General features: G+C 36.0%; 3 protein-coding genes and 3 long non-coding RNA genes across 6 annotated transcripts; 5 read left to right on the plus strand and 1 right to left on the minus strand.

The window, feature by feature from the left end:
- Positions 1–36,873: 36,873 nt before the first annotated feature.
- On the minus strand, positions 36,874–45,604 carry LOC123657760 (heterogeneous nuclear ribonucleoprotein F-like). Its single transcript, XM_045593271.1, has 8 exons — positions 45,307–45,604; positions 44,981–45,109; positions 43,918–44,082; positions 43,521–43,659; positions 41,527–41,696; positions 40,631–40,719; positions 39,566–39,673; positions 36,874–38,917 (listed from the first exon to the last, which is right to left on the minus strand). Exons 1-8 carry the CDS (start codon positions 45,422–45,424, stop codon positions 38,810–38,812), a joined length of 1,026 nt encoding a protein of 341 aa, XP_045449227.1. The 5' UTR covers positions 45,425–45,604; the 3' UTR covers positions 36,874–38,809.
- A 489-nt stretch (positions 45,605–46,093) lies between these two features.
- LOC123657952 (peptidyl-prolyl cis-trans isomerase-like) lies at positions 46,094–51,741 on the plus strand. Its single transcript, XM_045593432.1, has 7 exons — positions 46,094–46,456; positions 46,931–47,036; positions 48,174–48,261; positions 48,939–48,968; positions 50,014–50,153; positions 50,977–51,076; positions 51,711–51,741. The coding sequence occupies exons 1-7, from the start codon at positions 46,262–46,264 to the stop codon at positions 51,739–51,741; spliced, it is 690 nt and encodes a 229-aa protein (XP_045449388.1). The 5' UTR covers positions 46,094–46,261.
- Positions 48,530–48,937, plus strand: LOC123657881. The gene is made up of 2 exons (XR_006743793.1): positions 48,530–48,624; positions 48,662–48,937. It is a non-coding gene; the product is annotated as an uncharacterized LOC123657881 (long non-coding RNA).
- Positions 51,742–51,846: 105 nt separating the features above from the next.
- LOC123657954 (peptidyl-prolyl cis-trans isomerase G-like) lies at positions 51,847–78,923 on the plus strand. The gene is made up of 14 exons (XM_045593433.1): positions 51,847–52,008; positions 53,498–53,570; positions 58,226–58,327; positions 62,409–62,472; positions 67,546–67,617; positions 67,939–68,004; positions 69,024–69,108; positions 70,839–71,063; positions 71,706–72,098; positions 73,088–73,154; positions 76,701–76,776; positions 77,786–77,788; positions 77,927–78,005; positions 78,785–78,923. Exons 1-14 carry the CDS (start codon positions 51,893–51,895, stop codon positions 78,843–78,845), a joined length of 1,482 nt encoding a protein of 493 aa, XP_045449389.1. The 5' UTR covers positions 51,847–51,892; the 3' UTR covers positions 78,846–78,923.
- LOC123657882 lies at positions 69,044–70,230 on the plus strand. Its single transcript, XR_006743794.1, has 2 exons — positions 69,044–69,108; positions 69,913–70,230. It is a non-coding gene; the product is annotated as an uncharacterized LOC123657882 (long non-coding RNA).
- A 334-nt stretch (positions 78,924–79,257) lies between the features above and the next one.
- LOC123657539 lies at positions 79,258–101,532 on the plus strand. The gene is made up of 3 exons (XR_006743719.1): positions 79,258–80,533; positions 91,318–91,319; positions 101,519–101,532. It is a non-coding gene; the product is annotated as an uncharacterized LOC123657539 (long non-coding RNA).
- The last annotated feature ends 42,647 nt before the right edge of the window (positions 101,533–144,179 follow it).

A 144,179-nucleotide genomic window follows, 5' to 3' on the forward strand; every position in this document is an offset into this window, starting at 1 on the left:
AGAAAGTTTAGCGCGCTGGCAACCCTCCGAGCGGAGTGCAGGGGGGGCACTGGCGCCACCGGCGGCGTCAGGTGTGTGCGCGAGTGTGCGTGCGGCGCCACCGACACACGCTACACCGGCGCGTCGACCTCGCACTTTAGTGCATAGCACGACAAGTCTCTGAGAGACAAAACCTGTATTGAAAATACAAATGTGAAGTGAAAATATCTTACAATAAGTATATGGAAATTACAGTTCTGGTTTAAGTTTAAGGCTGTAATTATAAATAAGTATTTATTTTTTATATAGATGAGCATGATGAGTTGTGACCGTAACCTGCAACATCTGAAGTACCCCTACCCTCAATACGAGCTCTGACCATTCTACTCAGCACAGGAATACTACACTACTCGGTAGCAGTATTCTTTGGCTGTGATCTTCTGTAAGATTGAGGTACCTCAGTCGATCTGCTTCAAAGAGCAAGATGTCTCCTGCTTCTTGACCCACATGAAGTACACGCACATTTTTTTTTCAAAGATTTTGTTACCTCATCATAACTTTTTATGATATATTTTTTGATTCGAAAGTGAGTTTTTGTTATGTGATCCCCCATTTAAATACGAACGTGATTACATGTTTTTAATAATGCGTGTGATTTCTTATTTAATTATTTATCGATATAAATTGATCAGTTTATTATTCGTTTGCGAGCGAACACAATAATCGTATTATCGTAGCGGTAGTTCTGCAAAAGATTTAGTCTTCGTACGTTGGACACGGACAGGGAATGCGCGGCGAGTGGCGACATGCATCCAGCTAATAAATAACACCGCTAGATAACGCCCGCTGAATCTCTCGCATCTCTTACCGAGCCGCGGTGTTGCCACCGTGCACTGAGTATTCCCTGGCTATTAAATTATTAATTGTTTCCGATTTTTGTCATATTCCAAGTTTAAATTGTTTTTTTTTTTACTGATAACTTGATATCTTCGTATGAGTCGTATGAATGTATATTATTCTCGTGAAATAACATCTATGAAATAATCAAAAAACGTTTATTGTATAGATTAAATTATTTTGACATTCGTAAACGAAAAATATTTACAGTTAGCAATCGAACTCGTTACCCTATGGAAAAAAATCACGTAAAACATGAACAAATGCAAATCAAATTCTCATATAGGGTTATGAGGGTCTATGAGATCTGATAGATTCTTATAACTCGGTTGCGGTGGCGGTTACGGGTTCGATCCCCGCACATGACAAACAATTGTATTCGCCATACAGGTGTTTACCGTGGTCTGGGTGTTTGTGCAGTCCTTGTGGGTGTCCCCACCGTGCCTCGGAGAGCACGTTAAGCCGTCGGTCCCGGTTGTTATCATGTACACCTAATAGCGATCGTTACTCATAGTAGGGAATATATCCGCCAACCCGCATTGGAGCAGCGTGGTGGATTAAGCTCTGATCCTTCTCCTACATGAGGAAAGAGGCCTATGCCCAGTAGTGGGATATTACAGGCTGGAGCGAAGCGTATGATAATTTGATCTGTATTTGTCCATGTTTTATGACATTTTTTTCCATAGGATACGTCCGTGAAATAAAACTATTCAAGAACTGTACTTTCTTGTTCTATTTTATAGTATCTACACATGGTATTTGATTAGAGGCGAAAGTCTAAATACTAAAAGGTTTTTGAGCCTAAAGTTACACGGAACCAAAATTTTTTAACATATTTTATACCATTTTTAAAAGAAAAAATGGAAATGTCTTGATGTGCATGACATAATATCTTAAAAAGGTTGAAATATGAAATCAATATTATTTTTCCACATGAAGGTATCTGATAACTAAGTATTGTTTCTAAGGACTTGTTTTACCAGTTATGGATAACACTATTTGACGGATGACGATATCCAACAGATAAAAGTTTTTGATATATTATTCTTTTTCACCATCGAATTCCATTGTATTTATGAAATATTTTATTTGCAAAAATTAATCTAAAAACTTATTAATGGAGGAAAAAGAGGTCTTAATGGCCTATTGTACCTCCTCCTGTTAAAGTCTAACCGTAACTTATTTGCAGGATAAAATTAATCTACAACTGGTGAAACAGGCCCTTAGAATTATAAATTTCGATTATAATTTGAATGATTCAATTGAACTAATTAAATACTCCTTTGGAGGAACTCCTTTGGAGTTAAAAGAATTTCAGACAAACGGTAACTTATTCGTCAGACACTTTTTTGGAACGAAGTTCCTTATGGGGCCTTGCGAAGAGGTAGTCGGCAAAAAACGTCCATAACGTTAAAAAAATATGTAAGATTTTTATGTTTAGTCTATGTATGTATAATACAGTGTCTAATGTATAGTCTACGTGATGACTGTTATTATTATTTCAGTTTGCTATTATTATATCATTCGATAATAAGATAAAGTTGTTAAGATAGTTTTATAAAGTAGTTTTTATGATTTTTATTGATAAAAATAAATCATAGTAAAAAAATGTATACCCGAATAATTATTTTTTTTATCCCTCGAATAGAACTTGAAATTAATATTTTATAAAAAGGAACTTCGTTCCCATCTGGTGTTCCTCGACATCACTCGGTTTTTTACTTTTTTCAAATTTTATATTAGAATTCGCGAGGTCAAATGGTTTTCAGATATCATATTTCATTTGCAGGAATCAAAAATCTTCAATTTATGTCAAACTGGGAGTTTTAGTGTAACTGGTCCTTTTCTAACAACGTTTTATTATTTTGAAAAACGAAATGGAATCTTTCGTAGGAATAAGGTAAAAAAAATCTTCCATGGGGAAGGAGGGAGTAAAATTACCACAATCATCTTACGTAATTAATCTCTTTTAAGTAATCATGAGTGAGGCCGTTTGGCATGCAAACTTATTTATTAAATTTCTTTAAATTTACTAACCTACAACGTTTTAAAATTATAGGCATCGATTTAAAAGTTTAATTATTCTCGCTTTGTAAATGTCTTTTAAACTATTTGTATGTAATAAATAAATCTATGCTAATATTATAAAGCTGAAGAGTTTGTTTGTTCGTTTGAACGCGCTAATCTCAGGAACTACTGATCCAATTTGAAAAATTTTTTTCAGTGCTAGATAGCTCATTTATCTATATACCATCACGCTAAGACTAATAGGAGCGGAGCATTAATGAAGAATATTTCAAAACCGAGTATTTATTCCTTTTGAAAGCTTCCGCTGCGTTCGCTCCGTAAACAGTTTAGGTGAGGGTTAAAGTTAGCGTTAGCCCAAAGAAACTATTCAACGCGGACGAATGCGCGGGCAGAAGCTAGTGTTAAATATGTAGGTATTTGATTATTTCAAGCATCTTTACTTCTTCTTTTAAATTCTAGCTTCCTCTAAGCATCATTAATATTCTCTAAAACCTAATGCCAACAGCAACTAATAATTAGCTCGAGTAAGTTCAGCGACTCATTCCTAGATGGCGCTGTTAAGTAATTAAAATTTTTTAATTATTAAACCAAGAAAATTGAAACAAATGAAAAGCTTTATTGAAATTATAAAATGTTAGAACTAGTCTAATTTTACAGGGAAGATTTTATGACATTATTTTGTAAGTTTTAAATACAATTCAAAAAGAAAAAATACGTAGTGTATTATTATTACATTATTATTTTATTAGTATTTGTTTAATCTATACCAATTTTGTATCTAATTTAATGTTTTCCTAAAAACTTAATAATTTTTATTAAATATTTTTTAACATAATAACAAATAAACTGAAATGAAATTAATGTCTTAACATTAACATCTAAAGATATTTTTTTTTTGTTATTAACAGCGAATTGCCGTTTAAAATTTTAAATTAAAGCAAGATGTTGAAATATTAAAGTAATATCCAAAAAAAAAGATGAAAATCAATGCACAATAAAGAAAAATAATATACATACCTAAATGCAGTTCTATGGTTGTCTCTAAATGCAAGTTTTAAACAGTTTCTTCTCCATAATATTTATGGTTTTTATAAATCCAACAAAATAAAGAAAATAATTTAAAGCCACATAGAAAAAATAAATAAAACAAAAATATACAATGAAATAATTTATTACAAAAAAAAACAATAAAAAATAATAATATAAAATCAAAGGCATACATAAAGCTAATAATTAAATTACAGATATTTATTTTTTTATGTAAAAAAAAACAAAACTAATCATATCAATAGACTCATACCCGTATCACCTAAAGCCATCCCGTGAAAGTTTTAATAGTGCATCACAATAAATCCACAGTTCACAGAATGTTTGTAAATTAATACTACATGAGTTATTGTTAATCGTAATGTTCACATCGCATCCAACATGACCACGCGTTGACCGACGGCGCGGCGGTTAGAGAATGGCGCGAATTCGCCCGTGCAGTCCTATATATGCGCGCGCCCGCGGGTTTGTGAATGAAGCTTGATTTCAGTCTGAATTACGCTTTATCTGTGGCGTAGCGTAAGGCAGCGACTCTTTGCGATCATTTTCCCTATAAATTCCGCTTTCAGATTTGTTTTCGTTAACCGTTAATTGTAGTATACTACATTTTTAAAACCTTGTTAGAAAATAGGACGTAAGTCTAATATAAGAAAGTTTTTTATTTTTTATTATAAAAATCTTGTTGGGTGCTAACATCTTAAAACAAAACATTAGAACTTTGTATCAATTCAAGTCTATATTCCGATAAACTTGAATCATGGAAAGCGAAGTAATTTCTCAGTATAAAATTTCTGATAAACAAATGACTACTGTGTTAAGATTTTTTTCCTTGTTATTCACGTCGAAATATAAAGTTTCACAATGTATTCACAATGACAATCGGTTCACAAACAAATTAGCGTCTCTATTATAACTATGATTGACACTAATATGGGACTTAAGATTTAATATTCCCTAATAAATATTGATGACTGAATGAAACACGATATCGAATTTATTATGACTAATGAATTAAAAATAAAATTTATTTATATATTTATTCTTAATTTTTACGATCGCGAGTAACGTCATTGAAAAGCATTAATGGAATTTAATCGTGTTTTTTTTATTAGTCTGTGGAACTAGTTAAAATTAATTACCTATAAAAACTTTATTCTTTAAAATCTTCCACAAGGACTGAAGAGTTGATTTCGTTTTATAAAATATTTACTTTATTAATATTATTTATTTTGATAGGAGTTTATTATCAAAATAAAAAATCGCCTTGAATTTCTGGTACAAAAAAAACTTAATATATAAAATTATTGTTAATCTTGAGTTATTTTTCAACATTATTTCTCAAAATATATTTTTATTTATTTAAATTCATTAACAAAATCATCTCTCATTATCTGTTACTGAACAAATGGCCGCAATGTGTTAGAGACAACCAAGCGACTTGGTTGGTCGTCTTCTAATTTATTTAAAACCAACATTAAACTATTTAAAACAATGGAACCCTGTTATTGTCTAGTCAAACTAAAGCAAATTTATCTCTTGATTAGAATCGTAAGTAGAGTAAGTAGTTTTCAACTCTTTTATAACTCGAAAGACGCAAAGTATAAAATAAATATATAAGAAGTCGGTTAAAAGTAATAGTTATGAGTTTGATAATTAAAATTATCATAACGTAATAGTTCAATACTAATTGTCTATACAGCGTGTTTCGAAACATGAGTCTCTTCCGTTTAGGGCATCACAGCTCATTACTAATTAAACTTAGTCGATATTTTTGGAAAAAAAATTTATTGTGAAGGCATAGATAGGTAAAGGTGATTGATATATATAAGCAACAACTGCTAAAAAAGTTTTTTTATTTATTTTTTATTTTTTGAACTAACGTAGTTTGAGTTTCGAGTCAATTAATTATTAAATTAGTCAATTAAGTCAATTATTTATATAATTATGTCGATTTTTAAAAAAATGGCTGAAATTGATCGGAATTCGAGCCGCTTCAGCGATATTAAAATTATTTAATAATAAATTAATGGTGCGTGTTATGAAAAAAGGAATTACTGTATAAAAACACTTGATTCTAAGTTTTTCGAGTGTAAGATGAGCCTTAATTAGTGACTATACTCGTAATATTGAAATGGGTAAGGTAATTTCTTCCGTATGACCTACAGCGGAACTTTGTAAGTAAACACAAACGGCCGTTTTCAATTATCTATCTATTTATAGTTTTGCTTACTAGAATATTGAAACTGACCGTCAGTAAATAATATTTAATATATAATATTTAATATATAATAAATTCAATGCGTATATAAAATAGAACGTATGAATGAAGCGCTTAGCGAGGTTCACATAGTTTTTATATTTTATGGTTAAGTTATCCACGTGAGAATATCTTAAAATATCAAAATAAAATCTAAAAACAATAATTTTAATGAGTATATTAAAATGACGTTTTTCTTTTGAAAACGTTTAAAAAAAGACAGCCAAATCATCCTGCGTTACAGCAATCTTCTGTAAGGATCTTTAACAAAAACTATGAAATGAAAAAAAAGGTACACATCGTGTATTTAAAACTTTATTTAGTAAAAACTAAAATATTCTACGATTATTAATTCGATTCATTACATAAATTACATACTTTTCTGAGCAACATCGAACGCAACAGCGAACGAAAGCTCGTGCGAGCCTCGAACCACGTTGATGTCTATTCATAGCAACTGACTCTGTGTTGGAAGTCACATTCTCACCGTGATTCATATTAAACACTAATAATGACGATGATTATTAAAACATGCTGTAATATTCATATAACGTAAATATTTTTCTTTAATTTATTACTATTAATAAATAATTACGTATCTTTAACATTCACACACGCGTCTGATCCTAAGGTAAGCAACTTAATCCATGTTTTATGTTACAGCCGACTACCGATATATTTTTTAAATTTAGATACAAATAATATACATAATACATCCTGACTTGGGACGGAAATTAAAACTGAAATTCCCGCAGCAGAAAGCAGGATCACTGCAAACTGCGCAAACTCGCTTGTGAACTCTTTTATTATCTTTCACATATTGTTTGTAATTATAGACCAATGAGCAGGTACGTATAGATAACTAGCTTCTGCCCGCGATCTCGTCTGCGTGGAATTCTAATTCTAATTCTAACACTGAAAGAATTTTTCAAATCGGACCAGTAGTTTCTGAGATTAGCGCCTTCAAGCAAACAAACAAACTCTTCAGCTTTATTATATTAGTATAAATAAAGATCGCCGCATCATATAACAGAATAAAGGAATGAAATATTTTTTCTGTTAAATTCTGTGTCCTAAAACAACCTTGCTAGCAGACATATTTTGCAAAAACTAAGAGGTATTGCAAAATACGCCTGTAAAAAGGTTTCTTATAAAAATAGTAAGAGAGGTAAAGCTTATTAGCAAGGATATGAAATAATTTTCTTCAGTCGGTGAATCCAGCGCGGGTACCTGGTCGGACTGGCAGGCGGTGGCCGGGCGCCGCGGCGCCGTGCCGCCGTGTCGCCGGCCGCCGCGCCGAGGCGTCCGGTCGCCTCCAGATAACTACTGAATTTTCACTTTGACACAACTACATCGTGTGCTATGATATATTCACATTAGCAGAGTAAATAATATCCATGAGGTCATGACAAAACGTAACTCATCAATTAAAGAAATATTTTAAGATTTTTTTTTTTGTGAATGATACAACTTACTTTAAAAATATATTTAAAAACAATAATCTAAAATATATTTAATTATATAAGTGTAATATTCCAAACCATCATTCCACACCCGTATAAGTCAAGCAGCTACACTTCAACGGCAGTGTAAAATTTTAGCCTTTGTCGAATTCGAAAATAAAAAGTACCCAATTTTCAATTTTTAACCGACTGCACAAAAAGGAAGAGGTTCTTAATTCGACAGTATTGTTTATGTATGTTACCATAGAACTTTTGACTGGCACCGCTTTGAAAGATTGTGGTTGTCATGTAGTACTATTAAAATTCAATTAAATTATTACAATTACTTTTTGAATTATTGCTAATAATTCGTATTTTACTTGACTACTTTTTCGTTACCCTACGTTGTATTACTGGTCGATGTAATTGGAGTCGATTTTTTTCTTTTGTGAGGGAGCAAAACACAATTATTTAGTATGAACTTATTTCTTTTAAACAAATTTAGTAGTTTTGACGTGTCGTGATGTGTGAACTCTGCAAATGTCCAACCGAGGAGAGTCAAATCACGTCTACGACATCATCGGTGACGAATCTTGGATCTATGCCTACAATCCTGACTCCAAACAAAATCTACAATCTGGGTCTTTCAAGACGAACCAAAGCCGACTAAAGTTGTTCGTTCTCGAAGCACTTCAAAGAAGATGGTGGCAACGTTCGTTGGAAAAAACAGCCATGTTGCGACTATTGCACTTGAAGATCGTAGAACGGTTAACGCAGAGTGGTATACCACAGTTTGTTTACCACAAGTCATCGCCGAACTTCGAAAATCTAACTCAAAGTGACGCATCATCCTGCACTACGACAACGCAAGCTCACACAGCGCTCGTCAAACGATTGAGTATTTGAAGCAGGAAAAAGTAGAAATTCTTGACCATCCTCATCACAGCCCTGACCTAAGTCCTATAGATTTCTTTACATTTCCTAAAATTAAGAAAAGTCGTCGTGGTCAAAGGTTCCAGTCCGGTGAAAAAGCAGTCGCCGCTTTCAAGTCAGCCATTTTGAACACCCCTACTTTAGAGTGAAATAAATGTTATAATAACTGGTTTGAGCGAATGGAAAAGTGTATTAAGCTACGTGGTGATGGATAACTAATTTGAAAAACAATAATAAGTACTATAAGGTTCTAGTTGTGTTTTTTTCTTCAAACGACAAAACTTAAAAGGCATGCCTCGTAAATGTATGTCTCAATGAATGATTAGCAGAAAAATGAGTATAGTCAGATGAGGGTTACAAATTACTTTAACTCGTTCAAACGACATGAAATAATGGGTGTACGATGAAGCATCATTTGTAGCGAATTAGTTTATGAATGTAAAGAGAATGTAGGAATGAATGGACGAACAAATATACATTATTTTAAATTATAGTAACGATAAACAAAATTAACGGAATGGACACTAGAGGTAGCGTGTAATTCAAATAATGTTGAAATGTAATCAATAAACTAAATACCAATTTTACATTTCTAAGTCCAGACAAAATAAAGTACTTACTACGTACATTGTAATCCCACTTCAGTCCATCTGAGGAGGAGGTTTCCTAAAACCGTTTTTAGCCAATATCTCGCAACTCACACACTGATAATACTTACTAGAGGTGTCATGAGCATTCCACATAGCTAGCAGTTTTCTAAATTTCGTGTGATTAGTAAGTGAATGAGTGGGTGATCTTTCGACAGCGGATGGAACCATGGCCCACGGCTAGTACAGAATAAAATGAATTGCTTATTTATTGAAAATAAACGATATTATTCAAATGAACCTGATTGATGCGCGCGGCCGCGTTCATCGTTCACAGATCTATCGACAGGTGATAGATCACGCAGCCTCCGATCTCGCCGATCTCGCTGAATTATTCATTTCACTCTCATACTCCGCTTCTTGATAAAACGTTTACGTCCCGCTTTGTTTCAATTAGAGCCTGATATATTTATTTATTTATCTGTATTTTGCATCATTAAGATAAAATAATAGTTGGGTTGGTGCGTTGTAAAACGATGCACGTATGTAACTATTAAAAAGTTATTCCTGATTGTGCAGGATTGTGACATAATTTAACTGTTACGATTTCCGTTCTTGAGACAAATTTGGGAGTTCATTAAAGAAATTGGTGGGTAGTTTTGCGTGTGCGCCTCGTCTGTCATGCAAATCTGTGGGTTAGAATAGGTACTTTTAAACAGCAGAAGTCCATAGGCACTGTCCAGTCTTAATGTCCTAGCCGGTGTCATTAGAAGAGAAACAATCTGCCACCCTGCACTCAGCTAATCTCTCGACCAGAAATACAAAACTGGAGCATGCAGAAATGCTAAGAACACGTTCAGTTTGGTGTCTAATCGTAAGGTTATGAATAGATAATGCATAGGAATGACAAACAAAATAGTATCACAACCAAACAACAGTTTCCATTATTATCTACAATAGAATATATTACAAAGTTAAGAAAAGATGCTTTATATTAACAATTCCATGTCAAATAACAATAACTACACATATACATTTAACTGAGGTAGGGCACAGCAGGAATTTCCTGCTCAAAATATGGAGCAGCCCGACTGGGGTAGTACCTCGACCTTACAGAAGATCACAGCTAAATAATATTTGCTTTCAAGCAATGTTGTGTGGTGAGTGTTTCCTGGTGAATTATGTTCCTGTTGGTGAGTAAGGTGACCAGAGCTCCTGGGGGGATTGGGGATTGGGTCGGCAACGCTCTTGCGATGCTTCTGGTGTTGCAGGTGTCTATAAGCTGCAGTAATCGCTGACCATCAGGTGAGCCGTACGCTTGTTTGCCGACCTAGTGACATAACAAAAAAAAAACATAATAATACCGTAGTGCATACTGAATATTTTTTCTAAAACTTCTAGTGTCACCTGATATATATTTAGACTCGATCACTGGAGTAAACAAAAACAGTAATTTCAAGGGTTAACTGATGATAGCTAGGCTTCTTAATAATAGGCTATGGAACAGAAAAAGAAGAAGAAATTATTACCATTGCGGTCTTTTTGAGGATTAGTTTTTTTCAACTACAAAAGGAAAAGCTGCCTGACAAAGTACCTGACTAAAGATAACTAAAAAACTCTCACGCACCTATAAGAAGTACAAAAGCGATTTATATTTTTTTATTGTTTACTAAGCAAACGTAGGAACTTAATTTTTTTTTTTTATATTTGAGGGTGAAGCTGAGTGTTTAGTAACTTCCTGTATATTATTTTAAAATTAAAATAAACACATAATTATTTTGCTCTCGTGCCATAAACAGTCATTTTAAAAACCTGACAATCTCCGCCGTTGACGTTTCAAGTAGGCGCAACTTTTGTCCGAGTTTCTTGAACTCAAAAATTATTCATTTTTTTTTAAAACCCTAATGTTTTTAAATATTCAACTTTTTTTATGAATTAAGATGAACTGTTGCTTACAAAAGAATTTTAGCAAAACATACTTTTGTTGCCAGTAATTGTTCTTCTTTAAGTAGGTACTACAAATATAAAAGGATGTGTTTTTAAGGATTATTTTCTACGGACTCTTATTACTATGGCTCCGCTCATCCGGCAGTCAATTTATCCCGTATGACTGTAAGCTTAGAACAATAAAAACAAATAATTGTTAGACAATGAAAGCTAAGAATTAGAAAAAAAACATACTCAGATTATAATTCAATATTATGGCGCCATTTGCGACAAATCATACAAATGAAATGAAGTTGAAAATTAAAGAAGGTGCATGAAATGGACAAGTTCGATGAGGTTTTTTAAAGGCAATGTAAATATTCTAAGGTGTACCTAACACCTTAGAAATAATTTTTTCCGACTCGTTCTTGACCGATTTTTAACTTAATTAGCCCTCGTAAAAGATAGAGAATAGGTGCTCAAACCGTTTCACGGTATGTGATCACAGTAGGTGCTCCGCCCGCGAATATTTACTGAAATAAACAATATACAAATATTAAGATATAATTTCATTAAATAGCAGCTTAACTAAGTGATCAAAATCAATCAATCAGCCGTGAATATACGAATGAACTGAAAGCTAAACAACTGTTTACGTCTAGAGGCGAGCGAGCGCATAACACCGCTCACTGACGCCATTACTTAAACAACAACATTATCTCTAAAGAATAAGGTTGATTTTAGTCTATTTTTGCCTAATTCGAAGGAGCCGAAGACAGCGCCACCGTGACGACAACGTTTGGCGCCAAATTCAGGCGCCATCTTGTCACATTCACATGATGCCCGACAATAAAACAATTTGGGTACGTTCATTTGATAGTCTGATATGCCATATATAAAAATGTTGATTAATATTAATGTGTAGCACGGACATGTTGGGCATTATCTTAAATGCTGACGATCGCTAATAAAGGAATGGTGGAGATAAGCGTATAAAATGGAAATGAAATTTTAAGTATTTAATGTACAATTTAAATTAAAAGTTTTTCTCTTCTCCTTTTTAATTTGTTCACGAACTTTTAATGAAAAATGAAAAATGATCATCATTTTTATTGTTGTGTTTACATTCGGCAATAATTGGATAAATACATATTAATTAACGTGACGTTTCTTGCAAAAATATGCGTATCTTGCATATTGATATACCTAAATAAACTTTACTTTTTTTATTTACATTATTTTAACGAACGCTGCAAGGAACAAATATTGTCCAACAGTATAATAAACAATGTATAAAATAGACGCCATCGAGTCTATTCCATTAGTAAATAATTCGAGATAACTAAATGTACGGCATAAATGTTCAAATGTCGAATGTAGTTTGAAATATTATGTAAATACCAAACGACGCTTTAATGACAGTCAGGCGCCGATGAACCACCGACCCCCGGCTCGCCCTTGACTTCCGCCAACATCGAAGACACGGAAATGCCCAATAGACAAGGGGAAGATCAATAAGTGATCCCCTAATTTATATCGGAGGCATTCCTGGATGCATCTCAAACATTCATACTTTTAGACAGGCGAGCCACGAAACGAGCGATACATTGAAACACATTGAAAGCTGAACGACATTTGAAAAATTAACAAGGCAAAATAAAAATCTAGACCATGGAAATGTGTAACAATAAAAGGCACATTACAAAGGTTTTATTTTTATCTTACATTATAAGATTATAACGTATAAAAAAATTGGCCATATTAAAATCGTGTTTTAAAACATTGCAATTATTCAGTGTATACACAAAACCTAATTATTATTTCACCAAAACATTTGAGAGGGAAAGTGTCTGTTCACATTGTAAGCAACTTATTGTTTGTTGACTACGGCAGTGACAGTTTTCGATAAGTATTATATTACAACAATAAATAGCCGCCCGCGCCGTGGCCGGGCCGCTCACACCGGCGCGGCGCGGTGTCGGCCCACGAGCGGCGCCGGCGCGCCGACCCGACCGCTCCACGACTACATAATGCTATTTTTATATTTTTTAACTATTCATCAGACATATTCAATCCATGACTCAGTTATACTCAATTATAATGTACACCTCGTTTTTATTTACATTTTTCGTCTGAAAATCGTATCGATTGCATGGTAATTTGTCCCTAGCAATAAGTTAATTCTTCGGTCAACGATTATTATTATTTGTAATAATGGTTTGCAAATGGATCTGTGCTGTAGCCATTTGTACAAAATACTCAATGTAACAATTAACCGTTTTCTAGAAATACGGAATTCAGTAGAGAGTGAGCATATGAATAGGTGCGCATTAATGAAAACTAAAATATGTGCTATCGTCTATTATATTTGCTTTTATGCTAATACAATAAAATAGCATTTCTTTGTTTCAAGAAGTTGATCTTGGAACTTGGCTAAATCTATCGTCAATCAGCGTTTGGTTCCTTTTGTTTGTTAGTTAAATTCATATTATAAATATTTGATAACTGATATTACATATTACTACTTATGTAAATTTTTTACATTTACGGTCACCATTGACAGCTAATAGTTATTAGCTGTCAATGGTTCTGTAAAGTAATGGTCTTTTCTCAGTCGGTATTTTCTGCTGTGACCCTACTGTAGTAAAAGCCCATCAATGGTTATTGATTCATCAATTCCTATATGAAAACAAATTTATTTCCAAATTATAACACTTAAAATACAAAATATATCTTTCAATAATTGTTTAATTTATGCCAACTGTGTTTGCAGGCAAACGAAAAAAAACCGACTTCAATTATATCGACAAGTAATACAACGTAGGTAGACAAAAAAATAGTCAATTAAATACGCATTATCAAAGATTACTCCAAAAGTTGTAATCAGTCAATCAATCAATCAACATGATAAACATCGGCTTTCGATTAAATTAAAAATCATCACAATCGGTATACCCAATAAAAAGTTATGCGGATTTTCGAGAGTTTCCCTCGATTTCTATGGGATCCTATCATCAGGTTCTGGTTTCCTTATCATGGTACTACACCAGAAATATCTCCTTTCCAACAAAAAAAGAAATATCAAAATCGGTTCATAAACGACGAAGTTATCCCCGAACACACATTTAAAAAAAACCTCCTCCTTTTTTGAAGTAGGTTAAAAAATATAATGATAATATAATATTAAGACGAAAACATTTCTAGTAATGTTTTATTATTAATATATTTTCTTCTTATATTGTATTTTATTGCTTTCTTCATTTTGCACGACTCATTAATTTTTACAAAGCAATATAGATAAAAACTTTCTTCGATAACTGAACATTGTTGATTCGCCTCCATTAGGCCCATTAACGCTGTGATTACACGTGTACTGTGTACAGTTTGAGTCCAGTCGACCGCGCGCCGCCCGTCCGTCGCCCGGTCGTAGGTAACAATAGTATTAAGTTATACACAAAATAACTGATATACACACGGATAACACAGTTCCACTACCTCCTTGGAACTTATAAAGCCGACCGGTGGCGGGATAGCCATCCAACTGCTGGCTTTGAAATACGCAGGCCAAAGACGAGCAGCAACGTTTTCGGTGCGACAAAGCCAGCCCTGCGGTCACCAGCCCGCCTGCCTAGCGTGGTGACTATGGGCAAAACACATGAGTTCACGCCATTTTTGGCGTAAACTTGTGGAGGCCTGTGTCCAGTAGTGGACTGCGAAAGGTTGCTGTGATGATGATGATGATGATGATGATGATGATGATGATGATACACAAAATATTTTGAAAACGCCTGTTTCGTCTGCTTTGGAACACAATTAAAAAGGACATACTGATAATAAAACTCCAACATACATCCAACTGTTTACATTGAATGCATTCTAAAAAGTTTTTTGGGTTCTATATTTGATATTGATACCGGCACTGCATTTTTTTGTCTTACTACAGACACAGAGTCGATACCAGATGGGTCATTGAGTACTTTTTCTTCAAATTTTTTAACAATTACTAAAAAAAAATATATTTTCTTTAATCGCTTCGTTTCAGTTTGTAATATCCCACTGCTGAGCATAGGTCTCTTTCCCCATGTAGGAGAAGGATAAGAGCTTAATCCACCACACTGCTCAAATGCGGGTTGGCGGATATATTTATTCCCTACCATAACATCGAGTCATCGAGTAACGATCGCTATCAGATGTATATGATAACAACCGGGACCGGCGGCTTTACGTGCTCTCCAAGGCACGGTGGGGAGACTCACAAGGACTGTACTGTACAAACACCCAGACCACGGCAAACATCTGTATGGCCAATACAAATGTAGGTACAGCTATCTAGATGTAAATAAAAACCTGTTGTGCAGCTTAATGACTACACAACAACTTATTATTTATAAGATCCGATATTATTTGTTTGTAGGAAAAAAAAACGCCACGAGTACGACGCGACGACGCGAGTCTGCCGCGAACGCCGCCCGCGCGTCGCCGCGCGACTCGGCGCTGTCGAGTCGACACACTTCTGTTTACTAATCCCGTTTGTAACTGGGTTTATAACTTTATAGCGTTCACGTGGCTTATGTAAACAAAAATAATAATTTACTGAACTAGTGTTTCAAAGTGCATTTGTAAATAAATATGTTATAATGTAATGTAAATGTAGACACGTTAGTCTCTTCTTAAAATAAGCAATTTGTAACCTCTGTGTTAGAAGTAAATGTCGTCAGATATAGCTAATTATAACTATATAATTATATGTTACACTTAGACTCTTAACTACAACTCCTGGAGCAGAATGAATGGTCACTCCACTATGCCCACGGGCTACTTAAAATATATTTTTTTATTAAAGCAATGAGTTTGGAAAGAATTATTATAAAAAATTTAAAATATCGTTTTAATTTTCTTGTTAAGTATGTGTGCTGTAAGTCTGTAACTATGTAATTGTAACGAGACGATGAGACGAGTGTAAGAATATTCGAGGTATAGCAGAAATAGCAATTTCCTCCACCGCCGAGGACATAATGATCGACAGCGAGATCTGCGTTTCGTAGTTCGGTGCTATTAAAAAGTATTGTACCAATTCTCACAGTTCCTCAAATTTCTACTCAAAACTCTCATTCCCATTTTACATCCTATCGTCGTTAAAGGTGTTCATTATAAAATAATCTACACGGTGTACATATATGGAGACTACAGCTTTGTTAATATAACATTAATCTTTAAACCTACCTGCTCAAACAACACATACAATTTAGTAATAAGTCAAATATATGATTAATAACGAAAATAAGTCAATAAATAAACGGTAAGAGTTGTTAGAAAAAAATGGGATACTAATAATAGGTGATTATAAAATGCTTTGTTAAAGACACGTATCAGCGTAATGTATTCCTTGTCCCGCGTCTGTCGCCCGTCTGTGCGTCTGTTCGCCTGTCGCGCGTGCCAATGGCGTCGTCACCGCGTAGTCGCTGCTACTTCCAATTTTCTTTATTAGTAAATAATGCCCCTGTAAAGTCGCGGTTGTAGTAAATAGTAATTGACAAACAAAAAACTAAACTGAACAACACCAGCTAGATGGTCCTACGATCTGTTCTTCTTCGAAGAAAGTTAGATTTTTTAGAAGAAAAAAAGTGGATAAAAGCTTTTAAGTTTTTTAAGTATTCATTTAGTTTAAAGGTTATTATGTTCACATCTGATATGAATAACCTTGTAACTAATGAAACAATGTTTTCAAACTATACCATCAAAATACTGAGGGGAAGCTAAGGTATCAGGTTCAATCTGGAAACCGTATTTATACGACCACGAACGATTTTTTTATAAAAAATAATTTAATGTTTTTAAACTAAAACATTATAATTATGTATAATGGGTGTCGTAAGGGGCGACTAAGGGATAGCACAGTTCCACTACCACCTTGGAACTTAAATAGCCGACCGATGGCGGGATAACCATCAACAAATAACCATCCAAAGCCAGCAGGCTTTCAAATACACAGGCCAGTCAGCCCTGCGATCACCAACCCGCCTGCCCAGCGTGGTGACTATGGAAAATACACATGAGTTCACGCCATTTTTGGCGCGAACTTGTGGAGGCCTATGTCCAGCAGTGGACTGCGACAGGCTGAAGTGAGAGAGTGAAAAACTAAACCAATCGTATTCACAGCGTAGTCAAGTTCATACTACAGAACGCAAAAATTAATTGTTGAACAATTTACTTCATTACGGATGCGGCTTTATTTCACATCACTTGGCCATTTTTTAAATGCAAAAAAACATGTAAACACTCTCCTGAAAACTTAAGGGGCTACACCTCAGCTCGAATTCAGATTTCACCCGTACTAACCACTTGAGATTTGAGAGCGCTTGGTTGTTCATCGCGCGAATTATATGTATTTTCTCCCCACAAACATTATAAATAGTTATTTTTTTAAAAACGCAACATATAAAATGTTCTTCATACTTATTTCAATGACCATGCTTAATCTCAAGTCCATAACTTCTATATTTACTGAGATATTTATATTATGAGAGAGGTTTTAATACAAAAATAGAGGTAACTTTGCGTTTTTTTTTTTTGTATCGAGAAAATTTTATGGTATCGTGTTTTCGAAACATATGAAAGATAGTTTATGTCCTGAACTTTACCATACATAAATTTCAAACTTAAATATTCAAGAGTGGAAAATAAACAATTTGAGGTAGCATACACTCTTAATAAAATGAGATACAATGTTCTTTATATCAGGTGTCGATGTATGCGACGTTAGGGTTACAAATGTAACCATACAGACCAGCAAACGATTAGTCTCTTCGCAGTGAAACATTTAGAAACTTTCAAACTATTTAATTAGATAAAGATTTTTCACTCCTATTCCTATGTAGTATTCGATGATTATTACCTACTAGCTGTGCCCCGCGGTTTACCACGCGTTAATTTGAAAAAAAATAGCCTATAGCCTTCCTCGCTAATTGGTTATCACACACTGAAAGAATTTTTCAAATCTGACCTGTAGTTTCTGAGATTAGCGCGTTCAAACAAACAAACAAACTCTTCAGCTTTCTAATATTAGTATAGATAAGTATATTTTACTTTTTCAAACGACATTCTGCTAATGGTAACAAATGATGCACTATTCTACCGTATCAACAGTGGGGACATAATTATGAGACCCAAAGCTCTCCTCACTCCCCAAGTTTGTAAATACGAAATCTCGTAAGATTATTGTCGAAATTCAATTACAATTTACATCTTATCGGCTAGCCCGTGGGCGCAGTTTTTAGTGACCTGCTTTCTGCTCCGGGGGTTGTGGGTTCGATTCCCACCCCGAGTCTGGGTGTAAATATATATTTATTTATATATGTATTATTTATAGGTGTGTTTATCGAAAAAGAGAAAATGTAGCTATACCAGTTGGCTGTTACCTTTACCTACTCGTATAACACAAGCATTAAGTTGCTTACTTTAGGAACATATGACTATGTGTTATTTAGTAAATATTTATTTATTTTATCTGTATTTATATTACTATACCTACTCGTATTCGATTAGTGTAAAGATGTTCTTTAATTTCTAAAATAGGTACTTCTTTCGAATTTTACCCTAGTGGAAGAAAGTCCCAAACAAATGATGCTAGGGGGCCCATTAGGGGCTAGCCACGGTTCTGGTAGAGGGCCACCATCGGCAGAGACAGTAGTGGCGCCTACTTATTTGTGCGGCGCTGCGGTGCCGCGGAGCCGCGCCCGGCCGCCGCCCGCCGGCGCCTGCGGTCCGCGGCGCGAGACACAGGAGACAGCGAACGGTACCATTTATCTTTATTGTTTTTTTTTATGTCACTAGATCGGCAAAGAAGCGTACGGCTCACCTGATGGTAAGCGATTACCGTAGCTTATAGACGCCTGCAACACCAGAAGCATCGCAAGCGCGTTGCCGACCCAATCCCCAATCCCCCCAGGAGCTCTGGTCACCTTACTCACCAACAGGAACATAATACTGCTTGAAAACAGTATTATTTTGCTGTGATCTTCTGTATGGTCGAGGTACTACCCCAGTCGGGCTGCTCCATATTTTGAGCAGGAAATCCCTGCTGTGCCCTACCTCAGTTAGTTAGTTGTGTCACAATCATATCGATGATTCGTATTTAAAGTGTGCGGTTTTGCGATTCAGCATGTAATATCCCACAGCTGGGCATAGGCCATAGGCATAGGAAGGATTGGAGCTTAATCCACTACGCTGCTCCAATGCGAGTTGTGGATATATTCTCTACTATGAATAACGATTGTAACGAAATATCAGGTATTCATGATAACAACCGGGACCAACAGCTTAACGTGCTCTCCAAGGCACTGTGGGGAGACCCGCTGTGGGGATATGTTATTCTTTACTTATCTGTCACTGGAGGCTTGTAGGCAAGAGATTTAATTGAATCAAAAATAAAACTTGGTGTTTTAATAAATAATGATTGTAAGATAACACATTTTGTTCTAATAAAAATTGTTCTCAAAACCTTTTCTTTGTTTTTAATAATTTTTTGACACATCAACAGCATAATAGACAATACATTTACACATAATTAATTAATTACATATCAGTTAAGTCTAAGCACAGATTTAACACACAGCAACATCTAATATCTTCCAATGACCACCTAGTTACCACTAGTTCGAACGGTATAACTAAACAACATTTTGTTAAAAATAAGTCATCGTTTTTTCTCAACAGCAACAAGTCCCGGTAGTAGCGGCCGCTCGTGGCTTGCGGCGCCGCCGAGGAGCCCACTAATGATTGCCCATGATTTATTTGGAATTCGTTTTTATCGCCGCCTGATTCTCGAGATGGCACAACGCAAGGTGTAACGTTGTTTGTGTCGCCTTGTTTGAAGCGGGACGTTGGCTCGGAACAATGGTTTTGTGCATAAATATTGAATCGCAGTTTTATGACTTGCAACGACTTTTTTTATTTCTGATGATTGAGTCTTTTTGCAACATTGTATGTAGAATGTTGATATCTGTTATGATTATTTTTTTCTTTCAATTTAATAAAAGGAGTAGATAAAAGTGGTTTTTTATGGCACCGGCCACCGCAGGCGCGTCCGCACCGTTATAGGATCAGTTTATTTGTCCGTCTTTGAACTCAAAGATAATTTTGTTATTAGCCCACTCAACATAAGAAGGAGGTTCCTAATTCGACTGTATTTTTTATGTGTAAGCATAAGTTTTTATTGGGTGTACCGATTTTGATGTATATATTTTTAATCGAAAAGTGGTGATTGTCACTTGGACCCATTAAAATTTAGTTGATTATAAAAAATAAAATAAAAAAAAAAAACAAAAAAGTCGTATTTTTTTTTGTAAATTAGTTTTTTTTTTTTTTTTTTTATTGGCGGGCAACACGATTAAGACATAACTAAAATAATGGATCAGTATTCCGTTGCTGCCTTGCTCACTAAACTCTGTTCACGAGTCGCAGTTTATTTCATTTTTGTAGGTAGGTACCTTTATTATGGAAGTCATAAGACAATAATTGTGTTTGCTCGCAAACGAAAAAAAAACCGACTTCAATTACATCGCAGAGTAATACAACGTAGATCGACGAAAAAATAGTAATACTTTGTTCGTATTCCATATAACGCGACATTATAAAATTTTAGAATTATATAATGTTCTACTGTTATTTCTAACATTTTGTTAGCGATTGAAGGCAGAAATTTCATAAAAGGCCCGTCGTCGATTCGCGCGAAGCGCTGACATCGCTTATTACGGCGGGTTTTTTAGTTGAAGCGGATTTATATTGAATTACGGTTTATGTCTTTTTTATTAAAATATGTAATGTTCATGTTTTCACACAGCTCCGATGCACGACTGGAGTTTACCCCTTCAGATCAACTGTCTAAATAGGCACAAAAAGGCTTACTAGTCTAACGCCGAGTTGCACGAAAAGAAATTAAAATTTAAGTAGTGATTAAACTAATTTAATCGCAAGAATTGTATGAAATTCTTGTGATTAAATTAGTTTAATCTCTACTTAAATTTTAAATTTATTTCGTGCAACTCGGCGTAAGAAATATATTATTACTATATCAAATTGTAAATAAATGAATCAATAACGCCATCTATCGGAACCTAATTGCGTTATTAGAAAACGTCTGAACGCCATCTCTAACAAGGTCATTCGTTCAGTAGATTTTACTGTTCAATTTTTTCATTCCGGGGCCTTAAATGAAAATCGATTCTTAAGAAGAAAACTCCAAAAACAGTCAAGTAAATACGCCATATCAGATATAGCTCAAAAAGTTCGAGTCAAATCTCAATTATATTTAAATGGGACCACATGAGAAGCACCACCTATCGATTAAAAAAAGAATCATCGATATCGGTCCACCCAGTAAAATAGTAATGAGATTAATATAACGTTGGTCGACGTAAAATAGCCAAGTAAATACCCAGTATTAGCGAAAACTCAAAAATTAAAAGCTCAAATATATTTATAACGAATAAACTGCTACTCTCTACTCTAGTGGAATATTGTAATTTGATCGATAGTGAACGAAGTAATTTCATTAAATTTTGATAGATGGCGTTGTGGCAAAGTATTGAACATGACCACAGTCGTCTTAACATCGTCATGTAAATACGTGTCATCAAAGATTACTCAAAAATTGTTCATTATATCTCAATCATATTTAAAACGGACGACATGACAAGTATTAGCTTTTGATTTATACAAAAAAGATCAAAATCAGTGTACCCAGTAAAAAGATATAACGTATAATACAACGTAGGGTGACGAAAAAACCGTCAAGTAAATACGCAATATTAGATATAACTCACAAATTACTAATCAAATCTCAATTAAATTTGAATGGGACCACCTGACGAATAGTAGCTTTTAATTTATATAAGACACGTCAAAATCGGTGCACCCAGTAAAAAGTTATGAGGTATAATACAATGCAAGGTGACGAAAATAATGTCAAGTAAATACGCGTTATCAAAGATTTATCAAAAAGTAGTTATCAAATCTCGATAAAATTTATATGTGACCACATGATAAACATCAGCTTTCGATTAAAGTAAAAATTATCAAAATCGATGCACCCAGTAAAAAGTTATTGCGGATTTTCAAGAGTTTCCCTCGATTTCTCTGGGATCCCATCATCAGATCCTGGTTTCCTTATCATGGTGCTAAACTAGGGATATCCCCTTACCCAACAATAAAAGAATTATCAAAATCGGTACACCCAGTAGAAAGTTATGCGGTATAATACAACGTAGGTCGACGAAAAAAGCGTCAAGTAAAAACGCATTATTAGATATAATTCGAAAAGTAGTTGTTAGATCTCAAATAAATTTAAATGGGACCAATCGGCAAACACCACCTTTCGATTAAAATAAAATTTGTCGAAATCGGTCTACCTGGTCAAAAGTTCTGATGTAACATACATAAAAAAAAAAAAAAAAAAATACAGTCGAATTGAGAACCTCCTCCTTTTTTGGAAGTCGGTTAAAAAGGAAAGTATGCGAAGTATTAATCCTTATTATTTTTAAATAAACAAAAGAAATATGCCCAAACAGGAACAATACCCTTTATCTAAATTATCCTTTCTTGCGACACGAACAATAATTTCAAAATAAACGCAGATGTCAACGTCCGGACGGGTATTACCCGTTACTAATATCCAATATCCTGTGACGCTACTTTTCCTGTCAGATATTTCTATTTGCCACCTGTGTATCCAAAGATTACCTATAGCTTATGCGAACACGAATAGAATAATATTATCTCGTATATAAGGTGGAATTCGATCGTATAAAAAGAATAATACATAATAAACTTCTATCTGTTGGATACCGTCCCCCGTCAGATAGCGTTAACCACAACCGGTGAAACAGGCCGTTAAGCTCATTAGAAGGAAAATGTTTACACAAAAATAAATAGCTTCATAAAGAAATAACATTATTTATTATTTCTATACATTAAATTTTATCAAAATCGGTACAATAATCGCTACAAAAGAAAGTACCTACATATTGGAGTTAGTAAATTATCCCTACTTTTTTAATGTTGGTTATAAAACGGTAATAACTCTTAACATCCCAGTTTCGTTAGGTTTACTTATGATTGATCGTTTTGACATATTTTAGTTGTGACTTGAATTACCGTTTGTATTTGCTATGAAATAGTAGATATTTAGACTATACACTGCTCCGATTCACGAGACATTTCTTTGTAGAACGTAGGTATTACCGAACAAAGAACTTATCGGTGCCAAGTTATTAAGTTTTAGAACTAAAGTTAGTTATTTGTATCAAATAAGTTTTAATACAAAAGTATATTACTAGTTTTAGCTCCTCTATATATTCAAATAGTTTTAAATTTAATTACCCTTTCTTCATAAAAATTGTTGTTTAATCTGTTACAAGCGCCGTTTATAAAATTCTGGATTAGTAATGAAAATTCGTACCTAGTCCTTTTTTATTAAAACTGTTCAAATATAAAGTTTTTCTAATGTAAGGAAATATAATTTTTTAAACCTACAATAAAACTTAATTAACTGCGTGTCTCGTAGGTAGGTGGTCAAAGCCTTAATACATATAGTAATGAGAAACGGAGTCTAATGTGCTGTATCGCTGTGGGATTACTGATATTGTTATTCTGATACATGCAGTTGCGAGACATTGTCTGGATAAAAAGTTTAAATGTTACCGTTAAAGGTTTGTTGTGTTAGGCCCATGCATTTTTAACCGTTGTTAAAAATAATTTTTTGCTCGTAAACTAAAAAAATACGACTTCAATATATAACGTAGGAAGTCGGAAAAATTGTCAAGTAAATAGAGTAAATAACTTCAGGACTCGCGCAAAAAAAAAATTAAAAGTTATTACCATACATAAAAAATAGTCGAAAAGAGATCCTCCTACTTTCTGCGAAGTAGTTTAAAAATAGGTTTTCAATATGATTATATTTTGTCTGTTTGTATCGATTCTGATGATCCTTTTTTTATATTCGACCGCTGATGATTGCCGCGTGGTCACATCAAAATTTCAGCTACATCTGACGAGTACCTACTTTTTAACCGACTTCCAAAAAAGGAGGAGGTTCTCAATTCGACTGTTTTTTTAACCGACTTCCAAAAAAGGAGGAGGTTCTCAATTCGACTGTATTTTTTTTTTTTTTTTTATGTATGTTACATCAGAACTTTTGATCGGGTAGACCGATTTCGACAAATTTTGTTTTAATCGAAAGGTGGTGTGTGCCAATTGGTCCCATTTCAATTTATTTCAGATCTAACAACTACTTTTCGAGTTATATCCAATAATGCGTTTTTACTTGACGCTTTTTTCGTCGACCTACGTTGTATTATACCGCATAACTTTCTACTGGATGTACCGATTTTGATAATTCTTTTTTTGTTAGAAAGAAGATATCCCTAGTTTGGTACCATGATAAGGAAACCAGGATCTGATGATGGGATCCCAGAGAAATCGAGGGAAACTCTTGAAAATCCGCAATAACTTTTTACTGAGTGTACCGATATTAATAATTTTTAATTTAATCGAAAGCTGATGTTTGTTATGTGGTCACATATAAATTTTATTGAGATCTGATAACTACTTTTTGAGTAATCTTTGATAACGCGCAGTTACTTGACTATTTTTTCGTCGATATACGTTGTACTACTCGTCGATGTAATTGAAGTCGGTTTTTTTTCGTTTGCGAGCAAACACAATTATTTTTTGTAAATTAATTTTTATTTTTTTTTATTGGCGGGCAACACGATTAAGACATAACTAAAATAATGGATCAGTATTCCGTTGCTGCCTTGCTCACTAAACTCTGTTCACGAGTCGCAGTTTATTTCATTTTTGTAGGTAGGTACCTTTATTATGGAAGTCATAAGACAAAAAGGAAAGTATGCGAAGTATTAATCCTTATTATTTTTAAATAAACAAAAGAAATATGCCTGCTGCCTATGTATATATAATATATAATAAAGAATATTATCTAAATTATCCTTTCTTGCGACACGAACAATAATTTCAAAATAAACGCAGATGTCAACGTCCGGCGGGTATTACCCGTTACTAATATCCAATATAGTTATCCTGTGACGCTACTTTTCCTGTCAGATATTTCTATTCGCCACCTGTGTATCCAAAGATTACCTATAGCTTATACGAACACGAATAGAATAATATTATCTCGTATATAAGGTGGAATTCGATCGTATAAAAAGAATAATATATAATAATCTTCTATCTGTTGGATACCGTCACCCGTCAGATAGCGTTAACCACAACCGGTGAAACAGGCCGTTAAGCTCATTAGAAGGAAAATGTTTACACAAAAATAAATAGCTTCATAAAGAAATAACATTATTTATTATTTCTATACATTAAATTTTATCAAAATCGGTACAATAATCGCTACAAAAGAAAGTACCTACATATTGGAGTTAGTAAATTATCCCTACTTTTTTAATGTTGGTTATAAAACGGTAATAACTCTTAACATCCCAGTTTCGTTAGGTTTACTTATGATTGATCGTTTTGACATATTTTAGTTGTGACTTGAATTACCGTTTGTATTTGCTATGAAATAGTAGATATTTAGACTATACACTGCTCCGATTCACGAGACATTTCTTTGTAGAACGTAGGTATTACCGAACAAAGAACTTATCGGTGCCAAGTTATTAAGTTTTAGAACTAAAGTTAGTTATTTGTATCAAATAAGTTTTAATACAAAAGTATATTACTAGTTTTAGCTCCTCTATATATTCAAATAGTTTTAAATTTAATTACCCTTTCTTCATAAAAATTGTTGTTTAATCTGTTACAAGCGCCGTTTATAAAATTCTGGATTAGTAATGAAAATTCGTACCTAGTCCTTTTTTATTAAAACTGTTCAAATATAAAGTTTTTCTAATGTAAGGAAATATAATTTTTTAAACCTACAATAAAACTTAATTAACTGCGTGTCTCGTAGGTAGGTGGTCAAAGCCTTAATACATATAGTAATGAGAAACGGAGTCTAATGTGCTGTATCGCTGTGGGATTACTGATATTGTTATTCTGATACATGCAGTTGCGAGACATTGTCTGGATAAAAAGTTTAAATGTTACCGTTAAAGGTTTGTTGTGTTAGGCCCATGCATATTTAACCGTTGTTAAAAATAATTTTTTGCTCGTAAACTAAAAAAATACGACTTCAATATATAACGTAGGAAGTCGGAAAAATTGTCAAGTAAATAGAGTAAATAACTTCAGGACTCGCGCAAAAAAATAATTAAAAGTTATTACCATACATAAAAAATAGTCGAAAAGAGATCCTCCTACTTTCTGCGAAGTAGTTTAAAAATAGGTTTTCAATATGATTATATTTTGTCTGCTTGTATCGATTCTGATGATCCTTTTTTTATATTCGACCGCTGATGATTGCCGCGTGGTCACATCAAAATTTCAGCTACATCTGACGAGAACCTACTTTTTAACCGACTTCCAAAAAAGGAGGAGGTTCTCAATTCGACTGTTTTTTTAACCGACTTCCAAAAAAGGAGGAGGTTCTCAATTCGACTGTATTTTTTTTTTTTTTTTTTTAATGTATGTTACATCAGAACTTTTGATCGGGTAGACCGATTTCGACAAATTTTGTTTTAATGGAAAGGTGGTGTGTGCCAATTGGTCCCATTTAAATTTATTTCAGATCTAACAACTACTTTTCGAGTTATATCCAATAATGCGTTTTTACTTGACGCTTTTTTCGTCGACCTACGTTGTATTATAACCGCATAACTTTCTACTAGATGTACCGATTTTGATAATTCTTTTTTGTTGGAAAGGAGATATTCCTAGTTTGGTACCATGATAAGGAAACCAGGATCTGATGATGGGATCCCAGAGAAATAGAGGGAAACTCTCGAAAATCCGTATTAACTTTTTACTGGGTGTACCGATTTTGATAATTTTTAATTTAATCGAAAGCTGATATTTATCATGTGGTCACATATAAATTTTATTGAGATCTGATAACTACTTTTTGAGTAATCTTTGATAACGCGTAGTTGCTTGACTATTTTTTCGTCGATCTACGTTGTATTACTTGTCGATGTAATTGAAGTCGGTTTTTTTTTCGTTTGCGAGCAAACACAATTATTTTTAATGTATGTTACATCAGAACTTTTGACCGTGTGGACCGATTTCGACAAATTTTCTTTTGATCGAAAGGTGGTGTGTGTCAATTGGTCCCATTTAAATTTATTTGAAATCTAACAACTACTTTTCGAGTTATATCTAATAATGCTTTTTCACTTGACGCTTTTTTCGTCGACCTACGTTGTATTATACCGCATAACTTTCTACTGGATGTACCGATTTTGATAATTCTTTTTTTGTTGGAAAGGAGATATTCCTAGTTTAGTACCATGATAAGGAAACCAGGATATGATGATGGGATCCCAGAGAATTAGAGGGGAAACTTTTGAAAATCCGCAATACCTTTTTACTGGGTGTACCGATTTTGATAATTCTTTTTTTGTTAGAAAGAAGATATTCCTAGTTTAGTACCGTGATAAGGAAACCAGGATCTGATGATGGGATCCCAGAGAAATCGAGGGAAACTCTTAAAAATCCGCTATAACTTTTTACTGGTTGTACCGATTTTAATAATTTTTAATTTAATCCAAAGCTGATGTTTGTCATGTGGTCACATATAAATTTTATTGAGATCTGATAACTACTTTTTGAGTAATCTTTGATAACGCGTAGTTACTTGACTATTTTTTCGTCGATCTACGTTGTATTACTCGTCGATGTAATTGAAGTCGGTTTTTTTTTTCGTTTGCGAGCAAACACAATTATTGATTTACACCTTACTAGCGCCCCACTCCGGCTTCGCACGGTTGCAAAAACTATCAATGTTCCTTTACTATATTATACATGTATTACATATAAACCTTCCTCTGAAATCACTCACTCTATTTACTAAAGATAACCGCATTAAAATTCGTTGCGTAGTTTTAAAGATATAAGCATTATACGGACAGCGGGAAGCAACTTTATTTTATACTATGTAATGATAATGTTTACCTTATTGTACTATATTTGTGGACGGTTTTTTTGTTAAACCAATAATTGTTATTTACACTTTACTATCACGTCACGGTAATTTCAGTCTGGTTTTGTCCTATACTCAAATTAAAGTTGTCGCCAGACATAATTATATCGCAATTTTATCGAAAAGACCGCCTTTTCGTCATTCTTTGTTATAATAAGCGATGGATCGATTCAACCCGTAGGTAACATGACTTATCAAAATGTAATTATATATATTACTAGCTGTGCCCGCGGCTTCGCCCGCGTTGAAAATAGTGCGTAACAAAGTTTTCCCGGCAAACTTCCAGTGGAACTCTCATCAAAACCGGCTTAGCCGTTCCATAAACCTTCCTCTTGCCAATGGTGGAGCCCTCTCTCCAATGGTGAAACCGCATGAAAATCCGTTCAGTAGATTTTGAACGAATCGATCACATACACTTTTGGGGACTTTGTTTTATAATACACTAACTGTTGCCCGCAACTACGTCCGCGTGGTTATGAAGATATGCATTACTATTGAGATGTTTAACGCAAATTATTTTTTTATTTCAGTCATATAGTGCTTATCACATTGAGTAACTTTTTAAAATGCACAATTTAGTATAATTTAATGGTTATTTTTATAAAACCTCTCTATACACCACATTTTTCGTTTTATTTTCAGTTTGCAGTATAAATAACCTATCAGGCAAACTTATAGCTGCTGTATATGTTTCATACAAACTATCAACCCCAACAAAACCCCCTTAGCGGTGGAATATCGCAAAATCCGTTCTTAGCGGACGTCTACTAACTATAACTTACCTCCCTGCTAAATTTCATCTTTGTCCATCCTGGATCGATGGACCATCCAGCGGTTTTTAAGTTCTCGTGATGAGTGAGTCAGTGACTCCCCCCCCCGATTTATCCCCTTAGGGGTTGAGTTTCATAAAATCCGTTCTTAGCAAATGTCTACGCCCTATAAGGAACCTACCTGCCAAATTTCAAGTTTGTAGCTCTTAAAGTTTTGGAGATTTTGTGATGAGTGAGTCGACCTACCATCCCCCGTTGTAACCCCAAAAGGGATTTGTTTTCTAAAGATACATTCTTTGGACACCTTCTCACATATCTATAGAGCATACATTTTAAATTTCAAGTCTCTTACTTGAAAAACATAGGACTTTCATACAAACTTCCAACCACCGTTTTACCCCCTTGGAGGTCGAATTTCGTAAAATTCGTTCTCAGCGGATGTCTACGGAAATATATCCGCTAACCTGCATTGGAGCAGCGTGGTGGATTAAGCTCTGATCCTTCTCCTACATGGGGAAAGAGGCCTATGCCCAGTAGTGGGATATTACAGGCAGAAGCGTGGATATCTACGTGTTATAAGGAACCTACATGCCAAATTTCAAGTTTGTAAGTGTTATAGTTTTGGAGATTTCGTGGTGAGTGAGTCAACCTACCATCCCCCATTTTAACTCCAAAAGGGAGTTTATTTCTAAAGATACATTATTTGGACACCTTCTCACCATCTATAGAGCATACATTTTAAATTTCAAGTCTCTTACTTCAAAAACATAGGACTTTCATACAAACTTCCAACCCCCGTTTTACCCCCTTAGGGGTCGAATTCATACATTTTAAATTAAACCATAGGACTTTCATACAAACTTCCAACCCCGTTCCACATCCGTTCTTAGTGGATGTCTACGCCCTATAAAGAACCTAGCTGCCAAATTTCAAGTTTGTAGCTATTATAGTTTCGGAGATTTTGTGATGATGAGTGTACCTACCATCCCCCGTTGTAACTCCAAAAGGGATTTGTTTTCTAAAGATACATTATTTGGTCACCTTCTCACTATCTATAGAGCATACATTTTAAATTTCAAGTCTCTTAGTTGAAAAACCTAGGACTTTCATACAAATTTCCAACCACCGTTTTACCCCCTTAAGGGTCGAATTTCGTAAAATCCGTTCTTAGCGGTTGTTTGCGTCTTATGAAGAGCCTACATGCAAAATTTCAAGTTTGTAAGTGTTATAGTTTCGGAGATTTCGTGATGAGTGAGTCAACCTACCATCCCCCGTTTTAACTGCAAAAGGGAGTTTATTTCTAAAGATACATTATTTAGGTACCTTCTCACCATCTATAGAGCATACATTTTAAATTTCAAGTCTCTTACTTAAAAAACATAGGACTTTCATACAAACTTCCAACCCCCGTTTTACCCTCTTAGGGGTCGAGTTTCGTAAAATCCGTTCTTAACGGATGTTTACGACCTATAAGGAGCCTATCTGCCAAATTTCAAGTTTTTAGGTGTTATAGTTTCGGAGATTTCCTGATGAGTGAGTCAACCTACCATCCCCCGTTTTAACCCCAAAAGGGAGTTGATTTCTAAAGATACATTATTTGGACACCTTTTCACAATCTAAAGAGCTTACATTTTAAATTTCAAGTCTCTTACTTCAAAAACATAGGTCTTTCATACAAACTTCCAACCCCCGTTTTACCCCCTTAGGGGTCGAGTTTCGTAAAATCCGTTCTTAGCGGATGCCTACGTCTTATAAGGAGCCTACCTGCCAAATTTCAAGTTTGTAGGTGTTATAGTTTCGGAGATTTCGTGATGAGTGAGTGACCTTTCGCTTTTATATATATTATAGACTAGCTGTGCCCGCGGCTTCGCCCGCGTTGAAATTAGTGTGTCACAAAGTTTTCTCGGCAAACTTCCAGTGAAACTCTCATCAAAATCGGCTTAGCCGTTCCGTAAACCTTCCTCTTCAAGCCTTCTCTCCATTGGTGAAACCGCATGAAAATCCGTTCTGTAAATTTTAGGGAATCGATCACATACACTTTTGGGGACTTTGTTTTGTAATACACTAACTGTTGCCCGCGTGTTTATGAAGATATGCATTACTATTAAGATGTTTAACGCAGATTATTTTTTTATTTTAGTCACTTGAAATGCTTATCACCTGAGTAACTCTTCAAAAGGCACAATTTAGTATAATTTAATAGTTGTTTTTTATAAAACCTCTCTATACAACACATTTTTAGTTTTATTTTCCGGCTGCAGTATAAATAACCTATCAGGCGATTTTATAGGTGGTGTATATGTTTCATACAAACTATCAACTCCAATTAAACCCTCTTAGCAGTGGAATATCGCAAAATCCGTTCTTAGCGGACCCGCCCTGCCAAATTTCATATTTGTCCATCCTGGATGGATGGACCATCAAGTGGATTTTGAGTTCTCGTGATGAGTAAGTCAGTGACCTTTCTCTTTTATATATATAGATTACGATGCATTATTTGGACACCTCCTTACCATCTATAGAACATATATTTTAAATTTCAAGTCTCTTACTTCAAAAACATAGGACTTTCATACAAACTTCCGACCCCCGTTTTATCCCCTTAGGGGTCGATTTTCGTAAAATAAGTTCTTAGCGGATGTCTACGCTCTATAAGGAACCTACCGGCCAAATTTCAAGTTTATAGCTGTTATAGTTTCGGAGATTTCGTGATGAGGGAGTCAACCTATCATCCCCCGTTTTAACCCCAAAAAAGTTAATTTCTAAAGATACATTATTTAGACACCTTCTCACCATCTAAAGAGCGTCCATTTTAAATTTGAAGTCTCTTATGTCAAAAACATAGGACTTTCTGATTCATTATTTGGACACCTTCTCACCATCTAAAGAGCGTACATTTTAAATTTCAAGTCTCTTATTTCAAAAACATAGGATTTTCACACAAACTTTCAAGCCCCGTTTTACCCCTTTAGGGGTCGAATTTCGTAAAACCGTTCTTAGCAAATGTCTACGCCCTATAAAGAACCTATCTGCCAAATTTCAAGTTTGTATGTGTTATAGTTTCGGAGATTTCGTGATGAGTGAGTAAACCTACCATCCCCGTTTTAACCCCAAAAGGGAGTTGATTTCTAAAGATACATTATTTGGATATTTTCTTATCATCTATAAGGCATACATTTTAAATTTCAAGTCTCTTACTTCAAAAACATAGGACTTTCATACAAACTTCCAACCCCCGTTTTACCCCCTTTAAGGGTCGAATTTCATAAAATACGTTCTTAGCGGATGTCTACGCTCTATAAGAAGCCTTTCTGCTAAATTTCAAGTTTATAAGTGTTTTAGGTTCGGAGATTTTGTGATGAGTGAGTCAACCTACCATCCCCTGTTTTAACCCCAAAAGGGAGTTGATTTCTAAAGATACATTATTTGGATATTTTCTCATCATCTATAAGGCATACACTTTAAATTTCAAGTCTCTTACTTCAAAAACATAGGACTTTCATACAAACTTCCAACCCCCGTTTTACCCCCTTAAGGGTCGAATTTCATAAAATACGTTCTTAGCGGATGTTTACGCTCTATAAAAAGCCTTTCTGCTAAATTTCAAGTTTATAAGTGTTTTAGGTTCGGAGATTTTGTGATGAGTGAGTAAACCTACCATCCCACGTTTTAACCCCAAAGGGGAGTTGATTTCTAAAGATACATTATTTGGATATTTTCTCATCATCTATAAGGCATACATTTTAAATTTCAAGTCTCTTACTTCAAAAACATAGGACTTTCATACAAACTTCCAACCCCCGTTTTACCCCCTTAAGGGTCGAATTTCATAAAATACGTTCTTAGCGGATGTTTACGCTCTATAAGAAGCCTTTCTGCTAAATTTCAAGTTTATAAGTGTTTTAGGTTCGGAGATTTTGTGATGAGTGAGTCAACCTACCATCCCCTGTTTTAACCCCAAAAGAGAGTTGATTTCTAAAGATACATTATTTGGATATTTTCTCATCATCTATAAGGCATACATTTTAAATTTCAAGTCTCTTACTTCAAAAACATAGGACTTTCATACAAACTTCCAACCCCCGTTTTAACCCCTTAAGGGTCGAATTTCATAAAATACGTTCTTAGCGGATGTTTACGCTCTATAAAAAGCCTTTCTGCTAAATTTCAAGTTTATAAGTGTTTTAGGTTCGGAGATTTTGTGATGAGTGAGTAAACCTACCATCCCACGTTTTAACCCCAAAGGGGAGTTGATTTCTAAAGATACATTATTTGGATATTTTCTCATCATCTATAAGGCATACATTTTAAATTTCAAGTCTCTTACTTCAAAAACATAGGACTTTCATACAAACTTCCAACCCCCGTTTTACCCCCTTAAGGGTCGAATTTCATAAAATACGTTCTTAGCGGATGTTTACGCTCTATAAGAAGCCTTTCTGCTAAATTTCAAGTTTATAAGTGTTTTAGGTTCGGAGATTTTGTGATGAGTGAGTCAACCTACCATCCCCTGTTTTAACCCCAAAAGAGAGTTGATTTCTAAAGATACATTATTTGGATATTTTCTCATCATCTATAAGGCATACATTTTAAATTTCAAGTCTCTTACTTCAAAAACATAGGACTTTCATACAAACTTCCAACCCCCGTTTTAACCCCTTAAGGGTCGAATTTCATAAAATACGTTCTTAGCGGATGTTTACGCTCTATAAAAAGCCTTTCTGCTAAATTTCAAGTTTATAAGTGTTTTAGGTTCGGAGATTTTGTGATGAGTGAGTAAACCTACCATCCCACGTTTTAACCCCAAAGGGGAGTTGATTTCTAAAGATACATTATTTGGATATTTTCTCATCATCTATAAGGCATACATTTTAAATTTCAAGTCTCTTACTTCAAAAACATAGGACTTTCATACAAACTTCCAACCCCCGTTTTACCCCCTTAAGGGTCGAATTTCATAAAATACGTTCTTAGCGGATGTTTACGCTCTATAAAAAGCCTTTCTGCTAAATTTCAAGTTTATAAGTGTTTTAGGTTCGGAGATTTTGTGATGAGTGAGTCAACCTACCATCCCCTGTTTTAACCCCAAAAGAGAGTTGATTTCTAAAGATACATTATTTGGATATTTTCTCATCATCTATAAGGCATACATTTTAAATTTCAAGTCTCTTACTTCAAAAACATAGGACTTTCATACAAACTTCCAACCCCCGTTTTAACCCCTTAAGGGTCGAATTTCATAAAATACGTTCTTAGCGGATGTTTACGCTCTATAAAAAGCCTTTCTGCTAAATTTCAAGTTTATAAGTGTTTTAGGTTCGGAGATTTTGTGATGAGTGAGTAAACCTACCATCCCACGTTTTAACCCCAAAAGGGAGTTGATTTCTAAAGATACATTATTTGGATATTTTCTCATCATCTATAAGGCATACATTTTAAATTTCAAGTCTCTTACTTCAAAAACATAGGACTTTCATACAAACTTCCAACCCCCGTTTTAACCCCTTAAGGGTCGAATTTCATAAAATACGTTCTTAGCGGATGTTTACGCTCTATAAGAAGCCTTTCTGCTAAATTTCAAGTTTATAAGTGTTTTAGGTTCGGAGATTTTGTGATGAGTGAGTCAACCTACCATCCCCTGTTTTAACCCCAAAAGAGAGTTGATTTCTAAAGATACATTATTTGGATATTTTCTCATCATCTATAAGGCATACATTTTAAATTTCAAGTCTCTTACTTCAAAAACATAGGACTTTCATACAAACTTCCAACCCCCGTTTTAACCCCTTAAGGGTCGAATTTCATAAAATACGTTCTTAGCGGATGTTTACGCTCTATAAAAAGCCTTTCTGCTAAATTTCAAGTTTATAAGTGTTTTAGGTTCGGAGATTTTGTGATGAGTGAGTAAACCTACCATCCCACGTTTTAACCCCAAAGGGGAGTTGATTTCTAAAGATACATTATTTGGATATTTTCTCATCATCTATAAGGCATACATTTTAAATTTCAAGTCTCTTACTTCAAAAACATAGGACTTTCATACAAACTTCCAACCCCCGTTTTACCCCCTTAAGGGTCGAATTTCATAAAATACGTTCTTAGCGGATGTTTACGCTCTATAAGAAGCCTTTCTGCTAAATTTCAAGTTTATAAGTGTTTTAGGTTCGGAGATTTTGTGATGAGTGAGTCAACCTACCATCCCCTGTTTTAACCCCAAAAGAGAGTTGATTTCTAAAGATACATTATTTGGATATTTTCTCATCATCTATAAGGCATACATTTTAAATTTCAAGTCTCTTACTTCAAAAACATAGGACTTTCATACAAACTTCCAACCCCCGTTTTAACCCCTTAAGGGTCGAATTTCATAAAATACGTTCTTAGCGGATGTTTACGCTCTATAAAAAGCCTTTCTGCTAAATTTCAAGTTTATAAGTGTTTTAGGTTCGGAGATTTTGTGATGAGTGAGTCAACCTACCATCCCCTGTTTTAACCCCAAAAGGGAGTTGATTTCTAAAGATACATTATTTGGATACCTTCTCATCATCTATAGAGCATATATTTTAAATTTCAAGTCTCCTACTTCAAAAACATAGGACATTCATACAAACTTCCAACCCCCGTTTTACCCCCTTAGGGGTCGAGTTTCGTAAAATCCGTTCTTAGCGGATGCCTACGTCTTATAAGGAGCCTACTTGCCAAATTTCAAGTTTGTAGGTGTTATAGTTTCGGAGATTTCGTGATGAGTGAGTGACCTTTCGCTTTTATATATATTATTATTATTATTATTATTATAGATTATAGATTAATTCAATTAAAATCGATTTTTAATTATCAATTATTTAAGTAAAACTTCTTTACACACGCTTGACTTAAGGAGTAAGCTGGTGAATGCGTGACGTGAGCGTTACGAAAAGTGTGATCGGGCGAGGCGAACAAAAGCTGAATCGCAGATATAAGTTAGATGGAGCTTTACTTCAGTTGTGTAGTCAGGCACTCGTTTTTTTTTCATTAATTGAATATTTTATGCAATAAGGCGACTTAAAACACATATATACGGACAGATACTCAGGCCGGAAAGAAATACTTCAACAAATATCGACACAACAATGTAGGACGATCCATATATTATGTTTAGGCGCCTACACTGGACACGCATCACGACCCCGTAGTGGTCTTTTCAGTCAGCGTAGATTACTTTTGTCGCAAACTGAAGAGTGAAGACAAGTTACTTTCCTTATGTATTTAACTTACATTAATGTAATAAGTTTTATAACAGCTATAAGCTATTGAATACAGTGAATCCGAAAGTGGGCTAGGAAACTTTATAAATATAACTTAAATTCATGTAAATATTTTCAGTTTTTTATTAAACCCTTACAATAATGGCGACGCGTTGGCGCAACGGTCACAGCCATGGATTGTACCTGTTGCGCTGGCGGTTGCGGGTTCGATCCCCGCACATGACATACATTTGTATTGGTCATACAGATGTTTACCGTGGTCTCGGTGTTTGTGTAGTCCTTGTGGACTCCTCCCGTGCTTCGGAGAGCACGTTAAGCCGTCGGTCCCGGTTGTTATCATATACACCTGACAGCGATCGTTACTCGTAGTAACTATCTAGTATATATCTATTGATTGAGCTCTGATCCTTCTCCTACACGGGGAAAGAGGCCTATGCCCAGCAGTGGGATATTACAGGCTGAAGCGAAATAAAACACATTACCAGTTTTACAATATTTATTAAAGTAAAAAGTACCTAAACTACAAATTAATCGCTCCACAAGGATCTTAATAAAATATGTAACACGCTAAGTTCGACTCTCGTTGTATTTCACTACATCAATAAAAACATTGCAAAATGTAAACAAAAAAAAATGTTACTTCCTTGAAAAAATACTTTACAATTTGTACTTGAACACCAAACGAAGTATTTAAACAGTTCAAATATATTAGAAGTAAATATTACGGTTTTATATTCTCTGTTCATAACCACCGCTTTATATTTTCCAAAGTTTAAAAATAAATGTACTGTAATCAAATTTCAAACTGTTATTCATACATTTTTCTAAGCGGCGATCACTTTGTGCGAGTAATTACAATGCATATTAAACTTTGAAAATGTTTAAAACAATCGAAAAATGTATAAATCTTCGTACAAATCAATTTTGGACCACGTTCCTTCGCACAATTCACGACCACGGTTTAAAAAAAATACATTTTGGCGGGATTATTCTATAATTCGAGTTAAAAGCCAACTTCAAATTTAAAAAAAATATTAAATAACATGAAAACCTTAATTATTATTTTTTTTTACATTAGTAACAATTTCTTAATTACAAATTTAAAAAATTTTGCCTAAATTTTGTTATAGATTCATCCCCCTTATATATTTCTTCCCTTTTTTGTTTTGTAATTGAGTATAAGCAAAATAGCATTGAACCGATTATAGCAAACAGTTTATGGCTTAAAAACAAATACTTATTTATATTAAATGCAAAAGAAAAAAGGAAACTCCTTAAAACAACAAAATAAAATTATTGAATATTGACACAATATTCTTGAAAATAAATCTTCTTAGCATGCAATAGTTAATTGTTTTATATAATCTTTTGTTAAAAACAGGCTTGTAATTACTTTGGATATCGTTATGCAGATGACGAAAATGAATACTTAAAGTATATAGCTTACCTACATCTACATATATAATTATATAGAAGGAATTGCAAAATTAAAAAATCTGTGACCACACATATTTGTTTTATTGCAAATAATCACACCATAATCTTATAACAATTTCGAACTTTGACTAATAGTGAAGTCGCAAAATTAGTGGCAAACGTCAACTAAAATAGTATTTTTTTTTAAATACATTGCATTAAAATTCTTAAAAACGTGAAATAAAATAATTAATTTATCAATAACGAGACAAAAAACGTTAATTTTAGAAATTTACCGTGCTTTAATTTTAAAAATATGAATCTAGTGAAAATACTCTATTTACAGATATACGGAATACATAAAACGCTCTTTATACATATATTTATTTACCTTATATTCAAACGTAGCAAGTCTACTATTGAAATGAGATATTGACCCTGTTACGACAAAAAAACTAAAACAGAGGGTAGTTTTAGAAATGTATACAAAAGTAGTCCGACGTACGATTTTTAACAAAACCTATATTTCAGGTGAAACTAGTTTGAAGTTCTGTTCCACCGGTTGTGAATAACTATTAGACGGATGACGCTATCCGAGAGATAAAAAAATTTCCACTATACTTATGTAACATTTCTATCAGCGAATATAAATCTAATAGTTGTACTTTGTTACTATAATTGAGGAAACGTAGATCTTAATGAACTGCTCGACCTCCTGCGGTTAAAGTATAACCGTAACTTATTTGCAGGATATACTTTATACACAGCCGATGAAACACCCTTATTAAAAAAAGTGGTCTAGATGTAGTTTTATAATGATGACAAAATATTAAAACAGATTTAAAAGGTTTACAGATGTGAAAGAAACTATTGATTATAATAATCGATGAATGAATTAATGAAATATACTTATTGTACAACAAGAATTACAAGTAAAACAGTATATAAACAACAGCAAAAATTATTATTTCTTTACTTTTTTTCGAATTTTTACGCCATGTCACATCCCTAAGAAGACGTAATTAAAAGGATAGCTTGGAAAAAAGATACAAAAATATCTCTACCTAAGAGTTATAAATAATTGAACCATTTGCCCCAGTAAAAAGTATTTATTTAGTTAATATTTTTTCTCGAGTTACCGGACTACCTTCTCGCCTTCCGGATGGAGGCATACGATCAATAGTTCCGGAAAGTTCTATTGGGTTTGAAATTACTTCCGGGGGACGAGTTTAGGAACAGTTCGATGTAGCGGTGATCCATGTTGTTCTTGTCCCGTCTCATTGCCTGCGAAAGAACTTACATTTACTAAAACATTTCTAACATGTTTTATATTGTGTTGATTAGCCTAGATTATTTACAAACGACCCTGCCTTTTTTTCTGGGGTGTAATATATGCACATAGATGTATTACTGAAGTAAGACTTCTTTACGCACGCTTGACTAGGAGAGTAAGCTGGTGAATGCGTGACGAGAGCGTTACATAAGTGTGATCGGGCGAGGCGAACGGAAGTTGAGAGAAAGATATTTTAATGAAGATAGAAAGACAGTGAGTTACGTTTAAAGAAAAAAAGAAAGAAAGACATTTATTTGAGACACATACGCTGCTTACAGACATACAACAAACACAATAAGAGTACAAATACATTTAAAAAGTAAAAAGAAAAAAAAAGTCAAAATTAAGTAAAAATGTAACTAAAAATTTAAATAATTGATTCGTATAGTAGTTTTATTTCAGTCGTGTGGTTTAAAGAACTTACACTTTTTTTTAGGTAGCCTTGACGTACACACGATCGTCTGTCGCTAGTAAGCAATTTAATACTTGTGTTATAGTTATTGATTGTTATAGGACTGGTATAGATAAATATTTATGATTATATACATCAATAAATTACATATTATGTACATATATTACATTTATATAATCAGTCTTACCCTCATGGCATCTTCGTGGCACTCAAACTCGACGTCCGCTTCACCGGATGGTCGGCCGCTGTTATCATACAGGATGTTTATGTTCATGGGACGTATGGGCTTGAAGAACTGTAAGATCAATGTTACATATGATGAAAATTGAACTGTTGAATTAATTAAAACAGAATGCTTATAGACTTAAATATTTTTTAAATTGAAGACATCTATTTTTAGTTCATAAAAATTATTCACCACGTGTCCTATAGTTACCTCAGTTACTTGTATCAAAATAAACACAAGCATTATATAATCTGCTGTGTGTTAACGGCAGTAAGGAATATAGCCATTACTTATTTTTCCCATGGGTGTCGAAAGAGGCGATTAAGAGATAACACAGTTCCACTACCATCTTGGAACTTAAAAAGCCGACCGATGGCGGGATAACCATCCAACTGCTGGGCTTGAAATACACGGGCCGAAGACGGGCAGCAGCGTCTTCGGTGCGACAAAGCCAGTACTGCGGTCACCAACCCGCCTGCCCAGCGTGGTGACTATGGGTAACACACATGAGTTCACGCCTTTTTCGGTGCGAACTTGTGGAGGTCTATGTTCAGCAGTGAACTGCGATAGGCTGAAGTGGTGATTGTATAATATAAAGTACAAGAAAAAGACATTAAAGATTATACCACATATCATTTTAAGCTATATTTATCATCCAAAACTGTATTTATTAATCTTATTTTTTAAATACAGGTAGTTATTTCGTATCATTTAATACTTTTTGCTTGTATCGTGAACTGTAACAGCTGCTCTGGTGTAGTGGTGTAAGTAATCCCCTAAAATACCGACGGTTTGTGGGTTCAATTCCCGTCCGTGATGGATACTTTTTATTTATACGAAGAAAAAACTGGTTTAGATGTAAATACTTGTGGGTCTCCCCACCGTGCCTCGGAGAGCACGTAAAGCCGTCAGTCTCGGTCGTTATCATAAATACATGATAGTGATCGTTGCTCATAGGACCATATCCCCCAACTCGGAGTGGAGCAGCGTGGTGGTTTGTCGCCGCCCCCCCCCCCCCCCACTCACGTAGGCGACGTCCTGCGGCGTGGCCTTGAAGGGCAGCCCGCGCATGTGCACGCAGCAGCCGCGCCGTCCGCGACCACCACCGCCGCCGCCTGCGGGCAGGCTGTACTGAGTCCACGCCTTTACAGAGCGCCTAGGGCGAGTTTTATTCACAGAAACGTGACGAAAACGCGTTTATATCTAAACATTATTTTGTATGGGAATATAAACAGTGCAGCCTAGACGATAAAGAATAGTATACGATACTTTCGATACAGAGTCATCTAGCGGCAAACGCGAGAACTACGTTGAAATCCCGAATTTACGCCCGTTATTGCGAGACGGATTAAACAAAACTCGCCCTAGACACTCAGTTCCACTTCGAATGTGGTCCACGGTCGCCGCCGGTCGCGGCGTCGATCCCCGCACATTGCAAGCATTTCTACTGCCCATAGACTTTTGCCGTCATCTGGGCGTTGTTTGTGTTTGTCGGTTGAGCGTGTTTCCGGACCCCCGACGCGGAAGATAATCCTAGTGGGGGCCGGTGAGTGTGAAACGTTTAAAAAGACATTTAAATAAATGGCAATCGATTTTACTACCATTGCAGTTATATATAATTGTACTTCCGAAAAACTCTGACTTCAATTACGTCGACAAGTAATGCAATACGCATTATTAAATATGATTCGAAAAATACTTGTTGGATCTCAATTAAATAAATTTAAACACATTACATGACATGCAAAACTTTACGATTAAAAAAATTACTGAAATCGTTTCACCCAGTCAAAAGTTCTGCGGTAATATATACACAAAAAAAAAAAAAACAATCGAATTGAGAATACAAAAATACAATAGAATTAAAAACCTCCTCTTTTTTTAGAAATCGGTTAAAAATAATACAAAAAGAAATAGCTCACCGCGTCCACCAAAGGATCCCCGTCCCCTGCCTCCAAAGCGATTGTATCTATCATTTCTATCATATGGGGTGGGTCGATAGCCCCGCGAGGATTTGAACCCGCTACCGCTCTCCATACGAGCGCCGTACGCTCGGACCTCATCTGCAGAACTCAGGAACACCTCTATATATCTGAAAATAGATATAAAACATATGTAAACACGAAATGACATCAATGTGCATTCATACCATTGCAACAGATATATGTGTAATGTAAAATTAAAAAATGTTGTTTGACTGCTCTAGTTTTTTGCATAGAAAAAAATCTGTTCTGTAAGTCAGTCTGTATTATCTGTAGAACATTATTCTTGGAACAAGATTAATGAGCAGTATCTGTATTTTAATGGATCAGTGTTTAGAGATATGTGTTGTAACTGAGATAAAGCACAATTGAAAATATCCTGTACAAAGTCTGAAGCAGAAGAAAGTAACTAGTGAGTGAGAAAAATAAATGACTTTCTATCAAAATTATTTAAAATTTAGTATTTAAGAATATGGATAACTTCTCGAGAGGGGGGACTAAGGATAGGCTCGACAATATGCTAGCGATACTTCTGGTGTTAAAGACGTCTATATACTACGGCAATCGCTTACCATAAGGTGAGCAGTACGGTTGTTTACCGACCTAGTGTGATAAAAAAAAAGTGAACTACTTGGTACTTGCAAGATTCTTCTATACTTCCATTTATTACGTTCGGAAAGTACACTTTTTGAATAACTATACAATTGTTTTATTGGTAAACACAACGAAAGGCCTTGAACCTTTCCATATTAAACATAATCCTTTACATAACATATTGTTTAAATAATGGAAATTATAAAATAATAAACGTCCTATATTGTCTAAGAGTGCAGTCCTCCCGTCTCCTCTGGCCGCTCCCCGCTCTCCCAACGCCCTCCGCCCAAACCTTCGACAACTCAACAACCAATCGCGATTGCCTTCCCAAATGCTAACCAACACTGACATTTATACAGAGAATACCATAAACAAAATATTACCATAAATATACTTATCACCATAACTCAATAATAATTAAATAAATTACATAATATTTATGTAAGTTAATTAGTAGTGCAAAATTAACTATTTTTTATTAATAGTTTATTTTAAAATTTCGAACCTATTGGTGCGACATTAAACTAAACCTTTAGTATCTGTTTGTGTAAAAGATTTTAAGGTTATGTTTCTAAATTAAGTGGAAGTGTATTTTTGTTTATGATATTGTCAAATAAAAATGTCACGAGCAGCATTCCAGAAACGCAAAATGCGTATATTAGCCCTTAATTTAACAAGTTATCCCAAATTTTATTCTATTTCATAACACCTCATACATGATCGGAAACCGTGATTTATAGAATTTATTATCCCAATGCTAAATCATGTTAAACGTATTACGATTAAAACGATCCAAACTTGTACTTATGAATATAAATGTTTCTATAAATCACAGATTCAAGTAAAAGGGGTCCCATAAATAACCCTCTACACCAATATACTGATGTGGCGGGCTTTGATGTTCAGAGTGAGGATATTCCGCAATATTGCTGTAGCTCGACAGATGAACATGTTTGATTAGTGAGACTATTCTCATACTACACAACAGTAAAAACAAGAAACAAAAATTACAATTAACCAATATGATATTATGGGTCTAATGTTATATGATAACACAAATTTTATTCAAAATTCTTTCATACTAAAAAGATAATATTTAAATAGCAAATGAAGTTGTTAATTTTATAATGACTCTTATCAACAATATTATTTTAATAAGTATTAATGATCGACAATTTAATGTATGAAACAAACAGTACAAAAACATATATCAAGAATAGTGCATTTTATCATTTACGTATCCAATAACTTGTAACTGAATACATAAATATGGATGTAGACTGCAAAATTGCAAAATATCCACACATAGCCGCACCACAGTTAAATAACTTTCCCCCCACCTGTGTCCTATTTTCTCCCTGTCCCTGTTGAGAGCGTCTTGAGCGCTCTGCTTGTCAACGAAGTATACAAACGCCTCGCCCGAGGCCCGCCCCGTGTGGTCGGAGAGCAAGTGCACCCCGTCCGGGGCCACCGACAGCCCTGCCCCGTCCAAGCAGACAAATACATGTTACATTTTGCCCTGTATTCTCATTTTAACACACCTATATGTAATAATATACTTGTGTATATTTAATTAATGTAAATGGTAGTGAGCCTTTAAATACTTCTTGCTTACTTGGTTTCAGGATAAATGTTTTCAATTTTCCTAGCCTAGTTTTATACCCCAAATAAAATTTTATGTTTTACAAGATGAAGTAATGTTGACTTGAACTTTATAAATAAATAATTGTTTCTTACCGTCAAAGAATTGTACAATTTCTTCCTTAGAGCAACCGAAAGGCAAGCCCCTCAATTTAACAATGCCTACGTCGTCAGAGACGTTGGGTATGCTATCAAAACCGTTTTCACTTTGGCGCATGGCATTCAGTGCCCATTCCATGTCTTGACGGTCAGTAGAAAATACTGCAAAAGAAAATGAAAAATACTTGATAAAACAATTTACAACATATATGACCTTTCAATACTTTAAATGATAGATTTTTTTTAATGGAAAAAGTCTAGAAAGAAACTTAAGAAGTCCAGACCAAATATTTTATTTTATTTATTTGGGAAACACAATATAAAAATCACATACAATTAATTTTCTTACAAAAACTCATTAATCACAGACATATCATTTGAAAAGTTGTGATTTTAAATCAATTAACATAATATAAATTAACTATCAAAAGAGATAAAAAAAATCACTTAGATATAAAAATTTATGTGATTTCTAAAAAAAAAGTCATAAAAAGAGTTGAACGTGTCAATTATGTCAAATGAAAGGATTATAATTTAAAAATAAGTCAAAGATTAAAATTACGATTAATACAAAAATTAGTGTAATAAATCAAAGAGATACATTATTATATCAATAAATACATTATGATTTTTTTAATCAACGAATTACATTATTTTTTTTACTTATTACGTCCCTAACATGCTGCTTAAATGAGGTTAGGGTACAATTAAAAATATCAATGGAGTTAAATATGTCGTCACAGTTTCTACAGGACCTGAGAACAAAGATGTTTCCAGCATATTTGGTCCTGGTTACAGGGACAGAAAATAACCTTTCTGAATGCGAACTCGTCCGAGGGCATCTCAAATTAATATTTCGTAACAAAAACGCCGAATCAATATGAGATTTCAGTATCTTATACAAAAAGACTTGGTCTCTCTCTAAGCTCCGATCAAGCAACGATGGCAGGGGTAACGGTGCAGTAATATGATTGCGACTTAAAGCTTTTAAATTAGTGCTTTTCAAACTTTCATTGAATTATTTTCTATAGCTTCAATATATAAGTTTTTATAGTCCTACCTTCGATATATCTCTTTCCCATGTTTTCCTTGTCTTTCTTCAACGCTTCGTCGACATCTTCTTGACTTTGGACCTCTACAAAACATTCTCCCGATGGTCGTCCAGGTCGAACTTCAGTCAAATGAACTCCTACAAGTAAAAATATCGTTTGTTTCATAACTTCTTCGCATAGGAATACATAATTAAATGTTAATATATAATTTTTCAAATTTTCATCTAAAAAACTGAATTCACAACCGAAAAGAGATCGATGGTGCGACATGCCGCCATTATGTTAATTGTTTAAGTTTTAGAATTTTCTGACGAAACATTGATTACTTCCTTACCTTCTTTTTCATTAACTACATTGACGCCGCTTAAAAAGTCGAGGACATCTTCAACGGTCGTGGAGAAAGGCAAACCTCGTAGTTTGATAATGTGGCTACCGTCACCCGAACCCAACATATTGCAATATCAAACAATCTGGATCTAAATATAATTATAACTTATTTTCAAACTGTTCAAAGGAACAAAAAAACTGCCTTTAACTTTTTATAAACGATAGGAAAAACGATTTCATAAGTTAAAAATAGAAAATGCACTTTCGTTCAACTTTCAGCGTCGTAAAATTGTGACGTAGCTGCGCGTAACGCGTTTGAATTTTTAAAATTATTATTAATAGAAATGGTCCAAGTTCTAGTCTATTTAGCCAAATAAAAAAAAGTTACAAATTTGTTGTATCTTTCTTTATATGTGTCTGTATTTTGGTGTACATTAAGAATAAATAAATAAATAAAATAAATTACAAACTTACAACACAAAACTCCGTAAACTCCGTAAAAATATGGTAAAAATGTAACAAACTTATTAAGTCCATCGTTAAATATTTTAAAATAATTATGATGAATAATTTATTTTTTATACTATTAGTCTCTTAGTAAGTGTTGTATCAGTAAACACGAATCACGAGTCATCTTTTTAATGGTTTAAGAACTTTAAGGTTTATTAAACGTAGTAAATCTGTGTTTAGCCTTTAAGCTTTTTTAGGCCGTTTAACAGTTTGAAATTGAGTTTGAGTCTTTGAGATGAGTTTGAGACTAAAGTTTTCTTTAATCTGGATTTAATTTTATCTGTGAATGTAATTGCCATTTCTTGGTCTTGCTTTTGGTATATTTTGCATGTATTTTCGAGTACATGTTTCTATATTTTAACTAATTAACGTATTTGGATTACATAAATCGTCTTGAGTGTGACCTAATAAGTTAGTGTTAAAAACTAGTTCTTATTAAATACGTAAATAAGATGACGGTCGACGGTGATGATAAACCGCAGCGGGATCGTGTGTTTATGGATATTTCGATAGGCGGTCTCCCGTCTGGTCGTATTGTATTCGAGTTGTTCAACGATGTGGCGCCTAAGACCGCGGAGAATTTCCGTGCGCTATGTGCAGGTGACATGGGCGTTGGGAAAGTTACGGGTAAACCTTTAACCTATAAGGTTGGTATTAAAGCTAAGCTGTTGACTGATTTTTTACTAAAAAACCATCAATTTTATACTGTTTACAATTAGCTATCTATATACGTATACAGCTAATATTATTATCATTGGCAAAAGCCTTTTCTAAATATGATAAAGAAGTTAAAGTTTAATTTACCATGCTGTTCTCTGTGGTGGGCATATTAGTTTCTTTCCGAGAATACTGTCACTTATCAGATGTTTCTTGTATTTATGTTGTACAAATAATATTTTTCCAAATATAAATATGTAAATCTTCAGTCTGGTTTGAAAATTTACAAGTTATTCATCACCGCTAATGGTATGGCATAGCCTTTTTCTATAAAACTCATTCATAAGTTTTTAAACTTTTATAGACACTAGAAACACTTGATTCTACGATACTTACCGTAGTTCGTTACTTTAAAGGAACTAGTGATAAATAATGGTATAATAACATTTATTGTTTTGTTATAGGGTATGGTTTTCCACCGAGTAGTGAAAGACTTCATGATACAAGGTGGCGACTTTACTAATGCCAACGGAACTGGGGGGGAGTCTATATATGGAGGAACCTTCGAAGGTAAGGAAGTTATTGAGAGTTTCTATTTGCACCTTATAATTAATATACTTCATTCATTCATTTGATAGGATTAGTGACTACATACTATGATTTAATGTACTTCAAAATAAAAAACAATAGACTGTGAACATCCCGTCCTATAGATATATCTATGTAACATTTTGTATACTATTTCCTAATATTTATAATTGTGTTTGCTTCTAAACGAAAATAACAGACTTCAATTACATTGACTACTAACTACTTTCAACTGAGGTAAGGCACAGCAGGAATTTCCTGCTCAAAATATGGAGCAGCCCGACTGGGGTAGTACCTCAACCTTACAGAAGATCACAGCTAAATAATACTGTTTTCAAGCAGTATTGTGTTCCTGTTGGTGAGTAAGGTGACCAGAGCTCCTGGGGGATTGGGGATTGGGTCGGCAACACGCTTGTGATGCTTCTGGTGTTTCAGGCGTCTATAAGCTACGGTAATCTCTTACCATCAGGTGAGCCGTACGCTTGTTTGTCGACCTAGTGGTATAAAAAAAAAATCATACAATGTAGGTAGACAAAAGAATAATAAAGTTAATGTGCACTATTAGAGACAACTCAAAACTACTCTGCAGATCTCTATCAAATTTAACCACACCACAAGGACCACATGACAAGCATCAACTTTCGATTACAAAAAAGAATAATCGAAATCTGTTCATCCAGTAAGAAGTTATGAGGATAAATGAATAGCGAATATGATGACATAATTAGCGATAACTGAAAAAGAACTTGTTAGATCTCAATTAAATTGAAATGGGAACACGCGACCTTCTATTTAAAAAGATGTTTGAATTCGGTCCATTCAGTCAAAGGTTCTGAGGTGACATAAATAAATAAGTACACAATACTTACTGTTGAATAGACCTCCTTTTTTTTAAGACGGTTAAAAATGGTACACATCAAGTACATAGGTACTACCTATGTATTGTGTTGTAAATTATAATATCTTAAAACTAAAGTAAATCTTAATTAATATCTAGGTACAAATTTTTTGTGTGTCTATGTTAGTTTGATTTGAAAAAACCTCTTAAAGTATTAAAAATTTATTACAGTTATGTCTGAATGATTATAAAATGACTAAAATGGATTAATTTAATTTCAGATGAGACATTTGAACTTCAGCATGATAGGCCGTATTTGCTGTCCATGGCTAACAGGGGCAAGGACACAAATGGTTCACAATTCTTTATGTAAGTTATGCACGAAAATGGTAAGGAATTGCTCAGTTTATTTCAAAAATGATTAACGTCATTTACACTTTGTCTGATTTTATATTTCAGTAAATGAAGGCTTTTTCTTTTTTTTTTCTTTTTTCAATAGCTCATCCAATGTTTAAAAATATTTCTATTAATTTTATGACTAGGCTTTAGATTAGGAACCGTCATTTTGAAGTTAGATAGGTTAAGGTTATTTTTTTTTTTTGTAACAAAATTATGCCGATAAACGGTCAAATTTTTAGCTTAGATAATTTGATGGTTCTTAATCTAAAGCCTTAAAAAAAAAAATTCCTGAATCTTTTCCATCTAGTTATGTTTCAAAAGTTCATTTTTTTTGTACAATTAATAATAGATTCCAGTGGGGTGGTTCAAGGGTTATTTGTAGGTTATTTGTATCACAATATTGTTTTTTCCATACTATGATGAACTTGAATTAAAGTTTTCACCTAGAAATTTTAGCCAGGCTTGCTATTTGAATGAAAGGCCACATGTGTAAACAGAAAGCGATGGTGATGAAAGGCTTATACAGTACTGCACATAGAGTTATCAACGGCTGCTCTGAGTGTGTGTTTATATGTGCGTTGTTGTTAGAACGCAGCCGCGGCGGCGAGCGGCGCGCTATCATTCTTGTTGTGTTCTGTGTGTTGTAGAACAACACAGCCGGCGCCGCATCTCGACAAGTGAGTATATTGTATTAATTCTTATCTCTAATTTTGAACTCAAAAAAACCAGTCTATAACATGTTAGGATTATCCATATATTTATGTTGGACAAAAAACTAAAAAAAAAAAATATACCACCAATAATTTACATAAACAATACACTAGCTATAACTGAATCTTGAAATGTCTCACTGTTGGCTGTCGATCATTATCTCATGTAGGAGGAGAATAAAAACTCGATCCGCCATGCTGCTCTATTATGCTGTCTCTTTACCATTTAATGAGAATGAATTGAGAAGGAAGCCGACGGGAGGATTCGGTTGTCTGCAATGCTTGAAGACAAAAGTCTTTGAACAATGCGTCCTGCTTGTTTGACATACGACGCCTAAAAATGGACACCTCGGAGTCTCCTCCCGCTCGGAGTGGATAATTTTTTGAATATCATATCAAAAATTGACGGCTCCAGCGGGATTCGAACCCGCGTCTCCGACTGACCGTGTCGGCGCTCTAGCCAATTAAGCTATGGAACGATGTACCCGTCAGAGCGAAATTCTTGATATGATGATTTTTATTTTCGGTTTAAGCGAACCGTGGCGCCGTCTATAGTGAGTTCTTTTACAGAGACCCGTAACTATTCAAAGTTTCATATTACAATTAAAATCTTTGACAGGAGACGACACCGTGCTATTCTCACACGGTCAGTCGGAGACGCGGGTTCGAATCCCGCTGGAGCGGTCAATTTTTGATATGATATTCAAAAAATGTTTAGAATCCCTAATGTGTGGGTAAACACAAAAATAAAATCGTGGATAATTTTGTTTATACAAATATTTATTTCCGGTCTGGTTATTAGTCCTCGTGGGTCTACCTACGGTGCCTCGGAGAGCACGTTAGGCTTTCGGTCCCGGTCGTTATCATGTACACCTGATGGCGATCGTTACCTACTCAGCAGCGTGGTGGATCAAGCTCTGAGTCTGAGCCCTCCTACGTGGGGCCTGAACGTTACGGCCAGCCGTGGGCCAGCCAGGCCGCGGTGAAGTGTAACGCGTGGTGCTTGTCGCAGTGTGCACGTAGTGTTCGGGCAGGTGGTGGGCGGCGCGGCGCTGGTGCGGCAGCTGGAGGCGCTGCCCGTGGACCGCAACGCGCGCCCGCTGCAGGACGTGAAGGTGGCCGGCTGCGGCCAGCTGGTCCGGCTCAAGCCCGGTCAGTGCCCGCCGCTCATTATTATTCATTTATTTATACCACGCCAACTAGGTGGACACTCGTACGTTCACGATAATTAACACCAGGGTACAGACTTATTGAGTGTTACCTATATTATAGGCAGATACAGCTTACTTGAGAGTATGTATTTCATTTCAAAAATACATAAAACAGATACAAGTAAAAAAAAATTAAAGTTAATAATAAAATTATAATTAATACAATACAAATTAAATCAATAAAAATTATTACAATAAACTTATGAAATAAAATAATCAAATTAACAAAATTAAATGAGATGATAAATTTAAAGTTAATATAGAAATAACACAATCAATTATAAAGTATAAAAATTTGTTGTAATCGTTCGTTTCCTTTTTTTTTTTTTTGTTGTCCGCTAATATACTACCATATACCACCATGTACCAGTTGTGACCATTCGTCTCCTTTCCATTGTACTGTAATCGTCAATTTTAGAGCTATGGTGAAGTACAAACCGTGAACTTCAAGCTGGGGCATTTTAATCAGATGGAACTGAAAGCCAATTGCAGTAATGTGGCAATAGTTCATTAGTGAATATAATGGTTGCTGTAACATAAAATATAAAGTGTTGTTCTTTCCAATTATATAGTGATTGTGGGGCTCAAACCATGCTCTTAAAGCTGGGGGCAGTCTGGTTCAGTCAACCAGTAATGTGGCAGCTACGAGTTTATAATATACTTGTAATGTATTACTATGATTATATTATTTATGATTGGATATTATTTCGAAAGGTATTCTACTCCAGGTCGAGCAGTTTTTACTAAATAATCTCTCTTTGCAGGTAAGAAGCGTAAACAAGAGAAGGAGAAGGATAGAGAAAGCGAAGAAGAATCTGACCAATCCCATAAGAGAGATAAGAAGAAGAAAAAGGATAAGAAAAAGAAACGGTATTTAAAAATAGTTAATTTTTATAATTTAACTTAGGATCACATCATCACATCATCACATCAGCCTTTCGCAGTCCACTACTGAACATAGGCCTCCGCAAGTTCAAGCCAAAAATGGCGCGAACTCATGTATTTTGCCCATAGTCACCACGCTGTCTAGTCTAACTTAGGAGTTAGGATGTCTTGATGGAATTGTCCTAATGGGTTATAACTCAACAAGTCATACATGTGTATGTCATGTTGGGTAGTAGTGAACAATTTTAATGATTATCTAAAATATATTCTACTAATGTGTCACATATCAGCTTATAGTTTTGCTTAGTGGTAAATATTTACATATTTGCTATCAAATTAAATCTATTTATGTAATAATTTAGTTATTATTTTATGTAGAGCCAATTTTTTTTTGTCTTGAACTTGTGGAGGCCTACGTCCAGCAGTGGACTGCAATAAGCTGAAATGATGATGATGATGATGATAATGATGATGATGATGATGATGATGATGATGATGATGATGATGATGATGATGATGATGATTATGATTATGTAAAGCAGGAATCCTTATTATCCTATACTTGCTTTAAGTTTTTTTTAGAACATCCTGATGCTAATATTTTGGTTTGCAGGCTTGACAAGTTTAAACTACCTTTATTTTAGTATTCGTCACACCGATAACTATCAGAAAGTTAAGAGTAAAACTTACACTACTACTTTATATTCTATGAAACAGTTGGTTTTTTTTTCTAGTCATCATTCAGACCATTCAGCTGATGAAGAGGTTCCAGAAGCACCTTCACATCCCCTGGTGATGACATCCAAGATAGACCCCCGGGAAATACCTGAAGTGCCAACAAACAGGTTCCTTATGAGAGGTGGACGTGACCAGGATAGGGATAGGAATGACTATAGGAGGGATAGAGACAGGTTTATATGATTTATTTATGATTTGCATGGTGCTAAAATAGCCACACAATATCTCTATATTAATACAGAAGCAAAAAATTTATACACCTTTTTACGAAGATTGTGCGGACGCAGAAATATGAAATTTCGCACACTATAGTAGTAGTAGTAATCTCTATGTAAAGAGAAGGAGAGCAGAATGATTTTTTTTTAAATTATGCATAAAAAATACATTAAATCGATTAAAAAAAACATTACACACACTACCATGTATTTGACACACACACGCGTATACACTCTTTTGTTTATTGTTAGTCTGTGGTCAAATTGAGAATAGATTATAGATCAATATTGTTGTCTTTACTGAATGTCAAACATAACTATAATAAATTCGTTAATTACAATACATATAGTTATTAGTAAAATACAATCCATAGGTCGCTGGTTTAGATCCGGCTCGAAGGACCACAATATAGGGCGTCTGAGCCTAAGCGAAATGTTTTATGTTTAAATGTTAAAATTAGAAAGAGCTATAGGTTCAAGATGTTTATTAGATTTAAATGTTATTAATGTTAATGAATGTTAATGAGCGCATCCGATTATAGACACGGTGAAATATGCACTGAAGCAACATGCGCGGCGTTGGCCCAATTTATTTAGTGCAGCGCCATGCATGTGCGATGTTGTTTTGCTGAGCAACACCTAAATGCTCGGTAATTGACCGAACAGGCTCATTCAATAAACAAAAAAATAAACAGAACCTTTTTTTTTCACACTTGTAATTTAAATTAGTTATGGGCGAATTTCGACCATTGCCGACCACTAGTTTAAATAATCTTATTTGATTGATATAAGGCAGCGGTTTCCAAACTTATTTTGTCTACTGCCTACTTTGAGAATAAATTATTTTATATTGCCCCCCATTTTTCACCATCTTCAAAACCACTATAACTTCAAATTAAATTAATTATTGCGAGCTATATTAGCGGAGATTAAACATTATTTCTAAACGAGACTTTTACTACAACCCGCAAGAGTTAACTTGGAACCTGGGCGCAGTAGGTAGTACACAGAGGCGCTCAGGTCTCAAGTTAACTCTTACGGGCTACACTTACCAATGATAATGATTATAGAAACGCAACTTTATTAGACAGAGTATCTTTTATTCAAAATAAAACAAACATAATCGATTATAATATAAAAACTATTGTGAAACATGATTTCCCTCCAATCCCCCAGCCTCTACACAACGCCACTATTTTTTTCCGAGTCTCTTAGGTCTACAGCGCCCACAAGGGGGCGTTAACGCCCACTTTGGGAAAGGCTGATATAGGGCCTTCAAAGTAGTGTTGTGTCCCCGTGGTGGCGAGTAAGGTATTCAGAACTTTTGGAGAGGGTCCGAGCTTAAAACGCACATATAATGCAGGCATGTATGAACCAGGCATATATGTAGAGAAATGAATCCTTTTAACAATAATCGGTATAATTTTGTATATTCGTTTCATTTAAGGACCCGTTACCGTGAGAGGGAACGCCACACGTACACCCGCAGTGGCAGGATCATAAAAGGACGCGGAGTGTTTGTAAGTACAATTATATAAGAAAAGTGGTGGGATCTCTAAAACACGGTACTCTTATAACGCATTTTCATATTACGTAATATCAATCCCTCTTATGCTGTGTGGTTACGGCACTAAAGAATTTAGCCACCCCATCTCTTCCCGTGGGTGTCGTAAGAGGCGACTAAGGGATAGCACAGTTCCACTACCACCTTGGAACTTAAAAGGCCGACCGATGGCGGGATAGCCATCCAACTGCTGGCTTTTTAAATGCACAGACCGAGGACGGGCAGCAGCGTCTTCGGTGCGACAAAGTCAGCCCTGCGGTCACCAACCCGCCTGCCCAGCGTGGTGACTATGGGCAAAATCCCCCATGAGTTCGAACTTAAAAATAAGGCCCTCAGTTCCCGGCAGCCCCACTATTCCCGGCTACGGCAGCGGCCGTGGTAACGGTGGGGTAGAGGGTGCCAAGAATCACCGGGGTACGGGAGGCTGCCATAGAAAAATATTCCTGGCTACGTATAATGGACGCACGCTACGGTTGGACCATCACCTCACCGAACTTGAGGTAGAACTTAGTCACATTAAGTGGAGCATACTGGGGTTGTCTGAAGTCCGAAGAGAGGGAGAGGACACGATGATCCTGGACTCCGGGCACTTGTTCTACTTCCGTGAAGGTGATGGGCTTTCCCAAGGTGGCGTCGGTTTTCTGGTTCACAAGACTCTCACTAACAACGTTGTGGAAGTCAGTAGTGTGTCGACCCGGGTAGCGTACCTTGTACTTAAGCTCACCGACAGGTACTCCCTGAAAGTGATACAGGTATATGCGCCGACCTCGGCACACTCTGACGATGAAGTCGAAGCCTTGTATGAAGATATCACAAGGGCCATACATGGCACTACTTCGACCTTCTACAGCGTTGTTATGGGAGACTTCAACGCTAAAGTGGGAGTACAAGGCCGCGACGGATCGAGCATCGGACCACACGGATTGGGGCACAGGAATCACAGGGGGCAGACGCTTGTCAACTTCCTCGAATCGGAGGGGCTCTTCTTGATGAACTCATTTTTTGAGAAGAAGCCCCAAAGGAGGTGGACATGGCAAAGCCCCGATACTGTGACGAGGAACGAGATAGATTTCATCATAGCGGATAAAAGGCATATATTCAGAGATGTCTCAGTGGTTAACAGGTTTAACACCGGCAGCGACCACCGGCTAGTACGGGGCACTCTGAATATATGTCTCCGAAAGGAGCGGACCCGCTTGATGAAATCTACTCTCCGACCTACGCTGCCCCAAATACTATGTGGCTCCGAGCAGTTTCAGTTGGAAGTCCAAAACCGATTCGATTCGCTGGAAACTACTAGCGACGTGGACGAGATAACCGACAACGTGGTGAAGACGGTGTGTACACTGGGTCGCAGGCACTTTCCACCAACAAAGCCAACGAAGCAGTCCAAACTTTCTCCCGAAGCCTTGGATCTGATGCGGCAGAGGCGCGAGTTGCCGGCTGCTTCGCCAGAACAGAGGGCTCTTTCCAAGAGGGTACGGAAAATTATTCGCCGAGACCTCCGCTGCTCAAATACGAGAGAGGTTGCTACTCTGATTGAGCAGAATAGGGGGTCCAAAGTTTTCCAAAGACCATTGGGGAGAAGCCTTCTTGCGAAGCTTAAAACAGCAGATGGCAGAACCGTCTGCTCTCGCCCTCAGGTCCGAGAAGAGGTTGAGAATTTTTATGGACAGCTGTACTCGTCGAGCGCACGCAAGCCTGCGACTTGGGACACCGAAGATCCACGGGCACCATTGTTGCGCCATTATTCGGAGTGTATCCCGGACTTCGAAGAGGATGAGATTGGTGCAGCGCTCGGGCAGCTTAAAAACGGAAGGGCCCCGGGGGATGACGGAGTTACCACTGAACTCCTTAAAGCCGCAGGGCGACCTGTCCTGAAAGCCTTGGCAAGACTATTTAACGCCGTCATCCACCGAGGTACCACGCCGGAGGCGTGGTCCAGGAGTGTGGTGGTGCTGTTCTTTAAGAGAGGCGATAAGTCTCTGTTAAAGAATTACAGACCGATCTCACTTCTGAGCCACGTCTATAAGCTGTTTTCGAGGGTTGTTACGAATCGTCTCGCCAGAAGACTCGACGAATTCCAACCACCAGAGCAGGCTGGGTTTCGAAATGGCTACAGCACCGTGGACCACATCCATACTGTTCGGCAGATTATCCAAAAGACGGAAGAATATAATCAACCGCTGTGTATGGCATTTGTGGACTACGAGAAAGCCTTCGACTCCGTCGAGACCTGGGCTGTCCTGGACTCTCTGCAGAGATGTCATATCGACTGGCGATATATCGAGGTACTAAAATCTATGTACGACGCGGCGACGATGACCGTTCATGTCAATGACCAAAGAACAAGACCTATTTCCCTCCGGCGCGGGGTAAGACAGGGGGATGTAATATCACCGAAACTGTTTACCACTGCGCTAGAGGATGTTTTTAAGACCTTGGATTGGGGGGAACGGGGCATCAACGTCAACGGTGAATTCATCTCTCACCTTCGTTTCGCCGACGATATTGTCATCTTTGCGGAGACGCTGGATGAGTTAGGCCAAATGCTGGCCGGCCTAAACGAGTCCTCCCGACGTGTCGGTCTCTGTATGAACTTGGATAAGACGAAAGTTATGTTTAACAACCAAGTCATACCGATACCGGTATCGGTCGATGGTACCCTTCTCGAAGTTGTTCAGGATTATATTTACCTAGGCCATACTATCCAACTAGGCCGCAACAACTTCGAGAAGGAGGCCGATAGGAGGATCCGGTTGGGCTGGGCGGCGTTTGGCAGACTCCGTCGAGTCTTCACTTCGAAGATTCCGCAATGCTTGAAGACAAAAGTTTTCGAGCAATGCGTCCTGCCTGTGTTAACATACGGAGCCGAGACGTGGACACTGACCAAGGGACTGGTCCACAAGTTTAAAGTCGCACAACGTGCAATGGAACGGGCTATGCTTGGGGTCTCTCTCAAAGACAGGATTAGAAATGAGACTATCCGCGAGAGAACGAAAGTAACCGACATAGCCCACAGAATTAGCAAGTTGAAGTGGCAGTGGGCTGGTCATCTGTGTCGCAGGACCGATGGCCGTTGGAGTAGACGGGTCCTAGAGTGGAGACCGCGTCTTGGCAAACGCAGTGTGGGACGTCCTCCGGCCCGTTGGACCGATGATCTACGTAAAATTGCCGGTGTAGGCTGGATGAGGATTGCGGAAGACCGGGATGTGTGGCGCGAACTTGGGGAGGCCTATGTCCAGCAGTGGACTGCGATAGGCTGAAGTGAATCCCTCTTATAACACAGGCATTCCCCCATATAACGCGGGGATTTTCCAGGTTATATTTCTGTACTGTGAAATTTATGATGATTTGTACAGTTCATAATTAGTTTCGCGTATCTTACGAGGGAGAGTTTTTATGTTCGCGGAATGAAGGGTAAGGGGTTGAATACAAATTATTTTTCCTTTTTAATATATTCACCTGCAAGGCGGACACATTTTTCAGATCTTTCAATTAATTTATTTATACCCTCATAAAAAAAATGTTTTGTCTTTGTCTTCAAAATACGCTGAAACTGCCTCCTTAACTTCATAATCGGTGGTAAATTTTTTACCCCGCAGCTCTTTTTTCATTTTTGGATAGAGGTAATAATCACTCGAGGCCAGGTCTGGGCGGTAGGTGTGTGTGTGGTTCAAAATATCGAAGCCCACTTTTAAATATAAACAATAAAAATAAAATATATTTAAGTAAAAAACATAACATGAAACAAGGCTGTATGGTCTTAGACCTTTGCCTTTACACTTATTTAAACAAAAACAACGAATTTATGCTTACATTGTTTTGGAGCGAAACGATAAGTGGCCTGTCATTTTGTATTAAAACACCTATTTTTCAGTTGTTAAACATTAGTCGTATCGTTTGTTAAAAAACCGTGTGGGAAAACATTAAATTAACCTGTGAAATGTTAAAATCATGTGCGAAATGTGAAAATAACACGTGAAAACTACGGAACGGAGCATGAGTGACGTAGGTTGTATCGTTTGTTGATCTTGGAGTCGAGATCGTTTTTATTTTGAAAATAACTTATGAAACGTGAAAACAACGTGTGAAATGTGAAAATAGCGTGTGAAATGTGAAAAAATGCGCGTGAAATGTGAAAATAATGTGTGGAAGCTGCGAAATTCTTCTAACCTCAAAACGTTAACCATGGATATCTCCATAACCATGGGGTTTCGAAGTGCGACAGTGGTACCAGGGTTAGCGTCCCCCCCTGCTTTCATTCCGCGAACTTAAAAACGCACCCTCGTAGGCGAGTTACGCGTTGATACGCCGACAATCAACGTTTTTTTTTTATTATTGTGTATGTTCGCAAGCGAAAAAAAAACCGACTTTAGTTACATCGATAAGTAATACAATGTAGGTAGACAAAAAATGCCAAGTAAATACGCGTTATCAAAGATTACTCAAAAACTAGTCATCAGATCTCGATCAAATTCAAATGGAACCACATGACAAGCACCAGCTTTCGATAAAAAAAGAATTATCGCAATGGACCGATTTCCAATAAAAATGACTGAGGTTAACATAAAACAACAGTCGAATTGAGAACCTTCTCCTTGTCCCCAGCGCTACCGCACGCCGTCCCGCTCTCGCTCGCGCGAGCGCTCCGCCACGCCGCCGCACTGGCGCCAGGCGCAGCGCCGCGTAGTACAACTACCCCGCGCCCAGGTGCGTGCACACGGCCGCCAGTAGTCAGTCGCACAGTATTGTAGAGAAGGTATAGAGTGCACGCCGCCGCACTGGCGCCAGGCGCAGCGCCGCGTCGTGCAGCTGCCCCGCGCCCAGGTGCGTGCACACGGCCGCCAGTAGTCAGTCGCACAGTATTGTAGAGAAGGTATAGAGTGCACGCCGCCGCACTGGCGCCAGGCGCAGCGCCGCGTCGTGCAGCTGCCCCGCGCCCAGGTGCGTGCACACGGCCGCCAGTAGTCAGTCGCACAGTATTGTAGAGAAGGTATAGAGTGCACGCCGCCGCACTGGCGCCAGGCGCAGCGCCGCGTCGTGCAGCTGCCCCGCGCCCAGGTGCGTGCACACGGCCGCCAGTAGTCAGTCGCACAGTATTGTAGAGAAGGTATAGAGTGCACGCCGCCGCACTGGCGCCAGGCGCAGCGCCGCGTCGTGCAGCTGCCCCGCGCCCAGGTGCGTGCACACGGCCGCCAGTAGTCAGTCGCACAGTATTGTAGAGAAGGTATAGAGTGCACGCCGCCGCACTGGCGCCAGGCGCAGCGCCGCGTCGTGCAGCTGCCCCGCGCCCAGGTGCGTGCACACGGCCGCCAGTAGTCAGTCGCACAGTATTGTAGAGAAGGTATAGAGTGCACGCCGCCGCACTGGCGCCAGGCGCAGCGCCGCGTCGTGCAGCTGCCCCGCGCCCAGGTGCGTGCACACGGCCGCCAGTAGTCAGTCGCACAGTATTGTAGAGAAGGTATAGAGTGCACGCCGCCGCACTGGCGCCAGGCGCAGCGCCGCGTCGTGCAGCTGCCCCGCGCCCAGGTGCGTGCACACGGCCGCCAGTAGTCAGTCGCACAGTATTGTAGAGAAGGTATAGAGTGCACGCCGCCGCACTGGCGCCAGGCGCAGCGCCGCGTCGTGCAGCTGCCCCGCGCCCAGGTGCGTGCACACGGCCGCCAGTAGTCAGTCGCACAGTATTGTAGAGAAGGTATAGAGTGCACGCCGCCGCACTGGCGCCAGGCGCAGCGCCGCGTCGTGCAGCTGCCCCGCGCCCAGGTGCGTGCACACGGCCGCCAGTAGTCAGTCGCACAGTATTGTAGAGAAGGTATAGAGTGCACGCCGCCGCACTGGCGCCAGGCGCAGCGCCGCGTCGTGCAGCTGCCCCGCGCCCAGGTGCGTGCACACGGCCGCCAGTAGTCAGTCGCACAGTATTGTAGAGAAGGTATAGAGTGCACGCCGCCGCACTGGCGCCAGGCGCAGCGCCGCGTCGTGCAGCTGCCCCGCGCCCAGGTGCGTGCACACGGCCGCCAGTAGTCAGTCGCACAGTATTGTAGAGAAGGTATAGAGTGCACGCCGCCGCACTGGCGCCAGGCGCAGCGCCGCGTCGTGCAGCTGCCCCGCGCCCAGGTGCGTGCACACGGCCGCCAGTAGTCAGTCGCACAGTATTGTAGAGAAGGTATAGAGTGCACGCCGCCGCACTGGCGCCAGGCGCAGCGCCGCGTCGTGCAGCTGCCCCGCGCCCAGGTGCGTGCACACGGCCGCCAGTAGTCAGTCGCACAGTATTGTAGAGAAGGTATAGAGTGCACGCCGCCGCACTGGCGCCAGGCGCAGCGCCGCGTCGTGCAGCTGCCCCGCGCCCAGGTGCGTGCACACGGCCGCCAGTAGTCAGTCGCACAGTATTGTAGAGAAGGTATAGAGTGCACGCCGCCGCACTGGCGCCAGGCGCAGCGCCGCGTCGTGCAGCTGCCCCGCGCCCAGGTGCGTGCACACGGCCGCCAGTAGTCAGTCGCACAGTATTGTAGAGAAGGTATAGAGTGCACGCCGCCGCACTGGCGCCAGGCGCAGCGCCGCGTCGTGCAGCTGCCCCGCGCCCAGGTGCGTGCACACGGCCGCCAGTAGTCAGTCGCACAGTATTGTAGAGAAGGTATAGAGTGCACGCCGCCGCACTGGCGCCAGGCGCAGCGCCGCGTCGTGCAGCTGCCCCGCGCCCAGGTGCGTGCACACGGCCGCCAGTAGTCAGTCGCACAGTATTGTAGAGAAGGTATAGAGTGCACGCCGCCGCACTGGCGCCAGGCGCAGCGCCGCGTCGTGCAGCTGCCCCGCGCCCAGGTGCGTGCACACGGCCGCCAGTAGTCAGTCGCACAGTATTGTAGAGAAGGTATAGAGTGCACGCCGCCGCACTGGCGCCAGGCGCAGCGCCGCGTCGTGCAGCTGCCCCGCGCCCAGGTGCGTGCACACGGCCGCCAGTAGTCAGTCGCACAGTATTGTAGAGAAGGTATAGAGTGCACGCCGCCGCACTGGCGCCAGGCGCAGCGCCGCGTCGTGCAGCTGCCCCGCGCCCAGGTGCGTGCACACGGCCGCCAGTAGTCAGTCGCACAGTATTGTAGAGAAGGTATAGAGTGCACGCCGCCGCACTGGCGCCAGGCGCAGCGCCGCGTCGTGCAGCTGCCCCGCGCCCAGGTGCGTGCACACGGCCGCCAGTAGTCAGTCGCACAGTATTGTAGAGAAGGTATAGAGTGCACGCCGCCGCACTGGCGCCAGGCGCAGCGCCGCGTCGTGCAGCTGCCCCGCGCCCAGGTGCGTGCACACGGCCGCCAGTAGTCAGTCGCACAGTATTGTAGAGAAGGTATAGAGTGCACGCCGCCGCACTGGCGCCAGGCGCAGCGCCGCGTCGTGCAGCTGCCCCGCGCCCAGGTGCGTGCACACGGCCGCCAGTAGTCAGTCGCACAGTATTGTAGAGAAGGTATAGAGTGCACGCCGCCGCACTGGCGCCAGGCGCAGCGCCGCGTCGTGCAGCTGCCCCGCGCCCAGGTGCGTGCACACGGCCGCCAGTAGTCAGTCGCACAGTATTGTAGAGAAGGTATAGAGTGCACGCCGCCGCACTGGCGCCAGGCGCAGCGCCGCGTCGTGCAGCTGCCCCGCGCCCAGGTGCGTGCACACGGCCGCCAGTAGTCAGTCGCACAGTATTGTAGAGAAGGTATAGAGTGCACGCCGCCGCACTGGCGCCAGGCGCAGCGCCGCGTCGTGCAGCTGCCCCGCGCCCAGGTGCGTGCACACGGCCGCCAGTAGTCAGTCGCACAGTATTGTAGAGAAGGTATAGAGTGCACGCCGCCGCACTGGCGCCAGGCGCAGCGCCGCGTCGTGCAGCTGCCCCGCGCCCAGGTGCGTGCACACGGCCGCCAGTAGTCAGTCGCACAGTATTGTAGAGAAGGTATAGAGTGCACGCCGCCGCACTGGCGCCAGGCGCAGCGCCGCGTCGTGCAGCTGCCCCGCGCCCAGGTGCGTGCACACGGCCGCCAGTAGTCAGTCGCACAGTATTGTAGAGAAGGTATAGAGTGCACGCCGCCGCACTGGCGCCAGGCGCAGCGCCGCGTCGTGCAGCTGCCCCGCGCCCAGGTGCGTGCACACGGCCGCCAGTAGTCAGTCGCACAGTATTGTAGAGAAGGTATAGAGTGCACGCCGCCGCACTGGCGCCAGGCGCAGCGCCGCGTCGTGCAGCTGCCCCGCGCCCAGGTGCGTGCACACGGCCGCCAGTAGTCAGTCGCACAGTATTGTAGAGAAGGTATAGAGTGCACGCCGCCGCACTGGCGCCAGGCGCAGCGCCGCGTCGTGCAGCTGCCCCGCGCCCAGGTGCGTGCACACGGCCGCCAGTAGTCAGTCGCACAGTATTGTAGAGAAGGTATAGAGTGCACGCCGCCGCACTGGCGCCAGGCGCAGCGCCGCGTCGTGCAGCTGCCCCGCGCCCAGGTGCGTGCACACGGCCGCCAGTAGTCAGTCGCACAGTATTGTAGAGAAGGTATAGAGTGGCGTGCACTCTAAACCCACCGGAATAGACCACTCAGATATTAACTGAAAGATCTTTGTATTATTTGTTTTTATTTAAAAATGCATAATATAGACTTAAAATATGTCTTGACGAAGAAAAATATTCCGAAAAATCGACGTTAGTTTGAAACTTCAAGCGTGTACGCGATGTAGCTTAAACGGTATTAGATTAGATTAGCACTATCTAAGGGGCTTTTGCCCAGCACCTGAAAACAACAGCTTGTTTTGGTAAATTAAAAATTACACATCTTTATTTCAGCCAATGGACCGGGAGTTTGTTGACCAAAATAAACCAAAAAGTACAGTCGCGCAACAGCACAGCAGTGAGTATTAGCCTTTACTTTAAAGCAGTAAATTTAATCAAAGAATTAATTAATTGGAGAAAATATATAATATGTTTACGTTGCATATTAAATATACATAGACGAAGCATTTCTTGTTATTTCTTAGGAAGGAAACTTCTCGTTGAGTTTTCGTATCTCACTGAGTCTATCTGCCAGATTTTTGACATAGTTTCCATGTAATTTAATGAGAGATGATGTAGCTTCTACACTTTTCAATATTAATGCTTTACAATAAAAAGAAGAGATTATAGCCTTTAAAAACTACAAAATATATTGATACTTTTCCTTTTATTTCTATACCTTTTATATACAGGGTGGGGATGACAATACGACAATAACTTTGACATCGTATATGTAATGATATTCCAAGCCCACATACAAAAAATCAATAAAATACATCCAGTAGTTTAGTCAAAAAATATGATTTTTCATTTTTTAAAATTACTACGTGTTGTATAATATTAATAAACGGTCACCCGCAGGTTAACGACCCTTTGAGCGCGATCGGTACAAACATAATATTACGCGTACGCGTAATTTAAAAACGTGCAAAATTGTTATCTATTTTGGTAGGTCAGTGTTGTGTTAAGACATATTAAAAACATTTGTTAAATAGTTTTAATATTCAGTATGATTCTAATAATTTTCTTTTTATAATTGTTTGTTTTTTAAAAATTTATTGTTTCTTTTAATGCTTAAATTTTAAATTCTCAAAATCTAAATTCTGAATCTAACATAGTTTTTGCAAGTAGGTAATATCACGGGGAGCACATATGGCATATCAACAATATTTAATAAATTTAAGTATTTCATTGACTATATTTATTTCAAGATCAAAATATTCGCGAAACTTTTGCTCGAGCAGTTCAACAAATGCGATAAAGACAACAAATAACAATAACAACAATTATTAATAATAAAATACCACGTTATTACATTAAAATATTAAATCTTGCAACAGCTGAAAAAAACAATCAACGTGGCACGTGTGTTGCAATGACCCTGAGAACGTCTAACGGTGTAAAGGACAACTGGCTGTGCCAGGGCTGCTAGAAAAATTTGTCACACTCATACAAAATTTTCTGTGGTCATATTTTTTAACAAAAGAATTTGTTGGCTTAAAATTCGTATCATTTTCGTTTCTTCTTATTAATTGCTAGGCTAATAATGTGCCCTTAAGGGTATCATTGGATAAACTGTTTCTAAGTTTTGTTCTGATTAAATTAACTTCGCTGAATTCTCGTTCACATTACAGATTGCACTGTAATGGGGAAAACATAACAAATTTAAAGCAAATTGAGCCAGTGTTTTATAATTTTCAAATTGTTTTTTATTTCAAAATGTATTTTTTTTTCAAGTCGCAATTATTGCCACAAGATAAATTATAAGTTTCATTAGAAAGCAAACAAATACAGCCTTTATATGATTTTTCAAAGAGTCCTCATTCATATAAAAGTGTTAGGTTCATTCAAGTAAGGGAAATTAACGAAATTCAAGCTTGCCGGTGAATGATGTTTCTTTAATTATGAAATGCTTCCAGGTAATAGGAATATAAAAATCGTACATTTTGCGTATGATTTTAGTCTAGCGATCGTACATGAGTAAAAATTAAAAAAAAAAATCGTATCGATTAAAATCGTACATCTGTCAGCCCTGGTGCGTAGGCTAGCGTAAACAAAACATGTTATAACCTGTTTTTGGTTTTTCCCTGAGTTGCCGCGTACGCGACAAGCGGCCAGTGGTCTCTGTGCCGTTTATTTAGGTACTCATGTTTCTTGATGTCATACGCGTTGATTTGTCAATTTTCTACATATGCGCACGAGTTTTATTCGTTTTAATTAATTATTGGATTATCTCGAAAGACTTGGAGTGATTGTGCGATATTTTAACGCTTTATTTTTATAGTGACAAGAACATTAACGTAGAATAAATGCCTAGTTTAATAGTTATGAGGTGAATTGTGCGAAATTAGGCGCTAGTGTTAATAGTAAGAATAGTTTTTATTTTATTTACAATGCCACGTTATAATTACACAGCTTCGGAGTACATGTTTTTTGTTTACGGAGAATGCCACGGCAAGGCTAATTTAGCAATACAGAAGTACCGGGAGAGATATGGGAACACCCGTATTTGTCCAACCGATGGCCGCACTATTTCAAATGCTTTTCAGAGGAGACGGGAAGATCAATGCTTAATCCCGCATTTTATGTGAAGTTTTGTAACAAACGACTTGTACTCAACAGACGTAAATACAGTTGATGAGTTAAAAAATAGAATTATTAGACCTTTTAATAAATTAAAAAATATGGCCACTAATGGCGACATCATGTCAAAATTAATGAATTAAATTATAAGAAGATAATTATTTTAGATAGAATTTAAAAATTTATTAACCTACAATGACCGACCAAACAAACCAACGTACCTAGTTCGTAGTAGTTCGTTGTGTCACCGCGCGTCATAACAGGTCAGTGAACCTATAGGCACACATGTTGTAGTATAATTTTATTATATTTTTCTTATTTAGTTTGTTTGAAAAAATCATTTTTTTGATTTTGACGTTAGAACTTTTTTGATGGTTTTGAAATACTCCTATAAACTAGTATTACCTGTGTTATCAATTTTTGTCGTATTGTCATCCCCACTCTGTATATATTTATAGTACATAAATCTTTTTGGTCCTTCGAGCCGGATTTGCAAGGGTACTATGAACATCACTATATCATCTTGTCATGACTCGTAACAGCTTAATCTAGACATTTTTATCGTGCATTACGCAGTAAACAATCTACCAAACAAATCATTCTCGAAACCATAGCAAAACAATAGATTTATTACAAGCTAATTCTTTGATAATCATGGGAGGAATCATCAAGGAAAATGACAACATGCATATTGCGCAACGGACGCGGCTAGGCTGAATTCTATGCGGAAGTGTGGACATTGACATCATTCACAAATTTTGGTCCATTGAAGATATCAAGGAAAGTGAGGAAATATCGCCTGACGATTATCGATGACTACTTTTCGCCAATCTAATGGAAAATATGTATATATGTGTAATAGGCAAGACGTTAAGATCATCTGAACCCACACCATGCGCACATTTTTTTCAGCTTGAACCGAAATTCGAAAAAACTCAAAATATGCTTATAATTATAAAAAATATATATTAATGAATATATCAATTTAGATCGAATCATGTGATCTAAATGGATATATTCATTAATAATTATTCAATAACAAAAGCCAATTTGACACCAGTGTATTGTATGCCGTACCACGCCATTGAAAGGCCCGACTCTAACAACTTAACTTAGAGTCGTGTTTAATGCATCGGGTATACATTCGTAAGTCTGAACGATGTTTTATACTGATGCCCAAATTTACAAAAGGACTTGATTTTGGTTTCTAAATGGAGACAATATTTTTCACAGCAGACCTGGAAAAATGTACAGACGAGTAATTGTGCATCCTGATGACCAACGCAATCTATGCATAGTTTGGCGAGATAATTCGAATCAACATTTAAACAGATGTCAGCTTGACACAATAACATATGGCACAAATTCAGCTCCGTTTTTAGCAATCATGATGCTTAAGCAGCTCGTTTTTGATAAGGGCCATCGTTTTCCTACAGCAGCAAAAGTGTTCGAGCAGCATTTTAACATGGATGACGCTTTGTGTGTGACTCAACCAATTTACTCAATGGAGTAGGATTTTTTGACGACGCGTTAGCGCGTCACAGCACTGGTCATTGCGCTGGCGATATCGGGGTCGATTCCCGCTAACGATAGACATTTGTACTGTCCATAGTACAAACATTTGTATTGGGCAGTTTGTCGTGGTCTGGGCGTTTGTGTATTGTGTTCCGGACCCCCGACACAGGAAAAATTCCTACTGGGGGCCGTTAAAATAATTAATATTCGAAAATTTTCGAGAAGTTCCTGCTCGAGAATGTTGATGTAGCACCCAGCTCCCCGAATGTCTACAACTTCATACATCTGGAATTGACGAAAGCACTCGGACTTACCTGGATTGCCAATGACGACAATTCACGTTTCAGTGCAAGATGACAGCACCAAAGCCTTCTAAGAAGTTGCGCTAGCTAAATATTAAAAAATAAAAATCGGAAATATGCACGCAATACAGGATCAACGGAAGTGAGTGGTATATTACGATATGGAACCTTATCTGTACGGTACAATACGATACGTTACGTCGGATGGATATTCTGATGCTATCATCATCAGTATATCCACCCCTGTCCACACAAGGAACATATCGGATGGTTTCGGACAAGATATCGACAAGAATAACAAGCGACTAAAGTCGGTTTCGGACAGCCTAGTAAACGAAGCCAAATTAATAGCCTCAACTATCACGATGTCCATCACTACGTCGCCATCTACTAACTGGCGGCTGCGAGGCTGGCGCTCGCGCCTTCCGCCTTCCAGCAGTAATGAGCAGAACACTACTATATATTACGTGTTTTAAAAAATATGAGATGAAAAACCAGAACAAAATGATAAAAGTGTCAGTGATCTAGGTAAAGACATTCAAAATCACATTAACCCGACGTCCACGAAAACACATCGTCGGTTTTATTAAAATGTAATTTTAGAAGTGCCCAATAACTAAACAATTGTCGGGTTCATCTTGTAAATTAGCCGTTACGTTTTATGTCAGTTTCCCTCTTGTTTTAGTTTAGCTCACATTATCCACAACTCACTCATTTTTTCGCCCGGGTACATGTAACATGTACGTTTCACAGACATATCGTCCGATCAGCATTTTATACGTATCATCATTACCATGCAGCGCGTGCGTGAGCTCACTCGTAACCTTTAAATATTATAAAATATAGTTATACTTTAATTTTTATTTCTATATCTTTACATACAATAATAGCAGTAACTAGTTAGGTGTAACAAACACTGTCAGTATCTAGTTATTTACCTATTTAAAATATATCTCGTAATCGTTTAAATGTCACAACTGCAACGGTCCAAGATTTAATGAGTGTTGATAATTTTCTTTTGTACGTGTTAGGAGAAGGTGAGGAAGGGACTCCAGAAAGACCGCGGGGGGACAAAGAGGAGGGAGAGTGTGACTCTACTTTGGGTATGTAACTATGTATAATGCATATTTCCATAGATATGTTAAGTTAATTTATTATTTTGTTTCCAAAATAAACTAGAAACAGAAATAGTTCACGATGCAAGGCCGATTTATGCAGAACTGCCTTGCTCTATACTAGCTCGTATAATACAAGATAAAATTTAAAAAAGACCTACATTTTTGTTCTTTCTAAATCTTGTACTTTAGTGGATATATAATTATAAAAAACTTCATTTCAAACGTAAATAAAATTAGGAGATAGTTGTTCGTTTTATTTAACAATACATAAATATAATTACTGTTGTTTATTTTATTTACTTGTAGATCAATCACGTCATGAGAAAGTTGACTATAACGCGCTGGACTTCGAAGAAGACATTGAGCACGACGGTATGTATTGTTTACATAATGTGTATCTGTTAAATATTTGTCCATAACTAAGAAAGAGAGAGACAGATAGCATATAATCAAACAATTTGTTTGTGGTAAAGTTTTGGCATTACTGTTTTCAATTAATATTGACAACAACATTCAAATATGCGTCGTTAGATTACACATTGTTACAGAATGCGTTGAAGAAATAAAGGTTCACTGCTCGTTCCCGGTAGGTGATAGCGTGATAATTTGTAAGATATAAAAAAAAAAAAAAAAAAAAAAAATAAAAAAAAAAATCATTTATTTCGACCTTAAAGATCATATTTGTTAGTAACATATATAAGAAAAACACTAGTCTAATGTTAGTAAACTTAAAACTACCTTAATCTATATCTTATATCTAATACAGCCCTGATTTGTCAGCACGTGAAATATAGCACGTGATATATGTTGACCCGACTTCTTAATAATATTCGTGCCAAATTTGAAGTAAATCCAATCAATTCTGCAGGCATTCCCACCTGCTGTAGCTTGTTCCACGGGATGTTGTACATAACCAGATCGAATGCTTTTGTCAGATCCAAAAAGCTGGCATAAACAGCTATGTAATATCTGACAGCATGCTTTAAACTCAGGATTGCACTTTTTGTGGATAATTGAGACAAATCCAAATCGGAGTTAAGCATACTGTCAAGTACCTTGGCTATGATTGTTGCTAATGAGATATAAATCACGTTTGTTGTCCGCGTATCCCCTTAAATATTTATTTTATTCCGTTTTTTAGTATTTGTTATTATAGCGGCAACAGAAATACATTATCGATGAAAATTACAACTTTCTGACTATCACGTTTCATGAGACAGCCTGTAGACAGACGGACGGACAGCAAATCTTAGTAATACGGTCTCGTTTTACCCTTTGGGTACGGAACCCTAAAAAGACTAAATTAAAATAGAAAAAAGTCAGAGATGAAATATAATATGCTTATAAATAAAATCCAAGCGAGTGAGAGTGAACAGAGTGCCGTCCCGCAGAGCGCGCGGCGGGCCGGCCGCGGCCGCTGGCGGGCGCCGAGCGCGCCGAGCTGCTGGCGCGCGCGCTGGGCGTCAACCCGAAGCGGTGAGTGAGCGCACGCACACTTTAACTGAGGTAGGGCACAATAGGAATTTCCTGCTCGAAACGTGGAGCAGCCCGACTAGGGCAGTACCTCGACCTTACAGAAGATCACAGCTAAATAATACTGTTTTCAAGCAGTATTGTGTTCCTGTTGGTGAGTAAGGTGACCAGGGCTCCTGGGGGGATTGGGGATTGGGTCGGCAACGCGCTTGCGATGCTTCTGGTATTGCAGGCGTCTATAAGCTACGGTAATCGCTTACCATCAGGTGAGTCGTACGCTTGTTTGCCGACATAGTGACATAAAAAAAACACACACACACACCAGCATGACCAGATTCAGTAGATTTATACTTTTTTTTTTTGGTAGATTTCGAGGTACCGGGAACAGTATCTAGTAGGTAAAAAATATTTGGTATATTTTGGTAGATTTCACGCTTTTCAACTATTCTGGTACTTTTTTTTCTTATATATGGCAAACCTCTCGAAAAAGTGTGGGTTATTCCCCTTTTCATCGAATGGAATGTAACTATCTCTTTCTAATATTAACTGTTCGAGGAGAATAACTGTTTGGGGAATCCTACGTGTATTGAAAAACTTGATTAGGTAGGTATATCTTTAACTTTAATTTTTTTCGTAACCCTTAATGTTGTAAGCCAGTGATGTAAAAATTACCGATTTAACGGTGGAACTCGCGATTTTGGTGAATAAATACCGATGAAACGATTTTAGGGTATAATCTCCCGATCTACTCTATTTAAGCACATGAAACTTAAATACGTGTTTTGAAGTTCGTAATACTGTTTTTAGGTACCTCAATGTACTTCCCGGAGGCATTTTATATGAGCCTCTTATTAAAAAAGCCAATTTAAGCTGTATTTCATAAGTACTAAGGATTGAATATTATTGTCCTTGGAATGTAAGGGCTTCCCACAGTTATCAATCCCGAGTAAAACACAAAATTTCAATAAAAAGTAGAATGGGTGATGAAAGAAATTAATGGACTCAAACGGCTTTATGACAATGTTACCCAACATAAAGAAGAAGACCCCATGACTCGATCACAATTTAAAGATACCTATATTTTTGTAGATTTTAATTTCAAGTAATAAACATTAATTTATCTAATTTATGGTGTTTTCTTGTTCATCTTATTGTTTTATTGTTATAATCAAAAAAACAATATTATGCTTCTTCTTTGTAACATAACAGCGAAGAAATGTAGTAATATAATTTTAGTACTCGTATTTTTTCGTTCTCTTTTGGTAGAATTTAGTAGTTTTTAACTTCTCAAGCAGTAGATTCGTTTAATGAAATCTGGTCACACTCACACACACACACACACACACACACACACACACACACACACACACACACACACACACACACATAGTCGTGTATATAAAAAAATATATATATTTATTAATTTTAAATCAATATTCTGTTCACCATTAAAAAAGTTACAAATTGTAAGCATGTACATCGATGAAAAGTATTTGACTAGCCCGTTGGCTCTGTTTGTAGTGGCCGTGCTTTCTGTTCCGCGGGTTGCGGGCTCTATCCCACATGACTATGAGTGTAATATGTGTATTTATATATATTATTTCTATGTATATTTATAAAAAAAATTGCTATAACAGTCGGCTCCTATCAGTCGGACCTATAACACAAGCATTAAGTCGCTCAAGGTAGGAACAGACGATATATATATATATATATATACACACCTCTACCAGCGGCACTTCACCGTCCGATCGGCCGTACTACGACCGTGCGGGGCGTGAGGGGCGTGAGGGGCGGGTACTACGCGAGGGGCGCCGCCCCGGGCCGCAGTCCGCGGTCGTGGCGGCCCCGGCCGTGTCTCACGTGTCCCACGTGTCGCACGAGCCGGCCTCGCACGGCGAGTACGACCCCTTCAGCCTACTGCGCAGCCAGTTCACTAAGAACAAGGAGCGGCCCAGGTGAGCTCCGTTCTTAGTTATACATTGATGACCTTCAGAGTATGGTTTCTATATTCGAAAAATGACTGCTCAAGGTTATTACCCGACTGCCAAGGAAGGGTTATGTTTTTCGCGCATATCTTGTATGTATGTATGTATGTTTGTATGTAATATTCTTTACTACCTCATATTTCCAGAACCACTGAACGGATTTACATAATTGAGGTATCGTTAGATTCGTCTTAGCTGCCCAAGTGTTCTTAGATAGGTGACGTTAAAAAAAAATCAAACATGGCGGCTGCGCGAAGCCATTGTAGTTAATGAAAAAAAAAAAAATTTCTCGAATACTACAATATGGGTATCAAATTGAAGGGCACAATACAAGGATTTTAAAAAGGTATATCATGATTATTATTTTTATGATGTCGAGTTTGCAATTGAACTGTTTGGTTGGTTTACTGTTTTATAAATAAAGCGTTGTTTTAAGACAGCGATCCGGATGTAATACCATTAATCACTTGTTAATGTTGATAAAATCTTTAAAAGTATGTTTTGTATATTTAATAGGAAGTGAGTAATCGAAATAAGAACTAGGGCGTGTTAATTGTGATTATTTCTTAAATGTTCATTCTTAATGTAATGTACTTTTGTATATCGTAACAGGAAAGACGACCGTCCAGACAGATTCGACAAGCACAGAGACACACAACGTGACAAACACAGAAGCGAAAGGGAAAAACACGAACAAGAGGACAAAGGCAAGAATTCTAACAAAACTGAACAAAGAGATGAAAAACATGAAAGCGAAAAATCCGCTGAGAAGGAAAAATACAAAGGCAGAGATCGTCGCGAGGCGTCCAAAGATAATGCTAAAGATGTATCTTCAGATAGACACAAGGATAAACGTGATAGATCGAAAGAGAGGCACGGGTCTAAGCAGAGGAGTGATAGGCGAGCGAAGGAAGATAGGAGAGAGAGATCGAGGGAGAAAGACAGCAGTAGAGATGAGAGGAAGAAGGATAAGGACAGGAAAGGTCATTCCAATAATAAGGATAGGTAGGTTCGAAATTATATATATAAATACCGTGTTGACATTTGATTAGCCCGTTGGCGCAGTTTGTAGTGACCCTGCTTTCTGCTCAGGGGGTTGTGGGGTTCGATTCCCACCCCGAGTCTGGGTATCATAAATAAATATTTATTTATATATGTAATATTTATAAGTATGTTTATAAAAAAATAATAATAATATGTAGCTATATACCAGTTGGCTGTTACCTATAACACAAGCATTAAGTTGCTTACTTTAGGAACAGACGACCGTGTGTTGTAAATATTTATTTTATTACTCACCATCATCACTACAGCCTATCGCAGTCCACTGTGGGATATACACCTCCACAAGTTCGCGCCAAAAATTGACTGAACTCATGTGTTTATTTATCATATATATATATATATATATATATATAATTGCCAGGAAAAATGTGACACAGTAGACAGTATTTATGAGAAAGAGGATTTGAAAGTGTTTAAAGATATGTCATACAGTAAGACTGTTAGGAGCTTAGTCGGTTAGTTATAGTATTTTTAATAGTTTTATCAAATTTTATAATAATAATAATTTTTATATTAATATTTATTATAAAAGATAATATCAAACAATAATGTCTCAACAAAGCCAGTAATCGAAACGAAATAATATTAAATCAATCTGAAACAGTATGTCAACGTTTTACAACTGAGCGAAGAAGTTAATTTTGTTTATTTAAACCTTATTACACAACTTGACATAGCATGTTGCGCAAAAGGCGGACTTAAAGGCTTACTGCCTTATCTACCAAAAAAATAAAATAAAAATAAAATCCATATAGACAAAAAATCGTAGATTAATACAATCTCATTTATCTAGAGTAACGGTCGCTTATAGATGGCGTTTACAATAACATTTTAACCTGTTTTCTTTTACTTAGAAATCTTCGTTCAACAGTGGGATGTTTGTAATAAATTTTATGATAATATTTTAATAATATATGGTGTTATTTCAGATCCAAATCACCGTCACTCGAACACAAGCAGTCTGAGCCCAAGTCCGCTGATGATGAAAAGAAAAAGGTAATGTTTTCGTGCCTTGGCGTCGCGATTGTGTTGCTATCGGGAGATACAGTATTTGTTTACTGATTGCGAATCTCGCGGATAAAGTTTGATGATAAAAATAAAATCATATCAGTAACTTCCCACAGATAACGTAAATAGTGATTATAAAACAATTTTCAACTTTGAATATGATAATAATGACTATATATTTTTCTTTAAATTTGAATAAATTTTTTTGCTTTTACGTATTAATATCGTATCAATAAATATAATATCAGCCTGTAACATCCTATACCCAGCTGGGTATAGGCCTCTTTCTCATGTAAAAGAGGGATTAGAGTTAAATCCACTACGCTGCTCCGCGCACTAGCGGGTTGGCGGATATATTCCTACCATGACTAACGATCGCTATCGGGTGTACACGATAACAACCGAGATCAACGGCTTAACGTGCTCTCCAAGGCACGGTGGGGAGACATACGAGGACTAACGACCAGACTGGAAATAAATATCTGTATAAACACAAATATCCGCTGGGAGCGGGAATCGAGCCCGCGACAGGTGTTTCGGCGCCGCCGACACGGCACACGCCACACCGGCGCGGTCGTCACGTATGAATAATTACGTAGATTGACTATATATATGTAGATTGATGTAAGTGTAGTGTGATTGATATGTGTGTAGTGTGATTGATATGTGTGTAGTGTGACTGATATACATGTAGTGTGATTGATATGTGTGTAGTGTGATTGATATGTGTGTAGTGTGATTGATATGTGTGTAGTGTGATTGATATGTGTGTAGTGTGATTGATATGTGTGTAGTGTGACTGATATACATGTAGTGTGATTGATATGTGTGTAGTGTGATTGATATGTGTGTAGTGTGACTGATATACATGTAGTGTGATTGATATGTGTGTAGTGTGATTGATATGTGTGTAGTGTGATTGATATGTGTGTAGTGTGATTGATATTTGTGTAGTGTGATTGATATGTGTGTAGTGTGATTGATATGTGTGTAGTGTGATTGATATGTGTGTAGTGTGATTGATATACATGTAGTGTGACTGATATACATGTAGTGTGATTGATATGTGTGTAGTGTGATTGATATACATGTAGTGTGATTGATATACATGTAGTGTGATTGATATGTGTGTAGTGTGATTGATATGTGTGTAGTGTGATTGATATGTGTGTAGTGTGATTGATATACATGTAGTGTGATTGATATGTGTGTAGTGTGATTGATATGTGTGTAGTGTGATTGATATGTGTGTAGTGTGATTGATATGTGTGTAGTGTGATTGATATGTGTGTAGTGTGATTGATATGTGTGTAGTGTGATTGATATGTGTGTAGTGTGATTGATATGTGTGTAGTGTGACTGATATACATGTAGTGTGATTGATATGTGTGTAGTGTGATTGATATACATGTAGTGTGTTTGATATGTGTGTAGTGTGATTGATATGTGTGTAGTGTGATTGATATGTGTGTAGTGTGATTGATATACATGTAGTGTGATTGATATGTGTGTAGTGTGATTGATATGTGTGTAGTGTGATTGATATGTGTGTAGTGTGACTGATATACATGTAGTGTGATTGATATGTGTGTAGTGTGATTGATATACATGTAGTGTGATTGATATGTGTGTAGTGTGATTGATATGTGTGTAGTGTGATTGATATGTGTGTAGTGTGACTGATATACATGTAGTGTGATTGATATGTGTGTAGTGTGATTGATATACATGTAGTGTGATTGATATGTGTGTAGTGTGATTGATATGTGTGTAGTGTGATTGATATGTGTGTAGTGTGATTGATATGTGTGTAGTGTGATTGATATGTGTGTAGTGTGATTGATATGTGTGTAGTGTGATTGATATACATGTAGTGTGAGTGATATGTATGTAGTGTGATTGATATGTGTGTAGTGTGATTGATATACATGTAGTGTGATTGATATGTGTGTAGTGTGATTGATATGTGTGTAGTGTGATTGATATACATGTAGTGTGATTGATATGTGTGTAGTGTGATTGATATACATGTAGTGTGATTGATATGTATGTAGTGTGATTGATATGTATGTAGTGTGATTGATATGTGTGTAGTGTGATTGATATGTGTGTAGTGTGATTGATATACATGTAGTGTGATTGATATGTGTGTAGTGTGATTGATATGTGTGTAGTGTGATTGATATACATGTGTGTGTAGTGTGATTGATATACATGTAGTGTGATTGATATACATGTAGTGTGATTGATATACATGTAGTGTGATTGATATACATGTAGTGTGATTGATATGTGTGTAGTGTGATTGATATGTGTGTAGTGTGATTGATATGTATGTAGTGTGATTGATATGTGTGTAGTGTGATTGATATGTGTGTAGTGTGATTGATATGTGTGTAGTGTGATTGATATGTGTGTAGTGTGATTGATATACATGTAGTGTGATTGATATGTGTTTAGTGTGATTGATATGTGTGTAGTGTGATTGATATGTGTGTAGTGTGATTGATATACATGTAGTGTGATTGATATGTGTGTAGTGTGATTGATATGTGTGTAGTGTGATTGATATGTGTGTAGTGTGACTGATATACATGTAGTGTGATTGATATGTGTGTAGTGTGATTGATATACATGTAGTGTGATTGATATGTGTGTAGTGTGATTGATATACATGTAGTGTGATTGATATGTGTGTAGTGTGATTGATATACATGTAGTGTGATTGATATGTGTGTAGTGTGATTGATATGTGTGTAGTGTGATTGATATACATGTAGTGTGATTGATATGTGTGTAGTGTGATTGATATGTGTGTAGTGTGATTGATATGTGTGTAGTGTGATTGATATACATGTAGTGTGATTGATATGTGTGTAGTGTGATTGATATGTGTGTAGTGTGATTGATATGTGTGTAGTGTGATTGATATGTGTGTAGTGTGATTGATATGTGTGTAGTGTGATTGATATGTGTGTAGTGTGATTGATATACATGTAGTGTGATTGATATGTGTGTAGTGTGATTGATATGTGTGTAGTGTGATTGATATACATGTAGTGTGAGTGATATGTATGTAGTGTGATTGATATGTGTGTAGTGTGATTGATATACATGTAGTGTGATTGATATGTGTGTAGTGTGATTGATATGTGTGTAGTGTGATTGATATGTGTGTAGTGTGATTGATATACATGTAGTGTGATTGATATGTGTGTAGTGTGATTGATATGTGTGTAGTGTGATTGATATACATGTAGTGTGAGTGATATGTATGTAGTGTGATTGATATGTGTGTAGTGTGATTGATATACATGTAGTGTGATTGATATACATGTAGTGTGATTGATATGTGTGTAGTGTGATTGATATACATGTAGTGTGATTGATATGTGTGTAGTGTGATTGATATGTGTGTAGTGTGATTGATATACATGTAGTGTGATTGATATGTGTGTAGTGTGATTGATATGTGTGTAGTGTGATTGATATGTGTGTAGTGTGATTGATATACATGTAGCGACTGCCCCGCAGGCGGAGCGCGACGAGGCCCGCAAGGAGCTGCTGGAGATCGTGCGCCTCATCAAGTCGCGCCAGCGCCAGCGCGAGGGTGAGTCTACTGCGCTATATATATATATATATATATAGAGAGAGAGAGAGAGAGAGCGCTCTATAGGTTGTCTACTGCCGCCGGCGCCGGCTTACGGGAAGAGCTTCTCAATCAAAACAATCAACAAAACATTCTTAACATCGAATCCCACTATATTTCAATTTACAAATATATGTCGCAGAATATGAATACGGAACGTCAAGTGTTTGACTTGGGTGTATTCAGATAACGTCAGTTGTCAGTTATTAGCTGTTAGAGTAGTCGACGCGCCGCCTTTAAATAGTGAGAACGAGCGATGCGACACGCTTCTCGTTTGCGTGGCATATAAAAAGGTTGTGCTGACATATCATCTGACTTCACCACGTTCCGAGTATGGACCAACCGAGTCAGGACTGTCCACACACCTCTTCGACATATATATCTAACATTTGTAGTTCATTGATTGATGCGGAACAGGTCCTAATGGTCCATTCTACGTCCTGCTGTTAAAGTTTAATCATAACTTATTTGCAGGATAAACTTTATCTACAAGTTGTAAACCAGGCCTTAAAATACGCAATTTTGTAAATCTCGCAATAAGTCCACTGTAGTTATCATTTCAGCAGATATAGCTATGCAAAAGTTAATTTAGATTTTAAGTTATCCGTCACTGAACGGAATACCTGTATTCAAAATACATATATTATGCATTTTTTTTTTTGTTCTAAATTAACATCCATGGGATCTAAAACACCCATGCCTTTTGTTATAAATGCATTATAACATCACAGGCGATTTATTATTTTATACTACAAATCGACAGTCCTGCGACTGTATTAATAAAGCTAGGACGTGCTCCGACACTAACGGTTTTTGTTTAATCCTGACTTATTCATAGGATAAACCTTATCCACGACCGATAAAACAGGCTTTTTTTATACCACTAGTTCGGCAAACAAGCGTACGGCTCACCTGATGGTAAGCGATTAGCGTAGCTTATAGACGCCTGCAACACCAAAAGCATCGCAAGCGCGTTGTCGACCCAATCCCCCCCCCCCCAGGAGCTCTGGTCACCTTACTCACCAACAGGAACACAATACTGCTCGAAAACAGTATTATTTTGCTGTGTTATTCTAATGTTCTGATTATTGTAATGTTCTGTGTTGAATAGAATCGAAGAAGAAGCCGCGCTCGTCCAGTTCGTCGTCGTCGTCGTCGTCGCGAGGCGCGAGACGTCGCAGTCGCAGCAGGTGAACACATGTGACGTACACTCATACAGCTGACCCCCCAAACGATGTTTTGAAACATGTTATTAACCCCCCCCCTTACCCCCCCATAACTTAGAGGTATGAAAAATAAATGTGCTTTGTGGCTACGGCACCAAAGAATTTAGCCACCCCCTCTCTTCCCGTGGGTGTCGTAAGAGGCCACTAAGGGATAACAAGGTTCCACAACCACCTTGGAACTTAAGAAGCCGACCGATGGCGGGATAACCATCCAACTGCTGGCTTTGAAATACACAGGCCGAAGACGGGCAGCAGCGTCTTCGGTGCGACAAAGCCAGTACTGCGGTCACCAACCCGCCTGCCCAGCGTGGTGACTATGGGCAAAACACATGAGTTCACGTTATTTTTGGCGTAAACTTGTGGAGGCCTATGTCCAGCAGTGGACTGTGATAGGCTGTAATGATGATGATGATGATGATGTACACCTAAACTGTCCACATATATACCATTTCCTCTGCCCAAAGGTTGCCTGGAAGAGATCGCTCATTAGCGATAAGGCCGCCTTGCTCACTCTTGGTGTACAATAAAGAGTTTTTATTATTATTATTAAAATGAGTGCTTTAGGCCACACGACTCTTTCTATCTTCACTATCACATCTAACTTATTTCTCCCTCTCAACTTCCGTTCGACTCGCCCGAATACACTTTTATTATTATATGTAACTATTAATTAATAAATGTAAGAGTTATTCAGTAGATATGTTATCGAGCGATAAAATGTTATCTTTTCTTCTAAATAACAGAGAGGCGCGTTCCCGCAGTTCGAGAGCGAAACGTGACCGCCGGACGTCTTCTTCTAACTGAAGTAACAAGGCCTACACCGAATACCTTTAGTTTATCCATTCTATTTTCAATACAAATAAATTCATACAATTACTTGAAGTCAAAGTATATTTACTGCATTGTGTATTGTGTCATATGGATGTAGATTTGATATGTCCCATATCAAGTAGTGTATTCGCGTTTAGAAAATTGTAACTCATCGCTGTTACTGAGCCACGCCCCTTGACCAATCAACGGTCAATCAAAATCATGCTTAAAATTATTTCTAATTTACTGCGATATAATTAGATTATTAATAAACTATAACTAGCTGACCCGGAAAACGTTGTTTTGCCATAATTTTATAATATATTATTTCTAAAATAATTAAATCGCTATTAAAAAATAGGGGTAGGTTAGAGGAGAAGGAGAAGGGTTAAAAGTTAGGGTTGTATGTATTTTTCAATGTCAAATAATAATAAAATAAATTTTAATATAGCCCAAAAAATGAAAAAAAAAATTGGGAATTGGGCAACCCTAATTAGTTAAAGAGTTTAAAAAATAATGTACGACCAATTCTCAGACCTACTAAATGTGCACAACAATTTTGTTAGTGCTTCAGTATTGTGCGTGTCTCCGAACCCCCGACACTGGAGGAAACCCTACTGAGGGCGTTGAGTGAGGGATGTTTAATGACATTTAGCCTTTGACCGATTAAAACGCAAATTAGAACGCTGTGTTAAAATTAACAAGTTGAATTTACTACGATTAGGGGCATGACTATATCCAACCTATGTTCCCACAGTGGCCTATGTCCAAAAGTGGACTGTGATAGGCTGTAATGATGATGACTACATCAAGTGATAGCGATGAATCACTATTTTCTTAACGCGAATAGACTAGACACGAAGGCACTGGAAAAGAATACCATTTAATAGTTTAACATGTAAATGATTGTTTTAAATATGATAATATAATAGTTATGGACTAAAGTCAGTTTCTTTTTGGTTTGGTTTGATTACCTCTAAGCTGTGTGCTGCTGTTCTTTACTAAGATTGGTATGATACAGGAGTGGGGACACGGGCGAGAAATAGTCCTCTCGGGTCTGCATTTGCATTAATAGTTTACGCCTGGAGTATGTTTTTAATGAATTACAAATTGCACAATCAGAGAAAACTGTTTTCTGATCTATTAAAAAAAATTTTTTTTGGAGTTATACTTTTGGCGCGTCAGGGAAAATGATCAGAGTAATTTTTTTCGATGCGCGCGCACACCGTCACAATAAACCGACACCCCCAAGTTGGCTAGTGAACGATGAAGTTAGCAACGTGAAGTTAGCTAGCCGATGACGTATAACTTATTACATGCGTACATAAGTACACACTTTTTTAAATAAATGAAATGATATTATATAAAAAACGTATAATTGTCTGTGTAATTGTTTTTTCTGCATTACTATGACGGAATTCTGTAGTTTTAATGTAAGGGGTCTTCCATGAATCACGTAAGGCTCGAAAGGGGTTTGGAAAAAATGACGAAACATCACATGGACGGGGGGGGGTCGCTAATGAGAAGTCACGTGTATTCTAAACGAACTACCAATAAAGACCTTGCAACCTTGATGCCAGTCTAGAAGTTTGTAGCACTATGCTTCATTTTATAATATTTAATTTCAATTTATTTTTCACAACGAAATACATCTGATTTTTTAAGTGTAGAATCTCACCACGGTGGGGGTTAAAAAATTAGCTAAAGCCATTACGTGATTACTGGACGACCCCTAATATCTTCATTGACGAGAACTACATTTTTTGTTTTTTAAATATATAGTATGTATATGTTTGTTTCAAGTTAGAAGTATGACTTTACATTGTGTAATATGATTTAACAAATAAAACTTAATATTGATATCAAGTGCTTTTATTTATAAACCCTTTACAATTTTAATTAAAATAAGTTCTTTTCATATCTAACAATGACACTATCCTTTCCATGAAAAAAAATGTAGTTATAAAGCCATATTTTTCTTTCACTTTTGAATTTGAAACATCCGGGCGTATTAAAAATTAAAAAAAAAAAAAATTATCCAAATCTATTCATTCGTTTTAGAGCTCTAGTTTCTCAAACAGATTTGTCACACAAAATACTATGTGTTTGCTCGTTAACGAAAAAAAACCGACTTCAATTACGTCTGCAAGTAACATAGCGTAGGGACACGACAAAATAGTTAAGTAAATAGGCATTATTACAGATAATTACAAATATACTTGTCAGATTTCAATATAATTTAAACGGAACCACACAACAAGCTTTTGATTAACACAAGAATCATTAAAACAGAAATACAGTGGAATTGATAACGCCCTGCTTTTTTAAAGTCGGTTAAAATACTTACACTCAGGAGAAAAATATACAAATCAACTTTATTAAGGAGATATTAGAGATGCATTTTTATGATATAATTTACCAATTGGCTCAAAAACTTACCCTTTGACTCTGAATAACTTTGAATACTTTTTATATTTCAATTATAATGGCGTCCCGAATATCCGTACCAATATTCAGTTCTATGCTAATTGTTGTAACATTTAATGGCTATTTTGACCGGGCTGTTACGCGATACTATTTAAATGAATGAGGTATCTCAAAACAAAAACTTCAAAATGAAAAGGTTTAGCAACAATCTAAAGAAAATAATAAATCACAAGTGCAAACAAATTTATGAGCAGGTTACACCGATGATGAGACACTCGATGCCATTCCCCCAACGCTACACCACTTCCTTTGCTATTGTTACTCGCCCACTGTTACCTAACTCAATACACAACTACCACTGAAAATAATGTAAGCATAATACGCTCTACTTGCCGAGCGAAGCCAGGGCGAGTCGCTAGTTCATTAAATGAAAATGATTCATCTCCATGTCACTATAATATAAAGATATTTACTTATTCGAAAAATTGCTCTTATAAAGCTCGAGGCACTGAGCTATTGTAATATAATATGGTTCTCTCATCTTCTTTGTATCTTCCGTGTGCCTTATCGGAGGCGCCTAAACACAGACGGTCGCGGGTTCGAGACCCGTTCGGAGTGGACATTTGTGTTTATACAATATTTCTTTCCGGTCTGGTTAGTCCTTCCGGGTCTCCCCACCGTGACGTGGAGAGCACGTTAAGCCGTCGGTCCCGGTTGTTGTCATGTACACCTGATAGCGATCGTTACTCATAGTAGGAGTCAGCAATATACCCGCCAACCTGCAGTAGAGCAGCGTTGTAGATTAAGCTCTTATCCTTCTGTTACACGAAGAAAGAGGCCTATTCCCAGCAGTGGGATATCACAGGCTGAAGCGATTTAATATTTTTTTCTGTATTAAATGGAAAAATATAATATTTTTTCTACAAATTTTGATCTAGAATTGAGCTCGTTATGTTCCTGCTGTAGCTTACAGTAAACACTATCAGACGGAACGTACGTATGTATTATGAATAATTATAGCTGAATGACCTCTTTGTTTCTTCTAAGATCTTCACGCAAGGATGCTGAATACAAATAGAAAAATTTATTTCACTTAATCCAACTGGAATCACTAAATAAATATTAATCTCCAGTAAATTACATGTAAAGGAATATTGTGGTTTGGTTTTATAATATTTTTCTTGAAGTTTTCATCAATGATCATGTTTAAATTATTTCCAAAAAACATTGTTCTGGTTACAAATGGAAAAACTCAATTAATATTAATCAAAAGTTGAATTTTAATCCCCCATTAAATGTTAATCCATGTGACTGCAATTAGTGTTTGACCGTGATATCTTATCCGTATACAAACATGCTATAGCCGGGCAAGGCCTGATGGTGACATTTTATTCCACCGGTAAATTATACGCTTTAGGCTAGGACGGATCAAGAGGGACAGGTAATGGCTGCGTTATCATACAAATAAAAGGCTTTTCGAGGCAAATTAAAAGATATACAACATTTTTTTTTCAAATAAGTTAGAATTATAAGTGTGAAGATATTTGAGATGTTAAGGCCTGTTTCACTAGTTGTAGATAACGCTATTTGACGGATGATATCCAACAGATAAAATTTTTTGTATTATTCTTTTCCACCATCGAATTGCCAATGTAATTATTTATAAGATTACTAATCGCAAAAATGAATCTAAAAATTGTAGTTTACTAATTGAGGTGGAACAGGTCCTAAAGGCCTATTCTACCTCCTGCTGGTAAAGTCTAATCGTAACTTATTTGCAGGATAAACTTTATTTACGACTTGTAAACCAGGGCTTAAAAATCTTGTAAATCTCGCAATAAGTCCACTGTAGTAATCATTTCAGCAGATATAGCTATGCACAAGTTAATTTAGATTTTAAGTTATCCGTCATTAAAAGGAATACCTGTGTTCAAAATTAATTACTAAAGTTACCGAGCAGAGATTTTAGAACCCCAGACCGTTTAAAATTACTGAACTGTTTTCTAATGTTTACGCTAATTTCACTCATTATAATGATACAACTTTTTCGGATTTTATCTCGGTTTATTAAGTTTTCTAAATGCCCGACGTTTCGGATACTTCACAGCAACCATGGTCACGGGAGAACTCCGTGTTCATGGTTTCTGTAAAATTTGAAAAAGTTGTTTCGTTCCAATAAAATTACTTAAATTATTATTTAGATCCTAATTTATGTCTAAATTACCGCCGCTCTGGTGTAATAGTGCTTGTGGACTTCTAAGTACCGGCGGTCGCGAGTTCGATGGCCGCTCGGGATACATAGGTATTTGTAATAGTACAAATATTTCTATCTCGCCCGGGTATTTGTCGTAATAGGTTTTCCCGCCGTACGTTGAAGAGCACGCAAAGTTGTCAAAATCCAAATCCTAATCAATTTTATTTAAATAGGCTTCCAAAGAACTTCCGTATCGTCATCTTACAAATTAAAACCTTAAAGTGATTATTATTATTTTTAAAAGTGAAACTCCTGCTGATGCGGAATGTAGATTCTGCAGAAAAGAATCGGCAAGAAACTCCGCAGTTACCCTTTTGAAAATAATATATAAACTGTGTTTTAGTACAAAATTAGTAATATCTTGCATGAAAGACAGCATCATTAAGTCCACACATCAACTGTGTAATCTTGCACTGAATGATTCTCGTTGTCATTCTCAGTTGTTATCATAGATACCTGATATCGAACGTTACTCATAGTATTTAACTTATCCGCCAACTCTCAGTGGAGCAGCGTGATGGATTAATCTCCCAACTCTACTTCTGCATGGAAAAAGAATCTTATGCTCAGTACTGGAATATTGAAAGCTGATGCAAAATATTAATCAGTTCTAATTTTCGCATAAATTATACTACAATAAAGTATTCAGGTTGCTTGATCGTAATCTTTATTTTACAACATACGTCACACTCACTTCTCACTTCGGCCTATCGCAGTCCACTGCTGGCCAAAAGGGCGTGAACTCGGGTTGGTAACCGCAGAGCTGGCTCTGTCGCACCGAAGACGCTGCTGCACGTCTTCGGCCTGTGTGTTTCAGAGCCACTCCATACGTGTTATTTGGTAGATAAGCGCTGATATGGAACTTTGTGTCAAAAGTTAACTATAATTCGGGAAGTGTTAAATAGCATTATTACTAAACATGGTATACTAATGCTAATGAATATATGTACATATTTTAACTTCAATATCAAGACTATGAAAGTAAGTAATTTTTTTTTCAGACAATCTTTTTAAATTTAAGTACAATTTGTTAAATTTTTATAATTTTAATGATTCTTAATTATGATGTTTGTATTGTGGTTCATTTATACTATATGATTAAGTATGTTGATGATTTTATTGTTATTATCTATTATGTGTGTGAATGAATGTTGATTTGTAAAGTAATATTGTGATTATTAATTAATGTCCTTGGAATTCCTTATAAATTTTTCAATATTTTGTGATAAATTTTAATGATAAATTTAATTGTTATATTTTTTTTGATTTTTATAGTCGATTTTTTTTCTGTGATTTAATTTAATATGAATTTGTTATATATAACTTTATTTGTATATTGTGCGTCTGTTTTCTTTTTGCGAATTGTGTGTAACACCTATAATTAAGGCAACACTTATACTTAATATTGTAAAAATTTATTCTTTTTCTGTTCTTGTTAGTGTATGTCTTGTTGGTGTTAATGTTAAATAAATAAATAAATAAGTAAATAAATAAGCTGTCCCTTGAATAGTATGTTATTTGGACAAATAGTTCAAAAGATACGGGAACATGAATATAAACTTGAAAAACAAATGACAAAGTCATCAGTCAAGACTGATCTGCCAGGAACTCCAACGGTACTAAATTTTAAAACGGTGACGTCATCAAAATGGAAGATGCCCATCTTATATTATTTCTTACATCTTATATTCGCAATTTACGGCGAATATACTTTGTAATAATGCAATTTGTATTTATACACTCACACTAAATGTTAACAAACTTTGGATGTTTTTGAATTTTTTTATTTCTATTGCTCTATGACATTAATGTTACATTTTATTTTGTATATTTTTAATGATGTGTATTTTGAATTGTTACTTTTTATTACATGGTCGGTAGTTTCATCGGTTTATTATACTTTTTTAATATTGTAAGTAATTTACGAACACCTGTAAATAAAATTGAACGGTCTTCTAAATTCCGTTGATGCTTACTTTTATTATAAATACTTTTCTTGAATGTTTTTGACGTCAGTTTTTTTTTTTAATTTACTTATTTAAATGAAACAAACTCTCTCAAATTTACTTTTTATAGTTTCTGACAATAATTTCTGAATTTAATCTTGAATATTCATTACTGTATGCTAAACGGACAATTTTTAATTTGACTTATTTCGATGTTGACGATATTATTAGCAACTTAAGGACACCTGTAAAAAAGTAGGCAATTATCTAGATACCGATGTTTATTAATTTTGTATTTTTTGTTGTATTACTTGTTAGTGTTGACCTATGAATAAATAAATAAATAAATAAAAAGTAATCACAGATAAGGGGCCATCCATAAATTATGTCCAGGTATTTCACGATTTTTAGACCCCCTCCCCAATCCTTATCACAAATGATCACATTTATGAGACCCCTACTATCTAGTGTAACGTCAATATGTAATTTGTAGATGGATAGGGATAGGGTGCAATAGCATTTCTTTATTTGAATTCTTAACAACAATCTTTTGAAAAGTTTATTATTTACAACATAAAATCAATGGAACAAGTGCAATGATTTATGCATTCTGGTATTTACTCTGGTTAATGCTAGATTAATCCAGTTTAGTGTTATTTATTTTGAGCTATCGCCCCCTTCTTCAATAACCGGTTTCAGAGTTCGTGTCTGTTGGCCAGGTTAAGGACAATGTATTAGTTTTTTTACTAGATTCAACTAGCTCACGAACAGGTAGACGTAATTATCGATATTGGTACAACATCACGTTTCAAGCTTTTCTTTTTCAATTCACAAAATCCTTGGACACAGAGTTACTTCGTCACGGGTTTTTTTTTTTTATAAAATAACAAGCCCGTGACTTCGTCCGTTTGTAATAACAAAAAAGTTTTGTTCAGTTCGTAGAGTTATAAAATAAATAAATTTCTAAAATAAAAGTAGGCTTAGTTACTCCTTATTGCATCAGCTATCTGCCAGTGAAAGTCCTTTCAAAATCGGTCCAGCCGTTTCAGAGATTAGCCGGAACAAATAGACAGACAGATAGACAAAAATTCTAAAAAAATGTTATTTTGATATATGTACCGTGTATAACATATTTATGCCTTTAGTAAAAATCGGTTATTTTAATATTACAAACAGACACTCCAATTTTATTTATTTGTATAGATGTATAGATAATAATTTTGTTACTATTTTTATCTATTAAAAAAACACAAACATCTTAAGTACATTAATCGTTTATTTTGTTAAATTTGGAAATATTGTTATGATTTAACTGTTGTTTAAACTATACTCGTAGATACATATAAAAACATAAATGTTAAAACCTAAAAACATCAATTAACACACTTGTACAAATTCATTATTTATATCATTTTACAACAGTGCTGTTGTACTGGACGACAATAAAACCGTGTTTATTTTTAATATTGTGTTGTTCTTTCGCTTAGCTGATATTTTAATGATTATTTTATCTGTGGTAGTATTATAAAATCGAATATTTTGTTTGTTTAAATGAGCTAATTTTCGAAAATACGGTTTTGAATTGAAAATTTTTGTGTTGGATAGCCATCATCGAGGAAGGCTTTACGTATTTTAACTGCATTACTAGCACTTTAAAACCAAAAATGTCTAGATGCAAAGGTCAAAGTACCTAATATTCTATAGTTAAAAAAAATTTAAACACGTGTTTTAATCAATATATGTTATATATCGAGATTTTATGGAGATACATTATAAAGCAAAACATTTTTTTATCGCATTTTATGTTTATAATATCTAAAATCACTAAGAATACAGATGAACACTCATACGAAATTCTCGAAGTAACCGAGTGTGCTTCAGACCACACGAAAGCTTATTTAGTTCTAACTTATATCTCGCTCTCAACTTCCGTTCGCCTCGTCTGATCACACTTTTCGCAACGCTTTCATCACGCATTCACCAGCTAACTCCCCAAGTCAACATGCGTAAAGAAGTTTTACTACAACAATCATACATGCAGTAATTATTTATTATAGAGAAGCACAGCTTATAAAGTTACAAAGGGATTATTCCCACAAAACAATATAAGTAAATTCCGAACGATTCTCGAGGAGTGTTGCAGCCGCCATTAAATAAAATAGCATCAGTCATTTTGAGGCAATAGTATTATCTTCTAGCCGTCGCTCGTAATTTAGGCGCGATGCGTCACAGTGCACCGCCATCTTGTGTTATACTGACCTACCTTACCGGCTGGTTGTTGGACGTTGCAGCGATCTCTGATATTTTGTGTCTGACTACTGCGATTTTTATCTCTACGATGTTTTATCTCATTTGTAGGCCTACAATTTTGATTTGTTTTGGTTATAAATTGTATTTTGTTTTGTATTTAGATTACCGTAGCATTAAAATTTATCGGCGATATAAGTATGTTTTTATTTGATAGTCGTAAAGTATTAGTGTTAATTACATTTATAATTATTGTTACAAGTGTTTTGTGATAACCTTTTAAAGTGTTTATATTTTCTACATTAAACTTTAATGAAAAAAATAATAAACGTGTATTTACTATTACGTGAGTTTGGTACGTCAACGAACAATGGCATGAGTGCTTAACATGATAAATATTTAAGGCGCTACCGTAATAAAGTTGAGGCACTCCAACGCTATTTTTTTCGTAACTTTTTCGTTACGAATTCGTAGTTTGTTTTAACTGGCTTCACTTTTGAATACAACGCTCGCTCTCATTCGGGTGACACGAAAATTTCGTGGGAAAAGGACCGATGTACCTCGTGACATAGTTTGGATGCAGCGCGCGTGCTTGAAAGCGGAAGTATAATGCGATTATCGATTTGCTTATGACAGAAAATGCGTTGAATGGACAAGGTTCGCGAGGGAGCGCGGGGGGCGTGGACACGCCGGCGGTAGTGATGTCGCGGCTCTATCGACACCGCTCCGAGCAAAACAAACCTCTCAGAGACATACTTTGCTATACGGAACAGTCGCTCCCTAATAGTTTCTTACTATTAAATACACGGAACAATATAATTATATTTACGTATTCGTTCAAAAATTTGTATGTAGAGTCCACGTAGTGATGAGTTGAATTTTTATATTGCAATCCTATCTGGGTGTCGTATAAGAAAGATCAAGTCTTATAAGAAAATGAAATAGACATATCAAAACTATATATGTTTACATGTTTCCTACAAATATGTTAAGTATTAAAGCGAGTAAAAGCTATAACAATATCGACACAGAGGCGCGAGTCTAGCGCTCAGCGAGCGCGTCAGTGCGCCGGAGGCAGCGGGCTGCGCCGCTCGTGTTCTCGCAGCCCGCCACACGACGATATCGCGTGTGTGCAAATGATTCTGTTTTTATGGCGCTCATATATCAAGTACTACGAGTGTTGGTGCTGGGTGTGACCGCGGCAGCCGTCGACGGTTCGTTTCTGTGCTATTGTTATTGCGTACCACGTGGTCGGCCCGGGCGCGGGCAGTGTTTACGGCGGCCGACGCATGCGCGCCGCTTGTTTGCCTCCTCAGGTCAAACACCGGCCTAACCTCCGAAGCCTGCACGTAATTATGACCGCCGTCGAGGTAAGTTTCGGACCGGGGGGCCGCTGCAGCCGCGGGTTTCGCCGTCGACCTGCCGCTTAGTCGCCGTGTAGGTCGCCTTCGATGTGTTTACTATCGTTTCCGCGCCCAGAGATGTGTGAGCGGCTCTCATTCACTCGTAGCCGCCGTAATTCCGACGACGTTCACGCCATACACTATACACTGGAACGGAACATGATCGATAAATACAGGTCTATCGTTGTTAAATTAAAATAAAACGCAATCAAAACACGAATCGCGTGTCCTTGCGGAGGAGGTATTGAGCGGGGCGATCGCGCGGCTCGCTCGGTCTCACACTATGTTGTAGGAAACACAACCGCTTGTTTGTCAAGACTTAAGAGGTATCTAATAAGAAAGTCGAGGGGGAGGTGTCTTGGCATTGTTATTGAAATATATAACATTTCTATTCAGTTGTGTTTACAAATTAATAACTCTTGAAATATAAACATTATCGGGTCGCGCGGAAGAGCTTTGTAACTATAACTACGCACGTATTACAAGCGACATACAATACTCGATTAAGTAATAGAATCCGTGTGGGAAATAACAAAGAAGATACTGCTCTCTGGCGTAATATGTAATAAATAATATGAATTTATATTTTTAACAGTTAAGTAATAAATCGTAATAAACGAAACTGAACAACTGAATACAACGACTTATCTCTACTTTTTTTTGAGTAAACCTCCGAGTTTATATTATATACTCAATAAAATATAAACGTTTTAATGTCCCGAGACTGAAATATTTTATTAAATAATTTTAAACATTCAGACTTAGAACGTACCTATTTGTAGTTTAGAGTAACAAGGAGGTTGTATGTTCATTAAAAAAGTAACCCGAAGGTAAAATATATTTTATTATATTCACAATAGCGTTAAATCTACATTTTGTACTCATTCTGACTCTCAGGGGTCCTAATTCAATATTCTTATTGGTACATTTAGAGGGCTTTAGGTTGTGAGGAGATATTATTGTACGTCGTAGCGATTCGTTATTATGTTTTTAAATATCGTGGAATTTTGTGCTAACTATGTAGCCCATAATCCACGAACCCATTCCGCTTTCACCTACGTTAAACTTAAATATTTTTCAAATTGATACACGTTTATTGTTCTTCTTTTTGGAGCATGATGTAATATAGCCTAATTTGGTTCCAACTTCATATTATAGTAAAATGACGGTTTTAAAAGCTTTTAAACCACACTTGAAATAAATTTCGTATCACATCAACTAAAATACTAAATTGATGCTAAGCGTAAATGACTCTACCTTGTCATTAGTTAGAGACGATAAGACTAAATATGGCTAAAACACTAGAAATGGCAGTCCAAAGAATTGTTTAAATAAATACATTAATAAAAATGTAACGGGTCGCTCTCTGTACATTCAAGATATATGAGAAAAAATATTATTGGGACTTTTAACAACGCAGATAGAACCCAAAACAATCATTTTCATAATTTTTGTCTGTTTGTCTGTGCGTTTGTGCACATTAATATCAAAAACGGCTTATTCGATTTAGATGTCGTTTTTACTAATATATTGTGCCAAGTTTAGCTTAACATTTAGTGTTTATTTCATGTCAATCAGTTCATAAATAAAAAAGTTATGCCAATTTAAAAATCACGTTGAACATGTAGTCACTATTCCACGCGGACGAAGTCGCGAGCACAGCTAGTAAGGAATAAGGAATTGATAATTGTGACAATTTTATTACAAATGTTAACACATGTCTCAGTAAAGAACATGAAACGTAACCGAAAGGTCGTGAGTTCAAACCGAAACACTAACTAAATTATTAAGTGCTAAATTGGTTTTAGAATTAACTCTCTACATCTCGATAAGAGTGTTCATACGATTCAGCCAGTGTCGTCCCACTGCTGGGCATAGGGCTCTTTCTCCATGTAGGAAAAGGATTAGAGCTTAATCCACCACATTGCTCCACTGCGCCTTCCATTTGCATAGTCCAACTTACATTAAAAAAACTATGTAGGTCTACACATAATGTTCCGTACTAATTAATCTTTAATTGTATGATTTTTCAATTACTACGATAATACATATCCTCGAATTAGCATTTCCCGTGCTCTACCTGGAGGCCTTTTTATACAACTACTAGCGACCCGCTCCGGCTTCGCACGGGTATAAAATATAATTATAGCCTTTGTCATTCACTGAAAAAATGATTAAAATCGATTCAGTAGTTTTGATTTATTCATTACTGCCCGTGGCCCGCACGCGTTAACTTAGAGTAAAAGCCGGCCGGAACCGCCGCAAACGCTACGTACCGCGATTTTTAAATCTGTAATATCTTCAAAAATATTCAGTTAAATCATATGCTGTAAAGGGCCATATAGATCTATATTAAATCAAAAATACATTTAAGGTATTTAATTGGATAAGGATTAATGTTGTATTGGTTAAAATCGCTTCGAAAATTAGCCATTATTTGTCGTAAAAAGTAAATGACAAAAAAATGTTATTGTGGGATATCCATAAGAGATAGGTATATACCATCGCGGAGTTTTCTGTAGACCTTTTCAATGTGTATAATACTTAGAACATTATTTTGATAAATCTCGTAGGGTTCAGCCTGCGTTTGCAATTTAAGCGAAAAAAATAATAATTATTTACGACATAACATTAGAAAACTCAAAAATAACAGTATTTCTCCACTATTTAATGGATGTTATTATACATATAAACCTTCCTCTTGAATCAATCTATCTATTAAAAAGAACCGCATCAAAATCTGTTGCGTAGTTTTAAAGATTTAAGCGTACATACATGTGCAGGGACAGAGAAAGCGACTTTGTTTTATACTATGTAGTGATGTCGGCAAACAAGTGTACGACTCACCTGAAGCATCGTAACACCAGAAGCATCGAAAGCGCTTTGCCGACCCACACTCACCACAGACACAGACACCGCTTCAGAGATGAATTATTTATCTAACAATATGTTTTTAAGATTGTCAAATTAATGCAAAGGCAGTAAGTTGAATCTGTTTGTTTTTTAAACCGCTTATCAAAGATAATCGTATTTAATAGATCAGGAAGTTACGTTTGAAAGCATACGTATTGATAGGCTATTAAACATCAAGGTACAGTAAGGAAAGACGCAGTGAAGACAGTGACAACGAATCTAAAGATTGGCTAAACTTCATTTTGTTGAAACGCAGGATATCTACTTAATCATCAATAGCCTATTACGGTCCACTGCTAGATGTAAGTCTCCCCAGCGTACGCCACAAGTTCCGATCTTAAGATCCTTTTAAAAATAATAATCACTTCGGTCACCAACCCGCCTGCCCAGCGTGGTGACTATGGGCAAAACACATGAGTTCACGCCAATTTCTTTTTTCGATTTTCCAATTGCCAATTTTGTCAATGACATGTTGTCATTGCAATGTTTTAAAAAAAATATGGATTACCTACCCTACATTTACGACCTTGTAAGACGCTCGTAAATCAACCTTAATGGTAAAAATTTCACAAATATAATTGACTCATCCGTCATTAGCCACATCTCGGTAAACCGTACAAAAAATTAAACGTACGTATAATGCTATTTGATTTCGATAACGGCCCAGTGAAATTAATCCCGTGCCATTATCCTGTATGACCGGAGACGATGTGTTTTCTTAGGGCGCCGAACAAGGTCTTGAAACTTACATTTTGGTTTCCGTACGAAAAATGTGTTATTGGCAATTTATTATTGGGTAAATAATTTAGTTACTACTAAATCTCTACTGAGAAACATTTAAATGATACGAAGAACTATTAAATTAAAAAAAAAAAAAAAAAAACAAAAATAAAATAAAATCAAGGAGGCTTAAAAGTCACTGAATCGTAATTTTACAGTATATAGTGAGAAGCCACTGACTCGGAACATCGTTTACGCTGAGAAGAATCAGTGAACTCATCAGTTACTCTTTGAACTTTGATCCTAATAACAACAAACAAATACAAGTTAATTTAAAGAATAAGTAAATAGTACGTGAAATCGCATAAACAAAAATTGTAATTAATGAAGTGGGTTTAAATATTCTTGTGTTTTTTATGTATTTCAGAATTGGAAACCTTTACAACAATGTTTCGATTCTGTTTAAACGTTTTTTTATGAAACCAAACTATAGGAATATTCTGTCGTATAGAAAAAATAAGAACTTTTCGAAGCCGATCAAAATATACTCGTAATAGAATTACCGGCGAGTGACCGGAGTAAATAAATTATAGAAACGAAAAGTGACGGGAAAACAAACAGATTCATAAAACTAATTTATTCACTTGAAATATTTATGAAAAAGTAAAAAAGGATGAAAATCGTTCAAAATGTTACAATTTGAAATCAGGTTATAATTTCAACAATTTTTTTTTTGTTATAATTTGCGCGCCAATTTTTGTGGAAGCAGCTATTTTGTACTGTTTGTCAAATGTCAATACAGATTAAAAAAATGAAAAGAACAGTTGGTTGTCGAAGCCTCAACATTAATTTAAAACGATTTTGTTTGTAGTTTGATTTAACTTATATTTTTGGGAGTAGGAACATTGTGATATAAAAACAAAAACAATTCTTTATCCCATAATATAAGGCATATACGAAAACAAAATTGAATACCAGAAGAGCCAGTAAACCTACAGGATAAAATAGGATTTTGACTTTTGTCTGTGAGACGAAAAAATGAAAGGGGCTTTAATGTTTTACTGTAGTTGATTTTCTTATTTATTTGTTTGCGGCTTACAGGATCTACGGTGGGTGCGTGCGCCTATTACCACGGCTTACCCACCATAGCCATGGATTTGCCATCAATATTAATATCGCAATACCATTGAATGCATATCGATACATATTTACGATAGTCGATATTAATATTTATTGCTAATTATTCTCGTATAACCATATTAGGGCCGCAAGTCAGCTGTGACAGTCGTTATTCAATGGTAAATCAGTGTTTGATCACTGAACGTCGTTGTAGAACAAAAATGAATCTCTTAAGTGTATGCATAAAATTTCCGAACTGTACCAAATTCGTACCTCATTTTTTTATGTTCGTTAGTATCAGGACAAGGCATGGATAAAAAAAATGGATCGATTCAGTCCGTAGCATGCTACTGCTGAGCATAGGACTCTTTCTCCATGTAGGGCTCCACTGCGGGCTTGCGAATATATTCCCTACAGCGTGGTGGATTCAGTTCCGACCCTTCTCCTAAATGGAGAAAGCCCATGCCCAGCAGTGGAATGCTGCAGGCTTAATCGTCGCTTGTAAAAGTTACAAACATCCATTACACCCATCTAAAGCAGCATACCTATATTATTAAAACGAACGGCGGGGCGCGTGTAGCGTTACGTAATTTTTGACACGTGCTTAATTAACATTATATAAAAAGAAAACGAATTACTAACAAGTGACGATCGAAATAAAGTTAATTATAATTAACATTCATTATTTAATTAATAAAATTTTATACGTAAAATGCTTTAATATAATCATTATTTCACTTTATGATTTTAACATTTATAAAGATATTTAACGGCCAGTTTCAATGATCTATCTCTGATTATGCTTACTATAGATAGAATTTTGACGTAAGGTCCATACAAATTGCCTCAAAAACTTATCGCTATTAGGCAAAACCAGAGATTATTTATTATTGATAACGGCCGTAAGTTAGGTGCATAGGTGCTGGATGTTTTAAAAGGTATATATTTTGTTGCTAGCATCCTCGACCAAATGGCGGTTTGGTTACCGCAGAACCTATACCTATATAGTAGTTGGAAAAATAACATTTTTCCGGAATGCACCAGTTTACAAACTCCGTATTAACATATGCTTTGTGTCTAGTTACTTGATGTCGGATTGGTTGACCAGATATTGTCATTGTTAGAGTCTTAGATATAATTTGAATAAATAGACAATTAGGTATGTGGAAGAAATTATACTTTATCTTGTATTCCTTAAGTTACATCGACAAGTAATACAGCGTAAGTAGATGAAGAAAAATTAACAAACGTACTAGTAGTCACTACGATTTTCGATGGTTTCCCTCGATCTCTTTAGGACTCCATTATCAGAAACTGGTTTCCTTATCACGGTACCACCCATGATGGGATATCTCCTTTCTAACAAAAAAAGAATTATCAAAATCGGAAGTTATCCCCGAACATACATAACATATAAAATGTAATAATAGTAAATAAGTACTTACTTAAATAAATAATATACACACACACGGTCGAATTGAGTAACATACTCCTTTTTTGAAGTCGGTTAAAAATACATTCAACTCTATTATTAACCGACTTCAAAATGCTAAGTGTGATACCATGATAAGGAAATCAAGATCGGATGATCGGATCCCAGAGATATCGAGGGAAACCCTCGGAAATCCACATAATTTTTTATTGGGTGTACCGATTTTGATGATTTTTAATTTAATCGAATGCCGGTGTTTTTCATGTCGATGGTTCCTAAGTATACTGAGTCAACTCTACTTCTAATAACTTTATTTTTTTGTTACATAGGTAGATAGGAAATGAAGTATATGTTATTAATATCTTAAAAAAATGAAATAGTCAAAAGTTGTTAGTTGACTCAGTATACTTAGGAGCCATCGATGTGGTCACATTTAAATTTCATCGAGATCTGATTACAACTTTTTGAGTAATCTTTGATAATGCGTATTCACTTGACTATTTTTTCGTCTACCTACGTTGTATTACTTTGTCGATGTACCTAATTGAAGTCGGTTTTTTTTTCGTTTAGATCTTATAAACAAGGAAACAATCCGCCTTCAAACAAAGAAACGGACAAATTTGTAGAGTTATTTTATCAGTATTATCGTGTAGTACGATTAGAAAGGAAGAAATTCTTGACGATGTCGTGAAACATAATATTCGTTTTACGTAGTTTGGTTGAACGTAAAGAGTAAGGAAGATTATGTACCCCAGTCACGCCACGCTCGCCGGAAGGTAGGTCGTTCCGAAGCACTCCGCCGTGCGAGGGTAACAAAAATATATTTAAAACATCAAAGAATTTTCATCATAGCTACAACTCAAATTAAACATTGACTAATTACTTCATCGTATTAATGATTTATACGCGTTTTGTACGTGTTATCTTTTCTTTATTATTGTTTTTAATATAACTGTTTAGACACAAAATAAACACGGACTTAATTCCATATTCTTTTGAATAATGTAAACAATGTCTTGTAATATCGGAGACTCTTTTTATTCAAGTAATATTTTTCGTTTGTTATTTTATAGACTGTTGCTTACTAATAAAAATAAAATAATTATGTTTGCTGGCAAACGAAAAGAAACTGACTTCAATTATATAGACTAGTAACACAACGTAAGTAGATGAAAAAAATTAACAAACGCACTAGTCGTCACTACGATTTTCGAAGGTTCTTCTCGAATTCTCGGATCCTGTTTTCCATATCATGGTACCTTTGGAATATCTACTTTCCAATAAAAAAAGAATTAGCAAAATCGATTCATAAATGACGAAGTTATCCGCGAACACATGAAAAAATATATATCCATATATAAATATACGGTCTAATTGAGAAACACCCTTTTTCGAAGTCGGTTAATAAAAATAAGTCATACTATAACTTTAGTAAAGTGGTAGCGTTTTAATTTTTCAACTAAATAAATACGTACACGAAAATATACTTTAAAGATATGTTTAGTTTTACAAAATCATAACGATATGTTAAAATTGATAAAATACACACGCATTGAGAAATATTATAATTTAACATGTACCACAGTGACCTAATGTTGTACAACATTCGAAGGCTCAACATTATAACCGCGTGATTCTTACGTATGTCCGTCGACGTAGGTATATTATCGAAACGTGAAGCTTAGATCAAATGCAAGACCAGTTTGTACTTACATGCCCACTGCTTCAACACAAAATAAGCGGATATGAGTCGCACGCGGTCGCTAATAACAAATATCTACATAATTATATTTATAAATGTTGCAATTATTAATATCGTTCTTCTGTCCTTACGTCGCAATGTTTTTTTTTTATTTGACGATTCGCTAAAAATTCTGTGGCGTAGTTATAACAGGCGATAATCAAGGTCGATCCATCCATTCAATTTACCTAATAAATTATGATAAAAGAGATATTGATGTTTACCGAGTATTTCGCGTAACGTAAGGGATACCTTTGATTTTCTTCAATAAAGTTAAATTGTTCGTACGTAAATAAATTAAAGATAAATTCTGAATAATAGTTACAGTAAAGATTTAGTGCAAATAATTCTAGTGAACGTTGCAATTACGGACGTAACACAAGTTATTGATGATGGATGTAACGATATTCCCAATGGCGTAAGGCTACTTTCTCATTTGAATGAGCGGGCACATGGCCAACATCCACAGTATTTAGGAAATATAAGCCATTGTGTCTAGGATTGTATTCAAATGTGTAGGCCGCCGTCGGCGCGAATGACGACATCTGATTGGCTCAGCCATAAAATAAAAAAAATAAAAAAACGATCGCGTGACGCCCCATTTTGCCAACATCTATTTAAAACCATAAAATTCCTTGTTACAACAATAACGTAACAAGGAAGAAAGTTTGAAAACATTTCCCTCTCAACCGCTCGACGACATCCCATAAACCGATAGTAGAGAATCGTAAACATGCGAGGCTATAACGAATCATCACGTAACATATTTATTAATGTCAGAACACAAACATGGCATCAAACGAGCGAAACAAATCGGAGGCTCTCACAGACTTCCGAGCGCTGGATCTCGTAGTGATTCAAATTTAGTACCTACGCAACGTATGAAATTCTTTAGTAAAATAGTGAAAGTATTTATACCTACCTTTTATCAAAGTGAGAACTCGAGAAAGTTATAATTATAAGTCAAAGGCGGACCTAAACATTAGCGTAAACAGACATCCGCCTTAATTGACTAACCGTAATACATTCTTACTACACGCCACGGTTTTAGGTAAAAAGTTGAGACGACGATTTAATCAGCTAACTGCCGTGCGTCTACCATGTCATACAACTCTGCATCTGAGTTCCCGGTGACTACATACATAAACATTACAATCGCTTGCGAGTCTTCAAACGAAATCGTCGAACACGCCCGTTATACAAGTATAATATTGTTCCAAAACATTGTTATGTGCTTAGTTGTAAATTCGTAACGATGTGGTAAATAGAAAAAAAGGGATAGAGAATTTTTTCACTAGCCGAGCGAGTTGAAAGTGGCGTGTTCTTCGCTAGCGGGGGCCGGCGGGGGGCCGCAGGGGCGCCGCGGGGGCCGGGGCGCGCACAAGGTCAGGGGCCCGACTCACGCGCATTTTAGCACAATCCGTCGTGCAAAGCGCCGCTTACTCGTCAGTTTAGTTTATTGGCCAAAATTGGATGTTTTAAAGATGAATTTAGAATGTTAATTGTACCGTGTATAGTTCGTGATCGGTCGGGTGGCTCGTTTTCCTTTTGTATTTATTAAATATATTTCGTTAGCTGTGTTCGACCGCGGTAATGTGCGGTGACTGATAGAGTATATGGTCAATGATTTCTTAGAAATTAAACGATTTTTTATCGTTCCCACCTAAATAAATTACTCACTTGTTATAAACAAGGCTGCTTTTATAAAATAACATCAAGTATGTTTTACGTCATCTGACGTAAGTTTTCACAGATATTAATGGACTTCATTCTGATTTCAATAATCACATCACATAATGCCTAGTAGCCACAACAACTGATTTGTAACACACCACATATGGAGTTGATATCAAAATTCCATCTGTAAACAAAGTCAGAGGTAGACTGATTATAGAGACCTGCTCTATGTCGCTGTTAAAGAGGATAATGCTTTGTTCTTTTGTTTGGAAGTAAAACTGTCAACAGATTTCAATAAGTGTTCTGAATTTAAGATGACGTCACCACAGATCTAACATAACGGTTCGCACTCAACAAAATATCTTTCATTCTCGTCTGTCAATCTTTTGTTCCTAGAAAAAAGTGGTTGGCATATGTTATTATTAACAAGTCAGTAAACGTGTAAAATTAAAAAATATAATTAAAGATCTAAACTTAAACGAGCATTTTTCGTTAATTGCAATTAAAATAATACATTTTACAGTGGTACAACAGTACGGAGCTGCTCGACACCTGCTAAGCTGTGGCTAGACATCAAGGAAACGAACTGAGTCTATAAACACAGCGTTGGTTCCAAAGTGTCTAGTTTGCGCGCCGAAAAAAATAACATAAAAACTATGATTGAATGATGCTATACGCTGCGTATATGCTCTCGAATCTTGCGCACGCGCAAATCTCACGATTCTGAATGAACGTAGTTCTACCGCTTTGTGTCATATTTTAAAAAAAAAAACTTAAATTCCTAATTATGATTTCAAATGTAAGTTGATGTTTTGTCAGACAGTTTAATATATTATATACTAGTTTTATGATCTGAAAATTTTGTCAATATACAGTTTATATAAGGTGAAAATATTTTTTCCATTCAGACTTAAGAATAAATGACCCAAAAATACCATAGTTTAGTACTTTGACAGGGGGCAGAGTAATCGCCAATATTAGACAAGGATCATCTCTTTACCTGCCTTATAATATAAATTCAGGAACATCGAAGAATGACTATAATGGAAGCCGGTACCGTACTTTTCATAGTTAATTAGACTCAACAAAACGTACTTCTTAAGTAGTCGTTAACACACGCGTTTATTGCGCAGTAAATAGCTTAGATTGAAACAAACTTCAGTCAAGGATAACCCGGAACTGGTTAGCGGTGAAACGCTTCTGCTTGTAATATCCCACTACTGGGCTTAGGCCTCTTTCCCCATATAGGAGAAGGATCAGAGCTTAATCCACCACGCTGCTCTAATGCGGGTTGGCGGATATATTCCTTACTATGAGTAACGATCGCTATCAGGTGTACATGATAACAACCGGGACCGACGGCTTAACGTGCTCTCCGAGGCCTGGTGGGAAGACCCACAAGGACTGCACAAACACCCAGACCACGGCAAACACCTGTATGGCCAATACAAATGTTTGTCATGTGCGGGGATCGAACCCGCAACCGCCAGCGCAACAGGTACAATCCATGGCTGTAGCCGTTGCGCCAGCTGTGAAAGTAAACCTAGAAAGTAAGTCTAAATACGTCAACTATTTTGACTCTATTACAAAGTCAAAGTTTTACTAGACTGTAACATATTTTTTATATCATTTTGATGGCAATTAAGCGTTAAATCCGCTTGATGCTAAGAGGCTTTCGTAGCTTAGACACCTGCATAGAAGCGTTACAAGCGCATTGTCGGCTCTATCGCCGCTATCTCAGCTATCTCACTAACCACAGAAACACAACACACTTATGACAGTATTATTTGTCTGTGGTCTGTATAATCGAGATCTGGCTCTGAAGAAAAAGTGGAGTTTTCGAATTTTAGAAAATTGCTTTATATTCAGTAAAAATGTTTATGCTAATTTGGAAAAAGTTCCATTTGCGTTGTTTACGAGCTTTTTCCGTGATAGCAGTGTAGCTAGAGGTCTAATGAGGTGGAGCTAAAGATTTAACATTGGAATTGAGGTCGAACTGTCTTGATAATTTTTAGTGCTGAAAACGTAATACTAATATTGTTTCACGTATCGCTTGGCTGATAAGAGATCATTGATTTGTAACAGTGAAATGTTTTTGACATTAATTCTCAGTAAGATTTTCTCGTTGTTTATTATTATTTTTTTTTTTTTTATACAATGATAGGCTTGCGTTTGACCACTATTTCACCTGATGATAAGTGAGTTTTTACTTTTACGGTATTAAATACAGTACTACGTATCTTATACAAGGGAATCGATACCTTCGCAGTTTCATACCTGGGCCGGCTAAATATTTAAATTTGTTTTCAAAATTATTTCTTTCCCGAAATTTTAATATATGTAGCTATGACACCGACCCAATAAGTTCTGATACTTCTTCTACTTATATGTTCAGCCGAGGGATTCTTACAGTCTGCTGCAGTATCAAAAAAAATAATAATAATAATTGTGTAATAATTATATAAAAACAACATTTTTATGCACAAGTATGTAATATATAAGCAATTATTTGTTAACTGTGTATTCATAGATGCATAAATTTTGAAGCAATGTTTGTGGCGGCGACTCTATTAAGCATACAGACGGAAAAGTCTTGGAATTCTAAGATTCCTTATGATGTAATCTGTATAAACGGATTAATGCTCACCGCACATTAAAAAGTTTTCAGTTGGAAAATTGTGACATGATATATGTGCATCATCATTACAGCCTATACAGTCCACTGCTGGACATAGGCCTCCACAAGTTTACGCCAAAAATAACGTGAACTCATGTGTTTTGCCCATAGTCACCACGCTGGGCAGGCGGGTTGGTGACCGCAGTACTGGCTTTGTCGCACCGAAGACGCTGCTGCCCGTCTTCGGCCTGTGTATTTCAAAGCCAGCAGTTCGATGGTTATCCCGCCATCGGTCGGCTTCTTAAGTTCCAAGGTGGTTGTGGAACATTGTTATCCCTTAGTCGCCTCTTACGACACCCACGGGAAGAGAGGGGGTGGCTAAATTCTTTAGTGCCGTAGCCACATAGCACATACTTACAATATACTTTACAGACAAAATTTTATATATTCGTCAAACTATATACATTCTTTGTGATGGTATGCGATTACCGTAGCTTGTAGACGTGTGCAACCACGCGCAAATGCGTTACACGTCACAGGAACACAACACTGCTTGTAAGCAGTATTATTTAGCTATGATCTTTAGTGAGGTAGAGGTATTCGCCAGTCGTGCTGCTTCAGATTTTGAGGATGACATTTCCTGCTGTGCCCTACCTCAGTCAAAAAATGTTAATGTTTATTGCTGAACTGACTCTTTTTGACGTTGGTAAAGTAAAGGCCATATTTGATCAAGGTACTAAGAATCAGAACCCTCGTCTATTTTTAACGCTTATCGGAAGATACAAATACAACATATAGATACAAATACAACATATAGATACAATTACAATACAAGATGTCGGTTTTTTTAGGTGTACATCAGGACTGGAGTCCATTTGCATTTTAAAAAATAGAAAATCCTCGCACTCCAGCTTAGATACACCCCTTGACCAGTTCATGTTCATGCCTGCCCTGAAGGCCTTACTGCAATTTGATCTTTTGTTTTCATATGTGCATCTAAGATTGTTGAATGCGGTTGTGTAAGGTTGCTTGAATCGAATTGCTATTATTGAAAGTATTGTTTGGGAATGTCAAAAGAAAATATCTTAGAGTGTACGACGAGTCTTAAGACGCTGATCTGTTTGAATTGGCTATTGAAATAATTAAAGACTTCGCTTACTTTAGTTGTTTCTTAGAAACCAATCGCTTTGATGATTCTGATAATCAGTAACGGTAACGCCTATTCCATTAAACTCTTTGTGAGGACTCCTCGTTCAAATTAAATCTGATTTTAATTAGTTTTCAACTTCAGATATTTAATTTTGATGTTTACCTGAATCAAGTAAATGTTAACGTCGATCAAACGGTGTACGAGTATGTATTTCATATGACTACATTAATTTTTCAACGTTGTTTGTAAACAAGAATACATCTTGTTATAACACAGTATTTTATAGTTCATTACACAGTATTCTCGGTAAAAAAAAAAAAAAAAACTCTCGTAGTCTACTTTTCAGAAGTTACTTTTGTAATATGAGAAGAGAAACTCCTTCTTCAAAATAAATATTTTTTTAAGTATGCTTCCGTTACTTGTTTAACTTTATATTACACTAGCTGACCCAGCAAACGTTGTTTTGCCATATATGTTATTAACCCGTTTAATCCCCCCTTTGTAACTTAAGGGTATGAAAAATAGACGTTAGTCGATTCTCAGACCTACCCGATATGCATACAAAATTTCATAAAAATCGATCCAGCCGCTTTGGAGGAATATGGTAACTAACATTGTGACACGAGAATTTTATAATATAAGATATTATAGTAACTAAAAACAAGTATGTGAGATTGAAAGAGTGCAGGAAGATTAGTTCGGGGTACGATTCGGGCGATGTTAGCAAAACTTGTATGCAGAATTGCTTTCATTTCGGACCTTAATAACGCGAAGTGAAACAGGCTGTCTTTTGTGAGTCCCCTTCGATAGGGGATTAAAGGGCTCTCCGAGGTGGAGCCCGAGTGCTAACGAGTAATTTAGGTACAATTAAAAATGTTATTTCGTCCAAAATGCCTGACTTATTTGGTGCTTTCAATGAATCTCAAGAAATATTACCAAAGCGTTATCATCGCTTGGACTCTAAAGAATTTTTCTTTTTCAAATAAAAATGTCCTTTTAAAAGAGAAAATGGTATTTAAGATACGTACAGTCAGATGTCTACCATTTTCTACCTAAAATATTATTTGTCTGTTCTGCTTTACGTTACTCTTTGTCTGTTATCTGAAAGAAATATAATAAATATAATCGCCTAAAACGTAAAAATCAAATTTACAATGTTGCACGTCGAAAACGAGTGTTCTTTAGACCACACGACTGAAGTAAAAATTCTCTAGCTCCATTTAACTTATAGCTTTCTTTTAAGTTCCATTCGCCTCGACATACATTCATCATCTTACTCCTCAAGTCAGGCGTGCGTAAAAAAGTTTTTCTTAAAAAAAAATAGCAATAATTTACTCATGTTTATCCCGCTGTAACCGTAACCGCACCCGACGCAACCCAGCGCTAGCCCTGACCTTCCACAAGCTCTTTCACCCTCAAGACTTATTATATTGAGAGCAGACTGGAGGGGCGGAAACAAAATACGATCGACATACTCGTTCTCCTGTTCACAATAGATTATTCTAAATCACATTTTCATTACTTTTATTGCGTTACGAGTTTACGGGCCAGTTCCGACAGTTGTGGATAACGCTATCGAACAGATAAAAGTTTTTAACGTGTTATTATTTTTTAACCGACTTCCAAAAAAGGAGGAGGTTCTCAATTCGACTGTATTTTTTTTTTTTTTTTTTTTTTTTTTATGTATGTTACATCAGAACTTTTGACCGGGTAGACCGATTTCGACAAATTTTGTTTTAATCGAAAGGTGGTGTGTGCCAATTGGTCCCATTTAAATTTATTTGAGATCTAACAACTACTTTTCGAGTTATATCTAAGAATGTGTTTTTACTTGACGCTTTTTTCGTCGACCTACGTTGTATTATACCGCATAACTTTCTACTGGATGTACCTATTTTAATAATTCTTTTTTTGTTGGAAAGGGGATATTCCTAGTTTAGTAACATGATAAGGAAACCAGGATCTGATGATGGGATCTTAGAGAAATCGAGGGAAACTTTCAAAAATCCGCAATAACTTTTTACTGGGTGTATCGATTTTGATAATTTTTAATTTAATCGAAAGCTGATGTTTATCATGTGGTCACATATAAATTTTATCGAGATCTGATGACTGCTTTTTGAGTAATCTTTGATAACGCGTAGTTGCTTGACTATTTTTTCGTCGATCTGCGTTGTATTACTTGTCGATGTAATTGAAGTCGGTTTTTTTTTTTCGTTTGTGCGCAAACACAATTATTACGCAATTGCCGTAGCTCATAGACACTTGTAGCACTAGCAGCATCGCAAGCACATTGCCGACCCCCCCTTCCCCAACAGTTCTGGTCACCTTACTCACCACACGAATACAACACTGATTGCCATGAGTATTATTTAGCTGTGATCTTGTAAGGTACGTCTTGAAAAAAGGCCAGGTCCAGAGTACCCTAAACCGAAGAGCATGTATGAAGGGAATAATGAAAGTGGACGAAGTGAAAGAAGTAAGGATCGTAGCATGTGGAAAGAAGTGGTCTCTGCCTACCCCTACGGGAAAGAGGCGTGATTATATGTACCTATGTATGTATCTTGTAAGGTCGAGGTACTTCCCCAGTCGGACCACTTCAGATTTTAACAACATATTACCTGCTGTGCCCTACCTCAGTTAAATATCCCTATTCGCTCCGGGTGTAATCCTCACATCGTCAGGTGTCATTAATGCGATTTGCGAGATAAAACGGCAAAAGGCTGATGGACAATTTTATAAATGATTGATAGGGAAGCCCTTTAACTCTAAAGTGTTTACCGAAAGCCCGCATAACCTAATCCTATTTATTACTTACGATTCGTTCTGTCTTTACGATGTTCAAGAAAATAAAAACGGTAAACAAAGTGTATTGTTCGATGTTTTTCAACGTTATAATAGTTACTTATTACGTTTATTTTAATAGGAAGACAAAATAACAAACCAAAAAACAAATATCTCAACAGACACGCGGTCGTCTGTTTATATGGTAAGCAGTTTTAAGCTTGTATAATACGTAACAGCCAACTGTTATAGCCACGTAATTTTTGATAAATATACATAGAAATAATACATTAATAAATAAATACAAATATTAAACCCAGACTCAGGCAGGAATCGAACTAACAACCCACGGAGCGGAAAGCAGTGCTATTCAAATTGCGCCAACAGGCTAGTCATAAAGAATAATGTAAGTATGATTTGATAAAATCCTTTTTGTTTTTACGGTAGTTGGCAGTGCAATGTTAAAATTTACATTATTTCTGTTGTTTTTTTGTTTATTATATTATTAATATATTTCCTCTTTTTTATTTTTGACTTTCAAAAGTACTTTTTACAAATTAAAATTATTATTCCTAAAAAAAAATACTAAAACCGAAGCTACCAAGAATTCGGATTGCAGATAATTTCTTTAAACAAACATTAATTTAAATAATAAACATTCTAAAAATATCTTACAAATGTTTAAATTAAACTTATCAATTATTAATTCTGAAAATTGAGAATAAATATTGACACGTTTTAAGGCTTTCGCAAGAATCCAATCATGACGCTGAATAGTTTACGACCTTCCATAATATACCTAAATGTATTGATACCTATGATGTAGTTACTAGTTTTCCGTTCTAGAATTTTTGCTCCGTGTGTATCACGCTGTGTTATATCGTTTTACAGATATTTCCTGTACACACAGGGGTTGTCTCCAAGTAATCTAAGTGACTAGCTGTGCCCTGCGGTTACATCCGCGTTAATTAAAATATTATATACTCTATAGCCTTCCTAGGTGAGTGGATTATCCAATACAATTTTTTTTTTTAATTTGAACAAGTCCAACAAAAAAAGTTTTAATTTTTTTAATATTACTATAGATAAGATCGCCTTTTCACTCTATTAAGTTTGTATATTGTACCCGTATATACATAAATAATAAGACAGAGTCACCTGTGACCATGGCGTGTACAACGTCGTGGATATATATCTGGAGTTTCTAAATGACATTTACCGTGAGTCCTGTATAAGAAAGGCCTGTTTCACCAGTTGCGTAAATTGTTTATCCTGCAAATAAGTTACGAATACACTTTAACAGCAGGAAATAAGTCATTAGCACCTGATTCTCCGCAATTAACAAATTATAACTTATAAATTCACATTTGCGAATGGAAATATCTCATAAATATAGTTTAATTCGATGGTAAAAAAATAAATCAGAACTTTTATCAGTTGAATACCGTCATTCGTCAAATAGCGTTATTCAAAACCAGTGATATATATACCCTAAATGTGTAAATAAATATATGTTTTCAAAATATAAAAAATTAAAAAAGATATCGTTATAACAATTATAGAAATTAAAACTAAAGTCTTAGTCAAATTCTATTTCATTAAGGAACTTCATTTTAGTCGTTCGCTCGGAATCAGTAAGGTCGTATGCAAAACGGGTATTTTCACTGTTCGTCCAGCGTCTACGGGGCTCTTTAGTGTTCGAGTAATTGTGACGGCGACTAGTTTTTTATAACCATAGGGCTTTGTCCAAGGATGGCCTTGAACGCTCGCCATTCAAAGGTTCTTCTAATTTTGCGACTATTAAGTGATGTAGCATTGACTTGTCGATGTTTTTTTAATGTATTTTTTAACAAATTAAAATAAATTTGATCAAATCAAATAAAAAAACTTTATTCAAATAGGCTTCAAAAGCACCTACGAATAGTATATATTGAAAATTAAAGTTCTAATTATCGTTAAAAGTAAGTACCACCGATTTAGAATGTAAATTCTGCAGAGAGAATCGACATGAAACTCGACAGTAACTCTTTAAAAAATAGACTAAATTTTAAAATTTAATTTAGTTGTTTTTCTTAAGCTATTAATTAAGTATATATTTGAACTTTTAGTCTGTTTTTAAAGTAACTTAAAAGTAAACTAACAGGTGCTTAAAGGTACAGCATTTACAAAAATTGATTTCAATAAAATATCGTTTATTATATTATAAAAAATTATAAGTGTAATTTTATAACCTATTGGACCTCTAGACATCGACATTTTAAATGAATAATTAATAAATTAAACTCGTATTTGATTGACGTTTAATATAAACTTCTAATTATAAAATTAAAAATTAAACTGTTTACAGAAACTGATTATTAGCTACCGAAAGTTCATTTAAAATTCTAACTTAATTTACTTCAGAACTTCATCTTACTAATATTATAAACGCAAAAGTTTGTGTGTATGGATGTTTGTTCCTCTTTTACGCAATAACTGCTGAATGGATTTTAATGAAAGCTTACAATAATATAGCTTATACATTAGAATAACACATAGGCTATAATATTTAAAAAAGTGTGTGAATTGACCAAAATATGTATAACGATAATTGTCAAGGAAGTCTGAAAAAATCTGTCATCTGCGAGCCATTCTGGCGTGCGTTGCAAATACTGTAGAGTTTACGCGTATATAATGTTTGAGAGAAAAAAAGTCCACGACAGCATATATCTTTTATGAGTAAGCCATTATCGTAAAAATAGTGAACCATAAATACAATAAAAATTGATAATATATTTTTAATGCACATTTGGTAGTAACAAATTGATTTTTATGTCGCAGAACCAATATTGATGGATTTTGGTATTAAGATAAATAATGAGAAGATAATAAGCTACTCGAAGTACTTACTAATCCTGCGCAGACGAAGTTGCGGGTACCAGCTAGTTATCAATAAATAGTCAATAATATAAAACTCAAATGGCTATTTATAATATCAACTTTGATTGTTTTGTTTATTTCTTATTTGGGAATGGTAAAATGACCTCTATTTACCCTATCTATCTATATAAATACCTATCTATCTTAGCTAAGTTCGATAATTGCAACCAGATAAAAAAAGAAAATAAAAAAAAGTCGATAATTATTTAACACTAGTTTATCGATAACGGCAAATCTCTAACCGGCCAGATGGGTATACGAGTTCCGCGACCGGAATTGTCTGAACGATCAGGTTTAGCGAGTTCACCTTGATCGCCTTACATAAGACTCCTGTGGGAACCGGCCTTATTAGCGGATCTAATACTAGGCAAAGATTTGCGTCGCGTGGGCGTCTGATTGTGTACTTGAGCGATGAATGGATCGGTAATCAAAGGATTTTATTTATTTATTACTCTATAGTATTTAAACTAATACGTTCTTAAAATAAAAATAATTTCGTTTGTGGATTAATATAACAAAATAAACAGACCGTTCGTTGGTTTGTTAGGATTCCATAACCACGAAGACGTTGTCTCATAGAGCAAGACTGTTAATAAGTATGGCCACACGTCATAAATCCGTCTTATATAAAAAAGAAAAAACATCTACTTACTATAATTGTTACTATCCTAGTTGTAAGTTTAGCTGATTGTCGCATTGATTGAAGGTTTTTATTACCACTCATAGTTTAATAGCAGATATAAGTTTATGTTTGCGTTTTGTAGCCTATTACCATACTCAATAAATAGTCTAAGGAAGTAAAAATATTTAAAAATTAGCTGACCTGGCGAACTGCGAAAGGCCATATTTTTTTTACTTTGCAATAAAATATGGCAGTCATGAATCGAAATAAAGTATAGCCTATATATATTATATGTTGCACAAAGTAACATATCTGTTTCGGACATTAGCCCGGACAAAAATCGTGACACGACATTTTTAACCGACTTCAAAAATGGAGAAGGTTACTCAATTTACCGATTTCGATAATTCTTTTTTGTTCGAAAGGAGGTATCCCCCGTGTGGTGCCATGATAAGGAAACCAGGATCTGATGATGAATCCCAGTGAAATCGAGAGAAACCCTCGAAAATCGTAGTGACAACTGGTGCGTTTGTTAATTTTTTTCGTCTACCTACGTTGTATTACTTGTCGATGTAATTGAAGTCGATTTTTTTTCGTTTGCGAGCAAACACAATTATTATATATGATATGTAGATTACTATTGAAATATTTATTTCAAATTATGCTATTTAATAGGACGAATATAAAATAGTCACTTTATTATAGGTCACACATTCACTAAATATTAATTATCTGCTATCACACTATCCACACCTAAAGGAAAATACTCGCGGCTAATGATTGCCATCCGGTATCACTTTTTAATCCGGCCGGATCCGGCTTTTATGTTATTTTGGTTTACTTAATTTTTATAATTTGTTACTATGATACGTAATAATTACAATTTATATTATTAGTTACAGTCACGAAGTTTGATTAGATACTCTATGTAAAACAAGAGTCCCACAGTGACTTAGTTGCAAAATTGACTGACATTGTGATAATCAAGCCGTGCCCGCCCGATTCCCACTGCGATCCCTGCGAAATTATCCGAAACTTTTGTATGTTACGGCTACTGATAGATTTTTATTTCGGATTTTCGATAGTTACGGTTGCGAGATTTAACAATATTACATAGTTTGATTCTTAATATTTCTCGGTGTTCTGCAAGTAACTAAAATTTGTTATTTATTTCTCGCACGTAGCGTTTCGGATAAATCTGTTCGTAACGCCGCATGATAAATAAGCAACTTCAGAGTTGTTTCAGCTGCAAATAGGGTTGAATATCGTCACCATAACGCGAATATTATCAATCAAGTCTCTTGTCACAGCCTCAATGGACTTTTACACTTAATAACTTCATTCTATCTTTCAATAGAGCGGTTATTTTTCTAATATGCAATCACCGGATCCGGTCACAGGACCCAGCGGATTATCGAATCCGGTTTTCCGGATTGCAATCCCACATACAGGATACAGTTGGTAATGGAACAGCACATGAAGATGTAAAACATCGCGCCCGAGCACGCGGCCGGCCCCGGGCAACGATCTCCGAGGCGTTGACTAATTGTAGACGTGCCACTTCTAAAATATATTAATGAAATTGGCTTCATGTAACTGCACGTCTTGCGCAGTTTCACTCGACTATCGTTTTATTTGAGATCATAACCTCGCTCAATGAACAGTTCATTAAGCACTAAGGTGGGTTCTTAAAAGTAACTGATTACTCCCGGGCTTAACGTGGACCAGCATATTAAAAGTTAGCTCGTTAATGTAGTTCATTTGTCGTAGTTCAAAATTTATAATGAGGCTTTATAACTACTTCATCATCGATAATATCATTATGTTACTATTAGTTAAGAGAACTAAATATAGAAAGGGAGAAGGGATATTCGCTTCTCATTCACACACTGAACTGATTACGCGAATTTTCTTAAGTCATTTGTATTTTACCTGCAAGTTTTAATCAAATATTACATATGGATACATTTGATAACAATTATAATATATACTTTGCTGTGTACCATACCTAATAAATAAATAAATAAAAAATATATTTTTCTAACGTAATCGTGTATGACGGTTTGATGCCCTCAATCATTCGTTCATTATTTCGAAGTTGTTACAACGTTACATTTGAGTATTTATGTAAAATGTTTCGCTGTTTAGAATACATGGTGGATTTTTTATCGTCTATTTTACGGCAGTAGTTTAAATTACTTTTTATTAAATACAAAATTTAAATTTCTCAAACTTCTTGTTACCATTTTTGATGTATTGGAAGTAAAGATCTACTGTCTACAAATATGGAAAACGAATAACATTGAAAGATCACTCATCAAGTCAGAAAATTGTAAAAGTCGTAAAAAAGGGTTTATTTTCATTTTTTTATTTTTGGGTTCTGAAAAACTAGGACTAGAAAATAAAATCACTATAGAAAATGTTTAAGAAAAAGTTTATGTATTGTGCGCGAGGCTAGTCTTACATATAAAATTCTCGTGTCACAATGTAATTTAAAATACTCCTCCGAAACGGCTAGACCGATTTTCATGAAATTTTATGTGCATATCGGGTAGGTCTGAGAATCGGTCAACATCTATTTTTCATACCCCTAAGTTACAAAGGGTAAGGATTAAGGGGGTTAATAACATATATGGCAAAACAACTTGTGGGATCAGCTAGTATTAGTATATTTGCAACGAATTTTTTAACTCAAACGCGAATACAATCAGACACCTGGGGGAGTATACAATGAAAAATGCCGAACTGTGGTAAAAAATTTATTTTCTACATTTTAACTGAAAAATATTTAGAAAATAAAATGAATTGACAGGTTCAAGTGTCGCACACATTTACATGATTTAATTGGACTGGCGCTTTTAGTTTAAAATTTAGAAAGATAAAACAAATTCTGTAGATTAATATAATATTGAAAAATAAGTGTCTCTAGGCCGTATTTAGATCGCTGATCGAGTTTGTACAGTCTTCGCAAGACATAATTGTTAATGAAATATTTGACGACAGTGTTCGAGCCCCGTATATAGCTTACATTTGTATTATCTATACAGATGTCTGCTGTGGTCTGGGCGCGTGTGTATTGTGTGTGTTTCCAGACCCCTGACACAGGAGAGAATCCTACTGGGGGCTGTGGAGCGTGAGGCATTTATTTATTTATTTAGTTGTAACGTAACGCGCGCTGCTGGCCTTGCGGGTGGACGTATTTAGACGCCACGAATGGGAAAATAAGTTAAAACTACGAAATGAGCCGCGTGAGGCTCTCATGGGAGGCCGCGGCACTACTTATCGCTTTTATATATTAATTTCAGTTCGTTTTAACTAAACCTATTGCGTACATTACATTCGAATATTAGACTAGTTTTTACCGGTAACTTAGTAAGCGTTACGTTTTTGCGATTTCACAACTATTGCATTATCTCGCTATTATATAAATAAAATATATTTAAAGTTTGTAATAAAAGAAACTAATAGCTTATTACGCAGTGCAAGATTCTATTAATGTTTAATATGTGTGGACTGATGACGTGTGATGAGGGACACTAAAAAATAATTTATTTAAAAAATATAACTGCGCTGTTACTTGCCGATTATTCTCTGCGGAATCTACATTCCCAATCGGTGGTAGCGTCACTTAACCATAACTAATAATTTAATTTGGTTGGTGGTTGTTGGCTCTTTAGTAGTTTTCATAGAGTAATAAATAATGAAACCAGCTTTGAATGGTGTATTGTGATGAAGTTTGCAACAGTTTTAAAACTTTTGCGTAATGCCGGACAAAACAGAATCACATAATTTCTTTGATAGTCAATCGCTAAATTCCACACAAGATCTTAAAAACGATAAGAATGTGTTCGTCATGAAATTTCATTCAGCCTGTAACATCCCACTGCTGGGCATAAGCCTTTTTCTCCGTGTAGAAGAAGAATCCACCAAGTTGCTCCATTGCTTCTTGATTGCTAATAAAGGAGAAGTATGAGAGGTATTGTATTTTAACAATTTGTAGATTCCCATCTTAGCGAACGATCTTCTCGAAGATTTAGAGCTTAATCTCTAACATTATTTACAAAAACACATATTATATACATAATCAACAAATTATTCTGAATGTCAATGACATGTCGTTTTATGAAGAAATTCTTTTTGAAATTGACGACTCGAAACCACAAAAGTGCCCTGTTACGGACTCGCGACCTTTTGCTGTCAATTAACGCGTTCTATCCACTTGGCCATCACGTTTATATGAACTGATAAAGATGAAATGCGCATCTCCCTATAATATTAATAGGTATTGTTATTTAAACACAACCCCTTTTGACTGAACAGTCGGTATATAGGTGTAAAGCAATCAAATAGCGTAACAAGTATGGCGGTTGAAGGAAACCGCACGACCGCCTCAGCCGTCGAGCTCCGCCGCAGGGCGGCTAGTTTTAATGTCAATAGAAAGGAAGAGGCAGCAGTCTCGAACGAGCCTTGTAACTTGTCACAAAGCATAGCTTTTCCGCTCCGAGGAACATTAACATCTCTTTGATATTCAAACCAATTTAGCCCTTACAGACATCGCAACTCGGCCCAAGGTAGCGTACTACCATATCGATCTCACAGAACGCTAGCAGCCATCGTTGTTACAAAATAATTCCGTTATCGTGAAATTACTACATTCGAAGTAAATTACAAATTGTTCTTTCACGATCTCGACGAAATAGTACGAATACGAAATTATCGGTTCCGAAGTTCGAAAACAGTTGAATTTGATGTGATAGACGTCCATCCTAACAGGTTTGTTATTCGTAATATGTAATAAACTATAATAGGATTACAATATATAATGAGATTATATACTTAGTTAAAGCTTAAAACGTGGCGCAAATAACAATTCATATAACATTTTCAATTATTTCTTATTCTGACGCTAAACGCGAATTTCCCGCATGTTATCGCGAGTACGGAACACGTAGTAATGTACCAATATAACCGATAGATATACAAATGATGGTGTTACGATGGTCGCTCAGAATTCCGCGGGCCTCACGGCACAGGGCCTCATGACGCATGCGTGTTTCATCCACTTGCTACTTCGCCGGTCGCCTCACGCGTGCCACTATTACGCACGATTTTAACTTCTACTAAATTATATTACTAGCGCCATGTATTTGTGTTTTATGTCGCATTAGATTAACTCTATGCGTTCAGAATTTATATACGCTTAATGACAGACATGTCTAGGTTCTGTCTAATCAAAAAAAAAAAAAAAAAATTCGTGTGCCCTAATCTGCGAACGTTAGTGAAACAGTCGACGGTTGAGACAAATACGCTAAGGCACCTTTAATTGTGTTATTTCGTACTGGAATCCTCAAACTATAGTCCACAATCTCCTGCTCTCTCCACTGGGCCATATGTACGCTCTAGTAAACACGTTTACAAACGGGGCCAAAGCTCATTTATATCTTAAAATTATACTCAGTATCACTATCAGCCCACACGTAACGAGGCTCGTCAAAAAAAATTAACAGCGGTCGAAGTATTTTACATAATTTGCGTTAGATTTGTTTATCGAAGTTCCAAGGACGTTTCGATATCAAAATGGTCGAACTTCCGGTAAATCGACGGAGCGGAATCGATGGGAGGGAGTTTTAATACTTGTTATTTATTACGCCGAGTCAAGGACTTGTGATTGATTGGGCAAACACAACAGCCCTCGTTGTGCCTCCTCGTACGGTTTCACGGAACTAGTATAAGCGCTTATTTCAATAATTTCATTAGGTGTTATTAAAGTTATGCGGTAATAGTTCACACGTCACTATGAAACTTGATCAATTATACGTTGCTTTACCGAGTTACTTTGGCTTTACTTGTCACTCTAGCTTATATATTTTTCTGGTGGTGTAGGTATACATACATACATTACATAATTTAATTGCTGACGACTCGTAGATATCTTAACGCCATGGAAGTGATTCTACAGTAATTATATTTAATTGAAATTTTTTATAAATTGACGTCGTAATATTTATAAATAAACGTCTAAAGTCAAGCACTATTACCCTTAAGGTGTCAATGAAACGAGATCAAGTAGGCTTAATTACCTAATGTTTATTTCCGGAACTCGTCGGCGATCATTACGCGTGTATATATGTACCTTAAGATGTTATATAGCATTGTTCTATAACACGTAGATCTTTTTAAATAATTATTCACTAAAATATTATCACGAATCAAATAAATATATACATATATCTTATATATAAAATTCTCGTGTCACAATGCTAGTTATAATACGCCTCCGAAACAGCTGGACCGATTTTTATGAAATTTTGTGTGCATATCGAGTAGGTCTGAGAATCGGCTAACATCTATTTTTCATACCCCTGAGTTATAAGGGGGAGGGATCAAGGGGGTTAATAACATATATGGCAATACAACGTTTGCGGGGCAGCTAGTAAATATATACAGGAGTGATACAATACTACATATCATTTTAAGATAGTTTATCTGTCAAAACGTAGCAGTAGTTTAGGTACAAGATTACTACTGGACTGGCTCACCTGATGATAAGCGATTACTGTAGCTTATGTACGCTGCAATACCAGAAGAATCGCAACCGCATTGCCGACCCTACCCCCAATCTCCCCAGGAGCTCTGGGCACCTTACTCACAACAGGAACACAACACTGCTTGAAGCAGTATTATTTAGCTGCGTTCTTCTGTAAGGTCGAGGTACTTCCCCAGTTGGGCTGCTCCAGATTTTGAGCAGGATATTTCCTGTAAACAGTTAAGACAGTAAAATAAAACTAGTGCTTCTATTGATAATGCCTATACGCTCTGTATAATTGACCAAAGAGTTTCATTAGAGGACGCAATAATCTCCCAACTCCTATCGCAGATATTGAATTTCCTGAGTTGTCGAGTTGTGAGGTTCGAATGCGACATTTTCTCTGGAATGTCACGTTTTCCCCCAAAAACAAAAAAATAGGAGCTTGTGTTCCTCTCTAAGCGATCTTGAGATGTTTTATCTCGAGTGTTATTCGAGTTTTCATGCGCCATATATTTTGTCCGTTATAGATTGCTTTCTTGTTTACACAGGGAGTTGGTTTCCTTGCAATATATATTTTTATCTGAGTATCTAAGTCAGAGTAAAGTAGGACAATATTTTTTATATTTGTTTAGGATATTTTTTGAACCACTCATTTGTAAGATCGTAGTTAGGATTCGGACAACTTGTATATATCGAACATTTTCCACATTTCCGATGTTGGTCCTCAGACCAAATGTTGCCTGGACCGCTGTGTAAGTAATAAAGCCGTCTGCAGATATTGAAGTTCCTTGGTTGCTTTTAATTCCGTAATTTTTTTTTTGTTGTTGTGCCATATATATAATAATTTAATAAACATTCTGTTTATTTAAAAATTTATATTTAATTTTTTATACAATGATATGCTTGCGTTTGACCACTATTTCAGCTGATGATAAGTGAAAATGCGGTCTAAGATGGAGCACGCTTACCTAGAAGTAACCTATTCACTCGCGACTTAAAGATCCCCAGGTTATACTTTTCCAGAAACACAGACGCTGGTGGAGAGTTTTATTCTTTGGCCGTCTGATTTATAAATCCCTAAGTCGTTCTGTAGTCATTTTCGTCGGATATTTTGTCCCGCACACGGAAAGGCCAGTTACAAAATTATTTCCGCAATCAAACTGTGAAAATAAAACTTAAACTCTTGTTAAGCATAAAAAGCGACGTTTTATATTTTTTAAGTTAATCTGAAATTAATACTTGTCAACTGAAAAAGTTTGTCTTTATAAAAGCGAGAAATTCGTCTTCAGAAGGATTTTGATGTCAGAAATTTCCGCGCTTGACTTTAAGATAATTTTGAGAGTAAGTCATACGCGAATAGAGTTACAACAGGGTATTTTGAGACATAATTTATTTCACGGTACAACGTATGTCACTATAATCATCATAACTTCTAAATGTTTTGTCCTTTACATAAATAAATGTAACTATTTAAGTTCAACAATCACCAAAAATATATTTAGGAGTGTCCCATCCCTAAATATATTTTTATTTTTTGACCACATTTGGCATAAAAAATACACACAACCCTAAATTTTATACTATTCTTCCACCGACTCCTATTCTTAATAGCGTTTAGCGGCAAAACAACATCAGCCGGGCCAGCTAGTGAAAAAATAAATGTGTCCTATTTTCCTAATAAGAAAACTTTTGGGTTGGTACTTCTTTGTTATCTTTTAGAGCGCCAATACCAAGAATTCAGTGAAATAGATTTGGAATGAAATGAAAAAGAAACCATTTCGAGTCAGTAAGTAATATATTCAACAGATTTTTTATTACCGATTTTTTTATTATTAAATATAGTTAAATTTTGATTTATGAGAGTTGTTTTCTTCTGAATGAAAATTGCATGTTTTTTATACATACAATTAGGACAGCAAACAAGCGTACGGCTCACCTGATGATAAGCGATTACCTTAGCCTATAGACGCCTGCAACAACAGAGGCATTGCAAACGCGACCTGGATGTTTTGTTCGAAAAAATGGCCAGAACACAACAAACATCTATGGGGTCTATGATCCCTATCATAGCGTGGGGATCGAACACTCGACTGATGTTACAGAAGTCAGTGCTGTGAACAATGCACTTATCCGTCATCGAAGCAAAAAAAAAAAAATAATAATAATAAATCCATCTTAAACAGCTGCGTAGTAAAAGTGAAGCCGAGGGTATTCGGAAAGGCACTGGTCCCTAAACTTGCTGCTCGTTAGACCACGTTGTTTCGTAATTGCGCAAAAATAATACGAACTATTACGTGACCGGACTGCTGGGGACTCGATTAGCAAAATGTACCTTATATCGCCATTAGGCGTGTGTCGTTTTACTTGTGTTTACATTCAATATTTGTTATTTTATTTGATAAGCGTAATATTTTTATAATGGATTTCAGTAAAATTATTGATTTATTGGTCAATTGAGCATCCCACTGCTGGTCATAGGCTTCTTCCTTCAGGTAGGGGAAGGTCGGAGCGTAATCTACCACGCTGCTCCAATGCGGATTGGCGGATATGTTCCCTAATATAACGAGCGCTATCAAGTGTAGGGGCTGCGATTCCGCAGCCCATTCAATCCCGCGGGACTGAAATACGGGATCGATCGATTCCGCTCAGGATTCCGCAACTGTGAAATAGTATTATAAAATCTTTTTAAATATACAATTAAATATTATGAATAAAATGTAAATCTAAGAAATTATCAGGCCAATTGGGTAAATCACCGGCCAATCAGAAATGCTTACATGTCTCATTATTGATATCTTCTTTTGGGATGAAAAGTAAATTAGATGTAAAAGCTAGTAGGTACGCTTGTAGGTTGGACCGTCAGCGTCAGGTACGGTCCTCTGATTCCATCAGATTTAAAACACGCCGTTTCTTTCAAAACCAAAATTTAATTTTCCCATACTCTTGTTGGTTGTATTTTTATGTTAGTATTTCTTTTTCTTGTCGAACCGGAGAATAGTACTTACCTGTCAGTTACAGATGCTCTGTCAATAGTTGCATGCTGTAATGCATATCATATATATTTACGCTAAGGTTAAGATGTTTGCCTCCCTTTTTAGAAAAAACCTTACAGTTCCTCCACATAAATTATATATTATTTTATAGATAATTGCTTGCTCTACCGGCAACCACAACTAAAAAGAATATTATTGCTTTTGTTTTTTTAAATTAATTAACTATTAAAATTATAAACATGGCGGCTTTAATTTTGAAACAACGTCAACATGATTGACTGCCGGTAAATTATTTACTGATTTTGTGCGAATTATTCGCATGAGTACCTCTAGCAATAAATAATGCTTTCATACTCCTAATTGTCTCCAACTGCAGTCACTCTATTATATGTATGTTTTTTATTTCTAGGACTTTTATCGAAAGTTTTAGCACTCGTTTTTAAACTTGCTGGATCTGCGTTCTGCGATCTGCGTCAAGTGTTTACGATAAAAACCGTGACTGGCAGCTACGTGCTCTCCGAGGCGCGTTGTTCTATAACAAAAACGTTTACGTCAAAAACGATTTTAAATTAGACTTAGTGTTCTGAGAGTAGTACTTCAACAAATACACTCTTTAGATTTATATTTAGAACAAGTACAAATAAACCCTACAAAATAAATATAAAAATAATTGTGTTTGCTCGCAAACGAAAAAAACCGACTTCAATTACATCGACGAGTAATACAACGTAGGCAGACAAAAATATAGTCAAGTAAATTCGCGTTATCAAAGATTATTCATAAAGCTGTTATCAGATAAACATCAGCTTTCTATTAAATTAAAAATTATCAAAATCGGTATACCCAGTAAAAAGTTATTGCGGATTTTCGAGAGTTTCCCTCGATTTCTCTGGGATTCCATCATCAAATCCTGGTTTTCTTACCATGGTACCAAACTAGGGATATCTTCTTTCCAACAAAAAAAGAATTATCAAAATCGGTACATTCAGTAGAAAATTATGCGGTATAATACAACGTAGGTCGACGAAAAAAGCTTCAAGTAAAAACGCATTATTAGTTATAACTCGAAACGTAGTTGTTAGATCTCAAATAAATTTAAATGGAACCAAATAACACACACTAACTTTCGATAAAAAAAAAAAAAAAATTGTCGAAATCGGTCCACCCAGTCAAAACTTCTGAAGTAACATACATAAAAAAAATACAGTCGAATCGAGAACCTCCTCCTTTTTTGGAAGTCGGTTAAAAAAAATACGTCTTCCTCACAGAAAATGTATGTTATAAATAAACGGTGTAACGAAAAATTGATTCGTTTTATTTCGACAAAGCTATTCTGGTATACACCCTCGTTTTATGTCTATCCCGGGATTTGTTTGACAAGTTTTAAGCGTCACGGACTTTTATAGCGTCCCGGAAGAGAACTGAATCTCTGAACTTTGGAAATAAATGAGACGTTATTTAAATCTAATGTGCTCTATGGTTATTTTGGAAACCCGCCTGATATTTATCCAATAAAACTGGTTTTAGATATATACTTTTTTTATTGTGTTGAATATATTCTGCTGTTCTTAGACCAGTTTACTAGCTATATTCCGCGGTTTCACACGCTTTAATTTGGAGAAAAGAAAACTATAGCCTTTCTCGGTAAATGGGTTCCAACACAAAAATAATTTTTCAATTCGAATCAGCAGTTATTGATATAAGCACGTTTAAACAAACAAACAAACTTTTCGACATTATAATCGTATAGATAAGAAGTCATAATTAATTTTGTAAAACCCGTCAATCTGAAGATCTGCTTCAGTAACTAAAAATAAACAATAAACTCCTGCATCGATCTTACAAAATCCTTATTTTTTTTTCCTTATGGTATTTTTCTTGTGGTTCCCATCCCACTTATTAATAAGACATATATTATTACGATTCGTGGCTTGTACCTGCGTTGTTTGACTAGCGATTTCCGATAAAAATAGATGACGAACTCAAACATCAAAAACAAAATCACAGAACATTTCTTGGCACTTAAATTTGAACGACTAACGTTAAGTCTAATCACATGCAAAGTTTAAAAGCACATATTAATAGATATATTTAAATACTGCTAGACTTTTGAAAGTGTCGGCGAGGAATTTATTTTGTCGGCTTAATTCTAATCGTGGTCGTAAACATGTTGTCAGACACCCACTCGCAGGGCTCGCGCACACTGCTGGGCGCTGCGACCGCACCGGTGACAGCGGATTACGTTTATATTAGCGTAACTTTTAAATTTAGTGACTGGTGACTTGAGATTTATTTTTATTTGTTTAGGAAGCTTCTTCAGTTGAAATTATAGATTTTTTTTATAAGTTAACATGGAATAGAGGTGGAAAGATACGGTTATAATTTAAATAAAATAAAAAAAATCAACGAAATATACATTAATGCATGAACATGTTGTAACACTTATATAAAATCTACTTTTATTGTTATTAGTTTTTTTACCATATTTTTAGCATGAAACACTGTTTTTACTTTATTTATTATAGGCTTTAAAAATGATAAAAATTATATGAGTAAAATAAATATATGAAATAGATAGTTAGTTGATAATACGTATAATGTTTCTTTGTTTTATTACTTGAATCTATGAAATCACACCTTAAGTTTTCTGACTTAAAATCGCGAAACAAAATCCGTAGTGCGTTTAAGGTCTGATATAAATTAAATAGTTTCATTCTTGTCTAGATAGGAAGTAAGGAAATGTCTGTGGGAAATGAATGTGTAAAGTTTTATTTTATTTTACTTTACATTAAAAAAAAAAAATGCTGGTATTCTATGACATTATAAAGTAAAAAAAAAACATTTATTTTATATACAGCTCCTTAACAGTTAACGCACCTTAAAGTCAACAGTTAGTATGTATTAGTAATTCACATTAGAAAAAATATCCATGTAAAAACAAGAAAAAAATGTTACAAATGATTTCTCACAGCGTGCTTGGAATTGTGTTAAAATATTAGCAATAAAATATGCAAATAAGTGCATAGCTATTAGTATTCAATCGTTATCGGAAGCCGCGGGATTAAGCAATAAACAGCACAAAATATCTTCGCCAATATATCACTTGTCGCAAACTTTTCTAACCGGCCACTTATCTCCTTACCTCTCGTAGCTGGGACTAAAGTATTCATTTTACGACGACTACAATGTATGAGCCGACGCGTTTCACGATTAAAGCTTTCGACTGCACGCCTTCGGAATTGTAATAAGCAACAAATTTACTAAAACCGCAATCTTTATGAAAAAATAACGTGGAAGCAATCGAAATAAGTGCTCTCGGTTTTTCCCGCGCTAGGCGGCCATATTTCAACATGGCGCCACGTCAAAAGTTCACCGACCCACGGTGTTGCAATCCGGTAAATACGGCGCGCACTTCATTCATAAAACGTTTCATATATAATGAGATTCGTTTTAATCATTGTTTTTAATAGTCAACGGTCTCTAGTTACGATTTTTTTAATTCTACTCAGTAATAATAAATGAGAAAATGTTAATTGTAAACGAAGTCTTTATTATTCATATGCAAGCATAATATTTTTTTTATGTGTTACGTTCACGGTAATTTTTATAAACATAGACACGTACCATTTTTTTTTATAATTTCACAAACGATGTTTTTTTGTTGATTATTATTAAAAACAAAGAAGCGTTTGTCTTAATTACAAAAATTACAATATTCTAGCCGACTTCAAAAAAGGAGGAGGTTACTCAATTCGACCGTATATATATATTTATTTATATTCGGGGATAACTTCGTCGTTTACGAACCGATTTTGGTAATTCTTTTTTTGTTGGACAGCAGATATCCCTGGTGTAGTACCATGATAAGGAAACCAGGATCTGATGATCCCAAAGAAATCGAACGAAACTCTCGAAAATCCGCATAACTTTTTACGTTGTATTACTTGTCGATATAATTGAAGTCGTTTTTATTTTCGTTTGCCTGCAAACACAATAATTAGTTCCTCTAAACTGTGTATATAGAATATTAAACACTGTTGTCAGAGTAGCGCCGCGGTGTTCCTGATATGATACTTAAACGGAATGTTGTTCATTTAAAACAAATTAAATGTAAATGAAAAAAGAAAAAAACTCGTACGAAATCAAACAAGCTACAAGTTATTGAACAAACATCAGCTAAGGCGTAGTTTGCCACGTTTGGCAGTGCGTAGACGCTTCGATTAGCCATAAAGACATTCTTTAAGGAACTAAGAATTCTTGAAATATTCAATCTAGTTCGTCATGGTTTTCATTATGTGCTCACTGTTTTGGAAAATTAAAAGGAATTAATTTTACCGTTTTTTTTTGTAACGAAGGATAAAAACGACTTGAAGTGATGATTATAAATAATTATATGCAAATTACGTACAATATGTTGTAAAGATAAAATTTAAAAAAAATGTAAGTAGTTAGTTTAACAGCCTAATCTTACGTTATAAATATAATTGTTATCTATCGCAATTTTTTTTTCGTGTTGTAATTCTTGGTATTCTTTCAATGACTGCGATCAGAGCTGCGATAACGGATTCCTAGTATTAGTGTAATAAAACTATTTTAAATTGATAAAAATCGCGTATGGTAATTTTTTTGTTATTTTACGTTATCTTGAATAGTTTTCGGCGATGGGTTTTCAAAGAATATCGACACACTTTATTACTTTATGATATTATTTAGATTCGTATTTATTTGGATATTATTGTCTTTGATTAATATTATCTATAGGTGTTATAATTAGTGTGAAATAAAAGGCAAAAAATTTTCTATTTCCTTCGAATTTCGTTGTTTTTTCAAGAATGTATAATATAATATTAATGTCGGAGAAACTCACACAATAGATTTTAAATCAATTACAAATTTGTTTTACATTTTCCGCTTCAACGATATTTTTCAAATACTATCAAACATGATTCCACTATCACGTGTACGTTTCATACATATGATTCGGAATGCAAGACGAAATTAATTACGTTCGCATATGTTAAATAACAACAATTGGGTCAGATGGTCCGCGACATTGACAAGCAATCGATCGCCCAGTCAGATCATTGCGGTGACATACTTTCAAGATTCCAAGATTTCCTAAGCGCTTTGTGTATAGTTCTGACTGCCGTCTGGTAAGCCGTTTCGTTAAAAATGTATCTTTTCGGATACGAGTACGAATAATTAGGGTACCAGTAGTTTACTGAATCGTTAAAACGGACCTTTTCGGATACAGATTCTAATGCGAATATTAAGAGTCCATATCCACGATTTATGTATACACAGTATACTGACTAGTGGTGTGCCGGATACGAATAACTGTACTGTATTGTACTGTAATACGAATAACTACGAGTAAATAAGGTCCAGATCCATGAATACAGATATGTGCGGCTTCATTTATGCTGACAGTCGTAGTTTTGTCTCCCAGGCGGAAAGGATATTTCGCTTCTGCCTGTAATATTCCACAGCTGGGCATAGGCCTCTTTCCCCGTGTAGGACAAAGATCGAGAGTTTAATTCACCACGCTGCTCTAATGCGAGTTGGTGGATATATTCCCTATTATGAGTAACGATCGCTATCAAGTGTACATGATAACAACCGGGACCGACGGCTTAACGTGCTCTTCGATGCACGGTGGGGAGATCCACAAGGACTGCACAAACACCTAGACCATGGCAAACACCTGTATGGCCAATACAAATGTTTGTCATGTGCGGGGATCGAACCCGCAACCGCCAGCGCAACAACCACAAACCAGTGCTGTTTCTTGTATTTGTATTGTATTATTGTATATTTGCTTAGACTTACATTGATTCCAGTTTGATTGATAGTCTCGTGTCTTATGGTTGTATCTTGGAGGACATGTTATAACAAACGCTTAAGAACTATTGGTCCTCTTAATAGGGTAAATTTACTACAACTTTTGTAGTAATTGATTTAGAAATCACGTATTTGTTACGTAAACACTGACTCCCTAATCGAAGTTATTACTTTTTTGTTGCTTAGGTCTGCGCTTATGTGTTGTGCTATTTATGTATTTATCTTTGTTTCGAAAGAATATACACTTGTTAAAATTATCAGTAACTTCACGGAAAATCAAGTTAGGAATTAGTATAAATAATTATTATCTTTTATCTTATAAATCTTAATTATGACAAATTACATTTAAAAGTTAAATATATGGATAAGTAAATTATATAAGAAAGTTATTTTTTTTTATAAGTTTAATTAAATTTGAGTTATATCTTTTAAAAGGGTGGAATAAATTTGCATGAAATTATGCAAAAAATAAAGTAACCATATCATTTACCGGTAGACCAGTTCCACCGTCAAAGAGATACATTCTGTTTTCCGGTATTTTATGAATTTAGTTAGCGTAATTAGAACCGGAACATACTACTACTAAGAACTCATGGTTGGCGGCACATTACAATCTAATTATTTTCTAAATGACCAAATACTGGCGCCAGTCTAACCTGCCGTGTCTGTGACCTGAGACCAATGCATATTAATTTGTCTAGGTGTTGGGTACGCTTGTCGCCGTCACACCTGATGTGACCTTCTTAGAGATGCTGTCCTTGTAGATAAACGGGACTTGAAGAAATCTCGACCAATACTGAAATACAACAAAATGAGTTGTGAGACGGTTTTGAGGATATTGACCACCAAAGAAAGAATGGTTTAAATAGTATATTTAAATGCAAATAAAAAATTAACGACTTCCATTTACGGATACAAGTAATATAAGGTAAGTAAGTCGAAAAAATAATCAATTGAATACGCATTATTAGGGATTACTCAAAAAAGTTAGGTCGCGATCAAAGTTAAGTGGGATCACATGACAAGTTCCTCTGAGAAGTACCCTCTTTTGATGAAACAAAAATTCGCCAAAATCGGAATACCAAGTAAAAAGTTATAAGGTAACACATTTAAAGGTACAGTCGAATTGAGAACCTCCTTCTGTTTTTGAAGTCGGTTAAATAAAAATAAAAGTAAAACATTTAATTCGAAAGCTGTCCGTAACGTGGTAAAAGAATTCATATTATAGGATGTCCTAAAGAATATTTGAATTAAGATCAAAATTTAAAAATATTCCGTAAGAAAACATTACGAGTACAACGTGAAAACTTTAATATGTGTGTATCCTTGAACCTTATGGCGTTTTTGTACAAAGTTAACCCTTCTGTAAATTGTGGCGTTCTTAAGTCATCGTTCTAGTCACGTTCATCTGAGGAAGTTTGGATTCGTGACAAAAAAGTTGTTCACTTAAGTGTGACGTAGTGTAGTAAAGGACGTCCTTTGATCTGGTTTTTCTGGAACGGAGATAAAAGGTTCATATAAATATAGTTTATGTAGAAGATAGCTAAACTCTGGTTATTGCTGCACTACGGCAGTCAAGATGCTTCATAATTTCATAGTTGACGACTATTGGTTCTGGCTAAAAAAATACTGAAATGAGGTTTCGACATATATCGTTAAAAATATTGTACGTATATAAAAGTTTTTTTTTTATATCACTAGGTCGACAAACAAGCGTACGGCTCACCTGATGGTAAGCGATTACCGTAGCTTATAGACGCCTGCAACACCAGAAGCATCGCAAGCGCGTTGCCGACCCAATCCCCAATCCCCCCGAGAACTCTGGTCACCTTACTCACCAACAGGAACACAATACTGCTTGAGAGCAGTATTATTTAGCTGTGGTCTTCTGTAAGGTCGGGGTACTGCCCCAGTCGGGCAGCTCCGTATTTTAAGCAGGAAATTCCTGCTGTGTTTCTGCAATTTCTCTCAATCTCTACGACAATTTTTCGTTAAAAATTGTCATTCCGATTTTATTAATTCATCCTTCAAATACCTACATTTAATCCAAAAAATATTTCAAGAGACTATTTTTAATTGTTATCAAGTCTTGACACGAATTTTCATACCTGTTACAATAAGTTCTGAAACATCAAAGATTTGAGTGTGGAGAGTTTATATTTTCGACATTCTTCTATTAGTCACTGAATGAGTGATCTTTTATTTTTAATTAAATATATGTAGAATTTTTTAAGGTTCAACACATTGTTGGCTCGCAACGCCTACTCGTCATGTCATTTCCAGTCCAAAGGAATATCTATTAGAAATTCGCATGGCTCTTTTTTCCTATTGCAAAATTTAAAATTCTGTTACCATTTGTAAATAATTTACTAATAAGTAATAGTCAAATGCCACACTATATAAAATAGTACTAAAATTACATAATTATATCATTATACGTTTAAAATGATATAATTATGTAATTTAAAATTTATTTTGCAATTGTATAGTGTCATGTAATTTTAAATTTCAAATTGTATATTATCATGAAAAAAAATAACGTTTTAAGCGTCATTAGTTATGTAAAATAAAAGGCGATATTAAAACGAATAGCACATTTAAGTTAAAGCCGTTACATTCGAACGGAATTTCCGTTGCAAAACACCAGCGCACCGGCACGGGACTATGCAGCGGACACAAACGAAGCTTGTAACTATAAATTCATTAAATACACCTGTAGATTGCGTACAGGCATCCCGAGTATTTCCGACCCCTAAACGCGAGCGTTCACTCTAGGCCCCGTGCCCCTAGCGCCCGCGCAGGTATTTCCGGAGGGCGCGCGGGGAGGGGCCTCGTGGGAGCCGGCCTGAGGAATGCCGATCGGTACATGCGGCTAACGGGCTAAAGTCAGGTTAGATGCCTGATTATGCTAAGTCGTATATAGGTACGTATAGTTTAGCTCTCGGAACTGGCTCCGATCACGATGAATTACCATTAGGTGTTACGGTGGTACATTCCTGGCTACAGAATGTCACGTGGCTACAGCGCACGATGTTGCTTTAGTGATTTAAGTCTAATTGAAGTTATTCGCAATTAATCAGTAACGAGAATGTTAATAGATTGTTATTTTTTCCTATTAAATTATTATTCTTCTAATCGTATAATTCTCGAATGGAATTCCGTTTATAAGGCATTTTAATGTACGTCTATTCATATACTAGAAGACTCGTGCGGTTTTAATATTTACAGATTTAGAATTACATTAATAATATGTGTACCTACTAATTTTTTATTTTGAAAAAATAAAAAAAATAATCGAACGAAGCAGACAAACGAGCATGCAAAGACGAAAAAAATATACTACTAAATAATAAATGAATATCTTATAATATATATATGGTCGTCTGTTCCTACGGTAAGCCACTTAACGTAAGTAGTAATATTACCGCAACCCGCGGAACAGAAAGCAGGGACACTACAAACTGCGCCAACGAGCTAGTCATTGTTTACGAGTAGCTTAATAACAACAAGTAATAATTGTTATGAAAAAATTATTATTCAACGTATAAAATTGACCTTGTGGATAAGTCTAGTGAATGAAAAACTTCTTCACTCAATAATTAGGTAACATGAAGGTATTTTCAACAACGAACTTTTGCAGCTTTTGACATTGACACGAGTTCTGCCATGCCATGGTCGATGACCTCTGAAACGTCAACCGCCAACGTTCCGTGCAACATGCATCCTTTTGCCAACGCTTGAGCGGTGACAATATACGGTGTTGTTCTGAAGAATTCATTTATTTGTTCATTTTAGTTTAATGGCTTGCTAAAGTGCAAATCATGTACAAACGATTTTGCTACAATTATGTATGATTCAGAATAGTAAAGAATTTGGTCAACGACTTTAAATCAGTTTTGCAATGTTAGGCCTTTATTTATGTACTACAAAACACGAACAACGAATAGTATGCAAATAACTACAATTTACAAAATTTTTGCATTACTTAAGTACTTTTTAATTTGTTTTTTTTTTCACGTAACGAAATCGATATTTTTAATTTTTTTATTGTAAATTTAATGTACATTTTATAAGAATGAAATGGTTTACAATTATCTAAATGATAAATAATAGCCTAGTAAATAAGCAGCAACGACAGAATTAAGCACCTTGAATTATTGGTATCTCTCTCTTTCTATCATTAAATAAAATATCAAATATCAAAGGTAGAGAGACGGCTCTCTACTTTTTTATTTTTGATATTTTATTTAATGATCAGGGTTAAATATTAAAAAAGATTACATAATACATGTACATAAATAACCAAAAAGTTTAAAACGTGAATAAAGCCGAAAGGGATGTCTAGTTCTACATTTAATCCAGTTATTCGTCGTTGAAAAGATCATCTGTTTTTTTAGGAACGGTAATAAATTTAAGAACTTTAAACTTTTTGTACAAAAAAAGAACATTTCCCACGATAAATTGTGTTTAATACAATTCACACAGAGATATAATGTAACGATTTTTTTTTGTATATAAGTTCGGAAGTGGCAAAGTAATGTATATTCTAATTCCGAGTCAGATGTATCGAGTGGCGGTTAGAAATACAAAACTAGCCGAACTTAGGGCTGTCACCCGTTTCAGTAGTGACACTAACTAAATAAAACACTACACGCGTAGTTTTTTTTCGTCATTTACAGTGCCTTTGTTCTTTAGCTTAATGGTCACACTTTGTAAGCGTATGTCTTGATTTTTTATAGCCTACATTCTTCTCGAACACGTTAGGTATTTAAACCGCTTCATATAGAACTTGTGCCAAAATTATATCAATCATGGGGGAGGTTGGCTGATCATCCTTAACACAGATTATACTAATCGATATAGGATGATCAGTCTGAACTTAATTGTTTTAATGTAATTAAACCCTTTGCATAAGTAAATTTATGTAATTGATACCGTTTGTTAAAAATGTTTATTTGAAATAAAGCTTATTATTATTATTTGCGAGATAAGCAAGTTTAAACATGTTAACAAATTCTTATGAATTTACTCTCTTAAAATTGAAATCGCAGATTAAGAAATTTGACTACAACAAAAGAGTCGGTATCAGCCCTATCTGTTGTAGAGCGGATTGTTTGATGCTAATGGCGACACCCGACACCGCTTCCTCTTGAGACTAGATCTATTGTCAGATAGCCTCACGAATCGAATAGGTTTTCATATTTTTAAATTCAAAGTATGAATGATATGTCCACGCAAACTCCGAAAGCACTTATAGCGATAGTCCATGTTTATTTTAAATTTAAATGGTTTTGTAACGCCGCCTTTAGTTCATTTGACTTGGAATTCGCGACACATTTGTATTCAGCATATAGCCTTTAATATATTAAATGTTTATTCATAGGTTATTCTTATTCCTCAATTTTCTTTTCTACGTAGACGAATTGCACGTTCTCACCGAACGTCGAACGCTTAAATTTTTTTTCGTCGTAGTTTGCTAGTGTATAGTTTCTTCTTATTCATCAATAGAATCAGCCCAATGCCCTAAGATCAGCACATTCGTTAAAAACAGTTTAGATATATTTAAGAGTTGATTTATTGAGTAAGTCTAAAACAAATAGTCAATATCCACAAATCTGGTATGTCCAAACTGTAGAATGAAATCGCAACTGACGGTTGAATAGTTTAGTAATAAACGGGAAGGATTTATTTCTCGCAAGCTCTGAATTATTTGCGAACTTACTTTGGTTAATAATTTCATCGTACGGAGGCTACGTTACACATCGTTCTGTTACATCCCTGTACTGTAGGGATTAATAATGAGTAAGTGCTTCATCAGCACCTTTAACTCCATAGATTTAAACCATAGTAAAGTTCAAGCTCAGTTCGGATCTGATCGCGGAACCATTAACACTTGCCGAATTTCTCACGTCTAAGTTGTCCTACATTAATTATATTATAAATTAATTAGTGTTAATAAATAAATTCTTTTTTAAAAAGATTTTAATTTTTCCAATGATAACAGTTCGTAGCTTTTGTTTTGCTTTTGAATCCTATTTGAAAAAAGTTATTTTTGATTTTGATTTTGAATCCTATTTGAAAAAAGTTATTTTTGATTTTGATTTTGAATCCTATTTGAAAAAAGTTATATTTGATTTTGATTTTGCTACATAATGTAAAAGTAGCCATGTGTCTGACATGTCTCTGCATTTCATTGTCGAGTTAAAGCTGTGACAGTATCGATGCGGGGGTAAAATGCGAGGAAAATCAAGTTTTCTATGTGACGGGTAAACATTTTCGGCAACACGAGTTCCCACGCGGCATCGCAGGAGAGCGTGAAATGGTAACAAATTGTTAGAGCGATCGAGCTCGACGGAAACTAATGAACGATCCCAGATAATTGCGACCTATCGGCAGATGGCTGGCCACCTGCTGGATTTTTTGATTAACTTAAGAATTGGTCCCCTTTACTCGTTACGACGACTGTTTTTCCACTTCATTATTGGAAATAGGTACCTACTAAGTGTAAGTACTAAGTATAAGTTCTGGGTATCCTTGAAAGTATTGTGGAATGTTTCTATCTTATTGAAAATGTTATTAAAAATATGACAATAATCTGATGAGGAACTCAGGAACATTCAGATTTCAAAATAAATGCCAGTAATTATGGCTGTTATTTTGCCAATTTCTTTTAAAAAATACCCTATTGAAAGAAAAATTTTCGCCCTTTAGTAAATTTATTTGGAAATTAAAGTTTTCGGTATATTAGGTAAGTTATAAGTACGTGTATAGAATTAAGACTATTCCTGTTACGTTATTTATCTAAAACTCTTTTTTTTTATGTCACTAGGTCGGCAAACTAACATACGACTCACCTGATGGTAAGCGATTACCGTAGCTTATAGACGCCTGCAACACCAGAAGCATCGCAAGCGCGTTGCCGACCCAATCCCCAATCCCCCCAGGAGCTCAAATGAACAATAAAGAAAAGAAAAAACAAACATTACATTCTAATCACCAACATAATGGAAAATATGAAAAGAATAAAAGGCCGCGAAAGTTAACACTACAGCATTAAAATTACTATAAACATAGAAATCCTCATATTGAAAACCCACCCTAGCCACTCGATGCACCCCACCCAATAAAGGGCGAATAGTAAAAGGAAAAATCAACTATTAACCCATTACAATACATTAGCTTCATCGCACAAACGTTGAACAATGTGGAGCAGAATGTGCAAGAAATTCACACTTTTTAATTCTGCATGCCATCACCCTCGACTAATCGCGGGGGGAGTTCAATTACGTAGTGCTAGGAATAGGGAACTAGGGATCTATTCGCCTAGGGTTACGTGTCCTACACATCGGGTTTTTGATGCATTGAGCAATCATTTGTTTGGACAAGCTAGCTTAATTGTACTTGTCTTCGTTCTATACTTGTTTTAATATAGGGTACGTGTCTGATTATTTGTGGTATTGGCTTAGTTTATCGTTTAGTTTTTAAATGAAGTTTGAATTAACATTTCTTTTGCAACAATTATATACCAAAGGTAGACAAAGATATAAGACAAAAAGTGTATTGTGAGATATTTAGTCAGTGACGAGTAGTATGGGACTGGCTCCATTGGCACAGTTTGCAGTTGCTACTTTCTGTTTCAGGGGTTGCAGGTCCGCCTCGATATAATTAATATTTGCATAAGGTTTTCTCAATAAAATGTAGATAAATCAGTCGTGTGTTACCACAGATAACACAGGCGTTGAGTTGCCAATCTTAGCTACAGACGATCGTGGTGTACATTAAAGATATCTAATTATATTTTACCTAATAATAAATTGTTGTAATGTTACAGTACCAATTAATTAGCTTTACTTATTAATAATAATAACAAACAAAATAATACGAATTCCGCGTAACAATGCACACGAAATCACACAGATGCGTAGGTAGAACTTTTTCAACGTATTTTCAAATATAAAAAAGAGTAATCTTCTTTACTTCGATCCGCATCAATGGAGTTTTGACCTTAACGTATATATTCAATATTTTTTTGTCCAAGTTATAGAAATACCTGATAGGTATACAAGCGTGAAGTTGCAGCGGTCGTAGTCGCGGTAAAAACTCGTTAAGCTTGACCGACCCGAAGTTGGCGTTTTATACGATTGTTTATTGAGCTTGGAGCGATTTCAATAACGTCTTCGAATTGAATTTCTTTCGGTCGTGATTCTTTCAAATTAACTTATTGAGTTTGTATTGTATTCTTTAATTTTTTTTATTTATTACTAGCTGACCCCCCAAACGTTGTTTTGGCATATATATTTTATAAAGCCCCTTAATCGCCTCCCCCACCCCCCTTATAACTTAGGGCTATGAAAAATAGATGTTGTTCGATGCTCAGACCTACCCAATATGCTCTCAAAATTTCATGAGAATCGGTCAAGCCGTTTCGGAGTATTTAACTACAAACACCGCGACACGAGAATTTTATATATTAGATTAATGACATACCGGCCCTATTTTGTATTCCGCGGGGTGTGGGTTAGATCCCCGCCCGAGTCTGGGTATGATATATGTATTTATTTATATATAAGTATTATTTATATGTATTTATCGAAAAGAAATAGCTATAACAGTCGAGGAACAGACGACCGTATGTGTGTGTTAAAGATATATATAAAAGTCATATTATTGCTTTGCTTGAGAGAAAGGTTACAAAGTGACGTAATTAAACCTAACTGTGCTAGTATACCAGACATTTTGATATTAATATGTTCAAAGTAACGAGGAAAAATAGAACGATTTCATGAGAAACCGGTTTAAAACTCTTCAAGGGAACTTTACTCACGATAAGTGTGCTTAAATCCATACAAGTATTATAAAGCTGAAAAGTTTGTTTTGTTTGTTTGTTAAACGCGCTAATCTCAGGAACCTGGTTAAATTGAAAACATATTTTTGAGTTGGATTACATATACCGAGGAAGGTTACAGGCATTTTTTTTTCATCGAATTAACGCGCGTGTAACCGCGGGGAACAGCCAGTTAATTTATAAATAGATAAGTTGCTTCGTATTATTACGTTTTTTTGTGTAGTTAATAAAACCTTAGTATTATTTATTTTCATCCCATCCTAATTTTTAATATAGTTATAGATATGATAAATATAATTTGATTACAAAACTCATATTTAACATACCGTCTGGTGTCGGCCGAGTAGAATAGCACGAAAAGAAAGGGGGTGACCCCTTTCTTTTCGTGGGGGCCGTAAAAGGCGACCGAAGGATAAACCTGGCCCAAAATCATCAAGGTCCTGGAGAAGGAAAACTTAATTTGAAACCCGGAATGGGGTCTCCGTCAAGCATTCGTGGCATAGCTCTAAAATGCGAAAAACTTCTGCAGCGGAACTGGCTCCACACGTATCGACTCGTCGTTCCTGTGGGCCTAGCCAGTGAGGTCGAGAGGGTGGCGCAGAGCTTAGGCAACTCTGCGTTTTCCCGAAGAGTGACTTAGGCGACACAGTGCCTGTCTGACACTGTCTAAATCGTCTGCAATAGACGGACTAAGGCCAATGAGAGATTTAACGTGGTTATTGAAGCATAACGCTTTGTTTTAGGTCGATCGAGATTATCACAAAAAAAAGTTTTTCTTATGGAAATCCATTACGAATGCAAGTCAGTTAGTCAGTCAGCTTAGTCTATTGCAGTCTACTGCTGGACATAGGCCTCCCCAAGTTCGCGCCAGATATCCCGACTTTCCGCAATCCTCCATCCATCCTCACGAATGCAAATATTCTTAAAAACGTTATTTTTCCTTGAGCTGTGTGGAAGCCTTGTAACTGCGGTGGGGCGGATGCATCGATCACTTGAAGTGAACTTTGACCCTTCAGTGCAAGAACCTCTGCCGTCCTTGAGATCATTACTAAAACTACCACTTCTATAGAATCGTTGCAATTTGAAACTTGTACAGAATGAGATACAATACATTACACAGTATCTTATATTCACGGTGAAAAAAACCCTCGTAGGCTACTTTTCAGAAGTTTCACTTCTGCTATGTGTGAATACTGAATTGCAGACAAACACTTCTTTATTTTCATTTACACAAATTTTTCACAATTAATGTTTATGATTTGTTCTATTATTCGTACTTCTATGTTTTATGGTCTATAAGCGTTCTGTAATATTTTAAGGCTAGGCTTTTGACGTACACATTGGATTAGCCTTTCGGAAATATAAAAGTCTTCTGTATTAATTTTAATATCAAAAACTATGAAAGAGTTGCTGATGAGTTTCTGGTATATGAGAGAGATATTATGGTATGATGTAGGATAACCTGCATGGAGAAAGAGACTTAAGCCCAGCTGTGGGATTCAAATGTGCTTTTAAATGCTAATTAGATAGATTTGTAACTCCTTAACACGATTTTTATTTAAAAATAAAAAACCGTAACAAATAATACACAAACAAACACACTCGACTCTTGTTTAGCCACAAAATAATAGTTCCAAGACCGGGTCAGACAAGTGTACCGAACAAAGTTTGAAAGCAACTAATTAACGATAACACTAGACTAGATCTCAGACCTTAATCCGGCTAGATCTATCGCTGGAGTACCGACTGCTAATCTTGGGGTTTCTCTGTTTTTTCTAACTAATTCGACGTTAAGATCAGATACAAATCATACGACTGCATTTATTCTAAAATATTTATGATTAGCTGAACCACTTCCGCCGATATTTCTTCTTCGTAGTATATCAATATATGTTTATATATTACGTTCATACTATTTTTTTTTGATAATTACAAGCACAATAAAGTTACATCCAATTCGGTACAAGTCGTTTGAAAATTGTACTTGTACATGCATTCATGTGATTCAATTTTATTTATGGGATTAAGTATGTTATTGTTTGTCCATTACTTCTCTATTTGACTTACTGGCTTCACCCGCGTTGATTTGGCGAATAAAAGCCTACCTCAGTAAAAGGGGTAAGGGTATCAGTAATTCCTGAGATTAGCGCGCTTACATAAACTTTTCAGCCTTTTAATATTAGTTATATATTTTATAAAATAGGGTAAAAGTTCAATATAGTGTGCTTTAATAGTATTTTAATAAGATAGTGAGCAGAGTTCCGTAATTTTCCGTACACAGTATTTAAGACAAATGTCTAATTTCGTATTTTAATTTTAATAATTATCTTAACTGAGGTAGGGCACAGCAGGAATTTCCTGCTCAAAATCTGGAGCAGCCCAACTGGGGTAGTACCTCGATCTTACAGAAGATCACAGCTAAATAATACTGTTTTCAAGCAGTATTGTGTTCCTGTTGGTGAGTAAGGTGACCAGAGCTCCTGAGGGGGATTGGGGCAATCAATGGTCGGCAACGTGCTTGCGATGCCTCTGGTGTTGCTGGCGTTTATAGGCTACGGTAATCTCTTAACATCAGGTGAGCCGTACGCTTGTTTGCCGACCTAGTGATACATAAAAAAATTATATCTATATAAATAAAAATGAATGTTGCTAAGCGCATAACTCGAGAATGGCTCAACCGATTTGGCTGATTTATTTTTTTGTATGTTTCTTAAAGCCCACGGAAGGTTCTATAACTAAAAAAAAAATATACTTATTAATAGTTATTAAGTAATTAACTTATTAAGTCTGTCCGGGCAACTAGTTCCTAATAATAATAATATATTTCTAACAATACATAATTGTTCTGGGGGCACGGTAGTGCCCCCGCCAAGACGAGCCAAAAAAAAAAAAAAAACGAAAAGCACTACCTATCTTTTCTCGAAGTGCTTCGTCGTTTTTTTGAACCCCCATAATTTGGGTTTGGATTATACTAGATAAACAAAATTCTCGGAATATAATATCAATAGTGGACTTATTAAACATATAAAGTTTCAATTACATAGCTCTTATACTTTAGATTTTATTGATATCTAAAAAACCCCGATTTCGTCACTCACTGATGATCATCAAAATTCTTAGAGTACTTCCTGAAGTCCCAGAAAGCTGAAATTTGGTACGTAAGCTAGTATTAGTACACAAACAAGAAAAAATTTCTAAAACTTGGAACCTTACCCCCCAACCCCTTAAACTAGGGGATGGAAGTTTGTATGAGACTTCCGCAAATTTTGATGCTAGAGGTCTGAAAATTGATATAGGGACTCCTAGTTACTCCTTGTTATAAATAATAATAATAAAATACATAAAAAATAAAAATCGGTTATTAGTTTAGGTCGAAAATTTACATTGTGTAATTTTGGTATTTAAGTTTTGGCGGAGGTCCGTTTGCATATCAGTTCAACATAAAATCAAAAACAGCGTGCTTAAACCGAATATGGTGAAGATTGGATGATATTTATGGTATAAAATGTGTCGGAGGTAAAATGCAGCTATAGTATTGTCATAAGCAACTTACAAAAAGAAGTGAAATGAGATCTGATAACTTTTTGACAGTGCGAGCCATATGATCTCGTCTTGGCAACATTTTACATGAAAATGTTTTTGGTGGGATTCATAATTATTCTTATGATTAAGTCCGCACTCTCCCTGTTCATGTTTATATAACTTGTTAAAATTTATAATCGCTAATAACATACTTTTTTTTCATATACTCGTTTGAAACACGATAAACTTGATGTTAATACAGCTAAAAAAATCATTATTTAATATAATAAAAAAAAAACCGTTGTTGACCTAAATAAAAATTGCCATTTTTTATATCATTTGTCCTTTTAACATTTTATTATTTTACAACAAAAAAGGTTACAAGTTGAATTACAAGGCAGATTATTAGTAGGACTGGGCATTAGGTACAGTTCTGTCAAGTGAGTGGGCATTTCGTCCCGGGGCTGTGTTACTTGTAACAGAGACGATTCACAATTTTTTTCCTTTATGCCGATGTTTCTAAGGTAATAATGGTATATAAGTAACAAAATAATTTTTAGTATATAACCTCGGGCTATTTTATACCGCTAAATATGCTCTTTATATTTTTGTATTATTTTTACCGATATACTATGTTATTCTAGCTGGCCCAGACAACTTCGCACCGCCATACCTTATATTTATATTATGTTATATATTATATTGTTACATATTATTACAGTTTATATATTATTTTTCAAAAGAGTAACTGCGAAGTTTCTTGCCGATTCTTCTCTGCAGAATCTACATTCCGAATCAATGGTAGCTTTATTTCTACGGAAATAATAATTTATTATTAGTTTTTATTTGTAAAATGACGATTCGAAAGTGCTCTCGGGGCCTATTTGAATAAAGCTGTTTTTGATTTTGTTTTAAGCAAAACAAGAACACAAGCACAAAAAAATGAATTATTCGATTTTGTTCCGTCGTTCAAAAGTTATTCGTGTAGGTATACATATACAGGATATTAAACAAAGTCAAATTTAAAAATGCCCTGGGATTTTTTTCACGCGGAATGTCATCTGTTACACCTACAGAACCTCCATTTGATGGAACGCAGTTAGGAATCGAACACCCGACATATTTAGGTGATCCATTTCAATGTACCATTATTATAGGTTTTAAATTAACATGGTAAATAATTTTATTATTATTAAACAATTTTAGTATTATTATAGATTTACGCAATCTATTAGCGTTTTAGACATTTGTGATTATTAAGACAAGGGTTTTTGTAGGACAACATTCGGCAGTTTCATAAACACAGTACAGTAGGCCACAACAGGAAATATCCTGCTCAATATATGGAGCAGCCCGACTGAGGAAATACCTCGACCTTACAGAAGATCACAGCTAAATAATACTGTTTTCAAGCAGTGTTGTGTTCCTGTGGTGAATAAGGTGACCAGAGCTCCTGGGGGATTGGGGGTAGGGTCGGGAACAGCTTGCGATGCTTTCAGTGTTGCAGACGTCATAGGCTATGGTAATCGCTTACCATCAGGTTAGGCGTACGCTTGTTTGCCGACTTAGTTGTTTAAAAAACACAAACTTTTCTAGTACATACATTTAGAGTAGAACGTAAGTGGACAATCTTTAAATACCAAGTAAATATTGACGTCTTAAATATGTTATTGTTACGTATACAATATACCTACAATAATACTAAAACATTTACAATTTTCTGCGTAATACTAAAACAAAATAACAGAATAAACATTATACTTAATAATAATATTTGTGTAGTCCACGAGCTAACATGTCCCCGATACGGTTTTATTTAATTTATGGAATTATTTTATATTATAATATGTTATTATTATCTTTAGTAAATATAACGAAATCACAATATTAAGTAGCTCTGTATTTTTAATTATATATTTCTAATATATTTACAACGTGTCAATTTTTAGCATTAATATGAAAAGAAATGTAATTAATAAAAAGATGACGTTGGTCTGCCGTAAATCCAGCGTTTTTGTAGTACAGATACGTTAACCCTACCGGCTAAGCTATTAACGTTACTCGAAATAGCCGAATTGTAACACGAATTGTGCAATTATTGCTGTCAACTTGCGATTATAAAACGTCGCTTTTCAGCAATCGGTGAAGTAAAAAATTAATGTCAGCTGTATTTGACAAATTATAAGCGATACAAAGCAGTGACATATTGCGATGATCGCGCGATGACAGCGCGATTAATGTGCTTTAAAATTACAAGCAACGTCGTGTAATCAGTCTCTACCTTAGTTATAATAGCTCGTCTCGTGGCTCGTGGCACACACTTGTGTCAATATTTTATTACCATGTTTGTTCTGTAGTATATTTGGAAAAGAATAAAACGTAATAAATATATATTATTTATTTTAACGTCGGTTGTAGAACCAACTTTTATTTTGATAAAGAACACGTATGAAGATTTGTCTTTTGTTAGTTGATTTCGTTATATTATTGTGACTATTTTTTGATAAAGTTAGTAAAGCGAAATCAGTATTTTGTAATGCGGTCTTAGTTTGTTATCAAATGTTTTTTTTTTATCTTCTGGAAGTAGTTAATCAAAGATGATACAAGAGTGAATCACCAGTAACTATTGTAGTTCATACTGGTATCATAATGTAGGATCACTCTTTTAATATAAAAACTACGACGCTTAACATCTATAAAAAAATCGGCCAAGTGTGAGTCGGACTCGCGCATCGAGGGTTCCATACAAACAAAATTATTAAATGTAATTTTTATTACGTATATTATGTAACTATAAAAGTGATGCTTTTCGAAATTTTTCCTTTATCTGTTTCATAAGAAGTTGCTTCGTACCAAATTTCAAGATTCTGATTTCACGGGTAATACCCTGTAGGTTTTGATTCCCTCGCGAGTGTCAAAAATTTGCAGCATAAACGGCTGTATCTTTTGATTGCGTTGGCTTAGAACTTTGATTTTTCACAGTTCCAAGGGCCAGTAGACCTGAGTATTTGATATGAATTTCAGCTTGATACCTCCAAGCGTTCCTGAGAAAAAGGGTCTTGACAGACTGATGGACAGCAAAGTGATAAGGGTTCCATGTTTTCCTTTTGTGGTACGGAACCTTAAAAATCAATAAATCGCTTTGTACTGAACATGATACATATCATATGTCGTATATGTAATAAATAAAAAATCTGTACTAATACATAGGAAATAATTGATAACATTTTTTTTTTGTATCCGTTTCCTTAGACAGTTTCCGTTAAAGGCACGAACGTAAAAACTTTGTCTAAGCAAACTTTTTGTTTCGGACAGTAAATATTTGTTTGAAAAGGGAAGACTGAAAATTATTAATATTTATCGTTCCTTCCTTACAAAGTTACGAAGTTACTTGATTTCTCTTGGTTATAATTTATTTATTAAATATTTATTGTTGTTTATTGTGTACGAGTTTTTGTCGATAAACAATCGCTATATTAAATTTTTTACATGTTTTGTTCGCTATTGCTACTGTAGGAGCATGTATGTGACTTAGTGCGGGACAAATGCCTCTTCTATTCAGGCTCAGATATGCAGCTTAATTCGTTAAAGAGTCCTCAGATTTTTGTATAGTGTAATTTAAATTGAAAGTTTTAAAAAGTATTTCATATTCTCTGATCTGTATTTTTTTTTAATTTATTTAAGTTGACAAACAGTATTCAGAATAAAGTTTTACATAAAAATACAGACTTACAATACAAACATTATTAATTGTGGCATCAACACCGTCAATTCCAAATTACAATTTTTATAATGGTAAAAAGTGCACATCAAAGAAATGGTAGGTATCTATCTAGGTTACAAAACTCCTCCGAAACGGCTGGACCGATTTTTATGAGATTTTGTGTGCATATCGGGTAGGTCTGAGAATAGGCCAATGTCTATTTTTCATACCCCTAACTTACAAGATGAGAGGGGGTTAGGGTGGTTAATAACATATATGTCAAAACAACGTTTGCGAGGTTAGCTATATTTGCTCAAATCGTGATAAAAGTTTCTTAAATTATCCTATCTAGACAGATATAATACACCATAAGCTAGCTTCGATCTATAGACCGAAGTAGTATTTATTTATTTATTTATTTCCGTATTTACACAACATATTCAAGTAACAAGTGACAAAAAAAAGGAACAATCAGTTTCTAGGTGTAATTTGAAAGCAATTACTATTATGATCTCTACTTCTCCTAGCTAGGTAGCTGAGCTATCTTTATTAAGGAGAAGCGATTTTCCTCCCAAGAATTCTACAATTTTTACTTTTCATTAGTTTGCCACGAGTTGTTCAGAATTCAAAGTTGCATTATAGATTATAAAGTTACATTATATTCTACAAAAGATTACATACATAATTTTTAATATTAAGTAGGTTAAGAGTGAAATAATAAAAAACAAAAAACAAACAAAAAAAAAATGAAATAAAATAGTAATTTTGTAGTATTACAAGTGTAAACTAAACTTGAAACAGGTGGAATCGTAAAATGCGTCTAGTTTCTCAATAACCCGTGTTTACCCTGTTTAATAGACCAGTAGTATAAACTAACGTTTAACTATTAATCGTTGGTTAACGTTAATGCGAGCCAGATGTTCGCTATATCATGAAAATGTCTTTGACATTTAAAAGGCATTTTCGAGATAGCGTGTCGATGCGCTATCGAGGTCCTCGGGGGGTTTGTATGGAGGGGGTGGGGGAGGTCAATAACCGCCACTTTACTAGATACATAGGTTGTTTTTACACGTGCTACTATTGCGTACGTTTACATCGATTGAATTTTTATTACTTAATTGGAACTCTGTAATTACTCGTAGAAGGGTTCATTAGTGTTTTTTTCCTCTTTCATACGTAAAAGTTTTAGAGATGTTAGAAGTACTGTTAAAGTTTCGTACACGGAACGGTTATGTAATGGATTGCGTTTGCTTTCGTACTACGCTTCTTATTTTGAGATATAAAGTTTCATAATGTTTACTCAAGATTTTGAGAGAACTATATGAACCCTTATATTAAAGTACGGTTTATCATATGAATACAAGCTTATATTATGCAGATGGAAGTAAACCGCGGCTGCGACTGAAACATTGTTTATTATACGAAGGAAAAATGTTCCGCGGAGTTTTCTCCAAAGACTCGGTCTCTCAGCGTTACGTAAGAGTGAGAGTAGCGTTTTCTTTAATGACGAGCATTTTTCAAAGCAAAAAAGAAATATTACCATAGCGCTATGTACTAATCTTAAGTATATATGTTTCTTAGTATTGATGTACATCTAGATCACATTTTCGATTATTTTTGTGTGTGTAACAAGTAACTTAAAAATTGAAATTTTAAACTTATGTCAGTTATATATCTACTAAGATATATATTATACCACATATTATTTCGGAAAAGTCTATTGTATAGTTTAATTATATCAATTAGTTGCTTGTCTTATTTTAATAACTAGAATATACGCTTACGCACGCTTCAGCCTGTAAAATCTCACTGTTGGGCAAATGCCTCTTTCCCCAAGTAGGAGAAGGATCAACGATTAATCCACCACGCTGCTCCAATACGGGTTGGCGGATATATTACCTACAATGAGTAACGATCGCTATCAGGTGTACATGATAACTACCGGGACCGACGGCTTAACATGCTCTCTGAGGCGTGGTGGTGAGACCCACAAGGACTACACAAACACCCAGACCACGGCAAACATCTGTACGGTCAATACAAATGTTTTTCATATGCGGAGATCGAATCCGCAACCGCCAGCGCAAAAGAAAAAAACCAGTGCTGCGACCGTTGCATCAACGCGGTTTCAACTAGAATATAGCGTGACAGCAAATGATGCTACAACATATCCTAACCCAACCATTGAACCCACATTGGGCGCCAATTTTGAACCAAAATTGTTGATGTATCAATACCAATCTAGCTAATTTTGTCATCAGCTGAAGTTATAAATGTGCATTTTTTATTTTGTCATAATATTCTATATATTGTGACTTATATTGCAATAAAGTACTAAATATGCTTCATACATGGTAGGAGTGTGTACAAAACGACATCCATTACAATTATAATACACATTATTAATGTAGGGTACAACGATATACATACAGCTTAAAACCAAGAGCAGCTCGACCGGGGAAGTACCTCAATCTTACAGACGACCAGAGCCAAATAACACTGCTTTCAAATAGTATTGTGTTCTTGTGGTAAGTAAGGTAGCCAACTCCATAGGTCTGAGATAGGGTTAAAAATGCGCGACCCCATCCAGGTGGATGACTGCTCACATGTGAACGTTTTTGGTCAGTAAAAGTCTGACGTAACCTCTCCGATACCCCCGCGCTGGAGAGGTATCCATGTGGATTTTAACTTACAAAAAAGGGTTGACAATGCGTTTCCAATGCTCATGGTGTTGCAGGCGTCCACAGGCAACAGTAACTGCTTACCGTCAGGCGGACAGTAAGGCCGGACTGTTGCCACTCCAGTGGTATAAAAAATCCCATCAGATAATAAACAAAGTTGTACCGTTAACATTTAACAACGCCCATCACATCTTATATATACATCTCGGGTTATAAAAGGAACATATTAACGATATCGAGGCCCATATAATAAAAATAATAATAAAATCCGCCATCATTTACAATGTTATCGTTTAACGGCAGGTGGAAACTATACAAAACGTTTACGTATTAATTTTTAATGTTGATCCATTTTCGGTTTTTGTTTCTCGTTAATGTTTATAAGATTTTCATTACACGCGCGTATTAAAAAGTATAATAATGTAGTTTTCCTAATTGGTATTCGATCTTGAAGTATCAGAATATAATATGTTGATACAATGTATTATGATTTCTTTGCTATGAATTTATTGTACACTAACTGCGGTATTTTTCTTCTATCCCGTAGAAATGTCTCGATGAAAAGTTATTCTGAATATCTTTCAAGCTATTTACGTACAAAATTTTAATATAATTAATTCTGTAGATTATGCGTAAAAGAGAGAAAAACATCAATTCAAACTTTTCCATCAATAACGTTCACGTTCGAATAGAGACAAGTATAAGCTCTGACGGCTCATACAAATCGTATAGATATTACTGTTTTATTAAAAATAAAATGTTTACAATTTTTGCTCCCAATCCCCCCCCCCCTTGCTTATAAAGAGTGATTTCAATTTGAAAGTAAACTGAAAAGGCTAAAACGATAAAGCAATACAAAAACTTCTCTAACTCTCTATTCCAACAATTGTTCGAATAGTTTTCTTTTTATCATTGTAATCCATCTGCTGAATTTAATAAATGTATATTTTTAAATAACTTTGCAAGAATTTATTTTTCAAAAAATAGTTAAAACTTCGCAATGGAGCGGATCTTGAGATCATAGATTACATAGCTCACCCGGTAATCCCAGAAGCAGCGCAAGCGCGTTGCCGACTCTACTCCCCCCCCTCCCTCTCCAGGAGCTCTGGTCACCTTTCTTACCAACAGGAATACACCACTGTGTGAGAGCTGTATTATTTAGCTGTGTATCTTCTGTAAGGTCGAGATACTTCCCAATCGGGCTGCTCCTGATTTTGAGCAAGATATTTCCTGCTCTGCTCTA

Source organism: Melitaea cinxia, chromosome 11 (genome assembly GCF_905220565.1).
Source record: "Melitaea cinxia chromosome 11, ilMelCinx1.1, whole genome shotgun sequence".
Lineage (NCBI taxonomy): Eukaryota > Metazoa > Arthropoda > Insecta > Lepidoptera > Nymphalidae > Melitaea > Melitaea cinxia.

Bases quoted from the DNA above. Each gene is read 5' to 3' on its own strand.
- LOC123657760 (XM_045593271.1), bottom strand. From the start codon at position 45,424: ATGTTGGGTTCGGGTGACGGTAGCCACATTATCAAACTACGAGGTTTG. The intron at 45,110-45,306 runs GTAAGGAAGTAA...TTTTACTTGTAG, and splicing joins TGTAGTTAATGAAAAAGAAG to GAGTTCATTTGACTGAAGTT. The intron at 44,083-44,980 runs GTAGGACTATAA...TTTCTTTTGCAG, and splicing joins GGGAAAGAGATATATCGAAG to TATTTTCTACTGACCGTCAA.
- LOC123657952 (XM_045593432.1), top strand. From the start codon at position 46,262: ATGACGGTCGACGGTGATGATAAACCGCAGCGGGATCGTGTGTTTATG. The intron at 50,154-50,976 runs GTCAGTGCCCGC...CTCTCTTTGCAG, and splicing joins GCTGGTCCGGCTCAAGCCCG to GTAAGAAGCGTAAACAAGAG. The intron at 51,077-51,710 runs GAAACGGTATTT...TTTGGTTTGCAG, and splicing joins AAGAAAAAGGATAAGAAAAA to GCTTGACAAGTTTAAACTAC.
- LOC123657954 (XM_045593433.1), top strand. From the start codon at position 51,893: ATGACATCCAAGATAGACCCCCGGGAAATACCTGAAGTGCCAACAAAC. The intron at 58,328-62,408 runs GTGCGTGCACAC...TCTTTATTTCAG, and splicing joins TACAACTACCCCGCGCCCAG to CCAATGGACCGGGAGTTTGT. The intron at 68,005-69,023 runs GTATGTATTGTT...GCCGTCCCGCAG, and splicing joins AGAAGACATTGAGCACGACG to AGCGCGCGGCGGGCCGGCCG.